Raw genomic sequence first — 144,179 nt, forward strand, 5'->3', positions numbered from 1 at the left:
GGACCCAGGAAATGAGAGAGAGACACACAGAATTCACAAGGTTTGGAATGTGTCCTGGCCTCAGCAGAACAGAACCACTGATAATGGCTATTGTATCTTGGAGACGGAATTGTGTATTGAGTACTGTACTATTCATTGAAACCCCTCAGGGGACAACCAGAGTGGGCTGGTTGAGGGATTGCATCATCCCAACCTGATTGACATCTGAGACCCCGTGAGTAAGGATAACAGAGGGGTCTGGGGAACAACCCCTTTAGACGCACCAGGAGAAACGCTGGAAATCCAGTGACAGTGTTTTATAGCAAAAGCCGGTGGGGGCTCGTGCGCATCCTCCCTTGCCTGGGTTGGCAGGCTCACCACGGAAGAACAGTCTAGCTAAAGGAAAGGTCACACTTGAACGGCCACACCAACAAGACACTGACGGATCGAAATCATAAAGGAAAGCTGGCAAGTCTTTTTCTCCTAAATCTCTCTCTCTCCAACAATTGCAACCTAGCGGTCCCCAACGGATGCAGCCTGCATGAACTGAACTAACTTTGTATTTCCATCAGACAATACATTATCCCCTAGACAACGTTAGAGCTTATTTCTTATTGATTATTATTATACCCGCACTTTTTAGATTTAGTATTGACGACATATATTATCTGTATATTTGCATTAATATTATTTTTGTGTATTTTTACTAATAAATACTGTTAAAAATAGTATCATTAGACTTCAACGGACGTCTCCATCTTTGCTGGTAAGTGACCCAGTTACGGGGTTCGTAACAAATGGACACTGCCTTTCTGAGATACATCTCCCTAAAGATGTCCTGGGTACTTTTGTAGGCTAGTGCCCAAGATGGAGCTGACTAGAATTATTGAGAGGGGATCTTATAGAAGCATACAAAATTTTGAAAGGGATAGATAAGATAGAAGTAGGAAAGTTTTTTCCATTGGTAGGTGAGACTAGAACTAGGGGACATTGCCTCAAGATTCAGGGGAGAAGACTTAGGATGAAGACGAGGAGAAACTGTTTTTCCCAGAGAGTGGCGAATCTGTGGAATTCACTGCCCAGGGAAGCGGTTGAGGCTTCTCCACTAAATATATTTAAAATACAGTTAGATTTTTACATAGTAGGGGAATTAAGGGTTATGGGGAAAAGGCCAGAAGGTGGAGCTGAGTTTACGGACAGATCAGCCATGATCTTATTGAATGGCGAGGCAGGCTCAATGGGCCAGATGGCCTACTCCTGCTCCTATTTATGTTCTTATGTAAACAAAATCTTTAGGGGAAAGAGATCATAATATGATCACCCCGCTATCTGAGAAGGAGAAGTGAAAATCAGGTGCATCAGTATTAAAATGGAACAAGAGGAATTACAGAGGCATGAGAGGGGAGTTGGCCAGATCTGATTGGAAACAGCTAGAATTTCTGGAAGCAATTTGGAAGGCAGAGGATATATACATCACAAAGAGGAAGAAGTATTCAAAAGGAAAGATGACACAACCGTAACTAACAAAAGAGGTCAAAGCCAAAGAGGGGGCATGTGATAGAGCAAAATTAGTCGGAAGTTTGAGGATTGGGAAGGTTTTAAAAGCCAACAGAAGGCAACTAAAAAAATTCATTAAGGTAAAGATGGAATATCAAGGTAAGCTAGCTGATAATATTAAAGAAGATACCAAAAGTTTCTTGAGATACATGAAGTGTAAAAGAGAGGTGAGAGCAGATATCGGATCGCTGTAAAACAATGCTGGAGCAGTAGTAATGGGGCAAAGGAAATGGCAAACAAACTGAATAAGTATTTTACATCAGCCTTCACTGTGGAAGACACTAGCAGTATAGTGGAAGTTTCAGGTGTCAGGGGTCTTTAAGTGTGTCAAGTTACTAGAGAGGTTTTTGGAAAACTGACAGGTCTGAAGGTAGATAACTCACCTGGATCAGATGGTGCACACCCCAAGGTTCTGAAAGAGGTGGCTGAAGAGATAGTAGAGGCATTAGTACTAATCTTTCAAGAACCACTAGATTCTGAAATGGTTCTAGAAGACTAGAAAATTGCAAATATCACTCCTCTCTTCAAGGGAGAGAAGCAGAAAAAAGGAAACAAAAGTCCAGCTGTCAGTGGGAGGATGTTGGAGTCAATTATTCAGGATGAAGTCTCAGGGTACTTGATAAAATAGGCAGTAGGCAGCATGATTTCCTCAAGGGAAAATCATGCCTGATAAATCTGTTGGAATTCTTTGAAGAAATAACAAACAGAATAGACAACGGAGAATCTGTTAATGTCATGTACTTAGATTTTCAGAAGGCTTTTGACAAGCTGCTTAACAAGCTACAAGCCCATGGCATTACAGAAAAGACTAGCAAGGATAAAGAAGTGGCTGATTGGCAGGAGGCAAAGAAAGGGAATGAAGGGAGCCTTCTCTGACTAGCTGCCAGTGACTAGTGGTATTCCACAGGGGTATGTGTTGGAACCGATTCTCCTTACCTAACCCTAATGCATTTTCAATCTCTCCCTTTCCCAGTGTAGAGTGCCCTCCTGCTTCAAAACATCCACCATTGTTCCACTATCTTAAAAGACAAAGGTGTTGGCGTATGGCCAAGTGGTTAAGGCATTCATCTAGTGATCTGAAGGTTGCTAGTTCGAGCCTTGGCTGATGCTGCGTGTGTGTCCTTAAGCAAGGTACTTAACCACAACACTGTTCTGCGACAACACCAGTGCCAAGCTGTATGGTTCCTAATGCCCTTCCCTTGGACAACATCGGAAAGGCATGGAGAGGGGAGACTTGCAGCTTGGGCAACTGCCAGTCTTCCATATAAAAAAAAACCTCTGGAAACTTTCCAAGGCACAAATCCATGGTCTATCGAGACTAATGGAGGCCTACTACACAAAAGACCAAAGTAACATGTCTGAATGACTGGCACTCTCCTCGATAATAAGAAAATCCTTTGAGAGGCTGGTCAAGGACTACACCTGCACCATGCTACCAGCCACACTGAACCCCTACAATTTGCCTACTGACACAACAGATGATGCAATAGCCACAGCTTTACACACCATCCTTACACATCTGGAGAAGAAGGATGTGTATGTGGTTTAAATGCAGAGCATCAAAGTTGAATTCTGAAAATGACAAGTTAATAGAATTGTTCAGATGGTTGGGCAATATTTGTACAACAATGTGATTTTTACACAATATATCAACATGCTGTTTTTAAAAAAAGAACAAGGTTGTGCCTTTAAATGCATTTCATTCCAGCCGAGGTCCCTGGTTCTGGATGCTGTTTTTGATGAGTGATTTAAAGTGGTCGATTAGAAAGTTCCTCTGAAATCGTAAGTGAAGCGGATGCAATAAACAAATACATGATTTGGGCTGATCTTTTTCAAAAAAAACTTTTAAAAAGCATTTCTTCAGCAGTTTGAATGGGGCACAACTGCACAAGCTTGTGAAGGTGAGAACAGCGGGAGAGCAGAGGCTGAGGATGAGCTTGCTCCCAGTGAGGTAAGGCCAAGTGAGCTCCTTAATTAATCTAATTAACTTAGAAGTAGATAATGGAGGTTGCAGTTAGGGCAGTTGAGTGCTCCGCTTGCAGTATGTGGGAAGTCAGGGCAAGCACAATTGTCCCTGATGACTACACCTGTAAAAGGTGCACCCAGCTGCAGCTCCTGACAAACCGAGTTAGGGAACTGGAGCTGGATGAACTTTGGATCATTTGTGAGGCAGAGGCAGAAATAGACAGGAGTTTCAGGGAGATAGTCACCCCTAGGTGTCAGGAGACAGTGTAGCTGGGTGACTGTCAGGAGAGGGATGGGGAATAGACAGGAAGAGCTGAGCACCCCTGTGGCTGTTCCCTTCAATAATAAGTATACCGTTTTGGATACTGTTGGTGGGGATGACCTACCAGGAACAAGTTGTAGTGGTCGCGTCTCTGGCACCAAGACTGGGCCCTCAGCTCTGAAAGGAAGGAGGGAAAAGAGGAAAGCAGTAGTGATAGGGGATTCGATAATTAGGGAGACAGATAAAGAGGTTCTGTGGGAGAGTTCAAGAATCTTGGATGGCCTGTTGCCTCCCTGGTGTCAGGGTTTGCGATATCTCGGATTGAGTTCTCAGTATTCTCACAAGGGAAGGTGAGCAGCCGGATGTCGTGGTCCATGTAGGGATCAATGATGGGGATAGGAAGAAGGAGGAGGTCCTGCAAAGAGAGTTTAGGGAGTTAGGTGCAAAGTTGAAGGACAGGACCTCCTGGGTTGCAATCTTAGGACTGCTACCCGTGCCAAGTGCTAGTGAGGCTAGAAATAGGAAGATAATGCAGCTAAATACGTGGCTAAGGAGTTGGTGCAGGAGGGAGGGCTTCATGTTTCTGAACAATTGGGCCTGTTCCAGGGAAGGTGGGACATGTTCCGACGGGATGGGTTGCACCTGAATTGGAGGGACTAACATCTTTGTGGGAAGGTTTGCTAGTGCTGCTCTGGGGGGTTTAAACTAGATTTGCAGGGGGAGGGCAACCAGAGTGTTAGAGCAGATAGCGAGGTGGAGGAGGATAAAGGTCATGCGAGAACTGCAAGTATAGTACATGGAGTAAAGCCAGATCTAACATATAAAGAGGCTTTGAGGAAAGAGAAGCAGAATAACGGGTGTAAAGGTAGTAAGGTAGAAGGGCTAAAGTGTGTGTACTTCAATGCAAGAAGCATCAGGAACAAAGGTGATGAACTGAGAATTTGGATACATACATAGAATTATGATGTACTGGCCATTACAGAGACTTGGCTGGCACCAGGAAGGTATGGATTCTCAATATTCCTGGATTTCAGTGCTTTAAAAGGGATGGGGGGGGGGGGGAAGGGGAGGAGGGGCGGCATTAGCGGTCAGGGGTACTATTACAGCTACAGAAAGGGTGGGTAATGTAGCAGGATCCTCTTTTGAGTCAGTATGGGTGGAAGTCAGGAACAGGAAGGGAGCAGTTACACTATTGGGAGTATTCTATAGGCCCCCTGGTAGCAGCAAAGATACCAAGGAGCAGATTGGGAGGCAGATTTTGGAAAGGTGCAAGAATAGCAGGGTTGTTATCATGCAAACATGAGGAAATCTGCAGATGCTGGAAATTCAAGCCACACACACAAAATGCTGGTGGAATGCAGGACGAAGGGTCTCGGCCCGAAACGTCGATAGTGCTTCTCCCTATAGATGCTGCCTGGCCTGCTGCGTTCCATCAGCATTTTGTGTGTGTTGGGTTGTCATCATGGATGACTTTAACTTCCCTAGTATTGATTGGCACCTGATTTAGTTCCAATGGTTTAGATGGGGCAGAGTTTGTTAAGTGTGTCTAGGATGGATTCCTGTCACAGTATGTTGACAGGCTGACTAGGGGGAATGCCATTTTAGATCTAGTATTAGGTAACGAACTGGGTCAGATCACAGATCTCTCAGCGGGTGAGCATCTGATGGGACAGTGACCACTGTTTCCTGGCCTTTAGCATTATCATGGAAAAGGATAGAATCAGAGAGGACAGGAAAATTTTTAAAAGGGGAAGGGCAAATTATGAGGTTATAAGGCTAGAACTTGCAGGTGTGAATTGGGATGATGTTTTTGCAAGGAAATGTACTATGGACATCTGGTCGATGTTTAGGGATCTCTTGCAGGATGTTTGGGATAAATTTGTCCCAGTGAGAAATAGAAAGAATGGAGTCATTGGTAGGGTGAAGGAACTATGGGTGACAAGTGAGGTGGAAAATCTAGTCAGGTGAAGAAGGTAGCATACCTGAGGTTTAGGAAGCAAGGATCAAATGGGTCTATTGAGGAATATAGGGTAGCAAGAAAGGAGCTTAAGAAGGGGCTGAGGAGAGCAAGAAGGGGGCATGAGAAGGTCTTGGCGAGTAACATAAAGGAAAATCCCAAGGCATTCTTCAATTATGTGAAAGACAAAAGGATGACAGGAGTGAAGTTAGGACCGATTAGAGAAAAAAGTGGGAAGATGTGCCTGGAGGCTGTGGAAGTGAGCGAGGTACTCAATGAATACTTCAGTATTCACCAATGAGAGGGAACTTGATGACAGTGAGGACAATATAAGTGAGGTTGATGTTCTGAAGCATGTTGATATTAAGGGAGAGGAGCTGTTGGAGTTGTTAAAATACATTGGGAAGGATAAGTCCCTGGGGCCAGACAGAATATTCCCCAGGCTGCTCCACAAGGTGAGGGAAGAGATTGTTGAGCTTCTGGCTAGGATCCTTATGTCCTCATTATCCACGGGAATGGTACCGGAAGATTGGAGGGAGGCGAATGTTGTCCTCTTGTTCAAAAAAGGTGGTAGGTATAGTCCAGGTAATTATAGACCAGTGAGCCTTATGTCTGGTGGGAAAGCTGTTGGAAGAGATTCTTAAGAGATAGATCTATAGGCATTTAGAGAATCATGGTCTGATCAGGGACAGTCAACATGGCTTTGTGAAGGGCAGATCATGTCTAACAAGCCTAATAAGAGTTCTTTGAGGAGGTGACCAGGCATATAGATGAGGGTAGTGCAGTGGATGTGACCTACAAGGATTTTAGTACGGCATTTGATAAGGTTCCACACGGTAGGTTTATTCAGAAAGTCATAAGGAATGGGATCCAAGGAAGTTAGGCCAGGTGGATTCAGAATTGGCTTGCCTGTAGAAAGCAGAGGGTCGTGGTGGAGGGTGTACATTCAGATTGGATGGTTGTGACTAGTGGTGTCCCATAAGGATTGGTTCTGGGACCTGTACTTGTGATTTTTATTAATGAGCTGGATATGGGGGTAGAAGGATGGGTTGACAAGTTTGCAGACAACACAAAGGTTGGTGGTGTTGTGGATAGTGTAGAGGATTGTCAAAGATTGCAGAGGGACATTGATAGGATGCAGAAGTGGGCTGAGAAGTGGTAGAAGGAGTTCTACCTCGGAGCAGCCCGGAGAAGTATGAGGTGGTACACTCTGGAAGAACAAACTCCAAGGCAGAGTACAAAGTAAATGGCAAGATACTTGGTAGTGTGGAGGAGCAGAGGGATCTGGGGGTACATGTCCACAGATCCCTGAAAGTTGCCTCACAGATAGATAGGGTAGTTAAGAAAGCTTATGGAGTGTTAGCTTTCATAAGTCAAGGGATAGAGTTTAAGAGTCGCGAGGTAATGATGCAGCTCTATAAAGCTCTGGTTAGGCCACACTTGGAGTAGTGTGTCCAGTTCTGGTCGCCTCAACATAGGAAGGATGTGGAAGCATTGGAAAGGGTACAGCGGAGATTTACCAAGATGCTGCCTGGTTCAGAGAGTATGCATTATGATCAGAGATTAAGGGAGCTAGAGCTTTACTCTGTGGAGAGAAGGAGGATGAGAGGAGACATGATAGAGGTATACAAGATATTCAGAGGAATAGATAGAGTGGACAACCAGCACCCCTTCCCCAGGGTACCACTGCTCAGTACAAGAGGACATGGCTTTAAGGTAAGGGGAGGGAAGTTCAAGGGGGATATTAGAGGAAGGTTTTTCACTCAGAGAGTGGTTGGTGCGTGGAAAGTACTGCCTGAGTCAGTGGTGGAGGCAGATACACTAGTGAAATTTAAGAGACTATTAAACAGGTATATGGAGGAATTTAAGGTGGGGAGGGTTATATGGGAGGCAGGGTTTAAGGGTTGTTATGAATGTGCAGCAACTCTGAGGGACCGAAGGGTACAAAGTCGCCCCCTCCTTTTTGAGAATCTCAAGATCGCTATTAATTCAGGTCTGGGACCCAGGAAATGAGAGAGAGAGACACACGCAGAATCCCCAAGATTTGGAATGTGTCCTGGCCTCAGCGAAACAAAACCACTGATAATGGCTATTGTCTCTTGGAGACGGAATTGTGTATTGAGTACTGTACTATTCATTGAAGCCCCTCAGGGAATGACCAGAGTGGGCTGGTTGAGGGATTGCATCATCCCAACCTGATTGACATCTGAGATCCCGTGAGTAAGGATAAAAGAGGGGTCTGGGGAACAACCCCTTTAGACGCACCAGGAGAAACGCTGGAAATCCAGTGACAGTGTTTTATAGCAAAAGCCGGTGGGGGCTCGTGCGCATCCTCCCTTGCCTGGGGTGGCGGGCTCACCACGGAAGAACAGTCTAGCTAAAGGAAAGGTCACACTTGAATGGTCACACCAACAAGACACTGACGGATCGAAATCATAAAGGAAAGCTGGCAAGTTATTTTCTCCTAAATCTCTCTCTCTCCAACAATTGCAACCTAGCGGTCCCCAACGGATGCAGCCTGCATGAACTAAGTGAACTTTATATTTCCATCGGACAATACATTATCCCCTAGACAACGATAGAGCTTATTTCTTAATGATTATTATTATACCCGCATTTTTAGATTTAGTATTGATGATGTATATTATCTGTATATTGGCATTGATATTATTTTTATGTATTTTCACAAATAAATACTGTTAAAAATAGTATCATCAGACTTCAACTGACCTCTCTATCTTTGCTGGTAAGTGACCCAGTTACGGGGTTCCTAACAGGGTTGGCACAACATTGTGGGCTTAAGGGCCTGTACTGTGCTGTACTATTCTATGTTCAATGTGAGAATGTTGTTCTTGGACTACAGTTCAGCATTCAACACCATAATTCCCTCCACGCTGAGGAGAAGCCCAGAGACCTCGGCCTTCACCCTGCTTTGTGTAGCTGGATCCTGGACTTTGTTAGATCACCAGCTCCCTCACCTCTGACCCTCTGGCCCTTACGGCTGTATACTAAGTCCTGTCCTTTACTCTCTGTATACCTGCGACTGTGTCGCCACCCACAGCTCCAATCTGCTAATTACATTTTCTGATGATAATCTCAAATAATAATGAGGCAGCTGTGGAGAGGAGTGGTGTCAAGAAAACAACCTCTCCCTGAATGTCGCAAAAACAAAGGAGCTGGTTGTGGACTACAGGAGGAATGGAGACAGGCTAACCCCTATTGACATCAATGGATCTGGGGTTGAGAGGGTAAACAGCTTTAAGTTCCTCGGCATCCACATCACTGAAGACCTCATGTGATCTGTACACACCAGCTGTGTGGCGAAAAAGGCTCAACAGTGCCTCTTTCACTTCGGACGATTGAAGAAACTTAGTATGGGCCCCAAATTCCCCAGAGTCCCCAGATCCTAAGAACTTTTTATAGGGGTACAATTGAGAGAATCCTGACTGGCTGCATCACTGCCTGGTATGGAACTGTACCACCCTCAATCGCAGGAGTCTGCAGAGAGTGGTGCGGACAGCCCAGCACATCTGTAGATGTGAACTTCCCACTATTCAGGGCATTTACAAGGGCCCGAAGGATCATTAGAACCTGAGTCACCCCAACCACAAACTGTTCCAGCTGCTACCATCTGGGAAACGGTACCGCAACATATAAACCAGGACCAACAAGCTTCAGGATAGCTTCTTCCACCCAGGCCATCAGACTGCTTAACTCATGCTGACACAACTGTATTTCTATGCTATATTGACTATCCTGTTCATAACATAAGAACATAAGAGATAGGAGCAGGAGTAGGCCAATCGGCCCCTCAAGCCTGCTCCGCCATTCAACAAGATCATGGCTGATCCAATCTTAACATACTATTTATTATAAATTACTATAAATTGCACATTGCATGTTTAGACAGAGACGTAACATAAAGATTTTTACTCATGTATATGAAGGATGTAAGTAATAAAGTCAATTCAATTCAATATTATATGTCAATGATTTGGATGATGAAGTTGATGGCTTGGTTACAAAGTTTGAAGACAGTATGAAGATAGGTGGAGGGATAGGTACTTTTGAGGAAATCGAGAGGCTACAGAAGGAAGACAGATTAGGAGAATGGGCAAAGAAATGGCAGATGGAATACAATGTTGGGGCAATGACAATGCATGGTCACGCACTTTGGTAGAAGAATTAAAAGGGGTGAATCTTTTCTAAGTGGAGAGAAAATACAAAAAACTGAGGCGAAAAGGGACTTAGGGAGTTCTTATGCAGGATTCCCTGAAGGTTGATTTGCAGGTTGAATCTGTGAGCCTGTGATCTCTGTCTCAGAGGCTGATGTTAGGCTGTCTTTAAAGAGAGTGAACCCTTGCAAGGCAGAAGGTCCCGATTGAGCACCCGGTAAGGCTCTGAAAACCTGTGCCAACCAACTGGTGGGATTATTTAAGTACATTTTCAACCTCTCACTGCTATGGGAGGAACTTCCCACTTGCTTCAAAAAGGCAACAATTATACAAGTGCCTAAGAAGAATAATGCGAGCTGCCTTAATGACAATCGCCCAGTAGCACTCACATCCACAGTAATGAACTACTTTGAGAGGTTGATCATGACTCGACTCAGCTCCTGCCTCAGCAAGCACCTGGACCCATTGCAATTTGCCTATCACCACAGTAAGTCAACTATAGATGCAATCTCAATGGATCTTCACACAGCTTTAGACTACCTGGACAAAACAAACACCTATGTCAGGATTCTGTTCAATGGTTATAGCTCAGCATTTAATACCATCCTGCAATCCTGACAAAGTCTCTGTACCTCCCTCTGTAATTGGATCCTCAACTTTCTAACCGGAAGACCACAGTCTCCTCCTCGCTGACGATCAACACTGGCACACCTCAGGGGTGTGTGTTTAGCCCATTGCTCTACTCTCTACATACACATGACTGTGTGGCTAGGCATAGCTCAAATACCATCTATAAATTTGCTGACGATGCAACCATTGTTAGTAGAATCTCAGGTGGTGGCGAGAGGGCGTATCAGAGTGAGATATGCCAACTAGTGGAGTGGTGCTGCAGCAACAACCTGGCATTCAATTTCAGTAAGATGAAAGAGCTGATTGTGGACTTCAGAAAGGGTAAGACGAAGGAACACGTACCAATCCTCATAGAGGAATCAGAAATGGAGAGAGTGAGCAGTTTCAAGTTCCTGGGTGTCAAGATCTCTGAGGATCTAACCTAGTCCCGACATACTGATGTAATTGTAAAGAAGGCAAGACAGCAGCTATACTTCATTAGGAGTCTGAAGAGATTTGGTATGTCAACAGATACACTCAAAACCTTCTATGGGTGTACCATGGACAGCATTCTGACAGGCTGCATCACTGTCTGGTGCGGGGTGCTACTGAACAGGACCGAATGCAGAGGGTTGTAATTTTAGTTGGCTCCATCTTGGGCACTAGCCTACAAACTGCCCAGGACATCTTCAAAGAGCAGTGTCTCAGAAAGGCAGCATCCATTATTAAGGACCTCCAGCACCCAGGGGATGCCCTTTTCTCACTGTTACCATCATGTAGGAGGAACAGAAGCCTGAAGGCACACACTCAGCAACTCAGGAATGGCTTCTTCCCCTCTGCCATTTGATTCCTAAATGGACATTGAACCCTTAGACACTACCTCACTTTTTTAATATACCTTATTTCTGATTTTTGCACAAACTTTAATCTATTCAATATCCATATACTATAATTGATTTACTGATCTATTATTATATTTTTCTATATTATGTATTGCATTGAACTGCTGCTGCTAAGTTAACAAATGTCATAACACATGCTGGTGATAGTAAACCTGATTCTGATTCTAATTCTGAGGAGAAAAGCAAATGTAAGAAGTCTAGAATAAATGCTCAGGGCCTGTATTCACTGGAACTCAGAAGAATGAGGGGTGACCACACTGAAATTTATCAAATGGTGAAAGGCCTTTATAGAGTGGGTGTGGAGAGGATATTTCCCATGGTGGCAGAGTTTAAGACCAGAGCACACAGCCTCAGAATAGAGGGGTGTCCTTTTAGAACGGAGATAAGGAGGAATTTCCTTAGGCAGAGAGTGGTGAATCTGTGGAATTTGTTGCCACAAGCCACTGTGGAGGCCAAGTCGTTACATATATTTAAGACAGAGGTTGATAACATCTTGATTGCTCAGGGCATGAAGGAATATGGAGAGAGGGCAGGAGATTTGGGCTGTGAGGAAAATTGGATCAGCCATGATGAAATGGCGGAGCAGAGTCAGTGGACCAAATGTCCTAAGTCTGCTCCTGTATCTTATGATCTTATGTCCAAAGCATCTTGGCCAATTTGGTGTAGAAAGATTGACACTTTCAATTTTTTATCCACCCTGCCATCTCTGCTTGCTGCAAAATGAAATTGAATCGTTGTTAGAAGCACTTCCAGTTGTTAGATTGCTGGTAAGCTGCATAGGTGTGGGAGGACTTAGGTTATCTGTTGCAGGTCTTTTCAGGCTCTCTCACCAGAATCTGTTGGTGAATCCGGTGAACTTCTGGACACAATGTGCTCTGTCGCCACGCTGGTTGACCTCACTTGCTGCGTTTTCTTTCCCTTTTAGAATTAGCTTCTCTTTCTCAGTAGCGTACAGTATTCATTTATGCTCCATGTTCAGACCTCTCATATCGACTTCTGACACCATGTTCTGTTTGTTCTTAATAAATACAAACAGCGTGGGTAAAAACACTGCTACCTATTTGCTTACAGGACACTCCACTTAACTCTTCAGTTTGACACATGCAACCAGTTCCCTACTGTCACTTCCACTTCCGGGTGAACAGCCTGCATTGCACACTGGGAACTACAGTTCTTTATTATTTACACACATAATAACACCAATCTTAGTGCCCCCCACCACCAACCGCTACCATCTGTATCCTCTGATTAAGCCAATATTGGATCAGACTTACCAAATCACTGGATCCAATGGAACTTCATCTTCTGCAGCAGCCTTCCACAAGGGGTCTTGCAAATATCCAGCTGCTGACCTGTAACCCTGGGTGATATTTGTTTTACAATGGTATAAATGAGAACATACTAAGGGAATGAGAAAATTTTGAAAATTTAATGTTTCGTAGGAAACTGAACAGAGTGAATGTGTCAGGAAAAGACCAGAGAGAAAAGAGAACTGACCGAAACTGGGGGCAAGCAACACACACAAAATACTGGAGGAACTCAACAGGCCAGACAGCATCTATGGTAAACAGTACAGTCGACATTTCAGGCCAAGACCCTTCAGTAGGACTGGAGAAAAAAAGACAAGGAGTAGATTTAAGAGGCGGGGTGAGGGGAGGGAAAAACACAAGATGATATGTGAAACCAGGAGGGGCAGGGATGAAGTAAAGAATGGTAAATTGATTAGTGAAGGCGAAAGTAAGATGATGGGGGCCAGGGAACTTGAAATCACTGAAAAAATCCAGAGTGTGTTAAGTGTCATGGATGTAGGTAGGAAGGTTCTAAACTAGGGGGGATAAAACAAAGTTGAGGTATGCAGATACGAGTCAGTGGGGCAGGAATAAGCTAAAAAAAAAATGGGTCTGTGGATGTTGGGTAGGAGGTAGAAACTGGGGCAAATGTCAGCAGAGGAGTGACTCCCCGAGTCCACAAGGTGGAGTAAATATGCAGGTGAGGAGTATGGATCAGATTCGAGATGGAAGAGGACAACAGTGAGTAACAGTGTGCCGATCAATAACTCAGCAATAGGTTAACTCAAAATTATAGTTCACAATCCCAGGAGGTGGCACTAGTCTCACTCAGCCTCCTGAGCTGAGGGATGATGTCAAAATTCTGTCCTTGACTAAGTGTCACGCAACTATTCATACAATTATGCAATGACTTATTGCAGAATCAGATCTGGTTCATTATCACTTACGTACTGTATATTGTGAAATTTATTGTGTACGGAAAATTTTGCATTATATCATTTAAGTAAATAATATTTTAACTAGTTTCGATTGTTCAACATTTGACTACTGTATCACTCATCATCACAGCTATTCCTGTGTCACCGGTTATAACTGTGCCTTTACATAACACCGTGCATTATTGATAATGAACTAAGTAGGTAATGCTGGGGTTAATTCTCCAGAAAAATGCAGAGGCTCCAATTTAAACCTTTGAACTGGGGTTACTCTGAATGGAAACCCATAAGACCATAAGACAAAGGAGCAGAAGTTGGCCATTCAGCCCATCAAGTCTGCTCCGCTATTTTATCATGAGCTGATCCATTCTCCCAATTAGTCCCACTCACCCGCCTTCTCACCATAATCTTTGATGCCCTAACTCGGGGGTCGGCAACCCGCGGCTCCGGAGCCACATGTGGCTCTTTTACGTCTGTGCTGCGGCTCCCTGTTGCTTTGGGAAATAATTGGTTGTGGCGACCCTTTTCCTGGCACATCCGAACCGACTCACAATTAGATAGCCTACGGGGGTTTGCGAGCACAGAGCTTTGGAGCCTCTGCGCCATGGGGGGCAGGTTGAGGGAGGCTTAAAAGTGAGGCTGAAGATTTCGAATAAAGTTTTTTCCTTCGACTGCAGTTACCGACTCCGTGTCGTAATTTTAGCGCTGCGTGTAGCACACCGCTACATGGTCAGTATTTAATTAAAATGTATTTTATGTTAGTTTGTTAGTTTTTGAAATGTAAATCTAAATTTGAAGATTATGGTGATCTTGTACAATCTAAATAAGACATTGTGGCGACCCATTTCCTGACACATCCGAACCGGCTCACAATTAGCCAGCGTTCAGGCTAAGGGAGATAGCCTACGGGGGTTTGTGAGTACATGTCTTTTGCAGCATCCGCGCCCATGGGGGGGGGCGGGTTGAGGGAGGCTTAAAAGCAAGGCTGTTTAGTTCGAATAAAGCTATCTTTGACTGCAGTTTACTGACTGCGTGTAGCACACCGCTACAACGTGTTTTTATTGCTGGCTGTCCAGAGGGGAGGTGCTGAAACGCTTTGTCGCGTGTCTGGAAGAAGTGAAAACTTTCCTGGGCAGCAAAGGGCTCACCCTTCCTGAGCTGGAACAGCCAGAGTGGCTGGAAAAGCTACACTTCATGGTAGACATGACAGCGCACCTGAACACAGCTCTTCAGGGGTAAGGACGTACAGCCCTGAACATGTTGGAGGATGTTTTGGCATTCGAGCGCAAGTTGACGTTGCTTGCCAGAGATTTACAGAAAGGCAAATTGTCTCACTTCCCCAATTTGAGAGAGTTCAAACAAGGTCACGACATGATAAATTCGGAGTATTTACATTCTGCAATCATCGCAATGCAAACATCGTTTGGGAAACGCTTCTGTGAGTTCAGAGAGGAAAAAAACACATTATCCTTCCCGGTCACTCCCCTAAGCATCGATCCATCCCTACTGAATACGACTGCATTGTCAGGTGTGAGTCAACCTGAACAAGGATGATAAATATTTTAATTGCCTATTATTTTACGTATATTCATATGTTTTCATTGTTCAGTGAAATAGTCCTTGACGTTATTTTTGGTTTGCTGCTGGCGGCAAATTTAAGTTTGGCGTTTTTCATAAATACAAGAAGGACTCAAATAGACGTTGAGTATTTTACTTAAAAGTAACATTCAACCCAACGTCTTTTTTTCGGAGGTCAAAATGTTTTTGTTGCATGCAGAAATGTAATTTCGTTTTCTCTGCAGGAGTTCATCAATTTCATAAATGCAACACATTATAGTTTGTTTATACATAGCATAAAGGCAAAACAAAACGTTGTATGCAGTGTTATTTCATTTTAAATGTCAAACGGGTTTTGCGGCTCCCAGTGTTTTCTTTTCTGTGGGAAACGGGTCCAAGTGGCTCTTTCAGTGGTAAAGGTTGCTGACCCCTGCCCTAACTACTCAGATACCTATCAATCTCTGCCTTAAATACACCCAATGACTTAGCCTCCACTGCCTTTCATGGCAACAAATTCCACAGATTCACCACCTTCTGGCTAAAAAAATTTCTTCACATCTCTGCATACTGACCAGTTAAACGTCTCTGGACATATGTAGCAGCCATTTTACATAATCTAGCAAACTGGAATTTCATCTCCCACAACAACACCCTGAGAGGAGTGTCACCAGAAGGTACACAATGGTCCAAGGCTATATTGGACTAATGCCCCAAACAAGGAGCAAAATATCATGGAGAATGTTGTTAAGTGAGCAAGGTAGCATTAGCTGAAAGATGAATGTTGCACTGAGCACCCAAATGGCTTTGCACAAGGAAATTATTTAAAAAGGATAAAAGATAACCAATTGAATTTTAAATTGTGAGGCATTTGGTAAACCTAGTAAGTGAAACAGCAAAAGATAGAGTGAGTAACATGAGATTTCTGAACACAGAGTCAGAGAGAGATACGGCACAGAAAAAGGCCCTTTGGCCCATCTAGTCCATGCTGAAACAATTCAAACTGCCTGCTTCCAACAACCTACACCTGGGCCGTTACCCTCCATATCTGTACTATCAATGTACCTATCCAAATTTCTTTCAAAGGTTGAAATTGAGCTCACAAGCGCCACTTGTGCTGGCAGCCCATTCCACACCCTCTGAGTGAAGAAGTATGCCCTCATGTTCCCCTTAAACTTTTCACCTTTCTCACCTAAGCCATGATCTCTAGTTGTTATCCCACCCTACTTCAGTGGGAAAAGCCTGCTTGCATTTACCCTATCTATACCTCTCATAATTTTACATACCACTATTAAGTCTCCTCTCAATCTTCTACCTTCTAAAGAATATAGTCCTAACCTATTTAATCTTTCCTTATAACTTAGGTCCTCCAGACCCACCAACAACCTTGTAAATTTTCTCTGCACTCTTTCAACGTTGTTTACATCCTTCCTGTAAGTAGGTGATCAAGTTAGTCCAATTTAGGACTTACTAATGCACTAAGGTTAACACAACATCTCATCTCCTGTACTCAGTACATTGATTTATGAAGGCCAATGTACCAAAAGCTTTCTTTACGACCCTATCTATCTGTGACGCCACTTTCAATGAATTACTGTATGTACACATGTTCCCAGATCCCTTTGTTCCACCACACCACTCATTGCCCTACTGTTCACCATGTAAGACCTACCCTAGTTGGTCCTACCAACTACTACACAGAGTCTTGCCATCTTCAGAAGTTTTCCGATGACTCTGCCATAGTTGGATGCATCAGCAAGGGAGATGAGGCTGAGTCCAGGGCTACGATGGGAAACTTTTGTCACATGGTGTGAGCAGAATCATCTGCAGCTTAATGTGAAAAAGACTAAGGAACTGTTGGTGGACCTGAGGGCTAAGGCACCAGTGACCTGTGTTTCCATCCAAGGGGTCAGTGTGGACATGGTGGAGGATTACAAATACCTGGGGATACGAATTGACAATAAACTGGGCTGGTCAAAGAACAGTGAGGCTGTCTACAAGAAGGATCAGAGCCGTCTCTACTTCCTGAGGAGACTGAGGTCCTTTAGCATCTGCCAGATGATGCTGAGGATGTTCTACGGGTCTGTGGTGGCCAGTGCTATCATGTTTGCTGTTGTGTGCTGGGGCAGCAGGCTAAGGGTAGCAGGCATCAACAAACTCATTCATAAGGCCAATGATGTCGTGGGGGTGGAACTGGACTCTCTGACAGTGGTGTCTGAAAAGAGGATGCTGTCCAGGTTGCATGCCATCTTGGACAATGTCTCCCATCCACTCCATAATGTACTGGTTAGGCACAGAAGTGCCTAAACCAGAGACTCATTCCACCGAGATGCAATACTGAACGTCATAGGAAGTCAATAGACAATAGACAGTAGGTACAGGAGTAGGCCATTCGGCCCTTCTAGCCAGCACCGCCATTCACTGTGATCATGGCTGATCATACACAATCAGTACCCAGTTCCTGCCCTCTCCCCAGGACCCCGCTATCTATAAGAGCTCTATCTAACTCTCTCTTGAAAGCATCCAGAGACTTGGCCTCCACCGCCTTCTGGGGCAGAGCATTCCACATATCCACTACTCTCTGGGTGAAAAAGTTTTTCCGCATCTCTGTTCTAAATGGCCTATCCCTTATTCTTAAACTGTGGCCTCTGGTACTGGACTCGCCCATCAGCAGGAAAATGCTTCCTGCCTCCAGCGTGCCGTCCATTAATAATCTTATATTCCTGCCTGGGGCCATCAAACTTTACAACTCCTCCCTCGGAGTGTCAGACACCCTGAGCCAATAGGCTGGTCCTGGACTTATTTCCACTTGGCATAATTTACCTATTATTATTTAATTATTTGTGGTTTTATATTGCTATATTTCTACACTATTCTTGGTTGGTGTGACTATAACAAAAGCCAATTTACCTCGGGATCAGTAAAGTATATCTGTCTGTCAACCTCGCAAAGTGCAAACCCTCACATTTGTCTGCATTAAATTGCATCTGCCATTTTTCAGCCCATTTTTCCAGCTGGTGCGGATCCCTGTGTAAGCCATGAAAACCTTCCTCACTCTCCACTACACTCCCAATCTTAGTGTCATCAGCAAATCACATGACACATTTAATGCTTGGCTCCCTTTAAACAAACAGACAAGTTTAACATAAAGCACAAAACATTTCCCAAACCCATTCAGGTGCACAAGGACCAGATTTTGGAAACTTCACTATCACCATGTAACTATCTAAATGTAAAGGTAACAAATCTAATGACACTGAGGTGGATTAATAAAATGGGTGGATTAAAAGGATAAATCGGGCAACCCACTCCACCAGTGAACAAGATGATGGCTGATTGTATTGTAATCTCAACTTCATATGTTCCTCCATTCTACTTGTTTAAAATGTAACTCTGCCAAAGATTTTCTTCCTCAAAGGGTAGTTTGAACAGAGTTCCAAACTGTCAAAAGCTTCAGGGAGGGGAAAAAAATTACCTCCCCTGTCATATGTGCAGACCCTTTATTTTTGAACAGTGATTCTAGATTCTCCCAGAAGAGAAATCTTCCTCTCCACATTCACCATATCACATCCCTGAAAATCTTAAAACATTTCAAACAAACTACTCTTCTAAACTCCAACTGATACAGCCAAGCCTGTCCGATTCTCCTCAATCAACTGACCTATAACTGATAGAATAGTTGTGGGTTTAGTAAATCTCTGAACTGCTCCCAATATGGAGACCGGTAATGTATACAGAAACTGCAGGTGTGATCTCACCAGTAACCCATAGTACAAACCCCTTCCTGGGCATTCAATCTCCAAACAATAACAAAAATATTCTTGATGTTCTAACTACAGGCCCCCTCTACATAATGGATGGGTTCTAATTTTACAAATATCCAAAATTTTATTTTGTCCTTAAGTCATAAAATCTCATTCAATAAGGAAGTGTCATAATGAATGTCATCAAAAGCTCTCAAGACTGATAAGAAGAACTATTACTAAAAGTAGAGAGAGGAACTAGTTCTGCTATCCATAAGAAGAAACATAAGTGTGGACATTGAACTTTTTGAATGTAGTAGTATTACGTAAGATTGGTCGTACTGGCAGTGTCAGTATGTTGGGTGTTCGTAACCTAGGACTGGCCTGAGTCTGTATTAGTTGCAAACCAGCCTTCTGTAAATCATGAGCAGACTCCCAGAACCTTCTGCAGCTCAGATATTACCACATGATGTATATAATGTATTGATTGTGAACTGTTGCAACGAGAAGCTAGATCTCTTAATGCAAGTTCTAGGGAAAAAAACTTGGGGGACCTGTAATATCATGCCTGTATTAAACTAGTTACACTGAAAGAAGGAGAAGGCATTGGTAACCATTACAGATAGAACAAATTTATTTAGAATTTGTACACAAAAACATTCTGGAATTCTTATTAGATCTCAGCAAAAGCCAATAAAAGGCATCATCATAAAGATGGAATCAGACAGAGCTGATGCACAGAACTGCAGAACACTGCTGCTCTAACTCAGTCAGGCTCCTTCAATACTTTTAGTTGAACAAAATACCAATGTAAACATTTAATACCTCTGATTTGAACTTAATAAATATTAGTAATACTGAATAGTACTTCAAACCTAAAAGTAAAAAGTCCATTAAGAGTTTTTTTTAAACACAGGGTTGTTTTATATCTATTTAATTTATAAAAAGGTAATTAATTGGTGTTTGTAAGAAAAAACATTCGATATTGTTGGTTATTTAATTATGTTAGGTTGCCTCAAACACTCACCAACTGTGTGCGTGTGTCTCTCTCTCTAACACACGCGCGCGAGTCGGAAGCAAATTGGATTTTTTGATATTGAATGTTTTCTTTAAGCTTACAACCTTATTCAACACCAGGCTATTTCACCTCATCCATCCACTTGGACAGGACAACTAACATGAGTTCATTTTTGGGACACGGGCATACTGGCATGGTCAGCACCTCTAACTGGCCTCAACAGACAGTGAGCTGCCCATGAGATTTACGCTATATAAATGGTTAGTACTTTTCCTAACCAGCTCGCCTTTTTGGCTTCTCTGTTACTTTCAGCTTAATCAGTGAAGGAGGTGTTTTTTTCTAAATAGGGAATACAAGAAATCATTGCAGCAAGATGCTCTTTCTGATGTAGGGAGTCAGAAGCACGGGGTCATGACAAGACAGACCCAGGAGATTAAAAAACACCTGCAATCCCTCAAACTTTGGAGTTTAAGTGTAAGTCAGTGTAAGAACTGGAATACATCTGCACATTTAAAGTTAAAAGTCACTAAAATTTTTACCTCATTTCTTGGCAGTTTACTCTACCTGACTTTACACAGCAGGACCAGAATAATTTGTATATTTGAAGTCAAAGTACCTATAGTTAAGGATGATGCAGCCGGAAGACACAGAATAAATTCATTTCATAATACATTTTGTGTCACAAAAATGGTTTGATCTGACAATTTTTGACTGAAGTGATTCCTCATGATGCTCCCTGAGAATGCTGTTTAATTAGGAAGGCCTCTCTTTGAGAACTGCCTCAGGTTCAAGTTCAACCCCCTCCCAAAATGTTCTCCTGAGCAGAATCATCCAGAAATGCCTCCACCAAAAGCCCTTCTAATGATCAGCTGAAAACCTTGGAATTGGGATTTTATCAGATTTACATGGCCAATGACATGCCAGTGAGGAGGAACAAAAGAAGATGCATGCTACAGCGCTGCAAGAATACCTGGGTTCCCCACAAACCCACAATCAGTAAGTACATCTCGGTGATCATTAGAAGCTCAGAGTTGAGTGAGGTTCTTCAGCACCAAACTGAATAGCCAGGGGGTGCTTGTTAACTAGTAACATTATTAGCTTGTATTACTGTCCCTCAATTCAAGATATCACAAAAGAACAGGAACGCCAACCTGTGAATATCACACTGAATCAGGTACAGGAACCTAGTAGCAGAACAAGGAGTCAGTGCAATCACACAATATCTCAAAAGGAATAAAATTACAGTGCTTTTAACAGTGTGAGACCTCATGCAGATAGTTCATCAGAATCAAAGCTGCTGATGCGCAAAACAAGGCCAAGGAGAAAAATGCTTCTCAACAAATGGACAGATAAGGTTACTCCCTTGTGACACTGCAGAGCTCTGTTTATGAATTAAAACAGGAACCTGTGTTAACTGACAAAGGAAGATCAGCACAAGTCATATTCAATATCAAAAACATTCAGGCATACTTATGGACAAATACAAACAACTTTCTGTAGGACAGCCACATGATAGCACAACTAGTTATTGGCAACTTACCTAGCATCTGTAATGTTGAAGAAATTTAAGTAGCTAAGTTCTCAATGCATGCAAAACACTCTCTCATTGGCAAATGTCATGCCAGTCTTCTACAGTTAAGTTCTACAAGCAGATACTGTCCTTTAAAGGTTTGTATTGCATCCAATTTGGGCAATGAACATTAAGACTGTACAGAATGTGAACCCTGAATCATTTGAAAGATGCCATTTAGCAGAAATGGGAATGTTAACATGCACTGAGCCAATCAATATTCATTCATTCGACTGAAATCCCTTAGATGGCTCTACCAATAAAATACTTCTACCATCTCATCCACTCTTTGCTCTTCAATTTGCTCCCCAGGTAACTGAATAGTAAATGGGTAAATTCCAAGATGCTATGATTATTTCCTATAACAGCAGCACATTTTTGAAAAGGACCAGGCAACAGTTCCACTTCTGTGACATTTAAGGAGCAACTGTTGTATCTGCAATGCATTGTTCCACAGTTCCAGGAGCTTGTCATTAACCTCTGCATTAAGGCATGAAGCAGAAATATCAAACTGGGATGCTTTGTTTCTTGATCCAGGGGGAGGAACAGGCTAATGCACAGAGCTGTGATCAGATGGCCATCTATAGTACCACATCCCGATCTTGTCCTTACCAAGGATATGCCAGTGACGGAGGGAGAACAGTGGAGATTTGTCAGATTGTCTCTAGGCATTGGAGGGGATTGTCCTAGAGTAGGCATTAAACTGAAAGGGCTGGAAAACTCAACAGTTTAGACTTAAGAGGTGATCTCAACGAAACATACAGAATTCTGATGGCACTTGATACGGTTGTTACTGGAACAATGTTGGGTTTACAGGGCCCACGATCACCATCTCAAAATAAAGGGGGGGGGGCGGTCAGCAATCTGGGACTGAAATGAGTTTTTTTGGTTGTGAATCTCTAGAATTCTCCAGCCAAGAGGGTTATGGAAATCCCAAGGAGATTTGAGAGAGAGATCGGTAGATTGCAGGATACCAAGGGAATCGGGATATCAGGATAGATCCGTCTTGATCTGACTGAATGAGGGAGTTTACCTCTGATACTATCACCTTATTAAATTAATCTGATAACAAATCACTGAAGAAAATGTTACCTGGCTTGTCAATTTCTTACAACTGTTAAAACAAAAACACATACATTCATCATTTTTAGTTTTTCAAATGGAATTATGTGCCTGGCATCTTGCAAGTCCACAAGCAAAATATATCCTGATCTACAGGTCAACTTGTAAGAAGTGTTTCTGATAAGTCACCAGAGGTGAAGTACAATCACAACTTCTCCCAAGTGAAATGAAGGATTCTCCCTTCTAACAGTGGATCACATAAACTATCCAACAGCAATTAAATTGATTGAAAACTACTGAATTATTTTATAAATAATACCTAATTATGGTTTAGATAAATCAAACATTTTAAATTGCAAATAGTGTATGCTAATCAACTACACAACATTGTAAACATTACAAGTGGTCTGAGTGTTTTTTGAGTGCATTAAGTCGTATTTCTGAGAGATAATTGACAAAATTAATACTAATGTCAAGGTCTACAGAGGGAAGGGCTGAAGTTGTTGCTACTACAATGAGCAGTTCTAGGTAAAAATGATGGCTACCCCAAAGGAACCAGTATTGGACAAAACCCTTTTATTGCTTTAGGAACAGATTGCATACCATCCGTGGTTATGTAGTGAGGATGAAAATAGAAAATGTAGAATGAAGACACTTTGTAAAAGGTTCTTCCAGGTTTCCCACAATTCTTTAGTGTTTCCTTAAACAAGTGCAAAATGAGATTTCCCTGAAACCAAACCCAATGACAAAGGAAATCTTTGAACAAATATCCTCAAATAGAGAAAGGTTTGTCAGAAAACCAGCTGAACAATTTGAACGGCAGCCTTTGAACACAACAAGAAGTCACTGGCTTCATTTGAAATCATTCTCCTCAGGGCAAAAAGGAAAAGCAGCATTAGTTCTTGTGGGCATACTGCTGAATTTATATTACCACCAAGGTGGTCAGATAGCTTACGTCAGGAGAGCTTACGTTACCAGGTGGCTGCATCTCTTTCAAATCATACAAGGCCACCAATGGCAGGAAAGATTCCCAGCTGATGGAGTTGATATATTTGTAGTAAAGGAAAAGTAATATTTCAACTTGGTGGACTTAACATGAGCCAAACCAACCACCAACTATATAAAAGCCTCACCCTCTTCACATTTGTACTTGCCTTGTACTGATTATGTGAATCTTTTATACAAAATCAGTTAACTCTTCCTTAACTTTTGGTTTGTCCAACAAAGTAACTGTTGGGGCAGATTACCACTTATCCAATTAATCTTTTCAATAACCTCGGCCTAGAAAGAGGCCAACTATATTCATTTGGTACAGGGCCATTGACATTGCATTCAAAGAATGAAAACATCGGGAACCAAATCCGTGCTCTACGGCTGTGTTGATACGCTCGAGTGTTGGCTAATGTGTGGTAGTACAAAAACAGTCTTGTGGTAATATAAAATGCGATGAAGACATCAATTGAGTAATGTTCATGTGCAGCCAGGATGAAGAAGATTCCAAATAGGTTCATTACCCAGGACAAGGTATGCAAGAAGTACCAGCTTCTTGGTGTATCTAATTGAGGGTGAAAGGAAAGATTATATGTTAGGTTTAGTTCTCAGTTTCAGCTGAGCTACAAGACCAGTACTAATAAAATGAAAATGAACAGAATAAAGATTACACTACTAATTGGCTAGAATTAATAACACACTAAGCCTCATAATAAATACAGAACAGTGCATTGTACCTTTCGTGACTCATTAAAGAACTCACCAATTAATCCTCATCTCATACTTTATCTCAGAGCTTTCACATGCTTATCCAACCTTCTGTTGCATGTTTCCTTGAATACACTTCCAACTTCCGACTAGAACCCTTCTTCCTATTTCTGTGAAAGAGTTTCTCCTCTTATCCCTTCTCTTTCCTTTACCATTTAATTTACAAATGTTTTGGAACCACTTCTTTTTATGATTTAGATGATGCAATAAATGGTTTTGTTGCCAAGTTTGCAAATGATACAAAGATTGGTGAGGGGCAGGTAGTGTTGCGGATACAGGTAGGATGCAGAAGGACTTAGACAGATTAGGAGAATGGGTAAGTAAGTGGCAAATGAAATACAATGTTGGAAAATAAATGTGCAGACTATTTTCTAAACGGAGAAAATTCAGGAATCTGATATGCAGAGTGACTTGGGAATCCTTGTGCAAAACACCCTGAATGTTAACTTGCAGATTGAATCTGTGATGAATGCCATGTTAGCATTCATTTCAAGAGGTCTTGAATACAAGAGCAAGGATGTGTTGCTGAGGCTTTATAAGGCACAGGTGAGGCCTCATCTTGAGTATTATGAACAGTTTTGGGCCCCTCATTTTAGAAAAGTTGTGCTGGCATTGGAGAGAGTCTAGAGAAGGTTCACAAGGATGATTCCAGGAATGAAACGGTTATCAAACGAGGAAAGTTTGATGGCTCTAGGTGTGTACTCGCTGGAATTCAGAAGGATGGGGGGTGGGGGGGGGTATCTTAGCGAAACCTTTCGAATGTTGAAAGGCCTAGCCAGAGTAGATGTGGAAAGGATTTTCTCATGATGGGACAGTCTAGGACAAGAGGGCAGAGCCTCAGGATAGAGGGGCGCCCTTTCAAACCAGAGATGCAGAGAAATTTCTTTAGCCAAAGGGTGGTGAATTTGTGGAATTTATTGCCACATGCAGCTGTGGAGGCCAGGTTGGGTGTATTAAGGCAGAGATTAATAGGTTCTTGATTGAACATGGCATCAAAGGTTATGGGGAGAAGGCCAGGAACTGGGGTTGAGGAGGAGATAGAAAAAAAGGATCAGCCATGATTGAATGACGGAGCAGACTCGATGGGCCAGATGGCCTAATTCTGCTCCTATGTCTTGTGGTGATAAATGGAAAACTAGATAATCAGATCCAAAATTGACTTGGTGATTGATGGCAGAGGTGGATTTAAATTATGACCAGTAGTGTACTGCAGGAATCAGCGCTTGTCACAATGTATTAACTTGGGCGTACATGTAGGTGCTAGGATTAGTAAGTTTGCAGGTGACATGAGCAATGATGGTGTTGAGTATAGTGAAGGTTTTCTCAGACTACAGCAGGCCACGGGTTAGATGGAAAGTTGGTTGGAGATTTGGCAGATAGAAAGTAATCCCAACAAATGCAAGGTGATACATTTTGGTGGAGATATATACAGAAAATTGCAGGGTACATGGGAACACTGATGAACAGATGGACCATGACATTCAAGTCTATGGTTCCCAAAAGTTGCAACACAGGTAGACGGGGGGTGAAGAAGCCACATGACACATTTGCTACACCAGGACATGGAATATAGAAGTTTTGTAAATTTGTTATGTTACAAGTTTACATAACACTTATTTCACACTCCGCTTTGAAACAGAGACACTCCTTTCTCCATTATTAGGGAGAGAGAGAAAACCTGTGGTACACTGAATACCAGCTAAACGAGTAGTCTTTGGGGTACTGTAAGTCTGTATCTTTGCTGCACACTTGAGTGCTTGGTGATGGGTGCCAATGCTTTTTTTTGCTGGTAGGGGAGAGGGGATTGTTGCTTTGCTACTGCTCATGCATGGGAGGTGGGGACTAGGGGGGCTTTGGGGTTTGGGTTTTAAAATTTAACTGTCATTCATTCATTGGGGGCACTCTGTTTTCGTGGATGGTTGCAAAGAGAAAGTATTTCAGGATGTATATTTTATACATTTCTCTGACATTAAATGTATCTTTGAAACCCTTAACTGGACTTGGGAATATCGTGTGTGGTTCTGGTGGTCACAAGGATGTGTTAGCAGGAGAGATTCCCTGGATGTTCTCAGTGGGACAGGCAGCATCCCTGGAGGGGAGATAGCCAGTTTAAAAAGGTGGAGCACCTACCTTCTCTTAGAGATTATTATTTTGCAGCACAGTTGAGAGCTGTGATATGCTGGTGCAACCCGTCAAATGATGCTCAATGGAAAAACATGGAAGAGAGGATACTTTCCATCCCCATACAGGCAATTTTAGCTGAACAATCTACAAAGTTACATAAATACTATTGATAACCCATGGGTGAAATGGACTCATAAAATATGGGAAACTATAATAAAAGAATATAAACTAGAGAGAGATATTGCAATTCTTAAATGGTGTGCATGACTCGGATTTTATGCTGAATAAACTGGATGCTAGATTTAAGGACTGTACAGCTAAAGGAATAACAGTTCTTTGTAATATAATGAAAGGAGGAACAATTTTGAACTGCTTAAACAGAAACACTTAAAAAACAAGACTTTTATCTGTATTTACAGATGCAACAGTATGTTAATAGGGTGGTTAAGAATGTAACCAAGGCAAGTACATGTTTGATAGAGCTATTTAGAAAAGCATATAATTCAGATAATGGTGGTAGAGTCATTTCAAGCGTGTATAAGGGTTGTCAATTTTAAAACACATTTGACTTCATACATTAAAACAAAATGGGAGAAGGAAGGAGGGATAATTATATCTGAGGAAGAATGGACAATAATATGGAGGTATCAATGGAAGTGTACCAGTTCACAGAAATGGAGGGAGTTTGGATGGAAAAACTTGATAAAATATTTTATTACACCCTCTCAGAAATCCCATTATGATAGTAACTTCCCTGTTTGCTGGAAGAATTGTGGAAGTCAAAATGCAAACCATTATTATATTTTCTGGAAATGTCCCATTATTAAAGACTATTGGAGTTGGATACATAATGCCCTACAAGACATCTTTAAATGTGAAATACCCTTAGAAAGTAAGAGCATATATTTTGGGTATATACCTCAAGAATGGTTGAAAAGAGATAAATATTTAATGACTATACTGTTGGTGGCTGGTAAAAAGACTCTTATCAGGAAATGGTTATTACAGGAGAGCCCAACTTTAAACACATGGATGGAAATTACAATGGACATTTACAAAATGGAGATAATAGCATCTGTTAATCATAAGTTGGAACAATTTGATTGATACTGGGAAAAATGGTTTCATTACATAATACCTCATAAGCCTGATTTTATTCTCACAATTTAATGAAATGTTGTTAAAAAAAAAGATCACTTCTTACTTGTATATAGTTTTCTCCTTTTGCTTGTTCTTTCTTTTCTCTTTTCTATAAGTGTATACCTCAGATAAATATTAAGTGGAGATTTGTGGCAAATATGACTATATGATATATATATATAGCATCTGAAATACATCTTGTGGAAACATTTGTTTGATGATGAACTGCAATAAAAAATAAATTACAAAAAAAAGGTGGAGCAAGAGCTGGCAGGTGATAGGTGGCAAACACGAGGAAATCTGCAGATGCTGGAAATTCAAGCAACACACACAAAATGCTGGTAGAATGCAGCAGGCCAGGCAGCATCTATAGGGAGAAGCGCTGTCGATGTTTCGGGCTGAGACCCTTCGTCAGGACTAACCAAAAGGAAAGATAGTAAGAGATTTGAAAGTAGGAGGGGGAGGGGAAAATGCGAAATGATAGGAGAAGACCTGAGGGGGTGGGATGAAGTTGAGGGTGATTGAAAGGTGATTGGCAAAAGTGATACAGCGCTAGAGAAGGGAAAGGATCATGGGACGGGAGGCCTAGGGAGAAAGAAAGGGGGAGGGGAGCACCAGAGGGAGATGGAGAACAGGCAGAGTGATGGACAGAGAGAGAAAAAAAACTAAATATATCAGGGATGAGGTAAGAAGGGGAGGGGCATTACCAGAAATTAGAGAAGTCAATGTTCTTGCCATCAGGTTGGAGGCTACTCAGCCGGTATATAAGGCATTGTTCCTCCAACCTGAGTGTGGCTTCATCTTAACAGTAGAGGAGGCCATGGATAGACATATCAGAATGGGAATGGGACGTGGAATTAAAATGTGTGGCCACTGGGAGATCCTGCTTGCTCTGGCGGTGGGAAGGGATGGGGGAGATGAATGGACAAGGGAGTCGCATAGGGAGCGATCCCTGCAGAAAGCAGAAGGGGGGGAGGAGGGAGAGACGTGCTTGGTAGTGGGATCCCGTTGGAGGTGGCGGAAGTTATGGAGAATTATAGGTTGGATCCGGAGGCTGGTGGGGACAAAGGGAACCCTATCCTGAGTGGGGTGGTGGGCGGATGGGGTGAGGGTAGATGTGCGGGAAATGGGAGAGATGTGTTTGAGAACAGAGTTGATGGTGGAAGAAGGGAAGCCCCTTTGTTTAAAGAAGGAAGACATCTCCTTCATCCTGGAATGAAAAGCCTCATCCTGAGAGCAGATGCGGCAGAGACGGAGGAATTGTGAGAAGGGGATAGCATTTTTGCAAGAGACAGGGCGGGAAGAGGAATAATCCAGGTACCCACCACCCCACTCAGGATAGGGTTCCCCTTGTCCTCATCTACCACCCCACCAGCCTCCGGATCCAACGTATAATTCTCTGTAACTTCCGCCACCTCCAATGGGATCCCACTACCAAGCACGTCTCTCCCTCCACCACTTTCTGCTTTCCGCAGGGATCGCTCCCTACGCGACTCCCTTGTCCATTCATCCCCCCCCCCCATTCCTTCCCACCAATCTCCCTCCTGACACTTATCCTTGCAAGCGGAACAAGTGCTACACCTGCCTTTACACTTCCTCCCTCACCACCATTCAGGGCCCCAGACAGTCCTTCTAGGTGAGGTGACACTTCACCTGTGAGTCGGCTGGTGTGGTATACTGCATCCGGTGCTCCCGGTGTGGCCTTTTATATATTGGTGAGACCCGACGAAGACGGAGAGACTGTTTCGCTGAACACTTACACTCTGTCTGCCAGAGAAAGCAGGATCTCCCAGAGGCCACAAATTTTAATTCCACGTCCCATTCCCATTCTGATATGTCTATCCATGGTCTCCTCTACTGTCAAGATGAAGCCACACTCAGGTTGGAGGAACAACACCTTATATACCGACTGGGTAGCCTCCAACCTGATGGCATGAGCACTAACTTCCGTTAATGCCCCTCCCCTTCTTATCCCATCCCTGATATATTTAGTTTTTTTTTCTCTCTCTGCCCATCATTCTGCCGGTTCTCCATCTCCCTCTGGTGCTCCCCTCCCCCTTTCTTTCTCCCTTGGCCTCCCATCGCATGATCCTTTCCCTTCTCTAGCTCTGTATCACTTTTGCCAATCACCTGTCTGGCCCTCAGCTTCACCCCTCCTCCTCTGGTCTTCTCCTATCATTTCGCATTTTCCCCTCCCCCTCCTACTTTCAAATCTCTTACTATCTTTCCTTTCAGTTAGTCCTGACGAAGGGTCTTGGCCTGAAACGTCGACAGCACTTCTCCCTATAGATCCTCCCTGGCCTGCTCCATTCCACCAGCATTTTGTGTATGTTGTTAAGTGATAGGTGGATCCAGGTGAGGGGGGAAATTATATCAGAAGTTGGGAAGGTAATGGGTGCAAGATATTGGATGTGATAGGATAATAGAGAATGAAATAAAGGGAAGGCGGGGAGGAGCAGGAGGAATATGTGGATGATGGGCAAAAGAAGAGAATATGTGGGATAAGGAGGAGAGAGGAAAACAGGAAAAACAAGGGAAACAGAACACATAGAGGAGTAGCTATCATAACTTTCAGGAGTTAATGTTCTTGCTGCTGGCATGTCATTTAGCCGTGACCCAGCAGTGGCAAAAGCTGTGGATAGACACATCGGTGTGGGAATGTGGAGTGGAATTGAAATGAGTGCCCTCTGGGAGATCCCAACTACAGATGGAATGAAGGTGCTCAACGAAGTGGTCCTACGTCAGGTCTCACCTATGTAGAGGGAGCCACACTAGGACCACCAGATACAACAAATAACATCACTGGAATCACATGTGAAAGAATGCCTCATTCGCCTCATTGAGGACCCTGAATGGTAGTGAGTGAAGATATAGGCGCAGTTGTTGTTTCAGGGCTAAGTGCCTGGAAATTTAGGAGGATTGGCGAGGATAGATGAGCAGATGCGAGAGTCATGGAGAGAGTGATCCTGAGGAATGTGGAGAGGAAAGGGGAGATGTGCCTGGTATTGGCGGAGGAAGTTGTTAAAAATACGTTGGATGCATAGACTAATGATGACTCCATTTCCCTCCATAGATACTGCCTGACCCACAAAGTTCTTCCAGTACCTCCCTGGTGTTGCTCCAGATTCAAGCACTCTCTTGTGTCTTCAATAGAATGTTGCCAGGACTGGAGGGCTGTGGTTACAATGGGAGATTGTATAGACTGGGTTTATCCTCACTAGAATGGAAGAGATGTAGAACAGCTATTTCCCTTCAATCATTCAGTCCTTGAAACAATCAGCACAATCCGAATCAGTACCTCAGTATAACAACACTGTGATCACTTGAACCACCTTGGACTGAATTCACCTTTTTTGCTAAATGTGCTTCTTGTATTTTTGTGCATAATTTATGTATATTTTCTCCTTAATTTATGTTTTTCTTGTGCATGTTGCTTATGTAATGCAATATGACTGCAACGCTACTGCAAGTCTGTATTTCTCAAGAGTGTACTTCAGTAATTATATTGTCCTCCTAAAACCCAAGGTGTAATATTTGATAATTCATTTCATAAATAAATCCATTATCCAATCTTCCTACTTAAAACTGGATGGTTTTACATACTATCTGAATCATCACATTATTATTGCTGATAGTAATCACTTCCTTCTCCAAGTAACTGTCTTTGCCCATTCAAGTAAGCCAATGAAGAAGAACAATCTCATGCTTACATTCCGTGACAAAGAAGTTGAGCATGGTGAGGACAACCGTGTGGCCACTGAACATGTAGTCTCCACAAGTATGCACGCCTGTTAGTGTCATTCCAAAACCACTCCAAATTGCGAGTGCCCTTTGAAATTTGGCCCACATGTCTCCATACAACTGAAAGAAGAAAATACATAGTGTTGACCAAAGATCACTGAACTTTCTACCACTATTACAGCAGAACTATTCACAAGCCTCTGACGGCATTGTGGTTATGTTACTGGGTTAGTAATCCAGATGTCTGCACTATTCAGTCAGCTGCAACTGCGGATTTTAAATATAACTCATTACTCATCTCTAATAAAAGGTCAAGACCAAAGCTAATGACACTGATAAACTCATCTGCTCATTACCTTTCTCTGTGAAAGGCCACCTGCTCTGCACTAAATTATATAATCATACACTGAGTTATTGTAAGTTACAAAAGCCCTTAGCACTGATGATCATATCCCATTAAAGAATATAGAAAAAATACCAAAAATTGAAATTAATGCATATAAAAGCATGGGATTAAGATACATCATCACAATTAAGTTTTCATCTAAAAAACAAAGTTCCCCAGGAGTCCCAAATTAAGGAGACTCAAGTGCAAAGTAGTACACATGACTAACCCAACCTCATGCTGGGATACTCTTAACAGCTGTACTAGGGAAAAAGACAAAAGAAATGGCTAAAACACAATGCACAACATATCCAACACAGAGATTCAGGGCAGTTTGAATAAGGTCACCAGAACTCAGGCTCAGGTTGGATTGGCACATCTTGGTTCTTCATGTATAGGTGTACTTACCTGTATAGCAGTATATCAACACGTTAGCTGGGACCTAAAGGGAGAGGGCTCCGCAAAATCAGACCAGTCATCTTGTGTTTTATGTCCCACTGGAGCTGGGAGAGTCAAGTCCAAAATAATTGTGTCTTCATGTTCTAATTGATTGAGGTCAACCATGTAATATTCAGGAGATCCTTACCCGAAAACAAGTTTTAAACAAAGTTGAGTGGAGAAAGGAGACTAAAGTATCTAAAACCAGATTCAAGAAACAAACCTTAAAACAGGCTTCTACATTATTTGCAAGATCCTGGGGGACTGGGAACCTGAAGAGAATACCTACTCCCTGATGGCACACTGCCAACACATCTCCCCATCCCACCTTGATCCACTACCATTCATGTAAATCTGTCATGACTGTGTCACTAGGGTGAGGATACACAAACAGTGACATACATGGATAAGTACAATTGAGAGAGTTGGAAAAACACAGTGACATTCAGACAGGTACATGATAGGAAAGGTTTAGAGGGATATGAGTCAAATGAGACTAGCTCACGTGGGAATCTTGGTTGGCATGGACAAGTTGGCTGAAGGGCTGTTTATGTGCTATTCTAAGCAGTTCCAGATTTTCTTTAAAGTATGTGCGCTCTTAACTCCTGGTGGAGTCGTCGGGGCGCTGTCATGACAAGCTTTTTGCACTGAAGACTAGCTCAGGTGGGAATCTTGGTTGGTATGGATCTAAGCAGATCCAGATTCTCTTTAATGTGTGTGCACCCTTAACTCCTGGTGGAGTCATCGGAGCACAATCATGACAAGCTTTTTGCACCGATCTTTTTGGTGATTGCTCATTGTATGGCATGGTTTGGGCATCTGAAACCTGGCGGGTTTTTTTTTACAAGGTCAAGTTGCTAGGCATGGATGGAGAACATACAGGGGAGCTGGCTTGATTCTAACTCGGGACCTTCCGCCCCGAAGTCCAGCGCTGATGCCACTATGTCAACATAGTGGCACTGGTATCTGGTATTTATTCAGAGCTATGTGAGTGAGGTGATAAACTCATCACAATGACATGCAGAGGGAAGGTTAGAGGACTTCAAATATTTAGCAGGTAATCGCAAGTGAACATTTTAGGTATTATTGCTTCTTTATAAATTTGTCATTTTCAAATGTTCAAAATCTTATCCTTCACAATCAGCTTTTCAAATTTTGTAGAAGCATGTTTTATTTCATTTGTGTATGAAATTCATTGCAATGTTGAAAGCCACGGCAAAATAAATCTCACAACATTAAAACAAAATACCCGGCCAATGAGCCAGCTTGAGACCTAATTTGCATCATTTGGAAATACTTACTTTTCCAGAACACTGTAGGTGGTGGCCAGGCACAGACAGCGAGGTAACAAACATAGTAACGCAGCGTAATAAGAACACTGTTCCCATCAGGCTACACATGCGACGAAGGAGGATAGACCTGGAGGACCACAATAAACAGCCAAAGATACAGTGAACACTGCAATTCATTCCACAAATACAAGATCAAATTTCATTTCCCTATTACGTTCTAAGCATCCAATCGCTATAAAAAACATAAATTTTGCTCCTGATTTACTAACAAAACATTGAATTAAAATAGATTTCTGCACAATGCATTTGTCACAATGTTTATCACCAGCTGACACTACAACTTGAAGGGTAGCGTAAATGTCTTTTGAGCATTATGTCTTGGGTTACTTGTGTATATTACTATCAGAAAATTCTGTGATGATGACCAACAGATTTCTAATTTAATCCTTTTCCTCCCTACTAAAATGACCTCTCTGGTCCATTCACTATACCCTAACCAACAATAAATCAGCATGCTGCATACTACCTGCTCTATGAGAACTGTACTGGTAAAAATACTCAGTTTAATCAACAAAGCATTTGGTGATTGTGACAGGCAAGACAATGAGCTTGTTCAAGCTAAACAGTAAAGTCATCACCTGACATTACAACAGTGCTCCTAGATTCTGTTTCTGCATAGTTCTGCAAGATAAAGTTTTTCTTGATGTAATTACAAATTTTCACAATTTTATCCAAAATACAAAATGTAAAGCCCTCCTAATGCCTGGCTCCCTATCACCAGGCCACCTTGTATCTGTGCACAAGTCCATGCTGAATTCCTTACTGGCAGCACAGGGCAAGCTCACAATAGCCACACAATTGGGAGAGCAAAGAGTTATTTATAAAAACTCAACAGATCTCTGCTGGCCAGGAGCCATTCACTGTGGTCCAAGGTGCACTCTGCTGCTGGGAACTGAGCAGAGAGCTTGCCACATTGTGCTGGGCCTTTCTCAGTATAAATACTGGGCTGCACCAGCTGCCAAGCTCACTCATGGCAAAAGTTGTCATTCCTATTGTAACTCAGTGAATGGTTTAAATAATAATAATGATAATAATAATAGTAAGTACTTTATTGATCCTAAGTGGGACATTATTTCATTACAGCCAGCAACATTTAAAAACACACTTGGCCATAATAAATATAATGATATTAATCAATAAAGTACAGAATAATATACACAATAATTTACCAATGTGCAATACTGTACAATAATAAATGTACAAAATAATAAAACAGTGACTATTGTACTATGATGTGTGTTCTCCTGTTGTACAGAGATGAATTGTTGTACATGCTTATTGCATTTGGTAGGAAAGATTTTCTATAATGATCTTTGTGACAGCAGAGCTGAATGAGTCTGTTCGAAAGGGTGCTCCACTGCCCACCACTTACCCAAAAGAGTCTGGGTTGTAGCCAAGGACAGATCCAGCCTTTATGATGAGTTTATTTAGTCTTCTTGCATCACCAGCACCAGTGCTGCTCCCCCAACATACAGCCACAAAGAAGATTGCACTTGCTACAATGGACCAGCAAAAGATCACCAACATCCTGCTGCATATATTGAAGGATCTCAGCTTCCTTAGAAAATAGAGCCTGCTCACCCTATTCTTGTGATCGCAAGACCCTGTTGGACACTGTTAATATGGAAAGCTGCAAGTCCGGTTCACAGGTTTATTGTCACACAGTGGAGGAGCTGTGTAGCCTTGGTCATAGTGAGGGGCAGGCTTCAAGCCATGGTATTGCCTGTTTTTACAGCTGCCCAGTGGAGCCAGAGGTGCAGTTGGTTCAATCCACTGGAGTCCAGGAAGCAGTGTGGCATGGCGTTCAAGCTGAAGTCGGTGCTGGGCCCCAGGGAGAAATGCTGCAACATTCATGGACTCTGATTTGGACAATATTTTTGTGCGACTGCATTTTACTGGTGGTTGCAGGGTGGAGATACGTCTCTATGAAAAGTGCAAGGACCTCCTTCCCTCCACTAATCTGCAGGTCACCCTTAGGCAAGGTGTAGCACCTGCTTAGCTGCCTAGCTGCCTGATCAGAGTCAAGTGAAGCGATGGGAGCAGGTGTAAATGGTTACATGAGCAGCTGGTGCATATCACAAATCCTGGTTATCTGACTACTGATGCCAGACAATCTCTGAAGAGTACTGACAATGGCTTGGATCACCCATCTTGTAAAGACGGTGCCCAGAAGAACACAATGGCAAACCACTTCAGTAGAAAAATTTGCCAAGAATATCATGGTCATGGATAGAGAAAAGCACAACAGCGTGAAGGGGGTCTTCCCCACAGGCAATGATCCCTCACTCGGTAGAGACACTCCATGTACGACAAGTGAAACTCTACCATAATCAGGCTACTGTCCTCAATAAATATACCATCAAAATAGTAACATGGAATGTGAGAACTCTTTATCAAGCTGGAAAGCTAGAGACTGGTAAATGAACGTTTGAAAGTCAACATCATAGAACTGTGTGAGACAAGGTGGAAAGGGGCTGGATGTTTCCATTTTGATGAACGCAAACTGATCTATTCACATAGTGCTAAACCGAAACCAGATGTGGGAATAACACTCGATGCTGAAAGAAGCAAATGTCTTATGAGATACCAGGCATTATTTTCTGGTGAAACTCTGAGGCAACCTATGAACATTTCAATAGTAGTAGTATATGCTCCAACAGCTGATAGTAGTGAAGAAAATATAGAAAGTTTTTGATACTTTGCATGATGAAAACCACAGCAAAACATAAGATATTGTTATGGTGATAAGGGATATGAATACTAAAATTGGACAACTAGATGATATTATTGCTGCATTTGGATTGGGAACCAGGAATGACAGACGTGAGAGATTCATAGTCTAGTGTTGTAAAACCAAAAGACACAGGAGCAGAATTAGGCCATTTTGACCCATCAACTGCTCTGCCATTTCATCATTGCTGATCCAATTTTCCTCTCAGCCCAATCTCCTGTCTTCTCCTGTATCCCTTCATGCCCTGACCAATCAAAAATCTATCAATTTCTGCCTTAAATATACATACAGACTTGGCCTCCACAGCAGCCTGTGGCAACAAATTCCACAGATTCACCACACATGGGCTAAAGAAATTCCTCTTCATCTCCATTCTAAAACAATGAAGGAAACAGATTTTTACTGTTTGCCTCTATCCAACACATACTTTGCTCTGGCTCTTTGAATGACACCCAAACTGGGAATTTTCTCACTTTCTATTAAAGTTCAAAGTAAAATGTATTATCACAGTACGTGTCTCCACATACAACACTGATAATCTTTTTCCTGCGGGCATGCTCAGCAAATCTATGGAATAGCAACTGTAAAAAGGATTAATGAAAGAGCAAGAGCATAGAAGACAACAGACTATGCAAATGCAAATATAGAAAAATAGCAATAAATAACGAGACCATGAAATAACAAGATAGAGTCCTTAAAGTACGATGATTGCTGTGGGAACATCTCAATAGATAATAGACAATAGGTGCAGAAGTAGACCATTCGGCCCCTCGAGTCTGCACCACCATTCTGAGATCTTGGCTGATCATTCACTATCAATACCCAGTCCCTGCCTTGTCCCCATATCCCTTGATTCCCCTATCCATCAGATATCTATCTAGCTCCTTCTTGAAAGCATCCAGAGAATTGGCCTCCACCGTCTTCCGAGGTAGTGCATTCCACACCTCCACAACTCTCTGGGAGAAGAAGTTTTTCCTCAACTCTGTTTTAAATAACTGACCTCTTATTCTCAATCCATGCCCTCTGGTACTGGACTCTCCCAACATTTGGAACATATTTCCTGCCTCAATCCTATCAAATCCTTTAAATATCTTAAACGTTTCAATCAGATCCCCTCTCAATCTCCTCAATTCCAGCGTGTACAAGCCCAATCTCTCTGTGTAAGACAGCCCTGCCATCCCAGGAATCAACCTAGTGAATCTACGCTGCACTTCCTCAATTGCCAGAATGTCCTTCCTTAAACCTGGAGACCAAAACTGTACACAATATTCCAGGTGTGGTCTCACCAGAGCTCTGTACAAATGCAAAAGGACATCCTTGCTCTTGTACTCAATTCCCCTTGTAATAAAGGCCAACATTGCATTTGCCCTCTTCACTGCCTGTTGCACTTGCTCATTCACCTTCATTGACTGATGAACTAGGACCCCTAGGTCTCTTTCCACTTCTCCCTTACCTAACTCTACACCGTTCAGACAATACTCTGCCCTCTTGTTCCTGCTTCCAAATTGGATAACTTCACATTTATTCACATTGAATGACATCTGCTAAGTATCTGCCCACTCACCCAGCCTATCCAAGTCTCCCTGTATTCTCCTAACGTCCTCTTCGCATGTCACACTGCCACCCAGTTTAGTATCGTCAGCAAACTTGCTGATATAGTTTTCAATACCCTCATCTAAATCGTTGACATAAATCGTAAAGAGCTGTGGTCCCAATACAGAGCCCTGTGGTACCCCACTAGTCACCTCCAGCCAGTCCGAGAAACACCCTTTCACTGCTACCCTTTGCTTTCTATCTGCCAACCAGTTTTCTATCCATGTTGAAACCCTGCCCCCAATGCCATGAGCTCTGATTTTACTCACCAATCTCCTATGTGGCACCTTATCGAATGCCTTCTGAAAATCTAGGTACACTACATCCACTGGCTTACCCTCGTCTAACATCCTTGTTACACCCTCAAAAAACTCCAACAGATTAGTCAAGCATGATTTGCACTTGGTAAATCCATGCTGGCTCGGCCTAATCCTATTACTGCCATCAAGATATGCCACTATTTCGTCCTTAATAATGGACTCAAGCATCTTCCCCACGACTAACAGGGCGATAGTTCTCCGTTTTCTCCTTCCCTCCCTTCTTGAAAAGTGGGATAACATTAGCCACTCCCCAATCTTCAGGAACTGATCCTGAATCTAAGGAACATTGGAAAATGATTACCAATGCATCCACAATTTCCTGAGCCACCTCTTTTAGAACCCTCGGATGCAGACCATCTGACCCGGGGATTTATTAGCCTTCAGTCCTATCAGTCTACTCATCACAGTTTCTTTCCTAATGTCAATCTGTTTCAATTCCTCTGATATCTTATGACCCTGGCCCATCCATACATCTGGGAGATTGCTTGTGTCCTCCCTGGTGAAGACAGATCTAAAGTACGCATTAAATTCTGTTGCCATTTCCCTGTTTCCCATAACAATTTCTCCCAATTCATTCTTCAAGGGGCCAACATTGTTCTTAACTCTCTTCTTTCTCTTCACATAGCTAAAAAAGCTTTTGCTATCCCCTTTTATATTCCTGGCTAGACTGAGCTCATACCTGATTTTTTCTCTCCGTATTGCTTTTTTAGTCAAGATCTGCTGTTCCTTAAAACTTTCCCAATCATCTGTATTCCCACTCATCTTAGCCCTGTCATACTTTTTTTTCTTTAATACTATGCAATCTCTGACTTCCTTTGTCAACCACTGTGGCCCCTTCCCCTTCTTTGAATCCTTCCTTCTCATTGGAATGAACTGCTTTTGCATCTTTTGTATTATCCCCAAGAATATCTGCCACTGCTGATCCACTGTCTTTCCTGCCAGGGCATCCGCCCATTTAACTTTGGCCAGCTCTTCCCTCATGGCTCCATAGTCTCCTTTATTTAATTGCAACACTGACACCTCTGATCTGCCCTTATCCCTCTCAAATTGTAGATAAAAACTTATCATGTTATGAGCACTACTTCCTAATGGCTCCTTTACTTCAAGATCACTTATCAATTCCTGTTCATTACACATCACCAAGTCCAAAATAGCCTCGTTCCTGGTTGGCTCAAGCACAAGCTGTTCCAAAAATACATCCCTTAGACACTTCACAAACTCCCTATCCCGGGGTCCAGCACCTACCTGATTCTCCCAGTTCACCTGCATGTTGAAATCTCCCATAACGACTGCATTACCTTTAGCACATGCCAATGTTAACTCCCTAATCAACTTGTACCCAATATCCACGCTACTGTTTGGGGGCCTGTACACAACACCCATTAGGGTCTTTTTACCCTTACTGTTCCTCAGCTCATTCCACACAGACTCTACTTCCCCTGTTCCTAAGTCACCCCTTGCTAAGGACTGAATCGCATTCCTCACCAACAGGGCCACCCCACCCCCTCTTCCCATATTTCTGCCTCTACGATAGCACGTATACCCTGGTACACTCAATTCCCAGGCCTGATCCCCTTGCAGCCATGTCTCCGTTATCCCAACAATATCGTAGTTCCCCATTTTCATCTGAGCTTCAAGCTCATCTGTCTTATTTCTCACACTATGCGCATTCAAGTATAGAATTCTTAGCCCATTCCTCCTCTCTTTGCTTAAAACACTGTCTATTATACCTAACCCAGCTCCTTGAACTTCCATCGGGCTAATTGCACCTTGAATTTTGATGACCTTCTCAAGATCACCCAAACCTTCTACACATTTAACCCCATGCTCCTTCTGACCAACCCTCTGTACACGTAACTTTTCCAACACATGTTCTGTCTCACCTTTCTCCTTTACACAATTAATATTTGGGAAACGTGTATTCCCTACCTGTCCCTTATCCTTCATCATATCATCTTCTCTCGTATTCTGGATCCCTGCCCCCTGCACATCTAGTTTAAACTCTCCCGAGCAGCACTGGCAAACGTTCCTGCAAGAATGTTAGTACCCCTCCAGTTCAGATGTAGACCGTCCCTTCGAAACAGATCCCAACGTCCCTGGAACAAAGACCAATTATTCAGAAACCTGAGCCCTTCCTTCCTGCACCATGCTCTCAGCCTCGTATTAATGTGCATAATCATTCTATTCTTCGCCTCACTCACACGTGGCACGGGTAGCAATCCCAAAATTGAAGCCTTTCAGCTTCACTCCTAACTCCCTGAACTCTCTAAGCAGGACCCCATCACTCACCTTACCTACATCGTTGGTCCCTACATGGACCACTACATCTGGGTTCGTGCCCTCGTTCTCAAGAATAGCCTGCACCCAATCTGAGATGTCCCGGACCCTGGCACCAGGGAGGCAACATACCATCCGAGACTCCCGATCTGCCCCACAAAATCTCCCATCTGCCCCCCGACTATAGAATCCCCTAAAACTATCGCTCTCTTCTCTTCCCTCCTCCCCTTCCTAGTTGAGTGTAATTATCCCCTTGTTCATGAGACTGATGTTTGAGGGCTAAGTAATTGTTCTTGAACCTGAGGTGCAATCCCTGAGGCACTTGTACCTTTTATCTGATGGCAGCAGCAAGAAAAGAGCAAGGCCTGGGCGGTGGCAATCTCTGATGGTTAATGCTGCTTTCCTACAATAGCATTTCATGTAGATGTGCTCAATGGTTGAGAGGGCTTTACCTGAGATGTACTGGGCTAAATCCTCTACCTTTTGTAGGATTTTCTTTTCAAAGATATTGGTGTTCCTATACCAGGCCATAATGCAGCCACTTTTTCTGCTAGGCATGTATAGGAGTTTGTCAAGGTTTTTGAAATCAAGACAAATCTTCGCAGATTCCTAAGGAAGTAGAGGCACTGTCAAGCTTTCTTTGCAATTACATTTATATGATGGGCCCAGGACAGGTCTTCTGAGATAGTGATACCCAGGAATTTAAAGTTACTGACCCTCCCCTCCTCTGATCAGGACTGGCTCATGGACCTCAGGTTTCCCTCTCCTGAAATCTATAATTAGTTCCTTGGTCTTGCTGACATTGAGTGAGAAGGTGTGTTATGAGCCCACTCAGCCAAATTTTGAATTTTCCTCCTGTATGCTGATTCATTGCCACCTTTGATATGGCCATAACAGTGGTGTCATCAGCAAACTTGAATATGGTGTTGGAACTGTACTTAGCCACATAGTCATAGGTGTAAAGCAAGTAGAACAGGAAGCTAAGCACAGAGCTGTGTTGCATCTGTGCTGATGGAGATTGTGGAAGAGTTGTTTTTGCCAATCCTAAATGACTGGGATCTGCAAATGAGGAAATCCAGGATCCAATTGCACAAGGGAGTATTGAGACCCAGGCCTTGGAGGTTACTGATTAGTTTCAAGGGGATGATAGCATTAAATGCTAAGCTGTAATTGATAAAGAGCATCCTGATGTATGCATCTTTGCTATCCAGAAGTTCCAGGGTTGTGAAAAGAATCTTCCAAGATTGTGTAAATTGGAGCGGATTCAAGTTGGCACTCAGACAGGAGCTGATATAATTTCAACAGATAGTTCATTTTCCAGCATCAAATCTCCAGAAAAACATCCTCCTGAGAATTATGACATCAAAAAAAGCAAAGCAGATAATGCTAAAACCTACCTGTGCTTATGAAGCAGCAACAATAACAGCCAGATAGTGCACAGAACAACTCCACAGACTTCAGCCATTGCAAAAGCCCATGGAATCCTTGGGACACTGTTAACAGAAATGGCACAGTATCAAAACATGTAAATATTTGCATATACATTTCTTTGGAGAAACATAATTTTGCCTTATTTTGATATTTATCAGTGATTTACATGCACAAAGAAAAATGCACTTTGCACAATAAACCCTGTTCACCCTGAAAGGTTGTCCTAATACAACCCTTCCATACACTTACCCTGAAAGGTTGGCTAAATACAGCTTTTCCATATGTTCTAAGCAGCAATCAAAACTGAAACACTGGGTTGGTGGAGGGTAGTTGATGCTCAGAGCAGATCCCTATCCACACAAATGCTTTTCACAGAAGTATAGGCAGATGTTTACCCCCAGAGTTTTGAAAAAGATCCAAGAGAAAGCCACAGAAAGGATAATCAACAACTCCAGCAAAAGATTTCCCTGTGTTGTACTAGTGTTAGATTAAACACAAGATATTTGAATTTAAGCCAATATCCAATTGAATGGATCATGCAAAGTCATATTTTGGGGGCTATTTGAGCAACTATTTGGGTGTTTGGCTGAGATGCCCTAAGATATTGTTAAATGTGAATGACACAGATGGCAGACTGATGTGTATAACAAGATGGAATTGATCTGTAATATTAATACATTCCTGCTGTTATTCAGCATGTGTAACTTAAAATTTGAATTTGATGCAACGTGAGAAAAGATGGTGCATCATTATATATAGAAGACAACACGCGGCTCTTTATTTATAGACAAAACAATGACTGCGTTACTACCAATCATCAAGTTTGCAGTTGACTATATTAAAATCTTTTATTTATACAGCATGATCAAATCAGAAATTATGTATTCTGTGTTAGTGCCAGGAAATTACATCAGATAAAAATCAAAACAAAAGAAATTACACTGGGTGGGATAACTGGTCATTAATCTTTAAGCAGGGTACACAAGGGAATGGCAAAATTGGGGCAGAAATGAATTTCAAAGCATGGGCATGATTCTTAGGTGGGTCATGCAATATTTAAAATAAAGGGTCACAATCTCTGATCTATCCATTAACTGTTAAAATGCAAATGTGTGGGAGAACCATTGGTTAAAAAGTGTAACCAGCGAAAATCACTGGGCTGGACAGAAAGAACAGCAACCAATGGTGGTCAAAGGGAGATTCCCTGAAGGGGATTATTAAGTCAGATAATGTTAAGAGATAGTTCAAGCCATTAAAAGGATTTGAACACCTTCAGCTTTGTGGATAGTTGAGTGTTGTGCTGGTTCAACATGCATGAACGCAAATGGCCAAGGTTCTGGCATTTAAATACCTTGTCTAGGGAGCCATCAATAGAGACGATGCTGCCAAGGTACCTGAACTCATCTATTTCATTCAATTTTGATGGCGATGGAAGGTGGGGCAATAGTCTGTCTTTACCAGGCTGATAGTGAGGCCAAAGAGATGAGATGCTTTTGCAATACCATTGATAATGAGTTGGAGATCAGACTCTGTGTGGACCATCAAGTCACCACAAGGCATGCTTAAAGACTCCAATGATGCCACGATCATGCTGCTCGTCAAAAACAATCGAGGCATCTCCCTCTTGATCATTGCTGGGAAGGTTCTGGGCTGTATAATTCTCAACCACCTAATCACCAGCATATCAGGTGGGAACCTCCCTGTGACAATAGTGTAGTTTTTGCTCAGGTTGCAGCACTATCAACGTGGTGTTCACAGTTTGTCAGCTTCAGGAAAAATGTACTGAACAAAATTTGGATGTATGCCATTTTCATAGATCTAAGCAAATCGCTTGCACAGTCAACAGAGAAGCGCTGTGGTCAGTAATATCTAGTGCAGATTTATTTAACTAGTGACCTGCTGCCGTAACTTGACAGGAGCCCATTAGTTCCTACTTCCTGATGACTCTTTCAGGGACCTACCTAGGATCCTGCCAGGACTCCCTAGCCCACTAGCAGAGGCCCATCTACACAAACCAAGCAACAAAGGCACAGATTCGCTATAACTTGACAGCTTCTTTCATACTGATTCTTGCAGAAGGATTTACTGTTCAATATTTGTACTTCCAATAAAATTATAAAAGAAAAAATCCTCTGTTAAAAGGACTGTTGCATTCATGTTGAATAATTATAACACATTTTTGTAACTGAAATATTTAATTTCAGAACGACAATGTTGGGTCCAACATAACGCAACAGATTTCAAGGACGTAAATTGTTCCCCCTTATCCTCTGGTTGCCTTATTTTAAAAAACGGGTTTGTATTGCTCATAAATACTCAAATTGGATTCCAGCTTGAAAGTAGAGTGTAAACGTTGTTATTTCCATTTCTCCTACCACATCTTGGTTTTATTGATTCTTGGAAACACACAGCCAGAGACATCCTCATTCCCCTTTCTGTGACAGTTTTCACGTACAGTTGACCCTCCTTATCCGTGGGGGATTGGTTCTGGGACCCCTCACGGATACTAAATTTTGTGGATGCTCAAGTCCCTTATTCAACCTGACTCAATCCAGTGGACTTTAGGACCCAGCGGAACCCCAGACCTTAAAGCACAGTGTTTCTGTTCACAAAAATAATCACGATCACGATTGAAAATAAAGTGGAAATAATAAAGTGATTGGAAAGAGGTGAAACGCCATCGGTCATTGGAAAAGCGTTAGGCTACGTCGGTCAACAATTGGAACAATTTTAAAGGATAAAGTAAGAAAGGCTCTGCCCCGATGAAAGCTACAATTATTACTAACGCAGTGGTTTAATTATTGGGTTTTGGGTTTTTGATCTTCCACATCAACCCGGCACAGCAATCTGTCCCGAGTCCCGAGAATTTCCGTTCCCGACCCCGGCGCTGAAACATACATTCTTAGGTGTTTTATATGCATAGAAAGGTAAAATATATACTATATATTAAGACAAACGTTTGACTAACTGATGCTAAATAATACCGGATGTACCTGTTCAAACTTACTCAGTAAGAGAACTTCCAATCCTTTTCGATCCCGATCCATGATAACCCATGCACATCCTCCCGTATACTTTAAGTCATGTCTAGATTACTTATAATACCTAATACAATGTAAATGCTATGCAAAATGGTTGTTATACTGCATTGTTTAGGGAATAATGACAAGAAAAAAAAGTCTGTATATGCTCAAACAACAAGTGCTGGAAGAGCACTTCCAGGTTTTCGTGATTTGCGGTTGGTTGAATTCGCAGATTAAGGAGGGCCGACTATATTCTTTTACAACTCAATGCTTAAGGATCACTAACCAAATATCTTGCATCCAGTGTTGAACTCTCCAGCTAAAGTAAATTGCCCCAGCTAAGTAAGGCTTGAAGACAATTGGATTAAATTCATATAAAGTTATTTTGAATGAAGAAATGTTACAAGACATGCAGATTGCAATCCAAGCAAACAATGCACTGACTGTAATTCCACGTTCATTTTGTTAGAGACGCCAAACATCACAGAGCATACACAGATGCAAGTAACTGTCTATGTCTGGTTTAGCTGATGCAGTCCCATTAAGAGACCATGCCAGAGAAAGTTAGCATGGTCAAAAGTATCAAAAGACAATACAGCTGCTTCACCATCAACCTTTGATCTCCTGAGAAGGAAGTGAAATTGAACATCTCACTTCCTTCTTGGGACAGCAGACAAATGCTGGAGTGCTGCCCTTTCTCATCTCCTCACATAATAGTGTCAAAGATAATCAGGCAAGATTCCTGATACTCAATGGCATTAGCATCATATTGGTGATGGGAGATACCCTGATCAGGAAATTAATGAGCCAGAAAATAAATTCTGGTGTCTATGGAAGATCAGAGGCTGGATCTTCTGCTGTGTACTCTCCATCCTTGCTCTTCAAAGGGTACTTTAACACCTAAAATTGTTTATTTGTTATTCAAATAACAAGCCATGGGTAACAAAGGACATTAAGGACATCCTGAACACTAAAAAGAGGGCGTTTAGAGATGGAAATAGGGAGGAGCTGAAGACAATACAGAGGGACCTGAAAGCCAAGATCAGGGAGGCTAAAGACAGGTATAGGAGGAAGCTTGAGTGGAAACTCCAGCAGAACAACATGAGAGAGGTCTGGAGTGGGATGAGGACCATCACTGGGTTCCGGAAAACTAGCAACAGAGGAGCTGAAGGCAGTGTGGACAGGGCCAACGAACTTAACCTGTTCTTCAACAGATTTGACACTGTGGCCCCTGCCCACCCCCCCACATGATTCATCTGTTGTCGGCCCCCAACCAACACAAACTCCACTCTCCCCTCCTAACCCTCCTCAGAGCCCCCCACCCTGCTCTTGTGACTACACCCCTCCCACACCTGAAACCACCACGGTGGGCTTCACAGCTGAACAGGTGAGAAGACATCTGAAACATCTCCACCCAAGCAAGGCTGCAGGCCCGGATGGTGTCAGTCCCAGGGTGCTCAAAGCCTGTGCCCCCCAGCTAAGTGGGGTACTTCACCATGTCTTCAACCTGAGTTTGAGTCTCCAAAGGGTTCCTGTGCTGTGGAAGACGCCCTGCCTCATTCCTGTACCAAAGACGCCACACCCCAGTGACTCTAATGACTACAGACCAGTGGCATTGACCTCCCACATCATGAAGACCCTGGAGAGACTTGTTCTGGAGTAGCTCCAGCCTATGGTTAGGCCACACTTAGACACTCTCCAGTTCGCCTATCAGCCCCGACTAGGAGTTGAGGATGCCATCGTCTACCTACTGAACCATGTCTACGCCTACCTGGACAAGCTGGCGAGCACTGTGAGGGTCATATTTTTTGACTTCTCCGGTGCGCTCAGCACCATCCGCCCTGCTCTGCTGGGTGAGAAGCTGACAGTGTTGCAGGTGGATGCTTCCTTGGCATCAAGGATTATTGATTACCGGACTGGCAGACCACAGTACGTGCGCTTGCAGCACTCTGGGTCAGACTGAGTGGTCAGCAACACTGGGGCTCCACAGGGGACTGTCCTGTCTCCCTTTCTCTTCACCATCTACACCTCGGACTTCAACTACTGCACAGAGTCTTGCCATCTTCAGAAGTTTTCTGATGACTCTGCCATAGTTGGATGCATCAGCAAGGGAGATGAGGCTGAGTACAGGGCTACGGTGGGAAACTTTGTCACATGGTGCGAGCAGAATCATCTGCAGCTTAACGTGAAAAAGACTAAGGAACTGGTGGTGGACCTGTGGAGGGCTAAGGCATCGGTGACCCATTTCCATCCAAGGGGTCAGTGTGGACATGGTGGAGGATTACAAATACCTGGGGATACGAATTGACAATAAACTGGAGTGGTCAAAGAACACTGAGGCTGTCTACAAAAAGGGTCAGAGCCAACTCTATTTCCTGAGGAGACTGAGGTCCTTTAACATCTGCCGGACGATGCTGAGGATGTTCTACGAGTCTGTGGTGGCCAGTGCTATCATGTTTGCTGTTGTGTGCTGGGGCAGCAGGCTGAGGGTAGCAGACACCAACAGAATCAAAAAACTCATCTGGAAGGGCAGTGATGTTGTTGGGGTGGAACTGGACTCTCTGACAGTGGTGTCTGAAAAGAGGATGCTGTCCAAGTTGCACGCCATCTTGGACAATGACTCCCATCCACTCCATAATGTACTGGTTAGGCACAGGAGTACGTTCAGCCAGAGACTCATTCCACTGAGATGCAACACTGAGTGTCATAGGAAGTCACTTCTGCCTGTGGCAATCAAACTTTACAACTCCTCCCTCAGAGTGTCAGACACCCTGAGCCAATAGGCTGGTCCTGGACTTATTTCCACTTGGCATGATTAACATTATTATTTAATTATTTATGGTTTTATTTTGCTATATTTCTACACTATTCTTGGTTGGTGCGGCTGTAATGAAACCCAATTTCCCTCAGGATCAATGAAGTATGTCTGTCTATCCGTAAAAGAACAGAATACCACCTCTCACCCTGATGAATACAGCTCTGACAATATACCAATATACAGCTCTCCATGTTGAACTTATGTATCTACTACCGTAAATATTAATTTCTTCCCAACATGGAAAGTAGCACCACTGAGTACACTACATGAAACCATACAAAACCACTGGCTATTGCTACCAACAGGGCAGAGCAGGAATCTCACACCAAGACACATCTCTTCCAAGTCACAGCATCCTGAAATTCACTACCCAGAAGAGCAGTGGAGCACCATTACTGCACAAAGTGGTGGATTGCCTCCAATGTTTCATAGACATTCAGAGATGGGCAATGAGTATTGGCCATGCCAAGAATCTCTGATCCACATGACTGAATCAAAAAAGTCATGCAGGCAAAGGAACTTTTATTAAGGAAATATAACTCCAGCTCAGCCAAGTCAGTGTTCAGTCACAGTGGTGCATGACTGAATGAGGGAAGGCTGGCAAAGCAGTGCCAGCACATGCTGCAGATGGGAAAGTCTGGAGACTTGTCAGGAAAGTTGGAGCTGTTGCTGTAAAGTAAGCCATAACGAGAATCTCAAATAACTCTTCAAAAGATGTGAATAAGAGCTTAAAGGAACTTGTTATCTCAGTGGATGGCAGCAGCAGTAAAGTTCTGAGGAGTGAAGGTTGCATAGGAACACAGGAGACAGAACCCAGTATGGGAGAACCAAAAGGAGACAAAGTGACTGAAGGTTCACAAGAGGTAAGGACAAAAGGGAAAGGAATAAAGACAAAAATAGGAGATAGGATCAGCTCAAGTCTGAAGTGTCCAGTGAAATATACATGCCCATAGTTGCTGGGAAATTTAAATTGCATTAACCAGGAAAATAAAGACAGAACATTCCCAGTAATAATCAGGCAAACATTAAAAAGTCCTTTACACGAATACAAATCATGAGGCACATGGATCCTCTTGAAGATCTTCCTTGTGTTTGTGTGAGCCAGCCTTTTCTCTTTGTGTGGCTATTCAGTAAGAAGTTGTTGGGCTGTTTTACAGAGATCTAAACATATGGAGTTGAACAGAACTGTAAACATTCCCACAGTGAACAATTTCTACCTAGACTTCCTCTAAATAAAAAAGTTGCTATGGCAACCCAAATGTGCACTTGCCTTATTGTGAAGGACATGGGACATGTTTTGTTTCTGCGAAACCAAATTACTCACTTTACAGGATAATGATGAGTGCTTTCTTGTGTTTTCCAACTCTCAAAACCAACAGAAACATTACACCAACCTTCTTGTCAATTTTTACTGCTTACTCACTTTCAGTCTTACACAAGCTCTTCCCTTTCCTTTCTCAACTTCTCCTTCCCCACAGTGGGTCTAGTATCCATTACAAGCCTAACAACCATTACAACTATCTTGGTAAGGACTGTAAGGACTACATTCCATTCTCCAGCTCAGTCTCTGCCCCAGATGATCTGGTGATGTCATCTTCCTTGCTCGTCAACTAACCTATTTCATTTCCTGCAATTCTCCCAACCCTTTTCCTTCATTCCACACTCTATTTTCTTATCTGCAACTTCCCTCCACCGTCAGCAGTTATCTGTGCTACATATTTGTAAAACTTCTGGCAAAAATACCAACAACATATCTTCAACCACCCCATTCCCACCAAAATGCTACCTGCAACAATACAAAAAGACCTGACTTCACCAACTTTTCCTATTCCAACAAGCGCAAGGGATGAAACATCTCTCCTTTCAATCATTCAGGCTCTTACTTGTGAAACAGCAACTTATTCAAAGTTCAAAATAAATTTATTATAAAAGTATATATGTGTCACTATATACAACTCTGAGATTCATTTCCTTGCAGGCATACTCAATGAATCCATAATAGAAAGACCATTTGTCTCTTGTTTAACCGGTGTGCAAAAGACAACATACTGAGCAAATACAAAAAGAAATAAATAGCAATAAATTTCAAGAATGAGTCCTTGAAAGTGAGTCCATAAGTTAAGGGAACAGTTCAGTGATGGGGCAAGTCAAGGTGAATGAAGTTATCCCCTTTGGTTCAAGAGCCTGATGGCTGAGGGGTAATAACTGTTCCTGCACCTGGTAGTGTGGGTCCTGAGGCTCCCAAGCCAACTTCCTGATGGCTGCAGCTAGAAGACAGTGTGACCTGGGTGACTGATGTCCCTGATGATAGATGCCACTTTCCTGTGACAACGTTCCGTGTAGATGTGCTCAATGCTTGGAGGGCTTTATCCATGAAGGACAGAGTGTGCAAACACAATGTTGTCCACCTGTCTGTTCACGTGTCTCTTTTCTGTCAGCACTAGGCCTGAAACATCGACTCTTTATTCCTCTCTATAGATGCTGCCAGACCTGCTGAGCTCCTCCAGCATTTAGTGTATGTTATTCTGAATTTCCAGCATCTGCAGAATCTCAGGTGAGTATTCACACATGCCTCCTGACAGAGGTAAATCCAGAATATCATCCCAAATTATTGAGGTCCATTTATAAAAATCTGTTTGACAATAGTTTATTTCCAATAGTTTTGCAGTAATGACATATGTTACTTAAATTTAGCCATCAATAACTAATAATCAGAATAGTATCACTGGGAAGCAGTTTATATCAGTGAAAGTTTTAAGCAATGAAACAGCTCCATTGAAGCTTCTGAAAGATATGCCCATGAATAATACCAAAGAACAGCCCACGTGGTCCTTGACATTCTAATGTTCGACATTTAAAAATTTTGTCACATCCCCTAGTCTTTATATTTTAATACAACAAAATAAAAGCTTCAAGGGACTTCCAAAAGAGCACATTGTATATTTGAATATGTATCCATGTACATTGCTTTCAACATGCAAATGTGCCCTAATTTAAGCCATCATAATACCAATGCAAAAAGGTGAGAGCTGTTACAAAAAAGAGAAGCACTAAATAGGCAGTCTTTTCACAGGTGCTATAATACCTGTAGTGACAATGAGCAAGATGTGTGAAATTTTGATACTGTGAATGTGTATTTTAATGTGTACCATTAAAATAAAAACATTCAGATACTCTATCATTAAAAAATTGCTTTATATGCACTGAAATATGCACTGCCAAAAAGAATTTCTTAATATTACACAATGGAGTGTGGAGTTGGACCAGAGATGAGGCCACATTCATTAAGATACTTCACTTTTTTAAATGCATGATGCAGATATTAGAGTTTAAATTTCAATGATTGACAAATCCACAAATTACACTATGACAAATACAGAAAATTGTAGAATTGCTTTCAGAATGTCATATCACTCCTCAACAGGTTTTGAAAATCAATAAAAATACTTCTTCTTTACCATGGTGTCATCTGAAATGTGAAATGAAGGCATTTTCCCAAACCACTGGATTATGAACCCCGGATCATTGTTTTTAGGTTCATCAAAGCCCTTTTTAATGTTAAGCAGACACTTGAGGTATTGAGTGCAACTATAAGCAAACAACAAACAGCTTACCCCAATACCTTTCATATCATTGCTGGGGACTTTAATCAGTCTTCCTTGAAGAAATCTTTGCCCAGTTATAATTAACACATCACTTGCACACCAGGGGTCCCAAAACACTCAACTGCAACTATACTATCATAAGGAATGCCTACTGTTTGATCCCTGGAACGCATTTTGGGAAATCTGACCAACTGGCTGTCCTCTTCCTACCTGCATACAAACAGAGGCTAAAGAGCAAGGCTCCAGAAGTAAGGATAATGAAGAGGTGGTCACGGGAGGCTAAGGAGTGGCTATGGGATTGCTTTGAGTCAGTGGACTAGGCCATATTCAACGACTCATCAGAGCATCTGAACAAATATGCCATAGTTGTCATGGATTTTATAAGGTTAGTCATTAACGACTGTGCCCCAACAAAATCATTTAGAATCCTCCCTAACCAGAAGCCCAGGATGTACCAAGAGATCTACAGTCTGCTGAGGGTCAGATCAGTGGTGTTCATCTGGTGACCAAGTAAAATACAACAGGTCCAGGTATGACCTTTGGAAAGCCATTTCACATGTGAAGTGGCAATTCCAAACCAAACTTGAATCACAGAAAGACGGCCAACAGCTGTGGCAGGCTTGAATGCTATCACCTCCTATAAAGTAAAACCAAGCCACACAGGTTTCACTCTCAATACCTTTCATGCTCACTCTGACCTACAGAACATTAAGGCAACTTCACGAGCTCTCACAGCCCTTGATCACACTGTGAGTTCCATCTCTGAGGCTGACGTGAAAGCATCCTTCAGTAAGGTGAACCCATGGAAAGTATCTGGCCCATACAGAATACCTGGCAAAATACTAAAGATATACACTGATCAACTGTCTGGAGTATTCACTGATATCTTTAACCTCTCACTTCAACAGTCTGAGGTACCCACCCTCTGCAAAAAGGCTTCAATTATACCAGTGCCCAAGAAGAACATAGTAACCTTCCAAAATGACTGCCATTTAGTAGCAATTACATCCACTATGATGAAGTGTTTTGAGAGGTTGGTGATGAAACGTATCAACTCCTGCCTGAGAGGTACTTGGATCCACTCCAGTTTGCCTACCATCACAACAGGTCAATAGCAGATGCTATTTCATTAGCTCTTCATTCAATCTTGGAACACCTGGACAGTGAAGATGCATACATTACTGTAGTTCATCGACTACAACTCAGCATTCACTGCCACCATCCCTTCAAAACTAATCAGTAAGCTTCAAGATCTTGGCCTCAATACCTCTATGTGCAATTGGATCATGGATAGTGCTTAGCTCTACTCACTTTATACTCATGACTGTGGCTAAGCACAGTTCCAATGCCATATTTAAGTTTGCTGATACCACTGGTTAAATCAATGGTGGTGATGAATCAATATATAGGAGGGAGATTGAAAACCTGGCTGAGTGGTGCCACAAAATAACCTCTCACTCAATACCAGCAAGACCGAGGAGCTTATTATTGACTACAGAAGGAAGAAACCAGAGGTCCGGGAGACAGTCTTCATTGGAGGATCAGAGATAGAGAGAGAATCAGCAACTTTAAACTCCTTGGTGTTATCATTTCTGAGGACCTGCCCTGGTCCCAGCATGTTAAGTGCAATTGTGAAGAAAGCATGGCAGCACCTCCATTTTCTTAGACGTTTGTGAAGATTTGGCATGTCATATAGAACTTTGATAAACTTCTATAGATATGCGGTGGAGAGTACACTGACTGGTTGCATCATGGCCTGGTTTGGAAATACCAATGCACTTGAACAGAAAAGCCTATAAAAAGTCTGGATACAACCCAGTCCATCATTGGTAAAATCAGTCCCACCATTGAGCACATCGACACGGAAGACTGCCGCAGGAAAACCGCATCCAATATCAAGGGCCAGCACCACTGAAGCCATGCTCTCTTCTCAGTGTTTCTGTCAGGAAGGAGGAACAAGAGCCTCAGGATCAACAGCATCAGGTTCAGGAACAGTTGCTATCCTATAACCATTAGGCTCTTAAACCAGAGGGGAAAACTTCACTCATCCCAACACTGAACTGTTCACACAACCTATGGATTCACTTCAAGCAGTCTTCATCTCAGATTCTCGATATTTATTGCTTATTTTTTTCTTTTTGCATTTGCACAATTTGTAGTTTTTTGCACATGGTTCATTTCTCTGTCTTGTTGGATGTGGATTTTCACTATCTACTATGAATGCTCACAAGAAAATGAATCTCACTCAGGGTTGTATATAGAGGAATAAATGCTTGTTGAAAGCCATTGTATTTATAACTGCAAAATCAGCCTCGCTAAACATAAGAGATAGAACTGAAAATTACAGCACCACTTCCTTCTAGTACCTGTTTAAAATCTGTTGCAATAAAGCACTCACAGCTAAAATTTATGGGCATGAATTTAATTCTACTTGCCTTTCTTTGCAAAGCTGCTAAAACCTCTTTAGGCATCAAACTATTCCTGTTGATTATACAGGAATCTATTGAAAGTGCTAAATTAGGTTAGATGTTTTTTTACCCCAGAGCTAATTAAATATATTGATAAATGGTTAATATAGATAAGGTTCAACGTGGAAGGCAGGTTCAAAGGTTCAAGCCTATGGAACCCAAGACAGGTTGGCAAACTTCATCTAAAACTGACTTGGTAATAGGAGACATGAGGGTGATGGTACAAGGTTGCTTTTCTGATTGGGATTGTTGTAGGGCCCTTGATGTTTGGTATATGTATTAATGGCTGGATCTCAATTTAAGAGGTACCATTAGCAAGTTTGTGGTGGCACAGAAATTGTCACTGTTGGTAGTGAAGAGGGTACTCTTGGATTAGAGAAAAATATCGCTCTGATAGTAGACTGGGCAAGACAAAGGCAGATGAGGATTTAATTCCTAGTGAAGGGTCTCAGCCCAATGCTGACTATTTACTCTTTTCCATAGAAGCTGCCTGGCCTGCTGAGTTCTTCCAGCATTTTGTGTGCATTTCTTTAATTCTGTTGAGTGTATTTTGGGGTGTCAAAAAAAGATAGTACATATACCATGAGAGATAGTACCTGCATAATACTGAGGAACAGAGACACCTTGGTGTACAAGTCAGCAGAGAGTGATGATGCTTGCCTTCATAAGGAAATTTGTTGAAGGCAACAGCAGGGAGGTCTTGTACAACATTATAAAACTTTGGTTAGCCCACAGCACATAATCATATGCAGGGTCTTGATCTGAAACATTTACTACCTCTTTGCCTCTACAGATCTTGATTGACACAGCAGTTTATCTTTTGCTGCAGGGAAAAGACATAGTTGTACTGGAAAGGGCACAGACGAGATTGACCAGGATGTTGCTTGGTAGAGTGAATGTTGAACAAGTTAGGTCTTTATTCTTTGGAGCATAGAAGGTTGAGGGGGGACTTGATAAAGGTATTTAAAATTATGAGGGGGATAGATAGAGTTTCCATTGAGAGTAGGGGAGATTCAAACAAAAGGACATGAGTTGAGAGTTAAGGGGCAAAAGTTTAGGGGTAACACGAGGGGGAACTTCTTTACTCAGAGAGTGGTAGCTGTGTGGAACAGCTTCCAGTAGAAGTGGTAGAGGCAGGTTCGATTTTGTCATTTAAAAAAAAACTGGATAGGTATATGGACAGGAAAGGAATGGAGGGTTATGGGCTGAGTGCAGGTAGGTGGGACTAGGTGAGAGTAAGTGCTCGGCACAGACTAGAAGGGCCAAGATGGCCTGTTTCCATGCTGTAATTGTTATATGGTTATATGTTTCAATTATGATGAGAGACTGGATAGACTTATTTCCTAGGAGCAGATAAGTCTGAAAGGAGAGCTGCTGGAGGTGAAACAAATTATGAGAGGCTCAGATAGGGTGGAAAGCAAGAAACTTTTCCCATTACAAAGGTACCTAAGAGCAGAAGCAAAGAGCATGAGGTTTAGAGTTGATCTAAAAAATAATTTACTTTTACCCAGGTGACCTATTCTGGTTGGCTGCCTGTATTCCTCAGAGGTCACTATAGGGACTGCTTCTTTTCACATTCTATGTTAACAATTTGGATGATGGAATTGATGGCTTTGTGGCCGGATTTATAGACAATACAAAGATAGGTGGAAGGACGGGTGCTGCTGAAGAAGCAGGGAGTCTGCAGAAGGACTTGGACAGATTGGGAGAATGAGCAAAGAAGAGACAGATGGAATATAGTGTAAGGAAGTGCATGGTCATGTACTTTGATAGAAGGAATAAAGCCGTATATTATTTTCTAAGTGGGGAGAAAATTCTAAAATCAGATGTGCAAAGTGAACTGGGAGACCTTGTGCAGGATTCCCTAAAGATTAACTTTAAGGCCGAGTTGGTGGTAAGAAATGCAAATGATAACATTCATTTTGAGAGTTTCGAGAGGATTAGAATACAAAAGTAAGGATGTAATGCTGTGGCTTTATAAGGCACACTTGAAATATTGTGAGTAGTTTTGGGACCCTTATCTAAAAAGAACTGTGCTGGCATTGGACAGTATCCAGAGGAAGTTCACAAGAATTATTCTGGGAATGAAAAAGTTAACATATGAGGAGCGTTTGATGGCTCTGAGCCTGTACTCATGAGAGTTTAGAAGAATGAAGGGGAATCTCATTGAAACCTACTGAATATTCAAAGCATAGACAGTGGAAATGGGGAGGGTGGTTCCTATAGTGGGTGAATCTTGAACCAGAGGGCGCAGCTTCAGAATTGAGGGACTTACATTTAGAACAGTGCTAAGGAATTTCTTTAGCCAGAGGGTGGTGAATCTGTGGAATTAATTTCCACAGGCAGCTTGGGGGCCATCACTGAATATATTTAAAGCAGAAGTTGTTAGATTCTTGGTTAGTCAGGGCAACAGAAGTTATGGGGAGAAGGCAATTAGGGAACTGGAGCTGCAGTTAGGTGACCTTTGGCTTGTCAGGGAAACTGAATCAGTAATAGGAGCCAGAGGGAGGTAGTCACCCTGAGGATAAATGGGTGATGGTCAAATGAGGGAAAGGAGAACATCAGATAGTGGAGAGCACATCCGTGGCTGACCCCTCAACAATAAGTACTTCATTTGAGTACTGTTCAGGGGAGATGACCTACTTAGGGGAAGCAACAGCGGCTATGTCTTTGGCACTGAGTCTGGCCCTGTGGCTCACAAAGGCAGGAAATTGAAATGGATGGCAGCAGTAATAAGGGACTAGAGTTAGGGAGAAAGATAGGCAATTCTGTGAACATGAAAAGGAAACACAGATCGTAGTTTGCCTCTCAAGGGCCAGGATCCATGATGTTTCTGAACGAGTCCATAATATTCTGAAAAGGGAGAGTGAGCAGCCCGAAGTTGTGGTACATATTGGTACGAACAACATACATAGAAAAAGAGAGGAGATACTGAAAACAGAATACAGGAATTTATGAAGGAAGCTGAGAAGCAGGATCTCAAGGGTAATATCCTCAGGATTATTGCCTATGCCATGCGACAATAAGGATGAGAATAGATTGAGGTGGCGGATAAATGCATGACTGAAGAATTGGAGCAGGAGGCAGGGATTCAGATTTCTGGATCATTGGGACCTCTTCTGGGGCAGGTGTGACCTGTACAAAAGGGACACGTTGCACTTGAATCCGTGGGAAACCAATATTCTTGTGGGCAGTGTTTTTAGAGCTATAGGGAGTGGTTTAAACTAATATGGCAGGAAGATGAGAATCAATATGATAGAGCTGAGGATGAGCCAGCAAGTTTACAAGTAGATGATGTAATATGTAATATGAACAAAGGAAGGAGAAGCCAATGTTTGGGTACCACTGCAGTCAGAGCAAAGAGTTCAGTTGTACCAAAGAGGCAAAATTTATAAGGGTAAGGAATGCAGTACTGAAGATGCTGTGTTTAAATACTTGTAGCATTCGGAATAAGGTGGACTAACCTGTGGCGCAATTAGAGATTGGTCAGTATGACTTTGTGGGCCTCACTGAGTTGTGGCTGAAAGAAGGCCATAGCTGGGAGATTAACATCAAAGGATATACTTTCTATCGAAAGAACAGGCAAGAAGGCATAGGGAGTGGTGTGGCTTTGTTGATAAGAGATGGAATTACATCTTGAGAAAGAGGTGACATAGGGTAAGAGAATGTCAAATTTTTGTAGGTGGCGTTAAGAAACCATCATAGGAATCATATTTAGGCCACCAAATAGTAGCCAAGATGTGAGTTTGAGATCGCAAAGGGAGCTGGAAAGGGCATGTAATAAACATAATGTCACTATTCTAATGGGGGACTTCAATATGCAAAAAGATTGGGAAAACCATTTTGATGTCGGCTTACAAGAGAGGGAATTTGTTGAAATGGCTTTTTAGAGCAACATGTGCTTGAGCCTACTTGGGGAAAGGCCATTTTAGTTTGAGTGTTGTGTCATAACCCCAATTTTATTAGTCAGCTCAACGTAAAGGAACCCTTAAGTGGAATTCAATCCAAATTCATGCTGCAATTTAAAAGAGATCTATCCTGTGCCTTGTGAACTATTCATAGAAACTTCAGCCATCTCTGCTCTGCCATCATCCTTGCCAGTATCCTCCTCAGCAAGCTCTTCTCTCATGCCTCTGTAATTTCCTTTATTCTATTGCGATACTGATACATCTGACATGCTTCTCCCTCTCAAATTGCAATACGAATTTATTCATATTACGATCACTGCCTCCTAAGGGTTCCTTTACATTAAGGTCCCTAATAAGATCTGGGTTATTACACAACACCCAATCTAAAAGGAATTTTGTTTATACAGATTGCTGATTTGTGTGTACAATGAGGTTGAATTTTCTGTAGGATTTAAAAACTACATTGAGCAAGTTCTTATGAATAGAAAGCATCTTAAAGCTTAGATAGAAACCTCTGGATTAATGCTTCAGGTGCCCTGAATCTCGGATTCCCTTCCATGATCAGAGAAGAATTTCTTAAAACTATTCTCCAGGTAAAATGTATTACTGGAAGACAGTTTGGTGGTGAGACCGAGATGATGTTTCATGTGTCAGTTTTAATATGTGACAGATCTCATGCCCTTTGTATATTCATACTATATCATACAGCATCTTTCAGATTCTTGGGACAGCACAAACCAAGCACTGAACAGCTAATGAATTATTTTAAACAAAAAAATTAAATGGAAACACAGTAGATCATACCACAGACAAAAATCAAAATGTTTGAGTTAATGCTGGATACAATTGCTGATTGAGAAACAAATATTGGCCAGACACTGGTAGAATCTATCAACGTTCTTCAGTCCAACACAACCTATGAACTTTAACAGTCCTATGTAAAAAGGACTGGTTTTCAAGTTCAATAATAGCAAATAGTGAACTACTGTTTAACTCAGTAACAATTCATGTATTTAAATGAAAAATGCAGAACAAATTAGAACACCACCAATATCTCGACAGTACTATAAAACTGTGCATTAGTATCGAAGGGGGAATTGATTCAGTGTATGCTGCCGTGTTCTTTTGATTGACTGTAAATGAATAAAATCAACACAGGCACATAGCGCAGTTCATGAATTGCCTTCATACAATGCTTTTGATGATTGAATCCTTTAAATCTTCATCTTCAAGATGATTGTTGATATCTTCAAATTCTTCGTGGTTCACTCCCGGCTGTTTCTGGCACCTCCAGCCTGAATGCTGAAACCACAGTAAGTAAAACAATTCTGGGTTGTCTTACTGCCTTATTTCTCGTCAACTATCAGTGACAAAAATCACTGCTTTTTGAACACAAACACACACAACTGATACTATTTCACTGTAAGTATAGTGTAGTGCCTATGCGAATGCATGTGTCTGATGCAGGCTTGGTCTCCTGTCCCACTTAAGTGGTATAGTGTCCCAAATAAAGGGAACCCCAGCTATTTTCTCAATTAATATTTGTTCTTTAACAGTTGTCCCAAATAAGCAGCTGCCCCAATTAACTGATAGCCTAATAACCATAAATCACTGTATTTTGAAAAGAATGAAGACCATCTGCACAATGACAACAGCCACAATTCAGCATGTTTCTTGGAGGTGTCACAATTCATTCACCCAGTACATGGTCTCTGAAATAACTGGTTAATGATGATTCCATGTGTGCCTTTTTCCTGGCCTCTCTGCATAATTCAATATTTAAAGGTTCCAGCAAATGTGGATTCAAAGCAAAAGAATCCTAAGTTTCAATTTCCCCAAACAAAGTCAACAACTCTTGTAATTTAAAAAATTAAATGAGAAACACAGTTTGACCTCCTTTAAGATAAAACACTGGCATAGAGCAAACTTGTCACCAAACAGAAAAGAGTGATCAGGATTATCCAGAACAGCAGAAGTAGACTTCCCCATCACTCGACATTATCTAGACCAAAAACGTTCAAAATCAGAGATTACTCATCAGCATTCTGTTTTCTGTCTGCATATGTTTTAGAATTTGAATCAAAGCTGCTACAGGAATGCACTTAACATTGATCTCATTTATATAATGATTTAATGATAACAGAAAAAGGAGATTACAGATAAAATTATGACAAAAATACAAAACTGAAGTTTGCTGCAAACGATAAATGAACATCAATTTGCCTGGACACTTCAGAAGCACAAACCAACACACACATGCTGCTATTTCATGAAGTAACCAGCATGCTTTCCACTCACTGGGAGCAAATTTACTTAACAAATATTATTTAAATTTACCTTAACTTAATACTTACCTGTCCAAGAATATGTCTGGTAGGGGTGGATAAGTTTGCATGTCAGGGACACGCTCATGAACTATTACCATGACAATCGATGTAAACCCAAAGACTATGAATACATAAATAGAACTCAAAGCAGTCTTCCAGAACTCTGGGTCAAGCCGCCGTGTTTGATGCTTGTAGTATTTCCCATTCTGATATTGTTCAGTACTCAGGTCTCCAGCAGAACCACTGTCCCCAAGACGTTCCACACCATTACACTGACAGTCCTTGCTCTGTGCACAGTTAGTGGCACAGGCAACAGCACTAGGAAGGCATTCATCACTGGTGTAGCCCATCTCTGCCAACACATCTTTGTGCTGTTTCTGAAGTTTCCGAATAGATACCATTAATCTTTTAATATCACCCAGCACTTTCAGTTCTAAAGGTGGGCAGCGTAAATCGTATTCCGTCAAAGTTAGCAGGGCGACACCATCCAGTCTGTGCTTATTACATAGAAGATCAATGTATTCGCTGAAGCCTTCCTCCTTTAGCCACTTGGCTACATGTTTGCTGGTCCAGCGTCTAATATTAAACTGGCTTCCCGTCATGTTTCAACTGAAAAGAAACATAAAAAATTCTTAAACAAGAGAAACTCTGCAGATGCTAGAACTCAAAGCAACACACACAAAATGCTGGAGGAATTCAGTAGGTCAGGCAGCATCTATGGAAAAAAGTACAGTCAATGTTTTGGGCTGAGATCCTTCAGCAGGACTGGAGGAAAAAAAACATGCAGAGTAGATGAGGGATAGATGAGGAGAGATCCAGTCATCTTTTTTTCCTCCAGTCTTGCTGAAAGGACTCAGCCTGAAATGTCGACTATACTTTTTTCCCCATAGTTGCTGACTGGCCTGCTGAGTTCCTTCATCTTTTTGTGTATATTGCATAAAACGGTGTTAACTGTTTGGAACCATATATCGGACATGACAGAATTTCTATTGAAATGAAAAACATAATTAGATATTAAAAGATGAAGGATCCTCACTTAATTCAAGATAAGGCATGGTCCAAGTCATTCAAGGATAGAATGTTCCCAACTAGAAAGTGAATAGATATCTAGATATCACAGTTTTAGACTTATTAAAAAAAAGCTGAATGAAAATGGTCAACACATTTCCTTGAAGGAGGGGAATTCTGATTCTGATTCTGATTCATCCTGGTCTTCATCAATACATAGATGTTTAGTAAACCCAAAGCACATAAAACCAAATTCACATTTTAGAAACATTTTCCCAATTCCATTAGAAATGGCACAGCCATTCCCACCATAAAAGATAAATAAACTTGAAATGTGTATTTAACAAGATACTGTTGCAATTCAAAGTTTAAAATAACTTTGACTTTTGAAATCCAAAGTAAATTGATTATCAAGGTTCTGTACACATGTTACCATATACTCTGAGATTCATTTTCTTACAGGCATTTACAGGGGAAAATATAAATGCAATAGAATTTTACTAGAAACTATACACAAACAAAAACTGATGAACAACCAATGTGCGCTGTGTCAGTCATAGAGTCAGTTCAGAGTTGAAGTGAGTGAAAATCCATGCCAGAAGCCTAATGTTTGTAGGGTAATAACCAAAATTCCCTCTAATTTTTTTTTCACAGCTGCACAGACCAATAGTACTGTACTTCAAGTGCCTTTTTGTAATATGCATATATGAATATTTAGAATGAAAATTGAAAAAAATCATATGCTTCTGATTTTATTTGTTATTTGAAGGGTATAATGAAATACAGTACAAAAAAACTTTTATGTTTCTTAAACTTTTTCTAGCTACGTGACAATAAAGGCATGTTTCACTTACTGTGCAACCAAGCAGCTTAGAGGGAACAGTGATAACAGTGGCCTTTGACAAGGTGCCACACATGAGGCTACTGTAGCGGTGTGCTACATGCAGCGCTAAAATTACGACACGGAGTCGGTAACTGCAGTCGAAGGAAAAACTTTATTCGAAATCCTCAGCCTCACTTTTAAGCCTCCTTCAACCTGCCCCCCGTGGCACAGAGGCTCCAAAGCTCTGTGCTCGCAAACCCCCGTAGGCTATCTCCCTTAGCCGGAAAGCTGGCTAATTGTGAGCCGGTTCGGATGTGCCAGGAAATGGGTCGCCACACTACTTACCAAGTTAAGAGCCCATGGTATTACAGAAAAGTTACAAATATGGTTAGAGCATTGATGATTAGTAGGAGTCAGCAAATGGGAATAAAAGGATCCTTTTCTGGTTGGCTGCTAGTGACTTGTGGAGCTCCACAGGGGTTGGTATTGAGACCACTTCTTTTTATGCTGTATATAAATGATTTAGATGATGGAATAGGTGGCTTTGTCACCAAGTTTGCAGATGATACAAAAATTGGAGGAGGGGCAGGAAGTGTTGAGGAAACAAGGTAGGATGCAGAAGGACTTAAGACAGATTAGGAAACTGGGCAAGAAAGTGGCATATGAAAATGCACAGTCATGCACTTTGGTAGTAGAAATAAATGTATAGATTATTTTTTAAACAGGGAGAAAATACAGGAACGTGAGATGCAGAGGGACTTGGGAGACCTCATGCAGAACACCCTTAAGGTTAACTAGTCGGTAGAGTTGGTGGTGAGGAAGGCAAGTGCCATGTTAGCATTAATTTCAAGAGGTCTAGAATACAAGAGCAAGGATGTAATGCTGAGGCTTTATAAGGCACTGGTGATGCCTCACCTTCAATATTGTGAACAGTTATGGACAATTTTAGGATGTGGAATCTATGGAGAGGGTGCAGAGGAGATTTACCAGGATGTTGCCTGGTTTGGAGAATAAGTCATATGAAGCAAGGTTAGCAGAGCTGGGACTTTTCTCATTGGAGCGTAGAAGAATGAGAGGGGACTTGATAGAGGTCTACAAGATTATGAGAGGCATAGATAGGGTGGATAGTCATTACCTGTTTCCCAAAGCACCAACAGCAAACACCAGAGGGCATATGTACAAAATTAAGGGAGGGAAGTTTAGGGGAGACATCAGGGGTAAGTTTTTTTTACACAGAGGGTTGTGGGTGCCTGGAATGACTTGCCAGCGGTAGTGGTGGAGGCTAAAGCATTAGGGGCATTTAAGAGCCTCTTGGACAGGCACATGGATGAAAGAAAAATAGAGGGTTATGGGGCAGTGTGGGTGTAGTACTTTTTTTAAGGATTATATGGGTCGGCACAACATGGAGGGCTGAAGGGCCTGTACTGTGCTGTAGTGTTCAATGATTCTATGGGCCCCTCATCTTAGGAAAGACGTAAACACAAGGAAATCTGCAGATGCTGGAAATTCAAGCAACACACACAAAAAATGCTGGTGGAACGCTGCAGGCCAGGCAGCATCTAGATGCATCTTGTTTAGAAAAGATGTGTTGGCACTGGAGAGGGTCAAGAGAAAGTTCACAAGGATGATTCCAGGAATGAAAGGGCTATCATACGAGGAATGTTTGATGGCTCTGGGTCTGTACTCGCTGGAATTCAGAAGGATGATGGGGGATCTCATTGAAACCTTTCGAAAGTTGAAAGGCTTAGGCAGAGTAGATGTGGAAAGGATGATTCTCATGGTGAGAGAGTCTAGGACAAAAAGGCACAGCCTCAGGATAGAGGGGCGCCCTTTCAAAATAGAGATGTGGAGAAATTTCTTTAGGCAAAGGGTGGTGAATCTGCGGAATTTGTTGCCACATGCAGCTGTGGAGGCCAGGTCATTGGGTGTATTCAAGGCAGAGATTGATAGGTTCTTGATTGGTCATGGCATCAAGGGTTATGGGGAAACGACTGGTAACTGGGGTTGAGGAGGACATTTAAAAAAAATCAGCTATGATTTAATAGCAGAGCAGACTCGATTGACCAGATGGCCTAATTCTGCTCCCATGTCTTATGGTCTAACAACTGTTGCTGAACTTAGTTGTGTGAAATCTAAGGCTTCAGTATCTTCAGTATTCTGATGGTAGCAGTGAGAAGAGAGCATAGCCTGGATGGTGGGCAGTCTTTGAAAATGGATGCTGCTTTCTTCTGGCAATACTCCATGTAGATGTACTCAATGGTGGGGAGGGCTTCGCCTGTGATGGACTGGGCTGTATCCACCACTTTTTGTAGCCTTTTCTGTTCCTGGGCATTGGTGTTTCCATACCAGGTCATGATGCAACCAGCTAGGATACTTTCCACTGTGCATTTATAGAAATTTGCCAATGCTTTTAGTAACATGTTGAATCTATGAAAACTTCTAAGAAGTGGAGGGGCTTTCATGCCTTCTTTATAATGGCAATTATGAGCTGGTCCCAGAACACATCCTCTGATACATTGAAGCCAAGGAATTTAAAGCTACTGACCCTCTCTGTTTCTCTAATAAAGACCGGCTTATGGACTTCTGGCGTCTTTTTCTTGAAGTTGATAATCATTTCTTTGGTTTTGCTGACATTGTGTGAGAGGTTGTTGTGGCACCACTCAACCAGATTTTCAATCTCCCTCCTATATTATCACCACAGTAGTGTCATCAGCATTTATCAATGAGTTAGTATTTACTGGATGCCATCTTTGGAATTTTCCATAAACACCACCAAGTTTAGAATGCTAATATTTGTATCAAATATTCCAATTTACTACAAAGCCAGTTCTACTTCACAGTGAACCTAATAAAATCCATTGAACAAAGTAAAAAATAACTGGGTTGTTATCTCTTCTACTGGTTTTTATATCACGTATGACTCACTCTTCAATGAAACGCCACTCTCGGTCACAAATATTAAATCTAGCTAACACAAAACTTCATCTAATATCAATTTTAATGAAATATATTCATCATTAGAAATTCTGAATTACCCAGCAGTCAACAAAAATTTTATGGGAATCCTGGTCACAATTTAGACCATTAAATGTCAAGTCAAGTCAGGTCAACTTTTATTGTCATTTCAACCATAACTGCTGGTACAGTGCATAGTAAAAATGAGACAACGTTTTTCAGGACCATGGTGTTACATGACACAGTACAAAAAACTAGACCGAACTATGTAATAAAAAAAAAACAACATAGAGAAAGCTACACTGGACTGCATGAAGTGCACAAAACAACAGTGCAGGCATTACAATAAATAATAAACAGGACAGTAGTCCAGGCTCTGGGTATTGAGGAGTCTGATAGCTTGGGGGAAGAAACTGTTACATAGTCTGGTCGTGAGAGCCCAAATGCTTCGGAGCCTTTTCCCAAATGGCAGGAGGGAGAAGAGATTGTATGAGGGGTGTGTTGGGGTATTGAAAACACATCACACATGTGTGATGGGGTATTGAAAAGACGGACTATACTAGGGAAAGGGACAATACCACTGACAGTAATTCAGTGATGGATGGATAGGAAGAACCATGAATCTTGATCAGTTACCTTTGCATTCTGTCCTCTGTAATATTCCTTCCTAAAACTCTCCCTCTACATAAATTCTGACTCCTATTTATAAACATTCCCTCTTGACCTCACATCTATCCAATTCCACAACTCTTTCCTCACCAGAATCCCATATTCCATATTTCCAATTTTCAGTTCATCCAAAACTCACTGCCACACCTCACTGTCTTCAGTTGGGGGATTGGGAAACAACCTTAAATTCTGTTCATGCTTAATTCCATTCAAGTTTTTCTTTTTTTTTGACCTTTTCCAATCCTATAATCTTCCAGTTATCTGCATTGAGTTTGAACCTGTCATTACATACGTCAAGTCTGTGATTACATACACTGGGCCTGCCATTACACCCCACAAACCTACCTTTCCTTTTGCAGATACACAGTGGGCATCTATGGAGGGTTATGACCAGTTGATATTTCTGGCTGAGACCCTATTTGCTGAATCCCCCCCAACATTTTGAGTGTGCCACTCCAGATTTCCAGAATCTCCCATCATCAATTCATGGGTGCTTGGACAATGGAAGCACACACCTCGAAGTGTAATCCGGATCCAGAGGGATTATGAGCTTTTGTCATTGTCTGCTTTATACTTTGTTTATTGTTGACAATGTTTCTGGAGAGTTTTTACTGAAACGAAGTAATAGCATTTTGTGAACCAGCAGTAAAATAGATCCAAGCTGCAACATCTGTCGACGCTGTGGAGGCCAGTTCGTTGGGAGTATTTAAGGTGGAAATTGATAGGATTAGTCACAGTATCAAATATTACGCGGAGAAGGCCGGGGAGTGTGGTTAAGGAGGGGATAAAAATAGGATCAGCCATGATTGAATGGCAGAACAGTCTTGATGTGTCAAATGGCCCAATTCTGCTCTTATGTCCTATGGTCAGTTGCCCTGTGATCATGTGAGTTTCCTCTTGTGTTGTGTGTGGAGCTGGACAGTCTTCCCTCTGATCCTGAGGGTTTCCTCCTGTGCTGTGTGTGGACCTGGTCAGTCACCCGTCTGATGATGTGGATTTCCTCCGAATGCTCTGGTTTCCTCCTATGCTGCGTAGACCTGAGATCATGTGGGTTTCCTCTGGGCGCTCTAGCTTCCTCCTGTGCTGTGTGTGGACTTGGTCAGTTGCCCCTGTGACCATGTAGGTTTCTTCCAGGTGCTCTGGTTTCTCAAGTTCCAAAGACTTGCACACTGGTGGGCTAAGTGGTATAAATGGGCGGTGTAATCTGGGGAGGTGATGGAAATGTGACAGGAATAGAACCAGATTGAATGTAGGATCCATATGAGAGTGCAAAGAGTCTAAACAAAAAGAGCCAACAGAGCCTGTTTCAGTGCTGAGAGATTAGTAGTTTTAATGCAAAATGAGGGATTTATAAATATATTAAGAGCCAAAGTGTAACTAGAGAGTGAATAGGTGCTCTTAAGGATCAGTGTTGTCATCAGTATGTAGAGCCACAGGGGACAGGCAGTGTCAAACTATAAGATTCAAGATAGTTTAATGTCATTTCCAGTACACAAGTATAAAGGATAACGAAATAATTGTTACTGGCTCCAATGCACAAAAAATACACAAAGTACTCAGTAATTTAAAAAAAAACACTAAATATAACTGCGTAAGATAGCTTAAATACATAGATTGATTATATGTCCATAAAGTGATACAAGGAGTGTCTGTACATATGGTGACTCTGACAGGAAATGATAGTGACGGTTGGGGCTATGGAGGGGTATGTTAGTGGGTGGAATTTTTGATCAGTTTCACCGGTTGGGAAAATAACTGTTTTTGAGTTTAACGGTCTTGGCATGAATGCTGTGTAGCCTCTTCTCTGAGTGGGACGAACAGTTTATGAGCAGGGTTGGTGGGATCCTTCATGATGTTACTGTCCCTTTTCTGGCACCTTTCTGTATATGGGTTTTCCCCACTATCCGAAGGTACAGCATTCCTATTAAACCATTCGTAAGCTGAAATGGCATAAAGCAAAGAAGCAATTACCATTAATTTAGATGGGAAAAGTTTTTGAGCGTTCCCAGACCCAAAAAATAACCTACCAAATCATACCAAATAGCACATAAAACCTGAAATAACACTAACATATAGTAAAAGCAGGAATGATAATGATAAATACACAGCTATATAAAGTAGAAATAATGTATGCAGTGTAGTTTCACTTACCAGAATCGGGAAGATTGAGCCAAAACCATTTTGTAGAAAAAAAAACTGGCATGTACACGCATGCATACATACATGCACGCGCACACACCTGTCCGTGCAAGGCTTCACGGTCATGGTAGTCTTTCTTGGGGTAAACACAAGTTTAAAGCGGGCATCTTTTTTCGTAAAAGCGAAAATCATCTTTCAGTTAGCAAAAACAGGTACTAATGTAAGTCTTTCGTAAAAGCAAAGTTTGTAAAGCGAACATTTGGAAAGCGGGGGACGCCTATACTTGTCCTTGATGTTGGGTTGGCTGATATCAGTTATGCACCGTGCAGTTTTGATCTCCTGTTATAAGGCCTTCACACAGTGCCGCAGTGCAGTCAGAATGGGGAAACGTGAATAGTAAATCTGACAACAGCCCATCTGACCACAACACTTGCAATTGGCTGTAACTTTCAAACATGAAAGCAGTCACAGAAACAATTTCAACTAGTTTCAATTCTTCAAGTTTTGAACTTCATCTCCACATAAACCTGACTGATACAGCTAACCAAAGTCTGTCAACTCTGACTTCAATCTCTCTTTCAGATTCCACAGTTCACTTTTGATTTACCCAAATATCATACAGAGGAATATTTCAGACACCAATTAAATTTTTACTAGATTTACGGCGTTATCTTGTCAAGAACTAATGTATCATTTACAGTTGCAAGAAAAAGTTTGTGAACCCTTTGCAATTGCCTGGTTTTCTAAATTAATTACTCATAAGATGTGATCTGATCTTCATCTAAGTCACAATAATAGGCAAAAACAATCTACCTAAACTATAACACGCAAACAACTGTATTTCACGTCAATACTGAGTACTCCACTTAACACAATCACAGTTTAGCTTCAAAAAATATGTGAACCTCTGGGGTCATATCTTCTACAAAACCTATTTGGGAGCTAGGTGTTCCAATCTCTAAGATTGGAGGTGTGGGTTATAGAGGTGGCAAGACACAAAAAGTCAGGTTACTGACAGCCTGCTCTTCTCAAGAAAGATCTGCTTATGTCCACCCTGCCTCGACTAAAACAACTTTCAGGGTATCTTAGAAGAATTGTAGATGCTGGAAAAGACTTAAAAAGCATTTCTAAAGTGATTATCAGTCCATAGTAAGAGAAACTGTCTAAAAATGGAGGAAATCCAGTACTGTTCCTACTCTCCCTAGAAATAGGCTTCCTGCAAAGATCACACCAGTTTCAACATACAAGAGTTCAAGTCAAGTCAAGTCAACTTTTATTGTCATTTCGACCATAACTGCTGGTACAGTGCATGATGAGACAACCTTTCTCAGGACCATGGTGTTACATGACACAGTACAAAAAACTAGACTGAACTACGTAATAAAAAAAAACAGAGAAAGCTACTCTAGACTACAGACCTACACTGGACTACATAAAGTGCACAAAAACAGTGCAGGCATTACAATAAATAATAAACAGGACAGTAGGGCAAGGTGTCAGTCCAGGCTTCGGGTATTGAGGAGTCTGATAGCAGGGTCTTGATATGTCTCATGCACATACTTTTTCCAGCCTGGAGTGGAATGATTAAATAATGTGTTCAATAAAGACATGAAACATACAAATGCTTGTGTGTTATTATTTTAGGCATATTGTGTTTGTCTATTTTTGTGACTTAGATGAATATCAGACCATATTTTATGAGTAATTAATGCCGTAAACCTGGCAAAGGGTTCACAAACTTTTTCTTGCCACTATAGAAGCTACAGGTACAAACTTTAACCATATCAATGTCTGTAGCAGATAGACAATGAGAGAATTGATATGTGAGAATTATCATTGAGACTCATGTCCAAGGAAAGTAAATAGATTGGAGGGCTTGAAATTCAAGTAGCTTAATTGAGATAACATATTAACTTTCTAGTTTAGTATTTCCAATTGCACCTCATCTAAACAGCATCATACTGTAACCAGACATGGGAAGTGAAGGTCATCACACATACTGCTTGGCAAAAAGGTACATTACACAGGACAAGTGGCCACACATATTCATATACTTCTATCTTTCTCAAACAGAATATGATTTACAAAGTTAGCATTACTTAACCACTCTCCGTAGAAATCTACTTACATCTTCCCCCCCCCCCCCCCCACCCCACCTGGTTATCCTAGCCCAGATTAGGTCATAAAGACAAGAATATAAATATCAGGAACAAAACTGCATCAAAATGTAGAATTTAACATAATAGGCTAATCTAGCACTAGCCAAGGCAGTTAAATTGAAAGCTAGAGTGCGTGACCCACACTGAGAAAGTAGAACACTGCAGCACACAGTTTCTATTTATGAAGATAAGAGATTTTTAAGAAAAGATGGGTGGAGGGGGGGGAAGAACATGTAGATTCAGGAACAGTGTGCAAGAGGGCCAGAGAATTATACAGTTGATGAGAAGACAATGGGAAACATTGAACAAGGGATGTAAATATTGGTCAGTGGCTTAACCCCTCACCTCAAATTAGCTGCACCAATTGACTATACACCTGGCATTGGGGAGTTCAGTATCCGTGTTCTAGTTGTTAACTATTTTATTTTATTTAGAGATACAGCATGGAATAGGCTCTTTCAGCCCACTGAGCCACATTGGCAAGCAACCCCTGATTTAACTCCAGCCTAATCACGGGACAATTTATAAATGACCAACTAAATCTGAACTTCGATGCTCCAAGCTGTAATATCATCGTGCTAACTGCTATGCTACTGTGGCACCCCGCAATAAGTGTGTTATCCTCAAATCTGGTCACTCCTCACCAAGAGTCTTACACAGGATGGAATAATTTACTTTAGACCAATGACAAAATACAATTACCATATTGTAGCAGTGTGCTACACGCAGCGCTGAAATAAAGACACGGAGTCGGTAAACTGCAGTTAAAAAAGATTTTATTCAAACTTCGCGGCCTCGCTTTAAAGCTCCCTGATCCCGCCTTCCCCAGGCGCGGATGCTGTAGGGGGCACGTATTCACAGTACTGTCCCGCACGCGGATGCTGTAGGGGGCACGTATTCACAGTCCCGCACGGGCTTTTCCCTTTGTTGGTGAAGCAGACTTGGCGCCCTTTTGGGACTGGCCTTTATGACGGCGCGCTGGCTATTTGTGAGCCGGTTCAAGTGCGCTAGGAAGTGGGTCGCCACAATATAACCATATAACAATTACAGCACGAAAACAGGCCATCTCGGCCCTTCTAGTCCGTGCCGAACGCTTACTCTCACCTAGTCCCACTGACCCGCACTCAGCCCATAACCCTCCATTCCTTTCCTGTCCATATACTTATCCAATTTTACTTTAAATGACAATACTGAACCTGCCTCTACCACTTCTACTGGAAGCTCATTCCACACAGCTACCACTCTCTGAGTAAAGAAATTCTCCATAGTGCTACCCTTAAACTTTTGCCCCCAACTCTCAAATCATGTCTTGTTTGAATCTCCCCTACTCTCAATGGAAAAAGCCTACCCACGTCAACTCTATCTATCCCCCTCATTATTTTAAATACCTCTATCAAGTCCCCCCTCAACCTTCTACGCTCCAAAGAATAAAGACCTAACTTGTTCAACCTTTCCCTGTAACTTAGGTGCTGAAACCCAGGTAACATTCTAGTAAATCCTCTCTGTACTCTCTCTATTTCGTTGACATCTTTCCTTTAATTCGGTGACCAGAACTGTACGTAATACTCCAAATTCGGCCTTACCAATGCCTTGTACAATTTTACCATTACATCCCAGCTCCTATACTCAATGCTCTGATTTATAAAGGCCAACATACCAAAAGCTTTCTTCACCACCCTATCACAAATTGTTGTTTTAGGGCAAACATCACTCATGCTGCAGCCACACTTTACACAAACACTGCGAGATACAAGAGAAGCACAAGGTCAGATGGGCTCCAGCATGAAATCTGTGCATATTTGCTATCACTGATTAAGACAGAATCTTAAATTCGTCACCGTTTCACTTGATATAATGGCTTCAGTAAAGTATGTTTCAACTTGTTACAAACTATTTTCCTTGCCTGGACTCAATTCAAGCAAGATATTTTTCCTCACTCTCTGTATCCTTAACTTGATAAATGTATTTACAATTTACAACAGATGGTCAGCTTAACTTGCTGCCACAGAATCAAAATGTACCTCAAAATCAAACCTCCCACCATTCCAATTTCCTCCTTGGCAACTCAATAAAGTCAGAATATTCGCTAATGGGAAATTGTCAAATGCAATTCACATGCACCAAACTGATACTGGTGTACGGATTTTATATTTTATATTTAGTATTTTCACATTGTCCTCAGACTCACATACACAAGATCCAAACTCCACCAGGACAAACTCCAGCTTGTTTTTTTAAGGTAAGGTAAACATTTCAACATGTTCATTCTGTACAGAATATGTTAAACAGTGAATATAGGTAAAGTAGGGGCCTGGGTGATCTGGAACCTAATGTAATCATAGCCAATACAAATCCAACCCAACCCTGAGTACAAACTCAGGGAAAGAGATCCAAGATGGTGGCGCGACGCAGCTTGCAGCGGCCACTCCGGAACTGATTATCTGTTATTTGTGAAGTGGTGTGCCGTGCGCAATCATAATCAATTGAAAACGGACGTGGAAGCACGGAGAAACATCGGGAAATCTCCAGGAAGACCTTCTTCATTGCTGCTGCTGCTATGAGGTCCAGGACTCTGCTGGGAAGAACAGGCCCCCAGTCGTCCGAGTCGCGTTGCCAATGGCCATTGGCAGGGCCGTCTTAATACGCTCGGTAGAGGATGGTGCTCAGAGAAGCTGTGCTGGAGGGGACGGTCGTCAGCTCGGAGTTTCGACGGACTCAGGTCGCTTTCGGTGTGTGCTGTGTCTGCGAGGCAGGTTTCAACGGAGCTTCCATTGTGTGCTGCGTCTGCGAGGCTGAGTCGGGCGGCACCTTGGCACCAAGTCCATAGCGGGGGTACTCCCTTCTGCCGCCGCCTGAGTCTGTCGGGACCCTGGGGACTTGTGGAAACTGTGGTGATTTCTTTTGAACTTACAGTCCTTTAACATCTTGGACTATTTTTACTGTGCTGATAGTCTGTTTTTTTTTTATCAATTATGCTATTGTTTGCACTGTTGTAACTATATATTGTAATTATGTGGTTTTGTGCAGGTCTTGTAGCTTTAGTTTTTGGTCTTGTTTTTAGTTTTTGTCTGGTGGATTTGGAGCTCCTTTCTGGGGAATGCGCTAGACGGTAGCGCGATATTAATACGCAGCAGCCTCTCCGGACTCTGGATTGGGGATTACCAAACGTTATGTGGATTTTCTGGTGTAGTCTGTTTTGTCATATGCTTTTATGATATCATTCTGGGGGAACATTGTCTCATTTTTTAACTGCATTGCATTTGTGGTTTCTAAATGACAATAAACTGAATCTGAAACTAAGGTACATGCAGGACTCTAGGCTTGGCATTAACGTTCCAAAATTTGGCCAAAATGTTGAAGATTCTCATCTATCCCATACGCAAATAACTCCACCTGTTTGTCTGAGGCAAATGTGGGAAAACATTCCCCAATTTTGAGTAACCTTTCAGTCTTACTGTACACACGAGCACTACAGATGCTGCAGATGGGAGGGAACGTACAAAAAGCTGCAGGTCGGGCAGTATCTGTGGAGAGAAATGGCCTGTCAACATTCCAGGGTCTCAATATGGTTTATATCACCATCTGAATATGGCACTGAGGCAAACTTGAAACAGATGCCCACAGAAACAAAAGTCTGGTCAAACTCTCACTAGCATTCTCTTACACCAACCATCAAACCTATCACTGAGTCAAACCTGGCTAAATAAAACACACAAGTCTGGTTCTGGTTGGTAGACTATCCTGATCTTCAAGAAAACTTGAATCCAATTCCCAGGAAACACCCCACTCACTCCCTTACTAAAATATCAGACCCTACCACTGACAAACTTGAAATGAACACCCACAGATATCACCCACCCGCCCTAGGTCACATCCCTCAACTGCTCACCAAACAAACATCTCATGCAGCTGCCATCAGCTTTCAGGTGGTGGAAATTCAACTCAACTAAGATCAAAAAGTAGAGGTCAATACCATTCTATCCCTAATCAGATTACTAAAGCACACACAAATGTAGCGCAGTATCAGCAACTTGTTCCAAAGTCCCTTGGATACACACTGTTCTCATCTGTGCAACAATGACTTCTCCCTTCAGCAATCTACCTGAGCAAAGGACAAAAGATACACTTTTAATAGCACAGAACACTTATCAGCAATTTCAGCCATCCTGCTCATGAAGGAACCTTGGGACTTTGGAACAAATTGCCTTATTCTTCCACCCTGTACACAATGTGTCATGCTGTAATCTACATTATTCATTGATATCATCCATTATATAATGGGATCAAACATATTTAGGGGTGTTCACAGGTTTGGTATTTGTAACCCAGGGATAGTCCGTAGCTGGGGACCAAGCACCGCTCTGTTTGTACCCAACTAGACACAGTCAGACCGATGAGGATCTTGTAATTTCTCTATATTTTCAGTTCACCAGCTTCACACCAGTAGGCTACCCCCAATATCAGATGTGCCATCTTCACACTATTATGCTGCCCCTGAGATCAGATGTGCCAGTTTTCTCAGTGAGAAAAGGTCTCTGGTTTCTCTGAGGGATTTCAACAGTTAGAAGATGCAGATGTTGTTCTTGGATCAGCAAAGATTGAGAACTCCTTCCGAATGCACTGTTCTCTACTTTCTCCGCACTAATCCTAACTTCACCATCAAACCTGCAGATAAGAGGAGTGCCCACCCACTGAGGTCAAATTAACGGGTCGATAATTTCCTTTCTGCAGCCTTTCTCCTTTCTTAAAGAATGAAGTGACATCTGCAATTTTCCAGTCATCTGGCACCATGCCAGAGTCCAATTATTTTTAAAAGATCATTACTAATGCCTCCACAGTCTCTACCACTACCTCTTTCAGAAACCTTGGATACAGTTCATCTGGTCTGGGTGACCTATGTATCCTTAGGTCTTTCAGCTTTTTGTATGGTCATGCACTTTGGTGGAAGAAATAAACGGGCTGACTATATGGGGAGAGAAAGGGACCGAGGAGTCCTTGTGCAGGATACCCTAAAGGTTAACCTTCAGGTTGAGTCAGTGGTGTAGAAGGTGAATACAATGTTGGCATTCATTTCTAGAGGTGCAGAATATAAGAGCAGGGATGTGATGTTGAGGCTCCATAAGGCACGTGTGAGACCACACTTGGAGTATTGTGTGCAGTTTAGGGCTCCTTATTTTAGAAAGAATATACTGACATTGGAGAGAGTTCAGAGAAGATTCACGAGAATCATTCCAGGAATGAAAGGGTTACTGTATGAGGAATGTCTGGCAGCTCTTGGGCTATATTCCCTGGAGTTCAGGAGAATGAACAGGGATCTCATAGAAACATTCCAAATGTTAAAAGGTCTGAACAGATGAGATATGGCAAAGTTATTTTTCATGGTAGGGGATTCTAGGACAAGAAGGCACGACTTCAGGATTGAAGAATGTCCATTTAAAACAGAGATGCGGAGAAATTACTTTGGTCAGAGGGTGGTAAATCTGTGAAATCTGTTGCCAAGAGTGGCTGTGGAGGCCAAGTCATTGGGAGCATTTAAGGCAGATATAGATAGGTTCTTGATTAGCCAAGGAATCAAAGGGTATGGGGAGAAAGCAGGGGAGTGGGGATGACTGGAAAAATTGGATATGCCCATGTTTGAATGGCGGAGTGACTCAATGGGCTGAATGGCCTTCATCTGCTCCTATATCTTATGGTGTTATAAATAAAATATGTGAAAAAAACAAATGTCAATATTTGATAAGGGTTTCTGTATGGGTGGGCTTCTAGAAAGACAGGAAGGAGAGGGGTGTAGTATCAGATTGTATAAACATTTACACAGTATTGCAGGTACATTGGTAAAACATTCAGTAAACAATGTCAATGACTTAGATAATGGAATTGATGGCTTTATGGCAAAGTTTGCAGATGATAGGAAGATAGGTGGAGGGGTAGGTAGTGCTGAGGAAGTAAAGTGATTACAGAAGGACTTAGACAAATTGGGAAAAATGACCAAAAAAGTGGTAGATGGAATACAGTGCAACACACACTTCCTGCTGAAACGTCAACTGTACTCTTTTCCAAGATGCTACCTGGCCTGTTGAGTTCCTCCAGTATTTTGCGTGTGTTGCTCATATTCCCAGCATCTGCAGAGTTTCTCTCGTTTGAGATGGAATATAGTTTTGGGAAATGTATGACAATGCATTTTAGTAAAAGGAATAAAAATGGGGAAAGAACTCAAATATCAGAGGTGCAAGGGATCTTAGAAGTCCTCATGCAGGACTTCCAGAAGGTTAATTTACAGGTTAGCACTCTTATTGAAGGATGAGATCAGGGCGATAGTGAGAGATGATATAAGAGCTAAGGAGCAGAATGCTGAATCCATCTGGGTAGAGATTAGAAATAGTAAGGGGAAAGAAAATATCACTGGTGGGAGTTGTCTATTGGCCACCGAATAATAGCATTACAGAGGCACAGACAATAAGCAGAGAAATATCTGAGACATGAAAGAATGGAACAGTAGTTATCATGGGGTACTTTAATATGCACATAGATTGGGTGAATCAAGTCGGTCAAGGCAGTCTTGAAGAGGACTTCACAAAATGCATCCGTGATGGCTTTCTTGAACAGCATGTTATTAAACCTACAAAGGAACATACCATCTTAGATCTGGTCCTGTGCAATGGGACAGGTAAAATTAGTGAGGGATCTTGTAGTTAGGGATCCTCTTGGGAAGAGTGATCACAGTATGATTGAATTTCTCATACAAATGGAGGGTGCAATAGTTCAATCTAAAACCAGTGTATTATGCCTAAACAATGGAGACTACAATGGGATGAGGGAGGATTTGGCTAGTGTAGACTGGTAAGCAGGTTATACGGTAGAACAGCTGAGGAAATGGAAGACTTTCAGAGATTTTTCACTGTGCTCAACAAAAGTATATTCCAGTTAAAAGCAAGGACAGCAAGGGTGGGGAGAGCCAGCCTTAAGTAACTAAGGAAATAAAGGGAAGCATCAAATTAAAAGCTCGTGCATACAGAGTGGCCAAGAGTAGTGGGAAACTAGAAGATTGAGAAAACTTTAAAAAGCAACAAAGTACCACTAAGTGAGCAATAAAGAAAGGGAAACTAGATTATGAAAATAAACTAGCCAAAATATAAAAACGGATAGTAAAAGTTTTTATAACTATATAAAGTGGAAAAGGGTGTCTGAAGTAAATGTAGGTTCCTTGGAGGACGAGAAGGGGAAATTGATATTGGGTAATTAGGAAGTGGCTGAGGCTTTGAATGAGTATTTTGTGTCGGTCTTCAAGGTGGAGAACACATCTAACATGCCAAAGAAAAATGTCATAGATGCGATGGCAGGCGAGGACCTCGATACAAAAGCTATCACTAAAGAGGCATTGTTGAGCAAACTTGTGAGCCTGAAGACAGATAAATGCCCTGGTCCTGGTGGAATGCATCCCAGGGTACTGAAAGAAATGGCACAAGTTATAGTAGAGGCTTTGGTGATGTTTTATCAAAATTCTCTGGATTCTGGGCAGGTTCCAGCAGATTGTAAGATGGCAAATGTCACACCACTATTCAAAGAAGGATGTTGGCAAAAGGCAAGTAACTATAGGCCAGTTAAGTTTAACATCTGTTGTTGGGAAAATGCTTAAAGCTATCATTAAAGATGCAATAACAAGGCATCTGGAAAGAAATGGATCCATCAGGCAGACACCGCATGGATTCAGCAAAAACAGGTCCGGTTCGACAAACTTCCTGGAGTTCTTTGAGGATATAATGAGCACAGTGGATAGAGGGGAACAGATAAATGTTACTTTTCTTGGAGTTCCAGAAGTATTCAATCAGGTGCTATATAAAAGACTTATACATAAGGTAAGGATGCAAGAGTTGTGGGTGATGTATTAGCATGGATAGAGGATTGGTTAACTAATAGAAAGTAGAGAGTTGGGATACACGGGTGTATATCTGGTTGGCAATCAGTGGTGAGCAGTGTGCCACAGGTGCCGGTGCTGGGCCCGCAACTGTTCACGATATACATTAACAATCTGGAAGAGGGGACCGAGTGTAGTATATCTAAATTTGCTGATTCTAAATTGAGTTGAAAAGCAAATTGTGCAGAAAATACGGAGAGCCTACAAAGAGATATAGATAGACTAAGTGAGTGGGCAAGGGTCTGGCATTTGGAGTACAATATTGGTAAATAAGAGGTCATCCACTTTGGAAGGGAAAATGAAGAGCAGATTATTATTTAGGTAGTAAAAATTGTAGCATGCTATTGTACAGAGGGGCTTGGGAGTGCTTGTGCATGAATCACAAAAGGTTGGTCTACAGGTACAGCAGGCTAGCAAGAAGGCAAATGGAATGCTGGCCTTCATTGCTAGAGGGATTGAATTTAAGAGCAGGGAGGTTATGCTGCAACTGTGCAGGGTTCTGGTGAGACTGCACCTGGAGTACTGCTTGGAGTCTCATCTCCTTACTTGAGGTAAGATATACTGGCTTTGGAGCAGAGATGAGGGGGTTAGACTAGGAGGAAGGATTGAGTCGCCTGGGACTGCACTCGCTGGAATTCAGAAGAATGAGAGGAGATCTTATAGAAACATATAAAATTATGAAAGCAATAGATAAGATAGAGGCAGGAAAGTTGTTTCCACTGGTAGGTGAGAGTAGAACTAGGGGACATAGCCTCAAGATTCATGGGAGTGGATTTAGGATGAAGATGAGGAAGAACTGCTTTTCCCAGATAGTGGTGAATCTGTGAAATTCTCTAATCTGATTAAGCAGTGGAGACTACCTCAGTAAATATATTTAAGACAAGGTTAGATAGATTTTTGCATAGTAGGGGAATTAAGGGTTATGGGGAAAATGCAGGTAGGTGGAGGTGAATCCGTGGCCAGATCAGCCATGATCTTATTGATTGGTAAAGCAGGCTTGTCTACTCCTGCTCCTATTTCTTATGTTCTTATGTACACTGAGTCTGTGGTAAAAAAAAAGGCAAATGCAATGTTGGCATTCAGTTCAAGGAGAATAGTATATTAAATCAAGGAGATAATGCTGAGGCTTTACAAGACGCTAGTCAGGCCTCACTTGGGAGCATTGTCAAAAATTTTGGGTCCTATGTTGTCATGGGAGGGAGTCCAGAGGAGGCTCACGAGGATCATTCCAGAAATGAAGGGGTTAACATATGAGGAACATTTGGCTGCTATGGGTCTGTACTTACTGGACTCACTGGAATTTAGATGAATGCCCAGGGGTGGGGGATGGATCTAACTGAAACCTACTAAAAGTTGAAAGGACTAGATAGGGTCAATGTAGAGAGGATGTTTCCCATGGTAAGAGTGTCCAGAACTGGAGGGGCAGCCTCAAAATTGAGAGGCGACCCTTTAGAACAGAGGTAAGGGGGATTTTTTTTTTAGCCAGAGAGTAATGAATCTATTGAATGCTCTGCCACAGACAGCTGTGGAGACTAAGACCATGGGTATATTTAAAGCGAAAACCGAGAGTTTCCTGATAGGTCAGGGCATCAGAAGTTCTGGTGAGAAGGCAGGTGTATGGGGTTGAGTGGGATCAGGGTTCAGCCATAATGGAATGGCAGAACAGACTCTGTGGGCTGAATGGCCTAATTCTGCTCCTATGTCTTATGGCCATCTCCAACAAGCATGTGTAACCACTTATCTTTAACAGCCATGGCATTACCATCATAGAGCTCCCCCATCAACAATGGCATGAGGTGGGGTTCATTTTTAATCACAAACTTAATTTGACATGCCACATAAATAATATCTTGAAACTTCAAAGTAAATCTATTATCAAAGTACATATTACTGTATGTCACCATATACACCTTGAGATTAATTTTTTTATGGACATGCTTGATAAATCCATAATAGTATAATAACCCTAATGAAAGACTGCACCAACTGGGCAGTGCAAAAGACAACAAAGACAACAGGAACAAGCCAGAGATTCAATATTCTGCAGCGAGTGACTTATCTCCTGAAACTCAGTCGTTTCACTGTATACATGGCCTAATTGCAGCTCCAATAACGCTCAAGAAGTTTGATATTATGCAGGACAAAGCAATTTCCTTGACTGGTTTCTCATCCCCCACCATAAACATTAATTTCCTCCACCACCAGCTACAGTGTCCTTGCTCACCTCGGCTATTCTGACAACACTTCTGCCCACGCAGTGACCTCCACTTACACCCAGTGATCTCTACCAATAACATCAAGACTTCAAGAACAGGGCGCTCACGCAGCTTATTTCCCCATCCTGACTTCAAAGTACATCACTGTTCTTTGACAATCACTGGATCTGTATTTCAGAGCTCTCCAAATGCGAGGGCAGCCTCACCAGGAATGCTCACGGCCACCTCCTGCCTGCTTAAACATAATTAACAGACCTGCAATAAATGTTGGCCTTGCGTCTGATGTCTGAATCCCGAAATATGAACACAAGTAATTTTATGCAATAGGATACATAATCAAATTATAACTTAGCTTTCATTCAAGGTTACACTCCCATTTCTGCAAACTAATTTGCACTGATTATTACTCTCATCACAGAATGGAAAATTATCTGCAATTTGAATGGAATACAGAGAAACACTGCAACCCCCAAAATCCAATCAAAAATTAATCAGAAAACTCAAAACAATCAGATGAAAGCTTAATTAAATAACACATTATTGATGCCACTTTATTGGTGATGCAAAAGTGGCATTCAGTAGCAGTTAACAATCATTTATTAGCGATACAGCACAAAGTAGGCCATTCCAGCCCTTCGAGCCATGCCACCACAGCAACTCTGAACAACCGACTTAACCCTAACCTAATCATGGGATAATTTACAATGACCAATTAACCTTCCCAGTATGTCTTTGGACTGTGGGTGGAATCCAGAGAACCCAAAGAAAATCCATGCATTCCACAGGGAAAACGTACAGAATCTCCTTACAGAGGATGCCAGGACTGAACTCTGAACTCCAGTGCCTTGAGCTGTAATACTGTCGTGCTAACCCGCTACACCACCATGTATTACTGCTACACTACTGTGGCACCAGAATATTTTTCCAACCACTTTCATCCATGATTCCACTCTGATTTTGGCACAAGAGCGGAGATTGGTTCCAGGATTCCTACATTCATAGGTCTTAACACAGATTAGTCTTCTCTGAAGCACACTTGCACGTAACAACTATTCAGAAGACAGAATACTCAGTTGTTGCAGTCCATACAATTTGCTGGAGTTCACTATTTTAGCAGCCCACAGGGTAACACTGCAGATGTCACAAAAAGCTGCATTATATAAAATTCACATTCCTAGATCATACAATTTGGTGAACTGCATCTTACTTCGATAGCAAACTATCCCTCATATTAGCATTTGTCCAAATGTAGCACTGAGGAGCCTGAATAAACGAAAAAAATTCACACCACAGCCGAAAACTCTATCGAGGATAAAGAAGAGTCACTTCGAAGTTGCTGCCACGAAGCTTCCGGTAAGATGGCGATTGTTTAGCTGCTCCGAACTTTTGCTCCCTCATTTTCCCTATCTTTGCACTAAATGTCTCCATTCTTAAACCTTAGTTAGGTATTTTATTAGATCTCTTTTACTTGCCTGCAAACACATCTATCTTATAATGTCTACCAAAAGTACTAAAACCGGGAAAAAGGAATCTTCTACGGCTTTGCCAGCTGACATTCTCGCTGCTTTGGAACAGCATCGAGAAGATATTTTAAAGGAATTTAGAACTTCTTTCAACCAGCTGGATGTCAAATTGGATCGGATCAACGCTGGAGTGGACGAACATGGACGAAAAGAACATTTATCTCGCATCGACTCGACTTCTGAAAATTTAAAATGCCGTGTTCAATACCTTGAAACTCTCTGCTCCAGTATAGAGGAGAAGAATTGTAACTTTTTTCCAAAATGGTGGATCTTGAAAACCGGAGCAGACGTTGCAATCTACGAATTCTTGGTTTGCCAGAGGCCACCGAACAGGGCTCTCTCGTGAAATTTTTTTCCGATTTTCTCTGTGAGATTTTTGGGAAAGATTTTCTTCCGAATCCACCTGAGCTTGAAAGGGCACACAGGATCTACATTCCCTGTGCAATTCTGGGTTCTCGCCCAAGGCCGGTAATTTTGTGCTTTCATCAATACCAGGTGAAAAACCGTTTGATTATGGAGGCACGCCGCAGAGGTACTTTTGCTTTTCAAAATTCAGTCATTCATTTTGTGGAGGATTTTGCCCCCCAGGTTCTGAAGATGCGTGCTGAGTTTAAAGGTGTAATGAAAGTGCTTTTTGATCGTGGACTCAGACCCTCCCTTCGAAATCCAGCCGATCTCTGAATTAAGCTTACTACTGGAGAATATAAGTGGTTTAAATCAGTGAAGGAGGCTGAGACATTTGTTGGAAGTCTTCTGGCCATCCAGTCTCCTTCGGAACCCGGTCGGACCTTCTAAAATGGTGGATAAGTACCCCTCATAGTAAAACTATTTTTTCCGGACTCAGACTTTACTTGAATAATTCAGACATTATCTATTGAAACTCTAGGGCTGTCGACAATCTCTCCCTGGACTTGGTGCGTTTTTTCTAAATAGATAATCTGAGTTTAATGTTTCCCGGCGGACGTTTAGATTGTACTTGCGTAATCTATTTTATTCTTGTATAATTTTATCTATAGAGTTCTACAATTGACTCTAACTTGTTTTGGAGGTTTGGAGTTTTTATTGAAGGCCTCCGTGTTGGTTGATTCACAGTTTAAGGTTTGTTTTTTTTCTTCTGTAAATGGTTGATAAGTACTCTCCTCGAATCTATAATTTCCCCCTTTTCTCCCTCTCTTTTTTTCTCTTTTAATCTTCTATAATTTTTCGCGGGTAGGTTAGTTTTGGTTTTCTTCTGATTTTCTTTGTATTAAGTTTTATACTTCTGTTGAAGTTGCTCCTATTTGTAATTATGTTTTCTAGTGCATAAACTAGTTACCATTTGCTATAGTATTTATACGGAACTGTTGTTAATAACACAGAACTGGAAGTCATATTTGGGTTAATTTTTTTGGTAGAGCTAGCTGCTTTTTTCGGTAGCCATCTAGTTTTGGATTGCGAGGGTGGGGTGGGTTCTCCAGTTCTAACACTACTCACTGTTTCTTTTGCTTTCCTTTGTTACTTAGGACATGTTTGTGTTTTGATTCTACGAATCTATGTTTACATTTTTGCTCCCAGACTGTTATTGTACTGCTTGACGTTTTATATGCCTGCTGCCTTCTATGCATTAACAATTGATAATGGCTAATACACTTAAATTTGTGAGCTGGAATGTAAAGGGATTGAATCACCCTGTTAAAAGGAAGGTCTTCTCACATATTAAACAACTCAAAGCTGACATTGTCTTCCTTCAAGAAACTCATATTCGTTGTTTTGATAACTCCCAGCTTTTGTCAAAGTGGGCAGATCAGCACTTTCATTCATCCCTTGCCGCCAAAGCTAGGGGGGGGGGGGGGGGTCTCCATCCTTATTAACTCAAGTATTCCTTTTGAACTCCATAATAAGATATCTGATACAAATGGCCGTTTTATTATTGCTTCTAGTAAACTATATAATACTAAAGTTGTACTAGCAAACCTGTATGCCCCCAATTTTGATGATGTTAATTTTTTTGAACGTATTTTTTCCTCACTACCAGACTTAAACTCATACTCTCTTATACTGGGTGGTGATTTCAATTGTTGGTTAGATCCTAATTTGGATCGATCGTCCTCTGTTACTAGACCACCTACTAAATCTGCCTTAGCTATTCAATCGTTTCTCTCTAATTATGGTATCTCTGATATATGGCGTTTCCTTCATCCTACTGAGAGAGATTATTCTTTTTTTTCACATGTTCACCATACCTTTACTAGAATTGACTACTTCTTACTCAATAATCAACTCATTCCATTTGTCTATTCTTGTGATTATCAGAGTATACTGATTTATGACCATGCCCCAATTACTCTGTCTTTAAACTTTCCTGGTCTCCCTCAGAGGAATAAACACTGGCGGTTTGATTCGACTTTATTATCGGATGATGATTTTCTAAAATTTATTAAGGATCAGATAACCTTTTATTTTAACACCAATACATCACCTGAAATGTCATCCCAGATTGTCTGGGATGCCAGGAAAGCATATTTGAGGGGTCAAATAATCTCTTATACAGCAAATCTTAATAGAAAGTCCTGTGCAGATCGATTAGAGCTCATTAATCAGATTAAAGAATTGGATCAACTGTATGCTCAAACTAAGAACCCTGAACTATACAAGAAGCGTGTAGAACTTCAAACTAAATTTAATCTTCTGTCTACTCAACCTGTCGAACGCCAACTTCTTGAAAGTAAGAGTCGCTTTTACATTCATGGTGACAAATCTGGTAAATTTCTAGCCAATCAGCTGAGGCGTTCCAAAGCCAAACAACATATTACAAAGATCCGGAAGGAGAATGGAGACTTTACATCGGATCACTTAGAAATTAATGACTCATTTAAAAATTTCTATTCTCGACTTCATTCCTCTGAATCTTTGAATGACAATATCTCTGTTGATCATTTTTTAAATAAACTGAATATTCCTTCGCTTTCATCTGATTTTAAAGCCAAACTTAATGCGCCTATAGCATCAGAAGAAATATCTTTTGCAATTTCTGCATCGTCCTCAGGGAAATCTCCTGGACCTGATGGGTTCCCCGTAGAATTTTATAAATCATTCTCTTCACTTCTTTCTCCTCAGTTATTCTCAGTATTATCTGACTCGTTTAATTACGGCAAATTGCCACCCTCTTTTAATGAGGCATCTATTATTCTTTTATTAAAAAAGGGTAAAGACCCAACAGAGTGTTCCTCGTGTAGGCCGATTTCTTTGCTTAATGTTGATGTTAAAATCTTGGCTAAAGTTTTGGCTTATAGATTAGAAACTGTTATTCCCTCTACTATTTCTGATGACCAAACTGGTTTTATTAAAAACCATCTTCCTTTTTTTAACATTCGGCGTTTGTTTAACATTTTATATTCACCTCCAGCTGGGATTCCTGAATGTGTTATTTCCCTCGATGCGGAGAAAGCATTTGATCCTATAGAGTGGAACTAATTTTTTGCAGTTTTAGATAAATTTGACTTCGGTCAGTTTTATCTCTTGGATCAAATTGCTGTATTTGTGTCCCACTGCCTCTGTTTTAACTAATTTTCAGAAATCACAGTTATTTAACCTCAAACGTGGCACCCGTCAGGGATGCCCTTTAAGTCCCTTTCTCTTTGATTTGGCTATAGAACCTTTGGCGATAGCATTTCAAAATTGTCCTGAATTGACCGGGATTTAGAGAGGGGGTGTTGAGCATAAAGTTTCTCTTTATGCTGATGACTTATTACTTTTTCTTTCAAATCCGTCTACATCCTTACCTCCAATGTTTTCACTTCTTGACCAGTTCAGCCAGTTCTCTGGCTATAAACTTAATTTACATAAGAGCGAACTTTTCCCAATTAATAAAGAAGCACAAGAATTAACATTTCGTGATCTCCCTTTTAAAGTAGTTCATAATCAATTTACTTATCTTGGGATTACAGTCGCAAGGAAGTTTAAAGATCTCTTTCATGAAAATTTTGCCAATCTTTCATATACTATAAAACAGAGTCTGTTACAATGGTCACCTCTAACTATGTCTTTGGTAGGTCATATTAATGTTGTTAAAATGTATGTTCTCCCTAAACTTTTATATTTATTTCAATCAATCCCAATTTTTATTCCTAAATCTTTTTTTGATTCCTTAGACTCTATTATTTTGTCATATCTGTGGAAGAATAAGCGCTCTAGAATTAATAAAGTCTATCTCCAAAAACCTAAAAAAGAGGGTGGCATGGCTTTACCTAACTTTCGTTTATATTATTGGGCAGCCAATATACGTTGCGCTACCTTTCGGTCTTTTTTCCATGGCCAACCCGAGTGCCCTAATTGGGTGGCAATGGAGTTGAGCTCCACTAAAGAATTATCTATCTCTGCACTTCTTGACTCTGTACTCCCTAGTAGTTTGTCCAGATTAATAGTTAATCCTCTTGTTAGACACACTTTGCATATATGGGCTCAGTTTAGGATATTTTATGGTTTCCATGCTTTTTCCGTTTCTAGCCCTATCTTACATAATCACCTTTTTTTACCTACTACGTATGACTCAGCATTCCATGATTGGTATAGGAAGGGCATTAGACATTTTGAAGATCTTTTTATTGATAATCGCTTCGCTTCTTTTCAACAGCTCTCTGCTAAGTTCAATCTGCCCAATGCTCATTTTTTTAGATATCTCCAAATTAGACACTTTATTATTCCTTTAATTCCTAACTTCCCTGAAATGCCTGAGAAAAATGTTATGGACTTATTTCTTTCCATTAATCCACTAGGTCGGGGGTCGGCAACCTGCGGCTCCCGAGCCATTTGTGGCTCTTTCACCTCTGTGCTGGGGCTCCCTGTGGCTTTGGGAAATAATTGGTCAGTATTTAATTAAAATGTATTTTATGTTAGTTTGTTAGCTTTTGAAATGTAATTCTAAATTTGAAGATTATGGTGATCTTGTACAATCTAAGTGTGGCGACATCCGAAACGGCTCACAATTAGCCAGCATTCCGGCTAAGGGAGATAGCCTACGGGGGTTTGTGAGTACGCGTCTTTTGCAGCATCTGCGTCCATGGGGGCTGGGTTGAGAGAGGCTTAAAAGCAAGGCTGTTTAGTTCGAATAAAGCTATCTTTGACTGCAGTTTACTGACACCGCTACAACGTGTTTTTATCGCTGGCTGTCCAGACGGAAGGTGCTGAAACGCTTTGTCGCGTGTCTGGAATAAGTGAAAACTTTCCTGGGCAGCAAAGGGCTCACCTTTCCTGAGCTGGAACAGCCAGAGTGGCTGGAAAAGCTACACTTCATGGTAGACATGACAGCGCACCTGAACACGCTGAACACAGCTCTTCAGGGGTAAGGACGTACAGCCCTGCACATGTTGGAGGATGTTTTGGCATTCGAGCGCAAGTTGACAGTGCTTGCCAGAGATTTACAGAAAGGCACTTTGTCTCACTTCCCCAATTTGAGAGAGTTCAAACAAGGTCACGACATGATAATTTCGGAGTATTTACATTCTGCAATCATCGCAATGCAAACATCGTTTGGGAAACGCTTCTGTGAGTTCAGAGAGGAAAAAAACACATTATCCTTCCCGGTCACTCCCTTAAGCATCGATCCTTCCCTACTGAATACGACTGCATTGTCAAGTGTGAGTCAACCTGATCTTGAGATGGAACTGGCCGACATAGCCGACAAAGACATATGGGTGTCCAAGTTTAGACGCTTGACAGCAGACCTTGAAGATGTTGCCCGTTCTTGCTCAGAAACACAAATGGAGTGATATTGAAAACCTTCCAAAACCGGACAAACTTGTGTTCGAAACATGGAATGCTATGCCCGACATTTATGTAAACATTAAAAAGTATGCGCTTTGAGTCCTGTCGATCTTTGGATCCACATATGTAAGTGAGCAGGTGTTCTCCAACATGAACTTTATTAAAAACAAACATCGCGCATGCCTCACAGATGACAGCTTGCGATCCTGTGTAAAGATGAAGGTGACGTCATACAGCCCTGATGTGCAGACGCTGTGCGCTGAGGTCCAGGAGCAGAAATCCCATTAACCAAGTATGATAAATATTTTAATTGCCTATTATTTTATGTGTATTCATATTTTTTCATTGTTCAGTGAAATAGTCCTTTTATTTTTCAGGCTGACAGCTGGCTGATGTTATTTTTGGTTTGCTGCTGGCGGAAAATTTAAGTTCGGCGTTTTTCATAAATACAAGAAGGACTCAAATAGACATTGAGTATTTTACTTAAAAGTAACTTTCAACCCAACGTCTTTTTTTCGGAGTTCAAAATGTTTTTGTTGCATGCAGAAATGTAATTTCGTTTTCTCTGCAGGAGTTCATCAATTTCATAAATGCAACACATTATAGTTTGTTTATACATAGCATAAAGGCAAAAAAAACGTTGTATGCAGTGTTATTTCATTTTAAATGTCAAACGGGTTTTGCGGCTCCCAGTGTTTTCTTTTCTGTGGGAAACGGGTCCAAGTGGCTCTTTCAGTGGTAAAGGTTGCTGACCCCTGCACTAGGTAAACGTTTAATATCATTTATTCGAGATAAATTAACAGCCTTATAACGTGCCCCTGTGGATAAAATTAAAATGGCATGGGAGCAGGATTTAAATACCTCCTTATCTGATGAGACTTGGGACTCGATTCTCAAATCGATTAATTCAACCTCTCTTTGTGCTCGCCATTGCCTTTTACAGTTTAAGATTGTTCATAGAGCCCATATGTCTAAATCTAAATTATCTCGATTTTACCCTAACATTAGTCCGCTTTGTGATAAGTGCAAAAGGGGCGAGGCCTCTCTCATTCATATGTACTGGTTTTGTCCTAGCTTGGAGAAATTTTGGAAAGATGTCTTCATAACGTTATCGTATATTCTGAATCACCACCTAGAACCTAACCCTTTAATTGCTTTGTTCGGTTTCTGGGGTGAGACAGATTTACGTCTGAGTTCGACTAAGTGTCAAATATTATCTTTTGCCTCTCTCCTGGCTAGACGTTTAATCCTCCTTAGATGGAGAGATGTTGCCCCGCCCACGCATGCTCAATGGCTTAACGATATTATGGCCTGCTTAGACCTTGAAAAAATTCATTATTCAGTTCTTAATTCGGATTTAAAGTTCCATAAGGTCTGGGGACCTTTTATTGAGTACTTTCATAACCTTCCTCTTAACTAAGGTTTTTTTTTCGGTTCCTTGCTTTCAGCTCCTTTTTTTTGGTAGTAGGCATTAATATCTTCTGTTGCTAAGTGTATTTACAGCTTTGGGGGATTGATTGTCCTGATTTATATTCTCTATATTGTGTTGTGGTTGGTCTGGAGTTTTTTTTTTGTGTTGCGGGGCTTGGGGAGGATACTAATTTTACATGTCTTCAATTTGGGTGCTTTCTCAATTATCTTTCTTTGTATCATATTGTTATTGCATGTTTATTTTTGCACTGAATCAATGTTCTTCATTCTGATCTGGGTTTTTTTTTAATCTGTAGTTATGTAGAAAATGTATTAAAAAACTAATTTAAAAAAAAAAGTTGCTGCCACAGGACTTCCTGCCCATGGACTACTCAGCATAAGTAACAAGAAGAATGATTCCAGGAATGAAAGGGTTATCATACGAGAAACATTTGATGGCTCTGGGTCTGTACTCGCTGGAATTCAGAGGGATGAGGGGGAATCTCATTGGAACTTTCAAATATTGAAAGGCTTAGACAGAGTAGATGTGGAAAGGATGTTTCCCATGGTGGGAGAGTCGAGGTCAAGAGGGCACAGCCTCAAGATAGAAGGACACCCTTTCAAAACAGTGATGTGGAGAAATTTCTTTAGCCAAATAGTACTGAACTTGTGGAATTTATTGCCACATGCAGCTGTGGAGGCCAGGTCATTGGGCGTATTTAAGGCAGAAATTGATAGGCTCTAGATTGGACATGGCATCAAAGGTTACAGGGAGAAGGCTGGGAACTGGGGTTGAGGAGGAGAAAAAAATAGGATCAGCCATGACACTGAATGATGGAGCAGTCTCAATGGGCCAGATGGCCTAATTCCACTCCTATGTCTTATGGTCTTATGTGACAAAGTCACATAACCATGATCACTGTTGCAAAGTTCAATATCATGCAGTTCCCTGGATCAGCTAGGTACTGATAAAATACAGGTCAAATCCCAGCCACATTCACAGTGAGAGTTCAAACACATACCCATAATATTCAGTGACATTATCAACAGCACAATGGCTTTGGGGTTGGGTAGGGAGTGGAGAGTGGGGGGACAGAGAGAGGAGGGGGTTAAGGAGAGGAGGTGGAAGGGAGAAAGATGCAGCACTATCTAGGTGGTTTAATGAGGTACCTGCTGTGCCTAATTGAGCAAGTTAAAAGTGCGATACCATATACAAGTTTAATTATTATTCATTGTATATTGATAAATGAAATATTGTTCCTCTGGGGCCAAGGTGCAAAACACAGTACATGCTCTCACAAGCAGCCATTATAGTTACAAACAAGGACATACAAAATAGTATTAGCACTAGTCCCTGAGGACATTGCCTAAAGAGTGACAGGTTGACATAAAGTGTGAGGTGCATATTTACGCAAGGCAATATAATGTTATTGTCACCATTATAATAAAACAAGCAGTCATATAAATATGTGAAACAGTAGCAATAAAAGATGAAAGTTGACCAGTGTGTCTGTAAGTTGGGGAGGGTTGTGGGGGTAGTAACTCTCCCAAATGATTCCTTTATCTACAAGGCAATGGTCCACTATTGGATGAGTTGCTCTTCAACTGCCTGGAGAAATAAAAGGGCAATAACATACCAGCTCAACACATCCAAGACAAAACAGTGGATTTTGGTTAATTGGTTCATCAGTTAAACAAGGCAACCACTTAATTGGGACAACTCTTAAAAGAACAAAAAAATTGAAAAGATAACTGGGATCCCTTTCATTTATTTGAGACACTATGCCTCTTAACTATGTCAGGAAACAATTTCTCTTTAGCATCAGTCATGTGCACTGGTGTGACTATTAGACACAAAACTGTGCTTGCAGTGAAGAGTTTTAAAGTTATATCAGTAGCATGTGTTTGCATACAAAAAGCAGTGGTTTTTGTCACTGTTAGTTGGTGTGAAATAAACAGTATGACAATTCAGAACTGTTTTGCTCATTGCTATTTCCAGCATTTAGGCTAGGAGATGCAAGAAACAGACAGGAGTGAACAGTAAACAATTTCATTACCTCAACAAGTTAGAAACTACAAAGAATTAAGTTTCAACAATAATAGAAACATAGCAAACCTTCAGCACAATACAGGCCCTTCCGCCCACACTGCTGTGCCGAACATGTACTTACTTTAGAAATTACCTGGGGTTAACAATAGCCCTCTATTTTTCTAAGCTCCATGAGATAATCTTGAATGTTACAATGAAAATGAAGATCTGGAGGATGGAATCATCAAAAACATTGTATGAAGGCAGTCCATTATCTGCAGTGGGGATCTGCGCAGATTTTGTTCATTTATAACATGGCATGTAAATTCCATTGATAACCAATACGTTGTTTTATGGTATTGTAGTAATATTGATACTGCTCCAATTTGTTCTGTATTTCATTTAAATATGTTATTTTTTAGTCAGTGAAGCAGTAGTATGTTTTTTTTAATGCCTTTTTAACTATTTCCATGAAACTTCTATAACAGCTTAATTGGGCCCAATTGTACAGCTCCCAGCGAGTCCCAGTTAACAGGGATCCACCGTACTTGATAATCATCTGCACACCATTTCTGTATTATGAATCGAGGACGCAATGCAGTTACTTATCCAGGTTTACTCAATGTACCTACTCCCCCCTCAGTAACTTACAACTATCTGATATAGCAAAGAGCAAGGCCACATACAACAATACTGGCAGGTTCCCCTACTGCCTAATTCACAGCCTATTATATAACTGGAGAATGATGAGCTCTCAATACTGAGTCAGCTTATATAAACAGGAACCATGACTCATCCATCATGACAAAACTGCACAAGTCCCCACAACACCCGACAACCCTGTGATCTCAGTCTTGCAGGCTGAAGTCAGATCACCCTTATGGAGGGTGGATCTTTAACAAGGCATCAGGCCCCGACAGTGAACCTGGTCAAGTGCCAAAAACCTGTACTGACCAACTGGCTGGAGTGTTCAGGGACATCTTCAACCTGCTTCAAGATGGCATCAATTGTACCAGTGCCCAAGAAGATCAGGGTGACCCAACTTATTACCACTTAGCAGCAATCACAATGAAGATTTTGAGAGTTAGTTATGGATTGAATCAACTCCTGCCTCAGTAAGGACCTGGACCCATTTCATTTCACCAGTCACCACCATAGGTCTACAGCAGACACTATCGCACTAGCCTTCCATTCTGCTCTGGAGAACCAGGATGACCAGATCACATTTCAGACTGTCGTTAATTAATGACAGCTTGGATTTCACACCGTCACTCCCTCAAAACATATCGTCAGGCTCTAAGACCCAGGCCTCTATACCTCTCTCTTCAAGTGGATCCTCAACTTCCTCACATCCACAATCAGAACAGATCAAAAAATTAATCCTTCCCACTGACCATAAACAAATGAACATCTCAGCAACAACAAGGAATGTGGACTTCAGGAAGGGAAAGTTGGGAAAACTCATTGAGAGGACAGTGGTGGTAAGGGTAAGGACCTAAACTGGACCCAACACATTGATACAACCATGAAGTCTACTCTCTTAGAAATTCAAGGAAATTTGGCATGTCAAAAATTCTGACAAACTTCCACAGACGTATAGTGGAAAGCATTCTGACTGCATTATGGTCTGGTATGGGAACTCCAATGCACAGGAACTCAAGTGTCTACTGCAGACATCCCACCTCTCCCAGAAGTTCCGGGAGTCTCCCGCAAATTGATAGCGGCTCCCTGACACCTGAAAATTGTATACAATATCCCGGAAATCGATTTTTTTTTGAGAGCAAGCAAGCATGCAGGGGGGGGAGGGGGAGGGATGAGTTTAACAAATGTCATTCATTTATTAGCATAGCTAACATTATTTAAACTAGATGGCTAACTGCTAAGGAGCTACTCAACTGCAGACATCCCACCTCTCCCTGAAATGAGTGTTTGCAGGGTGGAATGTCTGCTACTGAGAATAGCATGCCATGAAAGTGCTGTGTTATTTATGTTAACTTTGTCATGTTTAACGTACTATGCTATTCTTATACACAGGGTGAGTATGTGTCCTGTGTGACATTTATACCCTATGTACACCCATAACAATGAAGTTCAACTCAATCCTGACTTGGAAATACATTGCTATTTCCTACCCAACACTGGAAACCCCAACAGAGATGTGGGAATACTGCAACAAATACATCCAAGCTTGCAACTCACAATGTTTTCTCAAGAGCAACATATTCATACAAAAACAAATGCAGAAATATTCTTGAGATTAAAACCCAGGGTTTAGTACCTGATTACAGAAATGTCAATGGTTTACCATTTTTTATGTTATCTTATCCATTAAGGCTACAGATGAATCATGAATTTTTAGTTTAAATCTTTACAGGAGCTCCAAATGTTTCAGTCCAGTAAGCAGCAACTCTAAGAAACATAGAAAACCTATAGCACAATACAGGCCCTTCGGCCCACAAATTTGTGCCAAACATGTCCCTACCTTAGAAATTACTAGACTTCTCCATAGCCCTCTATTTTGCTGAGCTCCACATACCTATCCAAAAGTTTCTTGAAAGACCCTATCATATCCGCCTCCACCATCATTGCCAGCAGCCCATCCCACACACTCACCACTCTCTGAGTAAAACGCTTACCCCTGACCTCACCTCTGTACCTACTCCCTAGCACCTTAAATCTGTGTCCTCTTGTGGCAACCATTTCAGCCCTGGGAAAAAGCCTCTGACTATGGTTGGGGGAGGGGGGGTGGGAATCAATTTGAAGAGACTAGGGGAGAGGAGGTTAGTTCACAAATAGAGAAAGCTAGTAGACAGTATGTGAGGAAGGATAGGCAGGTGACAGAGAAGGGGAGCGCTCAGACCGAAGATGTAGAGGAGAAGGAGGAAAAAGCCAATAAAGTTGTTTGCACCGTTAGGGATAAACAGAGAGGAAGAGGTGGAAAGTTTCTTAAATGCATCTATTTTAATGCTAGGAGCATTGTAGGAAAAGTGGATGAGCTTAGAGCATGGATTGATGCCTGGAAATATGATGTTGTAGTTATTAGTGAAACATGGTTGCAGGAGGAGTATGATTGGCAACTAAATATTCTTGGATTTCATTGCTTCAGGTGCGATAGAATCGGAGGGGCAAGAGGGGGAGGTGTTGCATTGCTTGTCAGAGAAAATATTACAGCAGTGCTTTGGCAGGATAGATTAGAGGGTTCGTCTAGGGAGACTATTTGGGTGGAATTGAAGAATGGGAAAGATGTAGTAACACTTTTAGGGGTGTATTATAGACCACCTAATGGGGAGCGAGAATTGGAGGAGTGAATTTGTAAGGAGATAGCAGATATTTGTAGTAAGCACAGGGTTGTGATTGTGGGAAATTTTAATTTTCCACACATAGACTGGGAAGCCCATTCTGTAAAAGGACTGGATGGTTTGGAGTTTGTAAAATGTGTGTAGGATAGTTTTTTGCAACAATACATAGAGGTACCAACTAGAGAAGGGGCAGTGTTGGATCTCCTATTAGGGAATGAGATATGTCAGGTGACGGAGGTATGTCTTGGGGAGCACTTCGGGTCCAGTGATCAAATACCATTAGTTTCAATATAATTATGGAGAAGGATAGGACTGGACCCAGGGTTGAGATTTTTGATTGCAGAAAGGCTAACTTTGAGGAGATGCGAAAGGATTTAGAAGGAGTGGATTGGGACAATTTGTTTTATGGGAAGGATGTAATAGAGAAATGGAGGTCATTTAAAGGTGAAATTTTAAGGGAACAGAATCTTTATGTTCCTGTTAGGTTGAAAGGAAAGGTTAAAAGTTTGAGAGAGCCATGGTTTTCAAGGGATATTGGAAACTTGGTTTGGAAAAAGAGAGATATCTACAATAAATACAGGCAGCATGGAGTAAATGAGGTGCTCAAGAAATACAAAGAATGTAAAAAGAATCTTAAGAAAGAAATTAGAAAAGCTAAAAGAAGATATGAGGTTGCTTTGGCAAGTAAGGTGAAAATAAATCCAAAGGGTTTCTACAGTTATATTAATAGCAAAAGGATAGTGAGGGATAAAATTGGTCCCTTAGAGAATCAGAGGGGACAGCTATATGTGGCGCCAAAAGAGATGGGGGAGATTTTGAACAATTTATTTTCTTCGGTATTCACTAAGGAGAAGGATATTGAATTGTGTAAGGTAAAGAAAACAAGTAGGGTAGTTATGGAAACTACGATGATTAAAGAAGAGGAAGTACCGGAGCATTTAAAGAATATAAAAGTGGATATGTTTCCAGTCCTGACAGGATATACCCTAGGACCTTGAGAAAAGTTAGTGTAGAAATAGCAGGGGCTCTGACAGAAATATTTCAAATGTCATTAGAAATGGGGATGGTGCCAGAGGATTGGCATTTGGCTCATATGGTTCCATTGTTTAAAAAGGGTTCTAAGAGTAAACCTAGCAATTATCGGCCTGTAAGTTTGACGTCATTGGTGGGCAAATTAATGGAAAATATTCTTAGAGATGGTATATATAATTATCTGGATAGGCAGGGTCTGATTAGGAGCAGTCAACATGGATTTGTGCATGGAAGGTCATGTTTGACAAATCTTATTGAATTTTTGAAGAGGTTACTAGGAAAGTTGACTAGGGTAAAGCAGTGGATGTTGTCTATATGGACTTCAATAAGGCCTTTGACAAGGTTCCACATGGAAGGTTAGTTAGGAAGGTTCAATCGTTAGGTATTAATATCGAAGTAGTAAAATGGATTCAACTGGCTGGATGGGAGATGGCAGAGTAGTGGTGGATAACTGTTTGTCAGGTTGGAGGCCAGTGACTAGCGGTGTGCCTCAGGGATCTGTACTGGGTCCAGTGCTGTTTGTCATATACATTAATGATCTGGATGATGGGGTGGTAAATTGGATTAGTAAGTATGCAGATGATACTAAAATAGGTGGCGTTGTGGATAATGAAGTAGGCTTTCAAAGCTTGCAGAGAGATTTAGGCCGGTTAGAAGAGTGGGCTGAAAGATGGCAGATGGAGTTTAATGCTGATAAGTGTGTGGTAGGAATAATCAAAATAGGACATACTTGGTAAATGGTAGGGCATTGAGGAATGCAGTAGAACAGAGTGATCTAAGAATAATGGTGCATAATTCCCTAAAGGTGGAACCTCATGTGGATAGGATGGTGACGAAAACTTTTGGTATGCTGGCCTTTAAAAATCAGAGCATTGAGTATAGGAGTTAGGATGTAATGTTAAAATTGTACAAGGCATTGATGAGGCCAAATTTGGAGTATTTTGTACAGTTCTGGTCCCCGAATTATAGGAAAGATGTCAACAAAATAGAGAGAGTACAGAGAAGATTTACTAGAATGTTACCTGGGTTTCAGCACCTAAGTTACAGAGAAAGGTTGAACAAGTTAGGTCTCTACTCTATCTATCCCCCCACATAATTTTAAATACCTCTATCAAGTCCCCCCTCAACCTCCTACACTCCAAAAAATAAGGTTGACATGGATAGGCTTTTTCCATTGAGAGCAGGGGAAATTCAAACAAGAGGACATGAGTTGAGAGCAGCCAAAAGTTTAGGGGTAACACAAGGGGGAATTTCTTTACTCAGAGAGTGGTAGCTGTGTAGATCGAGCTTCCAGTAGAAGTGGTAGAGGTAGGTTCGATTTTGTCATTTAAAAAAAATTGGATAGGTATGTGGACAGGAAAGGAAGTATGGGCTGAGTGCAGGTAGGTGGGACTAGGTGAGAGTAAGCGTTCGGCATGGAATAGAAGGGCTGAGATGGCCTGTTTCCGTGCTATAATTGTTATATGGTTATCCACAAGATCAATGCCTCTCATCAGCTTATACACCTTTATCAGGTCACCTCTCATCCTCCGTTGCTCCAAGGAGAAAAGTCCCAGTTCACTCAACCTGTTTTCGTAAAGCATTCTCCCCATTCCAGGAAACATCCTTATAAATCTCCTCTGCACTTTTTCTATGGCTTCCACATTCTTCCTGTATTGAGGTGACCAGAACTGAGCACAGTACTCCAAGTGGGGTCTGACTAGGGTCCTATATAGATGCAACATTAACTCTCGGTTCCTAAATTCAATTCCACAATTACTGAAGGCCAATACACCATACGCCTTCTTAACCACAGAGTCAACCTGCGCAGAGCTTTGAGTGTCCTATGGACTCGGACTCCTCTGCTCCTCCACACTGCCAAGAGTCTTACCATTAATACTATATTCTGCCATCATATTTGACCTACCAAAATTAACCACTTCACACTTATCTGGGTTCAACTCCATCTGCCACTTCTCAGCCCAGTTTTGTATCCTATCAATGTCCGACTGTAACCTCTAACAGCCCACCACACTATCCACAACATTCCCAACCTTTGCGTCATCAGCAAACTTACTAACCCATCCCTCCACTTCCTCATGCAGGTCATTTATAAAAATCACAAAGAGTAAGGGTCCCAGAACAGATCCCTGAGGCACTCCACAGGTGACCAACCTCCATTCACAATATGCCCTGTCTACAACCACTCTTTGCCTTCTGTGGGCAAGCCAGTTTGGGATCCACAAAGCAATGTCCCCTTGGATCCCATGCCTCCTTACTTTCTCAATAAGCGTGGCATGGGGTACTTTATCAAATGCCTTGCTGAAATCCATATACACTACATCTACTGCTCTACCTTCATCAATGTGTTTAGTCACATCCTCAAAAAATTCATACAGGCCCATAAGGCTGGACCTGCCCTTGACAAAGCCATGCTGACTATTCCTAATCATAATATACCACTTCAAATGTTCATAAATCCTGCCTCTCAGGATCTTCTCCACCAACTTACCAACCTCTTACTAACGATTCCTTAATGAGGCATACATGATTTTGATAGACAGCCTTCTCAAATGAAATCAACACCTACCACACCAGAAAATAATTCACAGGATTATGTTTAGAAACTTAATTCAGATCGTTCACCCTCTATCTAGTCCAATCCAACATGGCCAGTTGCTGACCTATTTCAATCAGTGCATTTAATTTTAAAGCTAAAGTCTGTCCCGAGCCTTTTCAGTTCATCAGGCCAGTGCTTATGCTGGTTTCCGTGGTGTGAAGCGACTGAGAGTATGAGACTCCACCCCGAATAGGATGCCAGTCTATTGCGAGGTTAACCCCCAACGTTTTGCTGGTACCTACTTTTATTGGAGTATAAAAGTTGCATTGTTTGCTGTGTAACCAAAACTAAGTAGTCAGCTTTGAACTTGCTATTTGCTCTGCATGTATCCAATTTAGTAGGAGAATGAAATCTTAAGAATGTAGAAGACAATGGTGTGTTAATGAGAGGTAGCTAAGAGATGTAGATTAGAACATGATTAAGTCAATGGGTAGAAACAATAGTGGCAGATATACTTGTGATACGCAACTGTAGACTGATTGGATATGCTAATACAACTAAACCAGGAGATCGCTATAAAAAATGCTATGTACAAGGATCGGCGGGCAATCAGCGACTAGCTCGGGGGTCGGCAACCCGCGGCTCCGGAGCCACATGTGGCTCTTTTACGTCTGTGCTGCGGCTCCCTGTTGCTTTGGGAAATAATTGGTTGTGGCGACCCTTTTCCTGGCACATCCGAACCGACTCACAATTAGATAGCCTACGGGGGTTTGCGAGCACAGAGCTTTGGAGCCTCTGCGCCATGGGGGGCAGGTTGAGGGAGGCTTAAAAGTGAGGCTGAAGATTTCGAATAAAGTTTTTTCCTTCGACTGCAGTTACCGACTCCGTGTCGTAATTTTAGCGCTGCGTGTAGCACACCGCTACATGGTCAGTATTTAATTAAAATGTATTTTATGTTAGTTTGTTAGTTTTTGAAATGTAAATCTAAATTTGAAGATTATGGTGATCTTGTACAATCTAAATAAGACATTGTGGCGACCCATTTCCTGACACATCCGAACCGGCTCACAATTAGCCAGCGTTCAGGCTAAGGGAGATAGCCTACGGGGGTTTGTGAGTACGTGTCTTTTGCAGCATCCGCGCCCATGGGGGGGGGCGGGTTGAGGGAGGCTTAAAAGCAAGGCTGTTTAGTTCGAATAAAGCTATCTTTGACTGCAGTTTACTGACTGCGTGTAGCACACCGCTACAACGTGTTTTTATTGCTGGCTGTCCAGAGGGGAGGTGCTGAAACGCTTTGTCGCGTGTCTGGAAGAAGTGAAAACTTTCCTGGGCAGCAAAGGGCTCACCCTTCCTGAGCTGGAACAGCCAGAGTGGCTGGAAAAGCTACACTTCATGGTAGACATGACAGCGCACCTGAACACAGCTCTTCAGGGGTAAGGACGTACAGCCCTGAACATGTTGGAGGATGTTTTGGCATTCGAGTGCAAGTTGACGTTGCTTGCCAGAGATTTACAGAAAGGCAAATTGTCTCACTTCCCCAATTTGAGAGAGTTCAAACAAGGTCACGACATGATAAATTCGGAGTATTTACATTCTGCAATCATCGCAATGCAAACATCGTTTGGGAAACGCTTCTGTGAGTTCAGAGAGGAAAAAAACACATTATCCTTCCCGGTCACTCCCCTAAGCATCGATCCATCCCTACTGAATACGACTGCATTGTCAGGTGTGAGTCAACCTGAACAAGGATGATAAATATTTTAATTGCCTATTATTTTACGTATATTCATATGTTTTCATTGTTCAGTGAAATAGTCCTTGACGTTATTTTTGGTTTGCTGCTGGCGGCAAATTTAAGTTTGGCGTTTTTCATAAATACAAGAAGGACTCAAATAGACGTTGAGTATTTTACTTAAAAGTAACATTCAACCCAACGTCTTTTTTTCGGAGGTCAAAATGTTTTTGTTGCATGCAGAAATGTAATTTCGTTTTCTCTGCAGGAGTTCATCAATTTCATAAATGCAACACATTATAGTTTGTTTATACATAGCATAAAGGCAAAACAAAACGTTGTATGCAGTGTTATTTCATTTTAAATGTCAAACGGGTTTTGCGGCTCCCAGTGTTTTCTTTTCTGTGGGAAACGGGTCCAAGTGGCTCTTTCAGTGGTAAAGGTTGCTGACCCCTGGACTAGCTCAATGACTGTCTCAGCTTTGATTTGCAAATTAAAGTTTAACCCTTCTTGAAGAATCTTCTGCGTCTCCTGGTCGTTTGTGGGGCACGAGAAACCACAACAAAATTGGCGACCGTGACAGGACCGGAAAAAGACCCGCAGAAAGGAAACGGCAGATTGGGGATGCTTCCCAGTTCTCTGGGGACCCCCACAAGGCTAAAAGAATTAAGGGTGCACCCAAACAAAAGGTAAGCACTTTTTGCGACAACTTGGACTAAGAATTCTGTTGGTTTTGGGGAGGTCTTGGAGTCTCAGAAGTGTGGAACCACTGCCGAAGGGTCTCTCCAGTCCAAAGAATCTGGCAGAATTGGGTGTTAACAGGAGGCTCAGAGGATTGATCAAGAAGGTAAGTACAAATAAGTTAATAAGAAGTTAAGTGAAGAAAAATTCCACGTGGTGTTGATAGGTCCCTGTGGATACCGCTTCGTATGAAACGAAGGTCTGAATGGGTAGGGAAAGGGAAAATAGAGAAAATCCCCATGGATACCGCTTCATATGAAATGAAGGTCTGAATGGGCAGGGAAAGGAAAATAGAGAAAATCCTCGTGGATACCGCCTTAAGAGATAAGAGTTTGTATAGACAAGGTGCAAAGAGAAAGTTCTGTGGATACCGCTCTGAATAGAGGTCTGTACAGGCAGAACAGAATAGGAAACAAGGACAGTCCAATATATAATTTAAAGCGCTGGTAGACAGACGATAGACTAGGCATAGAATTAGAGTAAATAATATTATCCAGTAAATGAACTGTGAATCTCTGAAATACCTTAAAGAGAGAGAACAACATGACAGGTAAAGGAACGGCAGTAGAGGTTCTGAGCAAAAAAAATCCCGGTAAATAAATATGAGATCACAAAAACTTCAGAAAAATGGGAAAAGAGAACCAAAAACCTGGTCACAAAATGGCCAAGAGAAGGAACATTTGATGTAAGCTTGTGCGAAGAAATGGAGGCACTAATTAAAAATTACAAACCAAAAGATAAATCTAAGAAAAGAGGGCAAAAAAGAGAACGAGAAATGGAAGTGCTAAAACTCTTCAGAACGAAGGGAGAAAGGCTGAGGAGGTCAGGTAGAATATTGATTACAAGCGAGGAAGACACTAAGGTGCTGGAGAATCAGCCTGTTAGAGAGAGTGGAAGGTACAGTGAGAAGCTGGCTTCAGCTTCGTACCCGGATGTGAAAGAAACAGTAAAGCCCCCTCCCTATAATGAGGAAGGAACTCCTAAGCAGTGCCCCCTGCTGACGGGGACAGTAAACATGCAGGGAGAAGTACAAGTTTGGGATAATGAGGAGGAGAAAAAACAATACAAGAAGGAAAAAGCGGCGATATGGAAGGAGATACAAGCAGAAAGGATAAAGGTGGAACAGGCAAAGAGAGAAATGGAAGAAGAGATTGAACGGATGAAATACTTGAGAGAGGAAAAGGAGTATGAGGAGTATTGGTTATACCATAGAAATGAACAGACTAGAAAAGAAAGTGGCTCATCAGGGCAGGAAGAGATGAGGCATTCAAGAAGTGGAAAAAAGATAGGAGATGAGAGTCTTGGAGAAACACAAAAGAGAAGGGAATCAAGCACGAGTAAGGATCATGAGAAGTCCCTGCCACAGGTGTACAGACACGGACAGGAAGAAAGAGAAGGTGACTCATTGGAGGAGCAAGAGTTAAGTGGAGAGAGAGAGAGGATGTGAGAATTTGTGGGGAAGAGGTAGGAGGCAGAAGCCTAGAAGAGCAGAAGGAGGCGGTAGGGAAGCGACTTGCGGAAGTAGAGAGAGAGCTACATAAGTTACTGAGAGGGAATTGCCAGAGGAGATGAGAAAAATACTCCAGGGGCCAACCAAGTATTGAATCAGGACAGAAAGAAAGGACTCCACAGGGAGACCGAGGGAAGAAGAGGACCCCGGAGAAATTTGTGTGGGAGGCAGTAAAGACATACCCTGAGACAGATGGGGAGTAAGGCGAGGAGGAGAGCCAGGGCAGCTGGGAAGAAGGAGGAAGAATGATGCCGTTGTTAGTTAAAGGATCAGGTCAAGTGCAGTACATCCCTTGGGGATCCCAGGACCTAGAAGGGCTGAAAAACACTCTGCCCAATCTGCATGAAAAAGCAGGGAAATGGATTACAGCCTCTGAAGAAGAAACAGCAGGACGATTATTGGCTATGGGAGATTTGAAGGCACTATTAATAAGGTTGATGGGAACCTCCAAATTTAACGAACTAATGGAAATGGCTGGCATAGTAAACTCAAACAACCCGAGAACTGATGGAGACAGGTTTGACAGAGTGAGGCAGAGGGTATGGCAGGCCCCCAGGAAGTTTTATCCACCCAAAGTAGACCCCAAAGCCTTAAAGGGAGATCCACTGGGAGACACTGAAAACCCAGCAGCCTACGTAGAAAATCAGTTGAAAAGGTGGAGACTGGAGACTGAGCAAGAGGTGGAAAATAGCTTATTTATCACCACACTGTTCCGACATAGCGTTTTGGATGCAATGCTTCCGCAAGTAAAATCCAAACTGGAGGAAGTGGTTGGGCTGACGTCAATGACCCCACAAGAATTTAGAGACCACGTAGTCCATGCAGTTGAGAAATACCGGAAAGACAAATGAAGGTTGGCTGAGCAGCAGGAAGAGGTGCAAAGAAAGTTAATACAAATGCAGCTCGAAGAACTCAAAAAGTAGGAAAAAGAGAAAAGCAAAAAGATGCTGCCAGCAACCACCGGTCCGAGTACAGCCATCGAACTGGATGAAGCTCCGCTATATGGAGGAACCGATCATACTGTAAGACAAGGGCCGGAAAACCCCATGCCAATAATCAACATCTTTGGAGGAGCATTCCACAAATGCCCTATCAGGAACAGACTAAATTCAACCAGCCCAGACAGAACTGGAAGTCCCAAGGAGGGGAACAGAGGAGCTATGGGCAGACGGGAACAGTGAGGAAACAGGGGGAAAGAGGGGTAGAGAGATTGTGCTGGGGATGTAATCAGCCAGGTCACATAAGAGGAGATTGTCCGTTTACACCATGGCCTGTCACGCACCAGCAGGAACCGATAAGAAGGGAACTAAAGTTTAGCCAAGGACTAGCCCCCACAGGCCCAAGAGGACCTGTGAACCCCTATGCGAGGTATTAGGGGTGCCCCGAGAACTCGAGTGGGAAGGGACATTACCCAATGATAACAAGGGAGGCAGACGAGGAACCCATTGTTCAGGTTATGTTAGAAGGACAACTGACACCAATGATGATAGATACTGGAGCCACGTACACTTGTGTACAGCCACAGTATGCCCTTCACCTTCCCATGTCAGGAAAGTTTAATAAGACGGTAGGGTTCTCGGGGAAAACACAGTTGACACAGTACACAGCTCCAGTGCAGTTGAGAATGGGAAATAAAGGAACTGTTTTGCCGGTGCTAGTGTTTAAAGGAACTCCGATTAATTTGTTAGGCAGAGATGCCTTATTGAAACTGGAATTAAAATTAGAATGCACGAGAAATGGGCTGAGTGTGAAAAGAGCAGGGGCTCAATTGATAGTGCGAGAAGACAAGAAGGCTAATGTCTTTTGGATAGGAGACATCGCAGATCAGATTCAGGAAACCTGGGAAAAATGGAATAAGGGCATGCAGGCTATATTACCCAGGGCGGTAATGCCCAAATCTGAGCTACATTTGTACAGTGATTTTTGACGAGACTCAGAACAGGGAGTTAGAGGAGAGATGGCACCTGGAGGCATGTACCCAACAGCACCTGGAAGGGGAGGCTGTGATAATTGGAAAGCAAGGGGCAGCTTTACAAGTTAAGTGGAACACCTTTTTAGAAAAATGGTACAGGATACCGGAGGCTGCGCCCCAAATAACGTTGTTGGTAAACAAGGGATATCAGTCTAAAGACTTAGGACCCTTAGTTAAGAGTGCTGAAACCGTAACAGTGTGGAGGAAAATCATGCCAGAGGTGTGGATATCAGAAGACAGCAATTGCATTAAAATAATGGTAAGTGTAGATATGGTAGGGACAGTGAGAGAGGTCAAAATAACTCCCCAACCACACATGCCATTGCTGGGAAAGGAAAAAGGCCAGCAGAAAGATAGAAGTTTAGATGAGCTGCCATCTATTCTGTGGTCACAGCATGATACGGATGTAGGGAAAATAAAAACAGCTAGTCCGGTGGAAATAAGGCTGAGAAGGGGAGCAATTCCACCCAGGAGACCACAATACCCTCTAAGACCAGAAGCAGAAGAGGGAATAGCATCGACAGTGCAGGGGTTGCTTGAAATAGGAGTGCTTAAAAGAACAAACAGTCCATGCAATACCCCGTTGCTGCTGGTCTTAAAAGCAGATAAATCTAAGTGGAGATTGGTGCATGATTTGCGAGCAGTAAACAATGTGGTAGAGGACTGGCCAGCGGTAGTCCCCAACCCACACACGCTTGTGACTAATGTTCCACCAGCAGCAAGTTACTTTTCAGTGATTGATTTGTGTTCGGCTTTCTTCAGCATTCCTCTGGCCGACCAGTGTCAGTATCTGTTTGCATTTACTGACAGAGATGCTCGGTATACCTATACCAGAATGCCGCAAGGGTTTAAACATTCACCTCATGTTTTTAATCAGGTGTTGAAGGCAGACCTAGAGGGCAAACCATTGGAAAGTACATTGTTACAGTATGTGGATGACCTGTTGATTTGCTCCCACAGTAAGGAACAGTGTGAGCAGGACACTATAACTCTGTTAGAGAAGCTGGCACATGGAGGACATAAAGTATTCAAAAAGAAACTGCAATTTTGCACGCAGCAAGTGGAATACTTAGGCAGGGTAATATCCAAGGGAGTGAAGGCGATAGCACCAGATCAGATTGAGGCAATAACTAAGGCCCCAAAACCCCAGACTGTAGGGCAAATGACGTTTTTGGGAATGGCAGGGTACAGCTCAGATTGGATAGGAGAATATGCTGAGATTGTGGCACCTTTGAGAAAGATAATGAAAGAAGCAGGACATACAAATTTGAAGAACGGCTTACAATGGAATGGAGAGGCGGAGATAACTTTCAGTACTATTAAGCAGGAATTGCAGTCAGCACCAGCATTAGCTTTGCCTGACTACGAGAAGGTTTTTCATTTGTATGTATCCAACCGACAGGAGGGTTATGTCACAGCGGTTCTAACACAAGACCAGCACAGGAAAAGCAAAGCAGCCGATAGCATACTACAGTACGAGACTAGATGAGGTGGCTCAGGGGTATCCACCCTGTTATCAGGGATTGGCGGCGCTGTACTATGCATATGAAAAGGCATCATCTGTAACCCTGGGCTATCCTGCGACTCTGTACACACACCACAAAGTAGCAGAATTGCTGGAAAGAGGGAAGTTTGTGCTGACGCCAGCCAGGATAGCAGTTGATCAGATACTATTGACATTTCCAGACATAACTATACAGAGATGCACTACCAGTAATATAGCCGATTTTGTCCCTTTGGGCTATGAAGGAGAACCCCATGATTGTGTAGGGAAGACAATGGCATTTGCCAAATTGAGAGCAGATTTACGGTCAGAACCACTAGAGGATGCAGATAAAAAGGTTCTGTTCATAGATGGCTCGTTATAGGGATTATGATGGAAATCATGCAGGGTTCTCAGTAGTGCAGCAGGTTCAGTCGAGCTATAAGATTATTAGGATGGAGTCTTGTCCCCAACCGTGTTCCGCCCAACTAGCGGAAATCAAAGCCCTGACAGCTGTGTGTGAAATGATGGAAGGTGAGAAAGTAGGCATCTATACTGACTCGGCATATGCTCATGGAGTCTGCCATTTGTTCGGAGCAGTGTAGAAACAGAGAGGTTTTTAAAAAAGTAGTGAAGATCCCATACAACATTGTCAACGAATTCTAGACTTAATAAAAGCCATGATGAAACCTAAAACATTGGCTATAGTAAAATGCCAGGCACATAAAAAGGTAAATGATGTAATAACAAAGGGAAATCAAGCTGCGGACGAGGCAGCCAGAAAAGCGTCTGGATGTACATCAGCTGTCATTGCCCCCCCCAGGTAAGCCTAGCTCCAGAACCTGTTGTAGAGGACCTAACTGAAATACAAGGTAAGGCAACTTTGGCAGAACAGACAATGTGGAGACGAAGGGAGGCCAAGCAGAACCCGGAAGGCTTGTGGAGCATGGAAACCGGTTTGTTGGTAGCGCCCACCCCTCTACTGACGATTCTGATTTCAGAAGCGCATGGGGTTGACCATTGTGCATGGGGGGAAAGTGATAAAGAAAATAAAGAAGGATCGTTTACTAAGGCAATGTATAAGTTGAAAAGTCTAAGAAAGGAAGTTAAACAGAATGCAGGATTCGGACATCAGTTATTTGACTGGTTAGAAAGTAGACTCAGAGGATGGGAAACATGGCTGACTAAAATGGCAATAACACTCAGTACTGTATTGTTAAGCGGTGCACTTGTGCTGTGCTGTTTTCTTCCTTGTCTCAAGTCTCTTGTACTGCGTGCTGCAACCAAACAATTTCCGATGCTCGTGGCAATTACTGAAGCAAGCTTAGTGGAGAAAGAAACTCCGAAAATGTATTGTTACAGCCTACAACACCTGCAGGATGAACAAGAGCAAAACGACAGTGAGGGAGTAGATTGTAAGGGCTTCTGAGTCTTTTTCCCTGTCTCAGGCTCAGCGGCCCAGGGTAACAGGGAGAGAATACTTTAAGGTCTTGGCGCAGAAAATTATAGTTTAACCCGAGGTTTGGGAACAAGTGCTTGAGTTTATTGGGGCTTTTGTGAGCAGAATCAGTCTTCTTTCTCTGTGAGAGACCCTATGGGTCTCAAAGGGGAACTATATTGGAGTATAAAAGTTGCATTGTTTGCTGTGTCACCAAATCTATGTAATCACCTTTGAACTTGCTATTTGCTATGCATGTATCCAATTTAGTAGGAGAATGAAATCTTAAGAATGTAGAAGACAATGGTGTGTTAATGAGAGGTAGCTAAGAGATGTAGATTGGAGCATGATTAAGTCAATGGGTAGAAACAATAGTGGCGGATGTACGTGTGATACGCAACTGTAGACCGATTGGATATGCTAATGCAACTAAACCAGGAGATTGCTATAAAAAAATGCTATGTACAAGGATCGGCGGGCAATCAGCGACTAGCTCAATGACTGTCTCAGCTTTGACTTGCAAATTAAAGTTTAACCCTTCTTGAAGAATCTTCTGCATCTCCTGGTCGTTTGTGGGGCACGAGAAACCACGACACTTTCAGCTGGGTGGACTGGAGCAATGTGTGGTTAAGCACCTTGCTTAAGGACACAACACACTGCCTCGGCTGGGTCTCAAACTCATGACCTTCAAGATTGCTAGTCCAATGCCTTAACCACTTGGCCACGCACCACACATCTAATTTTATAAATGTCTGATTATTAAGCCAGCCTGAGGCAGATTGGCACCCATGCCGGCCAGAGGCAGACCTGCATCTGTTTTTATGAAATTCTGATTACTAAGCTCAGTGCTTAAACAATTTTTAAATTAACAAATACATTTTACTGCCAGTAGAACAATAAACCAATTTTACTTGCTTAGACAAAGTATCACTGCACTGGAACATTAATACTCTTTGCCCAGATGGAAGTTGCCCTACCAAGAGACCCCAGGGTTTTTTGGTTTGTATTAACATTTCCAGTACCTGCAGTATTTTCTTTTCAGAAAGCTCTAACAACACAGCATTTTTGGAGTATTTATAATGTACATTTATTACATCAATAAATGGTTGCATGTTCCAACAGTGGCCTGAGAAGTTGACTGTTTATCATTCCACAAGTGCTGCCTGACAGGCTGAGCATTTTTTTCCCAATATCTTATGTTTCTGCAACAGCTCCCCAAATTTTTTTTATCTGTCAATATAGTATTTGTCAGCTAATACCATGATTTAAATCAGGGCAGTTTTGCAGCTGATCCACCTCCCTTGAAACAGGAAGCTTTCTGAATAATTTAGTTTGGCAAAGGACTGTGAATGCCTTGACAAATCAGATCTGTAATACACAAGTTCAAAGTAAACTTATTATCGAAATATATGTCACCATTTTCTTACTGTACAGCTGAGAGTCATTTGTTTGTTGGCATATTCAATAAATCCAACACTCATAATGGAATCAATAAAAAACGGCACCAAAAGTACCGGATGTGCAAAAGACAACGCACTGTACAAAAAGTAGTTTAAAAAGAAATAATAATCATAATAAATGAGCAAATAAAATGCAATAAATATATTGCACGCAGACTTGCTCAATGATGTGGAGGGCTTTACCCGTGATGGACTGTACTGTATTTACCACTTTGTGTTGGATTTTCCATTCAAGTGCATTGGTGTTTCCATGCCAGGCTGTGATGCAGCCAGTCAATGTATACTTCACCACGTATCTATAGAAGTCCGTCAAAGTTTTATATGTAATTTCTTTGAAAAATAGAGGGCTATGTGGTAGGGAAATTCTAAGCAGTTTCTAGAGTACGTTACATGTTAGAGTATGAGCACAACATTGTGGGTTGAAGGGCCTGTAATGTGCTTTAGTTTTCTATGTTTCCTGCTGAATCTTCACAAACTTCTAAATAGAGCCACTGCCATGTTTTCTTTGTAATTGCACTTTGTGCTGGGCTCGGGACAGGTCCTCCGAAATGATAACACATAAAAATTTAAAGCTACTGACCCTCTCCACCACTGATCCTCTGAACCTGCAGTTTCCTTCTCCAGAAGTCAATAGTCAGCTCCTTGATCTTGCTGACATTGAGTAAGGAAGAACTTGCTGTGGCACCACTCAGCAAGATTTTCACTCTCCCTCCTATATGCTGATTTATCAGCATCTCGATCTGGCCTACAATGGTGTTGTCAACAAACTTAAATATGGAGTTGGAGCTATGCTTAGCCACACAGTCATTAGTGTAAAGTGAGTATAGCAGGGGGCTAAGCACATAGCCCTATGGTGCCCTATGCTGATGGAGATTATGGAGGAGATGTTGTTGCCAATCCGAACTGACTGGGGTCTGTGGGAAAATCGAGGATCTGATTACACAAGGAGGTACTGAGGCCATGGTCTTGAAGCTTATTGATTAGTTTTGAGGGGATGTAGTCGATAAAGAGCATCCTGGTGTATGTATCTTTGTTGTCGTCCAGATGTTTCAAGGTTGAGTAAAAAGCCAATGAGATGGCATCTGCTGTTGACCTGTTGTGCTGGTAAGCAAATTGGAGCGGATCCAAGTCACTTTCAAGCTGGAGTTGATATGTTTCATCATCAACCTTTCAAAACACTTCATCACTGTTGCTACAGGTCGATAAGCATTAAGGCTGGTTACTGCGTTCTTAAGCAGCTGTAAATTGAAGGCTGCTTGAAACAAGTGGGTCTCAGACTGCCGAAGCGAGAGGTTAAAGACATCGGTGAACACTTCAGCCAATTGATCAGCACAGGTCTTAGGTACACAGCCAGGTACCCCGTCTGGCCGGTGTCAAGTAATAAATACCAGACACAGCGTCCAGCGAGGGAAATGCCATTCCCCCCCCCCCCGAGTCCTCTCCCTCTCCTCTAGTCCATCACTCCCACCTTTCATCCCCTTCCCCCTCCCCTCAATCCCTGCCCATCATCATCTCCCACTCCCTCACCCCTCTCTACACCGTCCTGCCCACCCTAGCACTTCGCCCCTCTCGTTCTAGCCAACCCCATCCCTCAGATGGTCGCCACGCCAGCCTGAGAGCCTGTCACTTACCCCACAGCCAGGTTCCCTCCACGGAGGGATGCGAGGGAGCCGGTTACCCAGTACCGGATCTGATGCTTCTTACGCACGGACCGCCTGATTCCCAACCCCGCCTCATCGTTCTCTTCACCTGCATGAGCGTCCGGCGCAGCAAATCGACCTCCAACAACACCGCCCCTATAGCCTTGGCGGCACAGTGTCCTTACCGGAGCGTTAGCCCGATCACTAAGCACAGCGCTCCTTCAGCCTCGGAGGTACAGTGTCGTTACCGGCGCGTCAGCCCGACCACAAGGAATGAGAGGAGTGAGTGACAGCGTCTGAAGGAGTGAGAGGGGAAATTAACACAAGGGTGAAAATATTAACACATTATTTTGAGATTAGGTCAGTCAGTAGGCAGGTCCACTTTTCCAGAGCTGTCAGAGTTGTTGACCTGAGGTGGTTTTGTCAGTAAATTAATTACCTTTATGAAGACCGGCTAAAGGTGAGAAGCCTTGGTGAAAACCTGTTCCACAAGTATTGCTCCATTCTACAGACCTATATTCAGAATCAGAATCAGGTTTAATATCACCGGCATATATCATGAAATTTGTTAACTTTGCGGCACCTGAGTTGCACCATGTTGACCGTCAGGATATGGAGATGCCATTTCCAATTCGCACAGATTATGGGCTTCCAGTTAGGAAGTAGAGGATTGGTTGCAGAGGGAGGTACAGAGGATCTGTATCTTTTCGATCAGAACTACAGGAATGATTGCATTAAACGCTGAGCTATAGTCAAAAAACAGTATCCTGACACAGGTATTTGTATTGTCCAGGTGTTCTAAGACCGCATAGAGAGTCAATGAGATCGCGCCCGTCATAAACCTATTGTAGCAATGGGCAAATTGCAGTGGTCCAGGTCCTTGCTGAGGCAGTAGTTGATTCTAGCCAAGACCAGCTTCTCAAAATATTTCATCACTGTAGATGTGAGTGCTGCTGGGTAATAGTTATTAAGGCAGTTGTCACTGCTCTTCTTAGGCATTGGGACAATTGTTGCCCTTTTAAAGCAGTTAAGAACTTCCGACTGTAGCAGTGAGAGATTGAAAATGTCTTTATATACTCCAGCCAGTTGGTTGGCAAGGGTTTCAGGGCCTTACCAGGTACTCCATCGAAGCCTTGTGAGGGTTCGCCCTCTTGAAAGACACCCTGATATCTGTCAGCCTCTGAGACAGATATCACAACGTCACTGTTGTTTTATTCTCCCTTGCAAAGCATGCATTTCAAAGCGATTTACTTCATCACCAGGAAACGCTAACACCAGGAGAAGCATGAGATTCTTGGCCTTTCTGGGACGTTTAAGTGGCCAGTCAGCTTCCTGGACTGGGGTCAGCTGGATGCCCTTTTTCTCAGCTTCTTGAAGGTGGAAAGGTGCTGGGGTGGAGATTTCATACATCGTCTCGCCTCAGCCAGCTGCCAGCCAGTTGTTTGTTTGGGCACGAAACTCTTTCTAAATACAGCTGTTCAATTATAAATACCCTGGTAAAGAATTGAATTGAGTTCTCTTTATTATCTTTCATACTTCACATACATGAGGAGTAAAAATCTTTACATTATGTCTCCGTCTAAGTGTGCAATGTGCAATTTATAGTAATTTATAATAAATAGTATGTAAAACAGGACAGTCAATATAACATAGAAATACAGTTGTGTCAGCGTGAATTAATCAGTCTGATGGCCCGGTGGAAGAAGCTGTCCCGGAGTCTGTTGGTCCTGGCGTTTATACTGCGGTACCGTTTCCTGGATGATAGCAGCTGGAACAGTTTGTGGTTGGGGTGACTCAAGTCCCCAATGATCCTTTGGTTCCTTTTTACACACCTGTCTTTGTAAATGTCCTGGATAGTGGGAAGCTCACATCTACAGATGCGCTGGGCTGTCCGCACCACTCTCTGCAGATTGCAGTCCCGCGATTGACGGAAGTACAGTTCCCATACCAGGCAGTGATGCAGCCAGTCAGGTTGCTCTCAATTGTGCCTCTGTAGAAAGTTCTTAGGATCTGGGGACTTATATCAAACTTCTTCAACCCTCTGAGGTGAAAGAGGCGTTGTTGCACTTTTTAACCACACAGCTGGTATGTAGAACACATGAGATCCTCGCTGATGTGTGTGCCAAGGAACTTAAAGCTGTTCACCCTCTCAGCCCCAGATCCATTGATGTCTATAGGGGTTAGCCTGTCTCCAATCCTCCTGTAATCTACAACCACCTCCTTTGTTTTTGCTACATTGAAGGAGGGGTTGTTTTCTTGACACCACTATGTTAGAGTGATGACTTTATGTGTTAAATTAATTAACGTTCCTGTAAGTATATTGCTATTCGATCATTAGTCAATCTTATTTATCTAACTATCTATTTATTTGGAGATACACAATTAATTAGTATTGTGGCACTTATCAAAAAGCTGTAAATCGTTTTCTGTTGGAGACAATTCATTTGTCCTGTGGAATTCCAGCAATCAGTCCACGCAAGAAAGCAGACTCTTTTATTCTACAATAGAGTTTCCAGTAGATTTTGAACTTCAATATCAGATTTGTGTTAGAATTAGATTTTAAACTTAGTTGCCAGAGACGCATGCTGCTGTGGGACTCAACTGGCTGAAGTAAACTTGTTGACGCAGAATGCACCTGTGCGTACCCATCGGGTGAGAGGGCTGAAGGACAGGCTGGGCGACTCTGAGCCGCCAGCACAGGGGCATAGCGAAAGGAACCCAGATCATCGTTATGTCAGGGGAAGTAATGCGATCCAGCGGCCCCAGGCAAGAAACCCGCACCCCCACGGTGATAGAGCTGGAGGGAATCTTGCGCAATAACAGAGTTCCACTTAGTCGGATTGATGAGGTCTGGCCAAACCTGTACATTGGAGATATGTAAGTATCTGTTCTGTTCAGAAAGCAGGAGAGTGGCTGGCAGTGGGTACGTTTTGAAATCTGTGGGCAAGTAAAGACCCAGAGTCTGGAACGTATAGTGGATTGACTGAAGTTACGGAAAACCCAGTGTAGATTGTTGGAGTGCTTTCTGAACCTTCAGGGCCCTGTCATTGAATAGCTTACCCGAGCTAAGTCTGGGTCATGTTTCAGGATTTATTTACATTCATCGGGCTGAATGTACTCATTTTCACACCATCCTATTATTCTTGATTAGACATAGGAACAATTAGGGCATTTGGACAATCGAGTCTGCTCCACCATTCAATCATGGCTGATCCCTTTTTGTCCTCCTTAACCCCCCGCTCCCCATCATTCTCCCTGTAACCACTGACGTCGTGTCTAATCGAAAAACCTATCGATCGCTGCCTTGAGTACATCCAGTGACCTGGCCTCCACAGCTGCATGTGGTACAAGTTCCACAAATTCATCACCTCTGGCTGAAGAAATTCCTCAGCACATCTGTTTTAAATGAATGTCCCTCTATCCTGAGGCGGTGCCCTCTTGTCCTAGACTCCCCCACCATGGGAAACATCTTTTCCACATCTACTCTGTCTAGGTCTTTCAACATTCGAAAGTTTTCAATGAGAACTCATCCTTCTAAATTCCAGAGAGTACAGCCATTAAACGTTCCTCATATGATAATCCTTTCATTCACGGGACATCCTTGTGAGCCTCCTCTGAACCCTCCCCAATGCCAGCATACCTTTTCTTAGATGAAGAGCCCAAAACTATTGACAATAGTCAAGGCGAGTCCTCATCAGTACCATATCACATCCCTGTATTTTGTATTTTAGACCTCTTGAAATGACTGCTACTGACTCAACCTAAAAGTTAACCTTAAATACAAGGGTTCCCAATTCCCTTAGCATCTCAGATTTTTGGATTTTCTCCCCATTTAAAAAATAGTCTGCACATTTATTTCTATTACCAAAGCATATGACCATGCATTTTCCAACATTGTACTTCACTTGCCACTCTCTTGCCTATTCACCTATTCACCTAATCTAAGACCTTCTGCAGCCTACCCGTTTCCTCCACCAATCTTTGTATGATCTGCAAACTTGGCAACAAAGCCATCTATTCCATCATTGATATATAGCATAAAAATAAGTGGTTCCAATACTGACCCCTGCAGGACACCACTAGTCATTGGCAGCCAACCAGAAAAGGATCCCTTTATTCTCACTTGTTGCCTCTTACCAATCAGCTAATACTCTAACCATACCAGTAACTTTCCTGTAATAGCATGGGCTCTTGATAAGCAGCCTTATGTGTGGTACCTTGTCAAAGATCTTCTGAAAGTCCAGATATACAACATCCACTGTATCCCCTCAAAGAATTCCAACAGGTTCATCAGGCAAATTTTTCTCTGAAGGAAACCATGCAGATTTTGTCTTAACTTGCCCTGTTACTCCAAGTACTCCATAATATCATCCTTGACAATTAACTCCAATATCTTCCCAACCATGGAGGTCAAGCTAACTGGTCTATAATTTCCTTTTTGCTGCCTTCCTCATTTTTAAAGAGTGGAGTGACATTTGCAATATTCCAGTCCTCAGGCACCATGCCAGAGTCCAATGATTTTTGAAAGATCATTACTAATGCCTCCACAATCTCTACCACAACCTTTTTCAGAACCCTAGGGTGCAGTTCATCTGGTCCAGGTGACTTATGTACCCTTAGGAGTTTCAGCTTTTTGAGCTCTTTGTAATAGTAACTGCACTCACTTCTCTTCCCGCACACCCTTCAACATCTGACATACTGCTAGTGTCTTCTACAGTGAAGACTAATACAAAATACTCATTTAAGTCATCAGCCATCTCATTGGCCCCTGTTATTATTTCTCTGCCCTCATTTTCTAGCAATCCTAAATCCATCCTCATCTCTCCTTTATTTTTTACATACTTGAAAAGGCTTTTACTATCCACTTTGATATTGTTTGCTAGCTTACATCAGAAATAGGAGCAGGAGTAGGCCATCTAGCCTGTCAAGCCTGCTCTGCCCTTCAAGAAGATCTTGGCTGATCTGGCCATGGACTCATCTCCACCTTCCTGCCTTTTCCCAAACCCTTAATTCCTCTACTATACAAAAATCCATCCAACCTTGTCTTAAATAATTTTACTGAGGTAGCATTCACTGCTTCATTGGGTAGAGAATTCCGCAGATTTACCACTCTCTGGAAAAAGCAATTCCTCCTCACCTGCATCCTAAATCTACTCCCATGAATCATGAGGCCATGTCCCCTAGTTCTAGACTCACCTGACAGTGGAAGCAATTTTCCTGACTCTATCTTATCTATCCTTTTCATAATTGTATGTTTCTATAAGGTCTCTCATTCCTCTGAATTCCAGCGAGTACAGTCCCAGGTGACTTCAATCTTTCCTCCTAGTCTAACCCCCTAATTTCTGGAATCAACCTGGTGAACCCCTTCTGCTCCAAAGCCAGTATATTTTACCTCAAGTAAAGAGACCAGACTCCAAGCAGTACTCCAGGTGCGACCTCACCAGAACCCGGCACATTTGCGGCATATCCACACCGCTCTTAAGTTAAATCCCTCTAGCAATGAAGGCCAGCATTCCATTTGCCTTCTTGCTAGCCTGCTGCACCTGCAAATCAACCTTTTGTGATTCATGCACCAGCACTCCCAAGTCCCTCTGCATAAAGTATGCTGCAATTTTTTAACCATTTAAATAATAACCATATAACAATTACAGCATGGAAACAGGCCATCTCGGCCCTTCTAGTCTGTACCGACACTCACCTAGTCCCAGTAGACCGCACTCAGCCCATAACCCTCCATTCCTTTCCTGTCCATATACCTATCCAATTTTACTTTAAATGACAATACCGAACCTGCCTCTAACACTTCTACTGGAAGCTCTTTCCACACAGCTACCACTCTCTAAGTAAAGAAATTCCCCATAGTGCTACCCTTAAACTTTTGCCCCCTAACTCTCAAATCATGTCCTCTTGTTTGAATCTCCCCTTCTCTCAATGGAAAAAGCCTATCCATGTCAACTTGATCTATCCCCCTCATTATTTTAAATGTCTCTATTAAGTTTCCCCTCAACCTTCTACGCTCCAAAGAATAAAGACCTAATTTGTTCAACCTTTCTCTATAACTTAGGTGCTGAAACCCAGGTAACATTCTGGTAAATTTTTTCTGTACTCTCTCTATTTTGTTGCTATCTTTCCTATAATTCACTGACCAGAACTGTACACAATACTCCAAATTCGGCCTTACCAATGCCTTGTACAATTTTAACATTACATCCCAACTCCTATACTCAATGCTCTGATTTGTAAAGGCCAGCATACCAAAAGCTTTCTTTACCATCCTATCCACATGAGGTTCCACCTTCAGGGAACTATGCACCATTATTCCTAGATCACTCTGTTCTACTGCATTCCTCAATGCCCTACCATTTACCATGTATGTCCTATTTGGATTATTCCTACCAAAATGTAGCACCTCACATTTATCAGCATTAAACTCCATCTGCCATCTTTCAGCCTACTCTTCTAACTGGACTAAATTTCTCTGCAAGCTCTGAAAACCTACTTCATTATCCACCTACTTTAGTATCATCTGCATACTTACTAATCCAATTTACCACCCCATCATCCAGATCATTAATGTATGTGACAAACAACATTGGACCCAATACAGATCCCTGAGGCACACGACTAGTCACCGGCCTCCAACCTGACAAACAGTTATCCACCACTACTCTCTGGCATCTCCCATCTAGCCACTGTTGAATCAATTTTACTACTTCAATATTAATACCTAACAATTGAATCTTCCTAACTAACCTTCCATGCGGAACCTTGACAAAGGCCTTACTGAAGTCCATATAGACAACATCCACTGCCTTACCCTCGTCAACTTTCCTCGTAACATCTTCAAAAAATTCAATAAGAATTGTTAAACATTACCTTCCATGCACAAATCTATGCTGACTATTCCTAATCAGACCCAGTCTATCCAGATAATTATATATGCCATCTCTAGGAAAACTTCCCATTAATTTACCCACCACTGACGTCAATCTGACAGGCCTATAATTGCTAGGTTTACTCTTAGAACCCTTTTTAAACAATGGAACTACAAGAGCGATACACCAATCCTCTGGCACCATCCCCGTTTCTAATGACATTTGAAATATTTCTGTCAGGAGCCCTGGTATTTCTACACCAACTTCCCTCAAGGTCCTGGGGAATATCCTGTCAGGATCTAGAGATTTACCCACTTTTATATTCCTTAAAAGTGCCAGTACTTCCTCTTCTTTAATCATCGTAGTTTCCATAACTACCCTACTTGTTTTCTTTACCTTACACAATTCAATATCCTTCTCCTTAGTGAATACCGAAGAAAATAAATTGTTCAAAATCTCCCCCATCTCTTTTGGCGCCACACATAGCTGTCCCCTCTGATTCTCTAAGGGACCAATTTTATCCCTCACTATCCTTTTGCTATTAATATAACTGTAGAAACCCTTCGGATTTATTTTCACCTTACTTGCCAAAGCAACCTCACATCTTCTTTCAGCTTTTCTAATTTCTTTCTTAAGATTCTTTTTATATTCTTTATATTCCTCAAGCACCTCATTTACTCCATGCTGCCTATATTTATTATAGATCTCTCTCTTTTTCTGAACCAAGTTTCTAATATCCCTTGAAAACCATGGCACTCTCAAACTTTTAACCTTTCCTTTCAACCTAACAGGAACACAAAGACTCTGTGCCCTCAAAATTTCACCTTTAAATGACCTCTATTTCTCTATTACATCCTTCCCATAAAACAAATTGCCCCGATCCACTCCTTCTAAGTCCTTTCGCATCTCCTCAAAGTTAGCCTTTCTCCAATCAAAAATCTCAACCCTGGGTCCAGTCCTATCCTTCTCCATAATTATATTGAAACTAATGGTATTTGATCACTGGACCCATAGGGCTCCCCAACACATACCTCCGTCACCTGACCTATCTCATTCCCTAACAGGAGATCCAACACTGCCCCTTCTCTAGTCGGTCCCTCTATGTATTGCTGCAAAAAACTATCTTGCACACATCTTACAAACTCCAAACCATCCAGCCCTTTTACAGAATGGGCTTCCCAGTCTATGTGTGGAAAATTAATATCTCCCACAATCACAACCTTGTGCTTACTACAAATATCTGCTCTTTCATTTTTCCCTCCAAAGTGGATACCCTCACATTTATGAAGCTTGCTTTCATATTTCATCTTGTTCCTCCTAATGATTCTTTTAGTTGCTCTCTGTAGGGTTTTAAAAGCGTCTCAATCCTCAGTTTTTCCACTAATTCTTGCTTTGTTGTATGTCCTCTCTTTTGCTTTTACACTAGCTTTGACTTTTCTTGTCAGTCATGGTTATTTGCCTGATGTCTTATACTCTGTGCTTTTAGCTATAGCACTTTGAATGACCAAGATATTCAGGCCCAAGTAAACACTCAGCCCCTAAAGCCTATCTCATCATTTAATATGCACCTGCCCAGCCTCTTTGCCTCTGCTGTTCCAGGTCCCTATGGACCTTTCAAAGATCTCTCTACTTTACTAGGGGTTTTTTATAGGCCACCTAATAGCAACAGGGATATCAAGGAACAGATAAGGAAACAGATCCTGGAAAGGTGCAATAATAACAGATTTGTCGTGATGGGAGATTTGAATTTCCCAAATATAGATTGGCATCTCCCTAGAGTGAAGGGTTTAGATGGGGTGGAGTATGTTAGGTGTGTTCAGAAAGGTTTCTTGACACACTATGTAGATAAGCCTACAAGAGGAGAGGCTGTACTTGATCTGGTATTGGGAAATGAACCTGGTCAGGTGTCAGATCTCTTAGTGGGAGAGCATTTTGGAGATAGTGATCGTAATTCTATCTCCTTTACAACACCTTATATACCGGCTGGGTAGCCTCCAACCTGATGGTATGAACATTGACTTCTCTAACTTCCGTTAATGCCCCTCCTCCTCTTCTTACCCCATCCCTGACAATATTTAATTGTTTGTTTTTTTTCTCTCTCTGCCCATCAGTTTGCCTGTTCTCCATCTCCCTCTGGTGCTCCCCCCACCTTCTTTCTCCCGAGGCTTCCCGTCCCATGATCCTTTCCCTTCTCCAGCTCTCTCGCCAATCACCTTTCCAGCTGTTAGCTTCATCCCACCCCCTCTGGTCTTCTCCTATCATTTTGCATTTCCCCCTCCCCCCACTACTTTCAAATCTCTTATTATCTTTCCTTTCAGTTAGTCCTGACGAAGGGTCTCGGCCCGAAACGTCAACGGTGCTTCTTCCTATAGATGCTGCCTGGCCTGCTGTGTTCCACCAGCATTTTGTGTGTGTCCTTTACAATAGTATTGGAGAGAGATAGGAACAGACAAGTTAGAAAAGTGTTTAATCGGAGTAAAGGGAATCATGAGGCTATCAGGCAGGAAATTGAAGGCTTAAATTGGAAACAGATGTTCTCAGGGAAAAGTATGGAAGAAATGTGGCAAATATTTTCAGGGGACATTTGTGCAGAGCTCTGTATAGGTACATTCCAATGAGACAGGGAAGTTATGGTAGGGTACAGGAACTGTGGTGTGCAAAGGCTGTAATAAATCTAGTCAAGAAGTAAAGAAAAGCTTACAAAAGGTTCAGAGAGCTAGGTAATGTTAGAGATCCAGAAGATTATAAGTCTACTAGCAAGGAGCTTAAGAAAGAAATTAGGAGAGCCAGAAGGGGCCATGAGAAGGCTTTGGCCAGCAGAATTAAGGAAAACCCCAAGGCATTCTACAAGTATGTAAAGAGCAATAGGATAAGATGTGAAAGAATAGGACCTATCAAATGTGACAGTGGGAAAGTGTGTATGGAACTGGAGGAAATAACAAAGGTACTTAATGAATACTTTACTTCATTATTCACTACGGAAAAGGATCTTAGTGATTGTAGTGATGACTTGCAGCTGACTGAAAAGCTTGAGCATGTAGATATTAAGAAAGAGGATGTGCCAGAGCTTTTGGAAAGCATCAAGTTGGATAAGTCGCCGGGACCGGATGAAATGTACCCCAGGCTACTGTGGGAGGTGAAGGAGGAGATTGCTGAGCCTCTGGCGATGATCTTTGCATCATCAATGGGGACGGGAGAGGTTCCTGAGGATTGGAGGGTTGCGGATATTGTTCCTTTATTCAAGAATTGGAGTAGAGATAGCCCAGAAAATTATAGACCAGTGAGTCTTACCTCAGTGGTTGGTAAGCTGATGGAGAAGATCCTGAGAGGCAGGATTTATGAACATTTGGAGAGGTATGATTAGGAATAATCAGCATGGCTTTGTCAAGGGCAGGTCATGCCTTACGAGCCTGATTGAATTTTTTGAGGATGCAACTAAACACATTGATGAAGGAAGAGCAGTAGATGTAGTGTATATGGATCTCAGCAAGGCATTTGATATGGTACCCCATACAAGGTTTATTGAGAAAGTAAGGAGGCATGGGATCCAAGGGGACATTGCTTTGTGGATCCAGAACTGGCTTGCCCACAGAAGGCAAAGAGTGATTGTAGATGGGTCATATTTTGCATGGAGGCCAGTGACCAGTGGTGTACCTCAGGGATCTGTTCTGGGACCCTTACTCTTCATAATTTTTATAAATGACCTGGATGAGGAAGTGGAGGGATGGGTTAGTAAGTTTGCTGATGACACAAATGTTGGAGGTGTTGTGGATAGTGTGGAGGGCTGTCAGAGGTTACAGCGGGACATTGATAGGATGCAAAACTGGGCTGAGAAGTGGCAGATGGAGTTCAACTGAGATAAGTGTGAAGTGGTTCGTGTTGGTAGATCAAATATGATGGCAGAATATAGTATTAAAGGTAAGACTCTTAGCAGTGTGGAGGATCAGAGGGATCTTGGGGCCTGTCCATAGGATGCTCAAAGCAGCTGCGCAGGTTGACTCTGTGGTTAAGAAGCCGTATGGTGCATTGGCCTTCAACAATCGTGGAATTGAGTTTAAGAGCCGAGCGGTAATGTTGCAGTTACATAGGACCCTGGTCAGACCCCACTTGGAGTACTGTGCTCAGTTCTGGTCACCTCAATACAGAAAGGATGTGGAAGCCACAGAAAAGGTGCAGAGGAGATTTACAAGGATGTTGCCTGGATTGGAGAGCATGCCTTATGAGAATAGGTTGAGTGAACTTGGCCTTTTCTCCTTGGAGCGATGGAGGATGAGAAGTGACCTGACAAAGGTGTACAAGATGATGAGAGACATTGATCACATGGATAGTCAGAGGCTTTTTCCCAGGACTGAAATGGTTGCCACGAGAGGACACAGGTTTAAGGTGCTGGGGAGTAGGTACAAAGGAGATGTCAGAGGTAAGTTTTTTACTCAGAGAGTGGTGAGTGTATGGAATGGTCTGCCGGCAACGGTGGTGGAGGCAGATATGATGGGGTCTTTTACGAGGCTTTTAGATAGGTACATGGAGCTTAATAAAATAGAGAGCAATAGGTAAGCCTTGTAATTTCTAAGGTAGGGAGATGTTCAGCACAACTTTGTGAGCAGAAGGGTCTGTATTTTGCTGTAGGTTTTCTATGTTTCTATATTGCTTCCTCCTCAAGTACCTCCAACAATCCAGCCTCCACAACATTCTGAGGCAGAGAGTTCCAGGCATTGCACATGAAGTTCAACACACCTTAGTTTTCAATAATTGTCTCTTATCCTGTAACTCTGTCCCTTCATTTGATACTCTCCCATTAGTTCAATCATCCTGTTACCACTATGTCTGCTCCCTCAAATCCTTGTAATGATTGAAGCTGGTCACACTCCACCATAGTTTAGTTCCCAATGAATTTCATTACCCTGCGCTTAGTTTCTTGAAGCTACACAATATTAATTCCATAGAGCTAGGAGAATGAGGGGAAATTTGATAGATTTGAAGACAAATGGAGAGGAAATTATAGGTTTGTTAGCCCAGTGGTCCCCAACCACCAGGCCGCAGACTGGTACTGGGCCACAAAGAGAGGAAGTGATATGATTTGGCAATATAAAACAATATGAGTCAGCTGCACCTTTCCTCATTCCCTGTCACGCCCACTGTTGAACTTGAACGCACACGAGGTAATTACGCACGTGAAGTCATTACCCACGCAAGGTCATCAGTCGCCTAAATGCAGTGATGCCCTTGCACCAGGGATCACTGATTGGCCTTGGGTAACCAGCTGCCTCACGCAGCCGGTGAGAAGTGCTATTGCTATTGGCCTGGAGCGCGGACAGATGGGCACCACCTCTAAACCTATTTAGCACACCGAATGTTCATGAGGAACCCGGTGCTAAAATATTCCCGAACATCTTAATTCAGGCTCAGGGTTTTGTAAGTAGCAGAGTAGCTACCTCGTTGCGATCTACTGAAAGTCATCTCTCCAGCCAAACTCTTGTCAGCCGATAGATCCCATCGACCTACAAGGGGGCGGATTGTCACACTTCTTGCTCGGTTGGCCGCTCTCTCTGGACTGTGACCACCGCAGCCCCGACGCAGGGACCTCCAGCCTTTACCTTGTTCTCTCACCCCACCCATGACCAGCTGCACCTGGCCAAGGCATCTGGTGGCAGGCGGGCGGGAGGCTGGAGTTCAGGCCCGGAGGCTGTCTAATGAGGCAATGAAGCCCTCAAAACTGCTTCAGCACCTTGAGTCCAAGCACCCTGCACTTAAAGACAAATCCGTTGAGTTTTTTGAGTGAAAAAAACATGAGCAAGCGGGACAGAAGCAAGTGCTGAGAACCATGAAAACTAAATTTTTGAATAGACTGGACATAAGGAACCCCCTTTGAGTATCGCTGTCTCCCATCAGCCTACAATGGGACTGTTTTGTTGCAAGGGAAACAAGGCCAGGGCTCCCACTGATTCAGCGATATTGGTGTGTGGCAATGATTTTATATGTTCTTACAAGGAAAATGTATGCTGTGTATTTAATATCCAAACATTACTTAAAACATTATGATACTATTGACTTATAAGTGAGTTATAAATATGCACTGTGTGTTTAATGTTAAATTCGTTAGATAAACCCTTTTAGAAACGAAATTGAGTGTATTAGCCACTTATAAGTGACTTATAGTTGACTTATCACCTATATTCCGGTCATGATTAACACCGCACCCCCCCCCCAACCGTCGGCCGGTCCGTGAGAATATTGTCAATATTAAACCAGTCCGCGGTGCAAAAAAAGTTGGTGACCCCTGAGTTAGCCTAGCTCCATGATTGGGAAAGTGTTGGAGCCCATTATTAAGGATGAGGTTTCAGGGTACTTAGAGACTAATGATAAAATAAGTCAAAGTCAGCATGGTTTCTGCAAAGGGAAATCCTGCCTGACAAATCTGTTAGAGTTCTTCGAGGGAGTAACTAGCAGGATGGACAAAGGAGAGGTAGTGGATGTCATTTACTTGGATTTTCAGAAGGCATTTGACAAGGCGCCTCACATGAGGCTGCTTAACAAGATAAGATCCTATGGTGTTACAGGAAAGATACTGGCATGGGTAGAGGAATGGCTAACAGGCAGAAGGCAGAGAATGGGAATAAAGAGGGGCTTCTGGTTTGCTGCCAGTGACTAGTGGTGTTCTTCAGGGGTCAGTATTGGGACTGCTACTTTTCACATTGTTTGTCATTGATTTAGATAGTGGAATTGATGACTTTGTGGAAGACAGGTGGAGGGGTAGGTAGTCCTGAGGAAGCAATGTGATTGCAACAGGACTTACACAAATTGGAAGAATGGGCAAAAAAGTGACAGATGGAACACAAATAAACAATAGTGCAGGCTATTATCTAAATGGTGAGAAAATTCAAACATCAGAGATGCTAAGGGACTTAGGAGTCCTCATGCAAGATTCCCAGAAGGCTCATTTACAGGCTGAGTCTGTGGTAAAGAAGGCAATTGCAATGTTGCCATTTATTTCAAGGGGAATAGAATATAAAAGCAAGGGGATAATGCTGAGACACTAGTCAAGCCACACTTGGAGTATTGTCAACAGTTTTGGACCCCTTATCTCTGAAAGGATATGTTGTCATTGGAGAGAGTCCAGAGGACATTCACAAGGATGATTCTGGGAATGAAGGGGTTAACATATGAGAAGCATTTGGCAGCTTTGGGCCTATACTCTCAGGAATTTAAAAGAATGTGGGGGAGGGGGTATGGTGAACTACATATAACCGTCTGGACACGCCCCCCAATGACTGCTCCTGTGGCTCCTCCTACAGACCCCTGTATAAAGGCAATTGGAGGCACTGCTCCTCCCTCAGTCTCCAGGATGTTGTGTAATGGTCTCTTGCTGCTGATAGTGCTCTCTCTCTCTTCCAGCTAATAAAAGCCTATCTCTCGCCTCACGTCTCCGAGAGTTATTGATGGTGCATCGGGGGATCTCATTGAAATCTACCAAATGTTGAAAGGACTAGATAAGGTGGATGTGGAGAGGATGTTTCCTATGGTGGGGATGTCCAGAACTAGAGGGCATAGCCTCAAAATTAAGGGGTGACCTTTTAGAACAGAGGTAAGGAAGATTTTTTTTAGCTGAAGAGTGGTGAATCTGTGGAATGCTCTGCACAGACTGTGGTGGAGGCCAAGTTCATAGGTATATTTAAAACAGAAGTTGATAGTTTCCTGATTATGGTGAGAGGGCAGGTGTAAGGGATCCAGGATCGGCCATGATGAAATGGCGGAGTGAACTTGATAGGTTGAATGGCCTAATTCTGCTCCTGTGCCTTATCGTCTTATGGTCTTACGATCGAGGGGTATAGATAGGGTAAAACAAGCAGGTTTTCTCAGGCACATACTCACAGCATGGTAAATTTGATTGGCTGACAGCAACATTTTCTAATCTCATGGCTTTTTAGGACAGTGGCCCATGACAGATTTCAGCTGTGGAAGATGGGGATTACTCGTGTGTTAAACGCTGCACACAAACAGCTGGCCTCCAGTGGCTGCCAGGATTTCTACGGTGCTGCTATAGATTATTATGGCATCACAGCCTGTGACCTGCCAAGCTTTGACATTTCTGCCTATTTCCACTCCGCAAGTGACTATATACATCAATCCCTCGATATACTGGGAGGTAAGTATCCATTCCTACCTCCTCCTTTTCTCTACCCACCTACCTTCCCCATCACCTGGTCTCACCTATCATTTCCAACCTCCCTCCACCTTCCTTTCTGGTCTTGATGAAGGATCTTGGCCCTAAATGCTGACTGCTTTTCCCTCTCTATAGAAGCTGCCTGACCTGTTGAGTTCCTCCAGCATTTTCTGTGTGTTCCTTTGGATCTCCAGCATTTGCAGAATCTCTTGTTTGTAGGGACTAGATGGAATTATGGATACAGGGACAGGTGCAGGGGCTGGAGAGATTCCAGAGACAAGGAGGGGTTTAGGGGTTGGAGGGGGTTACAAAGGATGGGTTTAGGGGCTGCAGAGATTCCAGAGACAAGGAGGGGTTTGGGGGATGGAGGGGGTTATAGGATCAGGGCGGGGTGTAGGGGTCAGAGAGGCCAGAGACAGGGAGGAGTATAGGGGCCGGAGGGAATCACAGAGACTGGGAGGGTTATAGAGCTGGAGAAGTTAAAAAGATGGTGTGGGGGTGTAGGGACTGTACAAAGATGGGAAAGGGTGTCACAGCAATAGGGAATGGAAAAGATAGGGGGAGGTGACTGTGGTGAACTACATATACCTGTCTGGACACGCCCCTCCCTGCTGACTACTCCTGTGGCTCCTCCCACAGACCCCGGTATAAAGACGATTGGGGCCTGAGCCCTGCTTCTCAGTCTCCAGGATGTAGCATGGTAGTCAATTGCTGCTTGTTCTTTCTTCCAGTCAATAAAAGCCGATATCTTGCCTCACATCCCAGAGAGTTATTAATGGTGCATCAGTGACAGAGACAGGGAGTGGTGCAGGGTCTGGAGGGAATCACAGAGACTGGGAGGCATGTAGATCTGGAGAAGCTACAGAGATTGGGAGTTACAAAGATGGGGAAGGGTGTTGCGGCATTAAGGAGTAAAAAAGATAGGGGGGGTGAAGGAGCCAGAGGAGGTGACAGAGATAGGGAGTGGTGTAGGGAGTGGAGGGGGTTACAGAGGCAGGTGGGTGTGTAGGGGCTGGAGGGAGTTACAGAGGCAGGGAAGGGTTTAGGGGGCGAAGGGGGTTACAGAAATAGGGAGGGTTACAGGGGTTGAAGGAGCTGTGTAGATCGGGAAGGGTGTAGGTTTGCAGGTGTGTGGAGACTATAGGGAGTTACAAAATGGGGAAGGGTGTCACAGCAATAGGGAGCGAAAAAGACAGGGAAGGTTAAAGGAGCCAGAGGAGGTGACAGAGACAGGGAGTGGTGTAGGGGCCGGAAGTGGTTACAGAGGCAGTGAGGAGCATAGGGGCTAGAGTGGGTTACAGATACAAGGAGAGGTGTAGTGGTTGGAGGAGCTATGTAGATGGGCGCAGGTGTACGGGAGGTGGTTATAGAGACAGGGAAGGGTTTAGGGGCTGAAGGAGTTTACAAAGATGGGGAGGGGACCAGGGGCTGGAGAGTGTTATAGTATCAGGAAGGAGGGTATGGGCTGGAGGGGGTTTACAGAGACAAGGAGGGGTGTAGGGGCAGGAGTGGGGTTACAGAGACAGGGAGGGGTGTAGTGGTTGGAGGAGCTATGTTGATGGGGAGGGTTGTGGGGAATGGGGGGGGGGTGACAGAGACAGGGACTGTGACACAGCTTGGTCAACCTCTCTCTATAATTCAGGTCCTCTTGTCCTGGTAAGATCCTCACAAATCTTTTCTGCACTCTCTCCAGTTTAACCACATCTTTCCTTTTGAAAGGAACCTGGGTGACCAAAGCTCTACCCAGTTCTCCATTCTAGGTTGATTAATGACATTACTTTTGACCCACCTGATGTACAATTACTATTAAATGTACTGTCAGTCTATGCTTCAAATTACATGAAAAAGAAGATGGTTTAAAGTCCACTGTGTCCTGTCTTACCACAGGGAAGGTGTTGGTTCACTGTGCCTTTGGATACAGCAGGTCAGCTACCCTGGTTTTGGCCTACCTGATGATTCACCATCACCTTACACTGCTGGATGCTGTCAACACGGTAGCTGAACACAGGCGAATTTTCCCCAATCGAGGGTTTTTAAAACAGTTACGCGCCCTGGACATGAAATTACAACTAGGAACGGAGGTCTGACTTGTTCGTCTCCAGACAACAAACCTTTACTAGTGAATACTCAATAATTCTGTCTGCAGAAGCCTTAATGTTCACTTCATGATCCTTGTGGTAAAATAACTGAGGAGCCTATTAGCAAAGATGGAGTTTATTTTATTTTAGTATATCCCATTGGTAAACACATCTGCCAGTATTTCACCATTGTTGCTACACTGACACCAGTCCAAGAACATTGATCAGAAATTGTAGATTCTCTCAGCTCAGTGACCATACAGACCTGGTAATGTGTCTGATTCTGTTTCAGTTTAATCTTGAATAAATATTCAAGATCTCACACAAGCTGTAATATTCCATCCAGAAGAATACCATCCACAGATTAAGGAGTTGGTTGTTTGTTGAAATGCTTCTGTATTTGTACGGAATTATAATTATCTGGAGAAAGTTGTTTTTAATAAAAGATAATATTTAAGACTCAGGTGGAACTTTGCTCTGACCTGGCAAGCAATCTATTCAATCTGAATAAGCTCCTTACTGCAAACAGAACTGACAGCTTACACACTTCTCTGGAGTTACGAAATTCCAACGATTTACAATGCCCCCTTTTTCAAACTCTTACTCTAGCCAATCTCTTACTCTGAGACCAAGTCCTAATGGGAAAACATCATCTCCCTCTGGTCCTCTTGGAATCCTGGACTGTGTTAGTTGTTTAATCTCTATGGGTTCATTCTAACTATTCACTCCAAGAATCAATCTCATCAACTTCATATACTGCATCCAAAGCAAAGTGAGACTGAACCAACAGAGTTCCAGATGTGCTATCACACAAGATGCTGGAGGACTTAGAAGGTCAGGCAGCATCTATGTGTCATAAGGGGACAGGAGACTGGACCCAAGAGCAGGACACAGATACTGAAGTACTAGGGGCAGGACGGAAACAACTAAATGATAGACAAGATGTGGTGACCGTAGTGTGCGTGAGGGATGTGACGTTCAAGGTGATTCTGGGGTTCCGAGAGAGTCTCAGAGTTCAGGCAAGGCAGGACCCCAGAGTTCACTGGGTGGGCTAGGTAGGGAACAGGCAACAGCAGTCCAGCCAGGCTTGCCCAACAGAGGCAAGGGATAAGAAGGGAACTAGGTCCAGGGTGACTGCCAGACTTACTCAAAGAACTCATCTTTAATGAGGGGAACTCCAAGCCAGGGCAACCAGAGGAACAAGATAAGCAGGACACCCCCCCCCCCATCCCAGAGCTCCCTATATACACCGCCAGCCGATGGGCATCAGGTGCGCCTCCTTCAGCCCCAACAAGCCACGATAATCCACAGGTGTGACTAATTGGGCTCAAGGGTGAAAGGAGGGACAACTGCAAGACCTAGAGTCCGGAGTCCGTGGACCAGATCAAGACCCGGAATGCGGGCTCCGGACTGGACCATAACACTATGAAGGAAAATGGACAGTTGGCATTTCAAGTAGAGACCCTTCACCTGAGCTGCTGGATTCCCTGAGCATCTTGTCCATTTCTAATATCTACAGTCTCTTGGGTTGAACCCCTTTTGTTCCATCTCTCTCAGAACAAGGACCATCATTCCAATCTCCTTCCTAATTACTTGTTACACTTGTGTCCTTTTCACAAGGACACCCAATGTTCATTAATCTCACAAAATTGAAAGTGCAATCTGCTTTTCAATCTTTTCTACCAAACTGATTACCTCAATTTTTCCCATGTTACAATCATCTGCTACATTTTTTACACACTCACTCAATCTCTCAAGATCCCTTAGTACACTCATTTTGGTCAGCTCTGAAATTAGTACAATTCCGTCTTTGTATTCTCAGCAAACTTTGATAGACAACCCAGGTCCCTTCGTCGATGTCTGCACCATCACTGTAAATAGTCAAAGTGCTAGAACCTACCTGTGATGACCTTTGCTCATTACACTTTTCTGATCTACAATTGTCCATTAATGTGCACCCTCTGGTGAATCAGTTCCCTACATCTCCTTCCACACAATGATACTGTTATGAATGTGCAGCAACTCTGAGGGACCAAAGGGTACAAAGTCACCCCCTCCTTTTTGAGAATTGCAAGATCGCTATTAATTCGGGTCTGAGACCCAGGAAATGAGAGGGAGACATCCAGAATACACAGGGTTTGGAATGTGTCCTGGCCTCAGCGAAACAGAGCCACTGATAATGGCCATTGTGTCTTGGAGACGGATTTGTGTATTGAGTACTGTACTATTCATTGAAACCCCTCAGGGGACAACCAGAGTGGGCTGGTTGAGGGATTGCATCATCCCAACCTGATTGACATCTGAGACCCCGTGAGTAAGGATAAAAAAGGGTCTGGGGAACAACCCCTTTAGATGCACCAGGAGAAACGCTGGAAATCCAGTGACAGCGTTTTATAGCGAATGCCGGTGAGGGCTCGTGTGCGTCCTCCCTTGCCTGGGTGGCAGGCTCATCACGGAAGAACGGTTTAGCTAAAGGAGAGGCCATAAGTGAATGGCCACACCAACGAGATTCCGACGGATCGAAATCATAAAAGGAAAAGCCGGCAAGTTTTTCTCCCAAATCTCTCTCTCTCTCCAACCATTGCAACCCAGCGGTCCCCAAAGGCTGCAGCCTGCATGAACTGAGTGAACTTTATATTTCCATCAGACAATACATTATCCCCTAGACAACGATAGAGCTTATTTCTTATTGATTATTATTATACCCGCACTTTTAGATTTAGTATTGATGACGTATAATATCTGTATCTTTGCATTGATATTATTTTGTGTATCATCAGACTTCAACAGACCTCTCTATCTTTGCTGGTAAGTGACCCAGTTACGGGGTTCGTAACAAAGTGGGGGCCTCGTCTCGAGATTTGATACCAAATTGGAGGGCCAGTGAATCGGGCTTTTAAGTCCAAACTTGGATCTGGTTTCACGGGTAACCAGACGGGAAACCAGCAAAAATGGACGTAGATGAATTTATAGAAAACTCGACTCTGGAGGTGCTAGAGGCTGCCACAAAGTTGGACTTGATAAATATTGCGAAAGGACTAAATCTCACAGAGGTGAGGTTGTCGATGAAAAAGCTGGAGGTGCGGAGGGCCATAGCTCAGTATTATATTGTGAAGAACGTGTTTTCGGCTGAGGTATTGGAAAAGATCCCTGAAAAGGCACCAGCTAGTGGGACGGCTCAGTTAGAGTTGGAGAAATTGAGGCTGGATGCGGAACAGAGGAAGAGGGAGCATGAGTTCCAGCTAAAAGAGTTAGAGCAGGAAAGAGCTGAGAAGCAGAGGGAGCATGAAATTAAGTTAAAACAGCTGGAAGCAGCTGAAAAGGAGAAGGAAAGGGCTGAAAAAGAGAAGGAGAGAACCGAGAAGAAGAGAGAGTATGAGGAGAAGGAGAAACAGAGGCAACATGACTTGGACCTGGAGAAGTTAAGGCAAGAGCGAAGAGCTCAAGGGTCAGACCGAGAGGAGAGATTTAATGTTAGTCGGGAGTTTAGGTTAGTACCTCCGTTCGAGGAAACGGATGTTGATAGTTATTTCTTGCATTTTGAAAAGGTGGCAGTGAGTCAGAAGTGGCCCAAAGATCAGTGGGTGGCGTTGTTACAAAATGTGTTAAAAGGGAAGGCACAACAAGCATATGCGGCGTTGTCCACGGAGGGGGAGGAGTCTGAGAATTATGAGAAAGTAAAGGAGGCCATTCTTCGGACCTATGAATTGGTACCTGAAGCCGATAGACAAAAGTTCAGAAATTCAAAGAAAGGGTGGAATCAGACGTATGCAGAGTTTGCCTATGAGAAGGGTATGCTCTTGGATTGTTGGTTTGCAGCAGAAATGGTGGAAGAGGATTTTTGGCATCTCAGGGAGTTAATTCTGATTGAAGAATTTAAAGGTTGTGTTTCAGATGATATCCAGATGTACTTGAACGAGAAGCCAAATAAGTCCATATCCAAATTGGCTAGGTTCGCAGATGAATATGCCCTAACCCACAAGACAAAGTTTTCCTCAAATAAGAGTTACCAGAGAGACCGTGGGAACGGTAGAGAAAGCCCGCCGGCTGAGGCAGAGATCCAGCCGGGAGCTGGTGGTAAAATTAAGGAGGAGGAAAGGCAAGATGGCAGGAGAGGCGCTGGCTTGACCTGTTTTAATTGTGGAAATTTGGGTCATATTGCATCTAAGTGCCTTGCTCCGAGGAAGGAGGTAGGAAAAGGGAGAGCAGCAGTCCTTACAGGATGTGTTGTGGTGATCAGTAAATCGAAGCAAAAGCCCCAGGTAGACAGAATACGAGAGGGGCCTGAGAAATGTATTTCAGAAGGAACTGTGTCTGTGAAAGAGGGAGACACACCAGTTCCAGTGCGGATCTGGAGAGACACTGGAGCTGAGCTGTCATTGATTCACAGTACGGTACTAGATTTTGGTCGCAAGACTGGAGAGGTAGCTTTGAGAGGCATAGGAAAAGGGACAGAAGCAGTGCCCTTGCATAGGATCGTTATAAATTGTGAGCTGGTATCTGGACCAATTAAAATAGGGGTGCGATCAGAATTCCCGACAACTGATGTAGACCTCCTTCTGGGTAACGATTTAGCTGGTGGTGACGTTTGGTCGGCAATGAAGCTGACAAGCCAGCCTGTAAGTGTTGAGGACCCGCCCCTAGTTTCCAAGATCTATCCTGCATGCCCGACCACTTGCAGCATGTCGAGAAAGACAGCTGAGAATGAGACCAGTTTAAATTCAGCCAGTATCGATTTGGCTGAGACATTTTTACCAACCCTGTACCAAGTGGAGTTAGAGGGTGGTAAAACAGAGAATAGGAAAGTGAAAGAGAGTAAGGGAGAGGAGGTAGTCCTGCCCTTAGCCAGGAGGAAACTTATAGAGGCACGGAGTAAAGATGAGAAACAGATAAGGCTGTTAGAAGGTCCAGGGTTGGACATGGATGATCTGTCTGGTTTGGCAGAACTGTTTGAAGAAGTTGAAAATTTTAAATGTATTCCCGATAATGAAGTGAGGGCAGTCCTAGATGAAAAGGATGCCATTACCTTGAAGAAGTCCGCTAGGTTGGCAGATGAGGTTGTTTCAGCCCGCAGGGTTGAGTTTACTCCGGAAGGGCGTTGCCCAGAGAGTAACTGGAGGATCAGGGGAACTTAGAATTTGAAAAGAGTACGGGTATTGAAAGCCTAGAAGGTGCAGATGTCCCATTTGAGTGTGTTCAAGATGTGGATGCACGTGGTACTGAACCTAGTAATGGAACTCAGAAAAAGTCTGAGGTATTTGATTCAGTTGAAAAGGAATGCAGTCCTTGTGGGTCAGATGGACTTGGTTCAGTGAAGAAAGGGTTAACCGTGGTACTAGTGGGAAGTGAGAATTCCCAGTTGTTTGTGTTCGAAGGTGTGTTAAAAGTTAGTGAGGTGATAAAAGGTGGTGATGTGAATCTTATTATTGAAGGAAAAGGGAAAAGTTTCGTTCCTAAATTGAATGAAGAAAATTTAAAGTCTGGATTGATGTCAGAAGCAGCAACCAGGCTACAGAGACAATGGCTTGGTAACGCGGTGCCTGCGAATCAATTACAGGTTGAGTTGGAATGTAAAGGTACCCCACATGCTATTGTTATTCAAGAGTGTGCTGTGAAGAGGCAAAATTTGAAATGTTGTTTGGACAAAGAGGGATCGTTTGCAGAGTTTAAACTAAAAACTAATAGAATGAAGGGTCCTGAAGATAAAACTAACAACTTGCTTAAAATTAAAGAATTGTGTGGAAATTCAGAAAATGGTCTAAGTTTGGAACACATTGTTGATAAAATAACTCCTATGAAAGGAGCATGCAAAAGCCTATTCCACACCAGTATACAAGTTAACCACGTGGGAGTTAACTGGAAAAGGGGCGAGGGTTGACGGGATGCCACTTTAAATAAAAGGATCCGGTTTTAAGGGATTTAGACAAAACATGTGAATAATCAAGACAACCCCATGGAAGATTGACTGTTAAGTTTGAAAGTAACATAAAGATTAGTATTTGCATGAACTTTTGTAATATACACGTAAGCTAAGATCACAACTCTTTAGTTTTTGTTTGCTGAAGAAAAGGAATAAAAATAGGTGGTTATTAAATTGGAGTCTGATGCTACAAGAATTTTATTAAGGTACAAGGTGTTAAGATATTAAAGGAAGTGACAATGTAATCGTTAACTGTTTAGATGCTAAATTGAATGTATAACTGTATTACTCTGTAGTGAAAAAAAAGTCTTTTGTATTGTGTTAGATTCTGAAAATCCTGTAAGACTCTGTATTAATTAATTTTTACCTGTGGTAAAAATCTTAGAAGGAAGGGGGTGTTATGAATGTGCAGCAACTCTGAGGGGCCAAAGGGTACAAAGTCACCCCCTCCTTTTTGAGAATCGCAAGATCGCTATTAGTTTGGGTCTGGGACCCAGGAAATGAGAGAGAGATGTCCAGAATACACAGGGTTTGGAATGTGTCCTGGACTCAGTGAAACAGAGCCACTGATAACGGCCATTGTCTCTTGGAGATGGAATTGTGTATTGAGTACTGTACTATTCATTGAAACCCCTCAGGGAATGACCAGAGTGGGCTGGTTGAGGGATTGCATCATCCCAACCTGATTGACATCTGAGACCCCGTAAGTAAGGATAAAAGAGGGTCTGGGGAACAACCCCTATAGACGCACCAGGAGAAACGCTGGAAATCCAGTGACAGCGTTTTATAGCAAATGCCGGTGGGGGGCTCGTGTGCGTCCTCCCTTGCCTGGGTTGGCAGGCTCACCACGGAAGAACGGTTTAGCTAAAGGAGAGGCCATAAATGAATGGCCACACCAACGAGACTCCGACGGATCGAAATCATAAAAGGAAAAGCCGGCAAGTTTTTCTCCCAAATCTCTCTCTCTCCAACCATTGCAACCCAGCGGTCCCCAAAGGCTGCAGCCTGCATGAACTGAGTGAACTTTATATTTCCATCAGACAATACATTATCCCCTAGACAACGATAGAGCTTATTTCTTATTGATTATTATTATACCCGCACTTTTAGATTTAGTATTGATGACGTATAATATCTGTATCTTTGCATTGATATTATTTTGTGTATTTTTACTAATAAATACTGTTAAAAATAGTATCGTCAGACTTCAACGGACCTCTCTATCTTTGCTGGTAAGTGACCCAGTTACGGGGTTCGTAACAATACCTTGTGGAGTAATCTTCCATGTGCTGTATAAGGGAAAGCCTTTTGAAAGGTCATAGATTACAATATCGCTCGGTGCTTTTGTAGGTTTCCACAAATAAAATGATGTGAGGCATTTTATGGTTAAGAAAAACCATAACAACTCATTTATTGCACTCCAAACACTGAACACAAAAAGCACAGTACAGGATGCAGTCAGTATATGAAGTTGATGAGACTGCTTCTTGGCCCAAGCAGCTTTGGGTGCAGTGCACCTTGGAGAGGTTACTCACAGGTCAGCAAATCTTGTATAAAAGGAGAGCTTTGCGGGTGTTCAGACATTCCGGAGGCCCAATCGGTGTCAGGAGCACAACACTTTGAATTAAATAAAAGTACATAAGGGGCAAGTGGGGTGGCCATTGTTGGGAGTAGGCCAGCAGTGAGAGTAGAAGCATCAGGCTTTCACTGAAGAGACTTTGACAAGAAGAGGCTGAGGCCAAAGACACAGTTTAGAAAATTTGGTCTTGGTTGCCCATTGTACAGTGTAGGCAGGATGGCAGATAAGGCAGTGGAATGCTCCTTCAGTAGGATGTGGGAATTCATGGAACCTGATAGCTTCCCTGATGACTACACCCTTGGGAAGTGCAGCCAACTCCAGCCCGTGAAAGACCCTACTCAGGACCTGGAACTGGAGCTGGATGAACTTAGGATCATCTGGGAGGCAGAGCAATTGATCGATATGACTTTTGAGCAGGTGGTTATACCCTGAGTCCAGAATTCGGGGAGTAGTTGGGTGTAAACTGAGAGAGGTAAAGAGGAAGTCAGGTCAGGGTCCCCCTGTGATCATTCCCATCAGCAACAGGTATACCCCTTTGGAAACACAAAGTACACTGCAGATGCTGTGGTCAAATCAACTCGTACAATCAACCTGGATGAACAAACTGCTGAGTTCATCCAGCTTGTTTGTACGTGATGATAACCCTCTGGATACTGCTGAGGGGGATGACCTATCTAGGCAAGGCAGCAGCAGCCAGACCAATAGCTCTGAGCCTCAGAAGGGTAGTAATTGGGGACTCGAGGACAGATCGGAGATTCTGTGGCAGAAGAAGTGCCAGGATAGTGTGTTGTCTCCTGGGTGCTGGAGTCCAGGATGTCTCTGAGTGGTTGCCGAATATTCTTGAAGGGAAGGGTGAGCAGCCAGAGGTCGTTGTACGTCTTGGTACCAATGACATAGACAGGAGAGGGGTAGAGGTCCTACGCAGTTAGTTTAGGGACTTAGGGAGGAGGCTGAAGAGCAGGACCTCCAAGGTGGTAATCTCCCACCGAACTCCTAGTGCCATGAGTTAGTGAAGGTCAGAGCAGGAAGATAGTACAGCTGAATGAGTGGCTGAGGAGATGGTGTGTGGGGTGAGGGGAAGGTTTCAAGTTCTTGGATCATTGGAACCTTTTCTGGAGAAGGGGTGACCTGTACAAGTGGGACGGGTGGCACCTGAACTGGAGGGGAACCAATATCCTGGGAGGGAGGTTTGCTAATGCAATTGGAGAGAGTTTAGACTAGTTTTGCAGGGGGGTGGGCACCGAAGTAAAGAGGCAGAGGATGGGGCAGTTGGCGCATAAGTAGAGACAGCTTGTAGGGAATTTATGAGGAAGGTTAGGCAGATGATAGAGCAAAGATGCACTCAACCAGATTGCTTGAGATTTGCCTATTTTAATGCGAGGAGATTCATTAGCAAGGCAGATGAACTTTGAGCGTGGATCAATGCATGGAACTATGATGCCGTGGCCATTACAGAGACTTGGATGTCTCAGGGGCAGGAATGGCTGTTGAGTGTGCCAGGCTTTAGATGTTTCAAAACGGATAGAGAGGGATGCAAGAGAGGTGGGGGTGTGGCATTGCTTATCAGTGATAGAGTCACGGCTGCAGAAAAGGAGAAAGTCATGGTGGGATTGTCTACTGAGTCACTGTGGATGGAAGTCAGAAACAGGAAGGGGACAATAACTCTGCTGGGTGTTTTTATAGACCCCCCAATAGTAACAGGGACATTGAGGAACATATAGGGAGGCAGATTCTGGGACAGTGCAGTAATAATAGGATTGTTGTGATAGGTGATTTTAACTTTCCTAATATTGACTGGCATCTCCTTAGAGCTGGGGGTCTAGATGGGGTGGAGTTTGTTTGGCGAGCTTAGGAAGGTTTTCTGACACAATATGTAGATAAACCAACTACAGGAGAGATTGTACTTGATCTGGTATTGGGAAATGAACCTGGTCAAGTGTCAGGAGAGTATTTTGGAGGTAGTGATCACAACCCTATCTCCTTTACCATAGCTCTGGAGAAAGATAGGAGCAGACAATTTGGGAGAACATTTAATTGGGTAGGGAGAAGTATGATGCTATTAGGAAGGAATTTGGGAACATAAACTGGAAGCGGATGTTCTCAGGGAAATGCACGGCAGAAATGTGGCAAATGTTCAGGGAAAATTTGCATGGAGTTCTGCGTAGGTATGTTCCATTGAGGCACAGAAAGGGTGGTAGGTTAAAGGAACCATGGTGTACAAAGTAGGAAATCGAGTTAAGAAGAAAAGAAGAGCTTACAAAAGGTTCAAGAAAGTAGGTACTATTAGTGCTCTAGAAAATTACAATGTTGCCAGGAAGGAGCTTAAGAATAAAATTAGGAGAGCTAGAAAAGGCCATGAGAAGTTCTTGGTGAGCATGATTAAGGTAAACCTCAAGGCAGGTATGTGAAGAGCAAGAGGATGAGCCGTGTGAGAATAGGACCAATCAGGACTGATAGTGGAAACGTGCATGGAGTCGGAGGAGGTAGCAGAGGTACTTAATGAATACTTTGCTTCAGTACTCACCAGTGAAAAGAACCTTGGCAATTGTGGGGATGACTTACAGTGGAACTGAAACACTTGAGTGTATAGACATTATGAAAGAGGATGTGCTGGATCTTTTGAAAGGTATTACGTTAGATAAGTCACTGGGACCAAATGAGATACACCCCAGGTTACTATGGGAAGTGAGAGAGGAGATTGCTGAGCCTCTGGCGATGATCTTTGCATCATCAATAGGGATGGGAGAAGTACTAGAGGATCAGGAGGTTGCAAACGTTGTTCCCTTGATCAAGAAAAGGAGTAGAGATAACCCAGGAAATTTCAATACATGATCAAGATCTTCTTTTTGCTTTATGCAATGTTTTTCTATTTCATATTCTATCTGTTCATTACATATGTGAGGTCACTTTTTAGAGCTGTCTGTGGTGTGCAGAAACCTGCGCATTGCCTGGGAATCTTCAAATTTTTTTTTGGATTTCTGAGGTTTTCAGATTTTAGAATTTTGGAACAGGGATGCTCAACCTGTACCAGCTTTTTAATGCAATTCCCATCGGTCTGCCTGTAATTAACACATCTAATCTCTCTCTGTCCATTTGTCCATGTGTCTGTCTGTTTGTTCAGCTGTCCATCTGTCTGTCTGTTTGTCTCCTGCAGCTGAGCTCCTGGTACATTGCATCCTGGGTTAAGCTGGCCAGTCTCGCTCCTCTTGGCCTATCTGCTGATATATCATGAACGCTATCTGCTGCAGCTGTCCACAAGATGGTTTTGTTCGGACCGATTTCGCCCAACCACCGACTCCTACAACAGTTACATAACTTGGATATTGAGTTGAATGAGAATAAGGAGTGTTTGCAAAGGGAGCTATTGATTCTCGGAGAACTGAGCAATGGTGGACACAAATGGAGCTGCCATCCTCTGCAGAAGAGGTGTGATGTTCTTACAGAGACCTTGTTGACATGTGGAGAGTTCACAAATGGATTGAGTTCTAGCAGCAACATCTATGAGTCTTGTGTTGTTATAGACCTCCCAACAATAACACGGACACCGAGGAGCAGATAGGGAGACAGATTCTGGAAAGATGTAATAATAACAGGGTCATCGTGGTGGGAGATTTTAATTTCCCAAATATTGATTGGCATTTGCCTAGAGCAAGGGGTTTAGATGGGATGGAGTTTGTAAGGTATGTTCAAGAAGGTTTCTTGACACAGTATTTAGATAAGCCTACAAGAGGAGAGGCTGTACTTGATCTGGTATTGGGAAATGAACCTGCTTAGGTGTCAGGTCTCTCAGTGGGAGAGCATTTTGGAGATAGTGATCATAATTCTATCTCCTTTACTATAGCATTGGAGAGGGATAGGAACAGACAAGTTAGAAAAGTGTTTAATTGGAGTAAGGGAAAATATGAAGCTATCAGGCAGGAACTTTGAAGCATAAATTGGGAACAGATGTTTTTAGGAAAATTTGCAGCAGAAATGTGGCAAATGTTCAGGGGATATTTGTGTGGTGTTCTCCATAAGTACATTCCAATGGGACAGGGAAAGGATGGTAGGGTAAGGAACCATAGTGTACAAAGGCTGTTGAACATTGAGTCAAGAAGAAAAGAAAAGCTTATGAAAGGTTCAAAAAATAGGCAATGATAGAGATCTAGAAAATTATAAGGCTAGTAGGAATGAGCTGAAGAAAGTAATTAGGAGAGCCAGAAGGGACCATGAGAAGGCCTTGGCGAGCAGGGTTAAGGAAACACCCGAGGCATTCTACAAGTATGTGAAGAGCAAGAGGATAATATGTGAGAGAATAGGACCAAACAAGTATGACAGTGGAAAAGTATGTATGGAACAGGAGGAGATAATGGAGGTACTTAATGAATACTTTACTTCAGTATTCACTACGGAAAAGGACCCTGGCAATTGTGGGAATGACTTACATCAGACTGAAAAGCTTCAGCATATAGATGCTAAGAAGGGATGTGCTGGAGCTTTTGGAAAGCATCAAGTTGGATAAGTCACTGGGACCGGATGAGATATATCCCAAGCTACTGTGGGAGATGATGGAGGAGATTTCTGAGCCTCTGGCAATGATCTTTGCATCATCAATGGGGATGGCAGAGGTTCTGGAGGATCAGTCAGTTACAGATGTTGTTCCCTTATTCAAGAAAGGGAGTAGAAATAGCCCAGGAAATTATAGACCAGTGAGTCTTACTTCAATGGTTGGTAAGTTGATGGAGAAAATCCTGAGAGGCAGAATTTATGAACATTTGGAGAGGCATAATATGATTAGGAACAGTCAACATGGCTTTGTCAAAGGCAGGTCCTATCTTATGGGCCTGATTGAATATTTTGAGGATGCAACTAAACACATTGATGAAGGTAGAGCAGTAGATGTAGTGAATATGGATTTCAGCAAGGCATTTGATAAAGTACCCCATGCAAGGCTTATTGAGAAAGTAAGGAGGCATGGGATCCAAGGGGACATTGCTTTGTGGATCCAGAATTGCCTTGCCCACAGAAGGCAAAGAGTGGTTGTAGGTGAGTCATATTCTGCATGGAGGTCAGTGACCAGTGGTGTGCCTCAGGGATCTGTTCTGGGATCTCTTCCCTTAGTGATTTTTCTAAATGACCTGGATGAGGAAGTAAAGGAATGGGTTAACAAATTTGCTGATGACACAAAGTTTGGGGGTGTTGTAGATAGTGTGAAGGGCTGTTAAAGGTTACAGCAGGACATCGATAGGATGCAAAACTGGGCTGAGAAGTGGCAGATGGAGTTCAACCCAGATAAGTGTGAAGTGGTTCATTTTGGTAGGTCAAATATGATGGCAGAATATAGTATTAATGGTAAGACTCTTGACAGTGTGGAGGGGCAGAGGGGTCTGAGTCCACAGGACACTCAAAGCAGCTGCGCAGGTTGACTCTGTGGTTAAGAAGGCGTACGGTGTATTGTTCCCATGCCCCTGCCACATTAGTTTAAGGAGGATTTAAACTAATGTGGCGGGGAATGGGAACAAGTGCAGAGAGACAGAGGGGTGTAAAATGAGGGTAGAAGCAAAAAGTAGTAAGGTGAAAAGTAAAAGTGGCAGGCAGGCAAATCCAGGGCAAAAAACAAAAAGGGCCATTTTTCAACATAATTGTATAAGGGCTAACAGTGTTGTAAAAACAAGCCTGAAGGCTTTGTGTGTCAATGCGAGGAGCATTCGTAACAAGGTGGATGAATTGAATGTGCAGATAGTTATTAATGAATATGATATAGTTGGGATCACAGAGACATGGCTCCAGGGTGACCAAGGATGGGAGCTCAACATCCAGGGATATACAATATTCAGGAGGGATAGACAGGAAAGAAAGGGAGGTGGGGTAGCATTGCTGGTTAGAGAGGAGATCAACGCAATAGAAAGGAAGGACATTAGCCTGGAGGATGTGGAATCGATATGGGTAGAGCTGCATAATACTAAGGGGCAGAAAACGCTGGTGGGAGTTGTGTACAGGCCACCTAACAGTAGTAGGGGATGGCATTAAACAGGAAATTAGAAATGCGTGCAATAAAGGAACAGTAGTTATAATGGGTGACTTCAATCTACATATAGATTGGGTGAACCAAATTGGTAAGGGTGCTGAGGAAGAGGATTTCTTGGAATGTATGTGGGATGGTTTTCTGAACCAACATGTCGAGGAACCAACTACAGAGCAGGCCATTCTAGATTGGGTATTGAGCAATGAGGAAGGGTTAGTTAGCAATCTTTTCGTGTGAGGCCCTTGGGTAAAAGTGACCATAATATGGTGGAATTCTTCATTAAGATGGAAAGTGACATAGTTAATTCAGAAACAAAGGTTCTGAACTTAAAGAAGGGTAGCTTTGAAGGTATGAGATGTGAATTAGCTAAGATAGACTGGCAAATGATACTTAAAGGGTTGATGGTGGATATGCAATGGCAAGCATTTAAAGATCGCATGGATGCACTACAACAATTGTTCATCCCAGTTTGGCAAAAGAATAAACCAGGTAAGGTAGTGCACCCGTGGCTGACAAGGGAAATTAGGGATAGCATCAAGTCCAAAGAAGAAACCTATAAATTAGTTAAAAAAAGCAGCACGCCTGAGGACTGGGAGAAATTCAGAGACCAGCAAAGGAGGACAAAGGGATTAATTAGGAAAGGGAAAAAAGATTATGAGAGAAAGCTGGCAGGGAACATAAAAACTGACTGTAAAAGCTTTTATAGATATGTGAAAAGAAAAAAGATTGGTCAAGACAAATGTATATCCCTTACAGTCAGAAAAAGGTGAATTGATCATAGGGAACAAGAACATGGCAGACCAATTGAATAACTACTTTGGTTCTGTCTTCGCTAAGGAGGACATAAATAATCTTCCGGAAATGGTAGGGGACTGAGGGTCTAGTGAGATGGAGGAACTGGGGGAAATACATGTTAGTAGGAAAGTGGTGTTAGGTAAATTGAAGGGATTAAAGGCAGATAAATCCCCAGGGCCAGATGGTCTGCATCCCAGAGTGCTTAAGGAAGTAGCCCAAAAAATAGTGGATGCATTAGTGATAATTTTTCAAAACTCCTTCGATTCTGGATTAGTTCCTGGGGATTGGAGGGTGGCTAATGTAACCCCACTTTTTAAAAAAAGGAGGGAGAGAAAAACCAGGGAATTATAAACCGGTTAGTCTGACATTGGTGGTGGGGAAAATGCTAGAGTTGGTGATCAAAGATGTGATAACAGCACATTTAGAAAGAGGTGAAATCATCGGACAAAGTCAGCATGGATTTGTGATGGGAAAATCATGTCTGACAAATCTTATAGAATTTTTTGAAGATGTAACTAGTAGAGTGGATAGGGAAAAGCCAGTGGATGTGGTTTATTTAGATTTTCAAAAGGCTTTTGACAAGGTCCCACACAGGAGATTAGTGTGCAAACTTAAAGCACACTGTATTGGCGATATGGTATTGATGTGGATAGAGAATTGGTTGGCAGACAGGAAGCAAAGAGTGGGAGTAGACGGGACCTTTTCAGAATGGCAGGCAGTGACTAGTGGGGCACTGCAACGTTCAGTGCTGGGACCCCAGTTGTTTACAATATATATTAATGATTTAGACGAAGGAATTAAATGCAGCATCTCCAAGTTTGCCGATGACACGAAGCTGGGCGGCGGTGTTAGCTGTAAGGAGGATGCTAAGAGGATGCAGGGTGACTTGGATAGGAAAATGAGATGAGGAAATGAGACTTAGATGAGGAAAAACTTCTTCACACAGAGAGTGGTTAATCTGTGGAATTCTCTGCCACAGGAAACAGTTGAGGCCGGTTCATTGGCTATACTTAAGAGGGAGTTAGATATGACCCTTGTGGCTGAAGGGATCAGTGGGTATGGAGAGAAAGCAGGTACAGGGTTATGAGTTGGATGATCAGCCATGATCATACTGAATGGCTATGCAGGCTCGAAGGGCTGAATGGCCTACTCCTGCACCTATTTTCTATGTTTTTATGTCTTCATCAACTGTGGGATTGAGTTTAAGAGCTGAGAGGTAATATTACAACTATATTAGGACTCTGGTCAGACCCCACTTAGGGTATTGTGCTCAGTTCTGGTCATCTCACTGCAGGAAGGACATGGAAACTATAGAAAGGGTGCAGAGATTTACAAAGATGTTGCCTGGATTGGGGAGCATGCCTTATGAGAATAGGTTGAGTGAACTCGGCTTTTTCTCCTTGGAGTGGCGGAGGATGAGAGGTGACCTGATGGAGGTGTATAAGGTGATGAGAGGCATTGATCGTGTGGATAGTCAGAGGCTTTTTCCCAGGGCTGAAATGGATAACATGAGAGGGCACAGGTTTAAGGTGCTTGGGAGTAGGTACAGAGGAGATGTCAGGGTTAAGTTTTATACGCAGAGAATGGTGAGTGCGTGGAAATGGCTGCCAGCGACAGTGATGGAGGCGGATACAATAGGGACTTTTAAGAGACTCCTGGATAGATACACGGAGCTTAGAAAAATAGAAGGCTATGGGTAACCCTAGGTAATTTCTAAAGTAAGTACATGTTCAGCACAGCATTGTGGGCTGAGCAACCTGTACTGTGCTGTAGGTTTTCTATATTACTATACTATATAATACAACTACTATATACAGACATCCACAGCATAGTAAGTTTTAAATTGTCCTATTAAGGCTTAAGTCTTTGCTGCCAGGATCAGGATATCTCAGATTGGGTCCATATTCTCAAAGACGAGGGTGAGCCAGTCTCCAATGCCTTTGTAATTCATTTCCTATTCACTTCTGGTGTAAGGCACATTGCTTATCTCATGCTAATTTTCACACTGTAAACCTAAAGCCTTTTGTCACTCTCATCATTATCAGATTTTTCATCAACAGAGTGTCAATTTCGAAACAACATGACTTTTTATTTTTTTCTCTTCTCTGTGCAGACCATGTATTTTTGTCTGACCAACATGCTCTTGGTATATAACCCACTTTGTTCCATTTACTGCAAGTTTCACCTTTAAACCTACATTTGTTTGGTGCATGTGAGCCCTTGCCACAATGGTAAGACAATTTGTTCAGCCAAGCTGGACTCTATCCAGGGGTGAATGTACCAGGGGTGAAAATACCAGGGGAAAATATACCAGGAGATTATACACCAGGGGCAAATACACCAGGGGTGAATATAAAAGGAATGAATATACCAGGGGTAAATACACCAGGAGTGAATATACCAGGAGTGATTATACCAGGGGTGAATATACCAGAGGTGACTATACAAGGAGTGAATATACTAGGAATGAATACCGGGGTGAATAAACTGGACTTGAATATACCAGGAGTGAATACAACTTGGATGAATACACCAGGAGTGAGTATACCAGGTGTCAATACTGTACACCAAGAGTGAATACACCAGGGGTGAATATACCAGGAGTGAATATACCAAGAGTTCAACTACTGCACAGAGCCTTGCCATTTTCAGAAGTTTTCTGATGACTCTGCCATAGTTGGATGCATCAGCAAGGGAGATGAGGCTGAGTACAGGGCTACGGTGGGAAACTTTGTCACATGGTGCGAGCAGAATCATCTGCAGCTTAATGTGAAAAAGACTAAGGAGCTGGTGGTGGACCTGAGGAGGGCTAAGGCACCGATGACCTCTGTTTCCATCCAAGGGGTCAGTGTGGACATGGTGGAGGATTACAAATACCTGGGGATACGAATTGACAATAAACTGGACTGGTCAAAGAACACTGAGGCCGTCTACAAGAAGGGTCAGAGCCATCTCTACTTCCTGAGGAGACTGAGGTCCTTTGATATCTGCTGGACGATGCTGAGGATGTTCTACGAGTCTGTGGTGGCCAGTGTTATCATTTTTGCTGTTGTGTGCTGGGGCAGCAGGTTGAAGGTAGCAGACACCAACAGAATCAAGAAACTCATTCGTAAGGCCAGTGATGTTGTGGGGGTGGAACTGGACTCTCTGATGGTGGTGTCTGAAAAGAGGATGCTGTCCAAGTTACATGCCATCTTGGACAATGTCTCCCATCCACTCCATAATGTACTGGTTAGGCACAGGAGTACATTCAGCCAGAGACTCATTCCACCGAGATGCAACACTGGGCGTCATAGGAAGTCATTCCTGCCTGTGGC

General features: G+C 42.4%; 2 protein-coding genes across 4 annotated transcripts; one reads left to right on the top strand and one right to left on the bottom strand.

Annotated features, from left to right (window-relative positions):
* Positions 1-19,549: 19,549 nt before the first annotated feature.
* On the bottom strand, positions 19,550-109,527 carry samd8 (sterile alpha motif domain containing 8). 3 transcript variants are annotated; one of them, XM_059946839.1, is made up of 7 exons: positions 109,442-109,527; positions 60,044-60,625; positions 41,834-41,929; positions 33,465-33,582; positions 31,310-31,460; positions 30,705-30,816; positions 24,057-24,132 (listed from the first exon to the last, which is right to left on the bottom strand). In XM_059946839.1, the coding sequence occupies exons 2-6, from the start codon at positions 60,616-60,618 to the stop codon at positions 30,746-30,748; spliced, it is 1,011 nt and encodes a 336-aa protein (XP_059802822.1). In that variant the 5' UTR covers positions 60,619-60,625; positions 109,442-109,527; the 3' UTR covers positions 24,057-24,132; positions 30,705-30,745. The 3 variants fall into 3 exon arrangements, with proteins under 3 accessions (XP_059802821.1, XP_059802823.1, XP_059802822.1); XM_059946838.1 differs by lacking the exon at positions 30,705-30,816 and having other exon boundaries at positions 19,550-24,132; XM_059946840.1 differs by lacking the exons at positions 30,705-30,816; positions 60,044-60,625 and having other exon boundaries at positions 19,550-24,132; positions 109,442-109,492.
* A 2,669-nt stretch (positions 109,528-112,196) lies between these two features.
* Positions 112,197-126,573, top strand: si:ch211-223p8.8 (dual specificity protein phosphatase 13A family protein). Its single transcript, XM_059946118.1, has 3 exons — positions 112,197-112,327; positions 124,251-124,468; positions 126,374-126,573. Exons 1-3 carry the CDS (start codon positions 112,197-112,199, stop codon positions 126,571-126,573), a joined length of 549 nt encoding a protein of 182 aa, XP_059802101.1.
* Positions 126,574-144,179: the final 17,606 nt, after the last annotated feature.

The sequence above is a fragment of the Hypanus sabinus genome, chromosome 21 (assembly GCF_030144855.1).
Source record: "Hypanus sabinus isolate sHypSab1 chromosome 21, sHypSab1.hap1, whole genome shotgun sequence".
NCBI classification, from domain to species: domain Eukaryota; kingdom Metazoa; phylum Chordata; class Chondrichthyes; order Myliobatiformes; family Dasyatidae; genus Hypanus; species Hypanus sabinus.

Coding starts and splice junctions, on each gene's coding strand:
- samd8 (XM_059946838.1), bottom strand. CDS start 60,618: ATGACGGGAAGCCAGTTTAATATTAGACGCTGGACCAGCAAACATGTA. Junction 41,930..60,043: donor CCAGACATATTCTTGGACAG/GTAAGTATTAAG, acceptor TTCTGTTAACAG/TGTCCCAAGGATTCCATGGG. Junction 33,583..41,833: donor TTGCTGCTTCATAAGCACAG/GTAGGTTTTAGC, acceptor GTGGTCCTCCAG/GTCTATCCTCCTTCGTCGCA.
- si:ch211-223p8.8 (XM_059946118.1), top strand. CDS start 112,197: ATGCGATCCAGCGGCCCCAGGCAAGAAACCCGCACCCCCACGGTGATA. Junction 112,328..124,250: donor AACCTGTACATTGGAGATAT/GTAAGTATCTGT, acceptor ATGGCTTTTTAG/GACAGTGGCCCATGACAGAT. Junction 124,469..126,373: donor ATCCCTCGATATACTGGGAG/GTAAGTATCCAT, acceptor GTCTTACCACAG/GGAAGGTGTTGGTTCACTGT.